General features: G+C 40.6%; 3 protein-coding genes across 5 annotated transcripts; 1 reads left to right on the top strand and 2 right to left on the bottom strand.

The window, feature by feature from the left end:
- The first annotated feature begins 6,376 nt into the window (after positions 1-6,376).
- Positions 6,377-70,338, top strand: DCBLD1 (discoidin, CUB and LCCL domain containing 1). Of its 2 annotated transcripts, XM_027601055.2 has the most exons (15): positions 6,377-6,553; positions 30,338-30,550; positions 45,711-45,845; positions 47,483-47,534; positions 51,204-51,276; positions 53,188-53,321; positions 59,485-59,525; positions 60,732-60,941; positions 61,513-61,637; positions 61,914-62,061; positions 62,150-62,257; positions 64,166-64,250; positions 64,482-64,531; positions 65,415-65,534; positions 68,313-70,338. In XM_027601055.2, exons 1-15 carry the CDS (start codon positions 6,475-6,477, stop codon positions 68,831-68,833), a joined length of 2,094 nt encoding a protein of 697 aa, XP_027456856.1. In that variant the 5' UTR covers positions 6,377-6,474; the 3' UTR covers positions 68,834-70,338. The 2 variants fall into 2 exon arrangements, with proteins under 2 accessions (XP_027456856.1, XP_027456857.1); XM_027601056.2 differs by lacking the exons at positions 6,377-6,553; positions 30,338-30,550 and adding an exon at positions 42,165-42,270.
- Positions 57,584-58,548, bottom strand: LOC113926338 (cleavage and polyadenylation specificity factor subunit 5-like). Its single transcript, XM_035728379.1, has one exon. It carries the CDS (start codon positions 58,432-58,434, stop codon positions 57,751-57,753), a length of 684 nt encoding a protein of 227 aa, XP_035584272.1. The 5' UTR covers positions 58,435-58,548; the 3' UTR covers positions 57,584-57,750.
- Positions 70,339-81,833: 11,495 nt separating the features above from the next.
- GOPC (golgi associated PDZ and coiled-coil motif containing) lies at positions 81,834-124,106 on the bottom strand. 2 transcript variants are annotated; one of them, XM_027601057.2, is made up of 9 exons: positions 123,483-124,106; positions 101,633-101,797; positions 100,078-100,101; positions 96,549-96,724; positions 95,170-95,335; positions 92,546-92,641; positions 90,958-91,122; positions 88,357-88,537; positions 81,834-84,888 (listed from the first exon to the last, which is right to left on the bottom strand). In XM_027601057.2, exons 1-9 carry the CDS (start codon positions 123,768-123,770, stop codon positions 84,758-84,760), a joined length of 1,392 nt encoding a protein of 463 aa, XP_027456858.1. In that variant the 5' UTR covers positions 123,771-124,106; the 3' UTR covers positions 81,834-84,757. The 2 variants fall into 2 exon arrangements, with proteins under 2 accessions (XP_027456858.1, XP_027456860.1); XM_027601059.2 differs by lacking the exon at positions 100,078-100,101 and having other exon boundaries at positions 123,483-124,102.
- Positions 124,107-127,062: the final 2,956 nt, after the last annotated feature.

Raw genomic sequence — 127,062 nt, 5'->3', positions numbered from 1 at the left:
AGCAACTTGTACCAGGTTACAAAATTTGTGGAGTGAGGACTAGACCCAGTTCTGCTTGACCCTTGGCCAGGGTCTCCCCCCTGTCCCAATATCACAAAAGCATAAACCTTGAGGGCAGGGGTGGGCTGCACCGGGGGCGGCTCAGTTCTCCCTTCCCTTCCTCTCAGCTTCCCCAGCTCTGACCAATTGGTGTTAAGCTCTCAGTGGTCATAGCCTAAAGGTCTAAAGGTCAGTTTCAGCCTCAGTGTTAGGAGACCCTGCAGCCCCGTACCCCAGGGCTCACTCCACCCATAATGGCGCTCTCTGATTCCTGCTGTCCTCTCCCTGTTAATTCTTTGCTCTCAAAGCAATCTCTCCAGCTCTTTCCCCTGGGTTCTAGGCTCAGATGGAGGGTCCAGAGGGGAAAGGGGAAGGCACTGGAGCCTGTTAGCTGAGCCTGAAACTCAGCTGCCAGGTCTGATTTCAACACTCAACTCAATAGTTTGTGGCTGTTATGAGTGAGCAGAGGGCCCTCCGCATTTACCTTGGGGGTTCTGAATGACAGCTATTATAGACATACATAACTCCAGGAGGATATTCCCAGAGTACAAGGACACTGGATGGAAGAGAGCCTCCAAGTTCCCCTCCCTCCCCTCCTCACCCAGGCAAATGGCCCAAGGCTCTGGGCTTCAGTTGCGGACTGTGATGACAGCAAAGCCTGGAACTCTCCCTCCAGTACCCACACTTGACTTCGCCTCCACCTCTATCTCACACCAAGTTAGAGAGCGTGGAAATGAGCAACTGGTCAGTGACGGGCTCTTTAAAGCCTGGGAGCTGAAGTTTCCCCACCATACCTCTTCTCTCTCCACTGAATGTGTTTGGTGAAAACAAAATAAAAAGTATGCAGTTACCCACCTTGTGCCCCACGCCACACACAACACAGAAACCAAAAATGGAATTTCAAGTACATTTGGGAAATGAGGTTCAATAAATACATTTCTTTGCTTCACAGCTTAGTGGGCTTTGTACATCTCCCAGTGGAATAAACATGTTTCCTGGGGACACAACTAGGAGACAGCTGTCCTAGAGTGGTCTTAAGAACCAATTCAAGTCAAGTATACAAATGTTCTTCAAGAACTATTTTTTAAAACTACGCACATGTATTGCAGGCAACTGGAACTTGAAAATAGGGTTGCCCCTTGAAAGTTGCACTAGATCAATAAATAATGAATTGGAAACAGATTGAGGGAACATGAAGAAGGTCTGATTATAACATTAACATATCTAAAGGAGAAATGGACATTGGAGAAAGGCTAATTTAGGAGGCCAGTGTGACAGTGCTCCACTAATAATCTCTGCCATTAAAAGAGGGTGTCGCCTGCTTAGTCCAGCTGTTTGGAGCTGGTAGTGGAAATACCCACACAGGGGTGACAAAGTCTCTCTCCTTGACCAAACTCAAGTCAGGCTCCTCTGAGCTCCTTTTCCAGCAAGGTCCTTTTCCCAAGGTCATCCTCGTCTCCCTACTAAGTCAGTTTAGAGAGAACCCTCCACCATATTGGGTCACTGTTGATACCTGCTCAAGTTTCTCATCCTCCACCTTTGATGTACAAGTCTTGACCTGTCTTCAGCAAGAACCCTGGTAAGTGGGTTTAGCAAGAATCCCCCTATCCTCGATGTCTCCTCTTAATAATTTTCCATCTGTTTGTTGGCTGGAAATCCCCGGATATCTTTGCTGTATTCAGAGTGGAGCCCAGTCTCTCTTTCCTATTGCTATAGTCTTTTTTTTTTTTTTAAGATTTTATTTATTTATTTGAGAGAGAGAGAATGAGAGAGAGAGAGAGCACATGAGAGGGGGGAGGGTCAGAGGGCAAAGCAGACTCCCCGCTGAGCAGGGAGCCCGATGCGGGACTCGATCCAGGGACCCCAGGATCATGACCTGAGCCGAAGGCAGTCACCCAACCAACTGAGCCACCCAGGCACCCTCCTATTGCTATAGTCTTGACCCCTGTTGCAATATTCCCAAATAAAGTCTTCCTTACTGTTTGAATAAGTGTCAAATATCTTCTTCTTCTTCTTTTTTTACTTTAATAGAGGTGAGAGATGGGAAGGATCCAGTACTCCTACTTGTTGCCTTCAAACATTAGAACCACTAAAATAATCAGCCTGTTCTTCTTTCATGTTCGCCCAACTGCCTCTGGTGGTTTCTACCTTCCAAAGTTGTTTTCAGGCTGAAGAAAATGCCCATCACCATTTTATAGTTTTTGGTATTAATAAATGGGCATTGATGCTGGTTTATATATTGCTGTGATTAAGTTAACCATGGAGTGGTACCCCCAAGTTCAAGTACATTGCCAAAAATCGAGTTTCTGGGGCTGCAAAAGAGAGACCAGGAGGTAAGATCTGGCCACAGAGAGCTATGGCATTTAAGAATCCATGCTAGAGCTTAGATGACACAGCTACCTAATGAACACCAGCAACCAGAATTCGATAGGGAGTTAGAGAGAGGAGATAATGTGGGTGATACCAACTATTTGGGCTGTTGCACTCAGAATTTAATCCTCCTTCTCTCTCACTGCCTACACCCTAAGATTCCATTGTATCTTGTGTTTCTAACCTCTATCTCTCAGATCTACCAATGGCTTTATCCTGACTTGGAGACTTTATTAAAATGCATATTCTGTTCAGAGGTCCAAGCAGGGGTGGGGACAGGAGTCTAGTTCTAGAAAGTTCACAGGTGTTTTGATGCTGCTGGTCCAGTGATACCCCACCCCTTTGAGCATAGGAGGCAGGTGCCATCATCTCTAGCCTTGGAGTATTGCCACAAACTCCTAATTGGTCTTTCTGCCTCTTTCCAATCCATTCCCCACCCCACAGCTAGTGTGGTCTTCCAAAAATCAAATCTGAACAAGTTCTTCCACTTTTCCTTGCTTCCCATTGCCCTGGGCGTGCTCAGATCCTGCTCCTGCCTCCCACTGCATCTTCAGTCTCCCACTCCTATCTCACGCTCACTGTCCCAGCCCTGGTGAATTAGGCTCAGTTCCTATGAGCACCCTGTGATCTGTATTTCTGAACTTTCTCAGAAATCCTTCTTATTTTACAAACATTATTTACCTTCTAATTCAATTCCCATCTTCATCCCTCCCAACCCTTCCAGGCTTTTAAAACCCAGTTATATACCCTTCCTTCTGCTGTGATTCTATAATACTCTGGACTTTCTTTTTTTTTTTTTTTTAAAGATTTTATTTATTTATTTGAGAGAGAGAGAGAATGAGAGACAGAGAGCATGAGAGGGAAGAGGGTCAGAGGTAGAAGCAGAATCCCTGCTGAGCAGGGAGCCCGATGTGGGACTCGATCCTGGGACTCCAGGATCATGACCTGAGCCGAAGGCAGTCGCTTAACCAGCTGAGCCACCCAGGCGCCCAATACTCTGGACTTTCATCATTGTTCTTATGAACCTATATAATTGAAGTGTCTATCATTAGATTATGAATGAAGGAGAGAGAGAAGTACCTGTATTTCTTTTCACTGTATCTCCATCACATTGTTTTGCATATAGAAATGTTTAAAATAAATTTATTGAGTTGAATTTATTGAATTGAACTGGAAAAGGGAGAGCATTCAGAAAGTAGAAGCCTACCTAGGTTTAAAATTTATATCCCATTGGGTCTTCTTCATAGTCACATCAAGGTTACTAGATGTTAAGGATAAAACTGATTAGGTTATCAAACTGAAACCACAGTCTAAAGCTTTCTAACTACTTTAGAATAAAAAACTAGGCTTAAAGTTCTGTTTAAGTTCTGTCTTACCTAAGCAATACAGAATACATATTATATATATAAAACAAGGCAGCTCTGACCAGCTGTTCTCTACTTTTACAGAAGAGCTAGCAAATATAAACAAAAATTGCAGTAAGATATGCAAAATAAGAAAAGACTGGATGGTAAGTGGGGAGACAAGTTAAATGTGAAGTTGCTCTGTGAGAGACCCTTCCAGAGAGGTTTCACATGATAAACAGTTCTTTAATCTTAGTATGTGAGATGCTGTAAATGGGTCTTAACAATTATAATTTTTAACAGAATCTCCAAACTTTACATTATGTTCTGAGGTCCCATAGTGTACCATTTAAAAAATCATAATAGAATCTTCTCGAGAGTAAAACAATGGCTCAGTCAGTTAAGCGTCTGCCTTCGGCTCTGGTCATGATCCCAGGGTCCTAGGATCGAGTCCCGCATCTGGCTCCCTGCTCAGTGGGGAGTCTGCTTCTCCCTCTCCTCCCTGCTCCTGCTCTCATTGTATACAAAATTATAATTAGCAAATTGTTGTATTTTCATAGTTTTTCACTATGCTTTGCTTTTATTTTTTCAAGGAAGGATGGCATAATGAAAGCACTAGGATCTAGCTTTACGTCTTGTTTTCTCATTGTTACCAGATCCTGAATCTCGCCTCTAATGTGGCTCAGGATTCTGGGGTAGAACGGATTACTTCATTCCCATGAAGGTATTACCTGAGATGGAAAAGGTCACCACTGGGAGCCCACCTGGCTCACCCGGTGAATTCCTCGCTAGTAAACAATACTCCCATTGTCTTTCCTCGTTCATTGCTCACAGAGCCACGCCTGTTGGCCAGCAGCGCTGCCCAAACTCACCTTCTTCGAAGGAATGAAGAGAAAGAAGAAACACAGAAAGCTGGAGTTAGGGAGTAATTCAATGTATCAAAGTATCTTTCATGTTCTCTATGTGAGAATATTCAATATTTTCATGGGTGTGAATTTACTTTTAACACAAATATGATAAACCTATTTATCGAGTACCTTGGACAGGCTAGAACTTTAAATACATATTTTATTTTGTCTCTGTGACAACCAGGACGATTAGTTATTATACTCCCCAACAAAACTGAGGCCCCGGAGAGAATCAGTCTTAGTCAGTGGCTGATCCGGGATTCAGCCTTGGATCAGCCTCATTTCTAAAGCCCAAGCTCTTTCCTCTAAGCTCTGCTGCCTTTGAGAAAGCAAAACGCCAAAGACAAACTCATAGTTAAAAAATAAAGACAGAGGAAAAAAATGAATGCAGGTATGAACAGTCCAGCCGGGTGTCCAAAGAGCACGTGACCGGCGAATATTGGACCTCTGCCGGACTGGGGTCCTCGCCTCCCAGCTCCCCTCCGCACCTGCTGGTTTAACAGCACGCTCTGTGGCTGCGCGTTACCTAGGAAAACTGCCGAGCGCCCAGGGGAGGAAGCGCGGGAGAACTGCAGGCGGACCGAAGATTGTTAGAGTCTTTAAAATATGTATTTAATCTGTCCACGTTCATTTCCACTGCCACTTCCCCGCTCAACTACTCGGTAATAACCTTGTAGCTCTCTACTCTTCCCGCTTGCCCTCCCCCCAGCCCTTCTCCACACCCCCAGGGAATCATATCCTACGTCCCAATCTTCCGTGGCTGCTCGCTGGTCGGAGGATCAAGTTCAGCATCCTTTACGTGGCGTTCCAGGCCCTCCACGTTCCGACCCCTGCTCTGTGCACCGGCTTCCACCTCTTGCCATGTAACAACCTGTGCAGCATGCTCCAGACACTCTGGCCTTATCCTCCCTCAGCTCCTTCGCACACCCGCGCTGTTCTCCTGTTCCCCGCCTTCTGCTTTCCCAAGTCCCACTCACTCTCCCAGTCTCGGCTTAGAAGCCACTTTTTAAGTGAGGCCTTTCCTGGCTGATTCCTCCCCCGCGGTCTCCTCCCCCGCCATCTAATTAGATCTTCCGGAATGTGCTCCACTAATAGTCTTCATGTCACCTATTGCAATATGTGTTATATACTTGCCTGATTATTTTTAACGTCTGCAAGTGTCACAAGGGCTTAGCACTGTGCCTGGCTGCCACACTGCTGGACCTTAAAAACTTTTGAATGAATGAATGGAGGGACTTGAACTGGGAAATTGTCAACCATCATCAGCCTATCAGACAATATTTCGAGTCCCCCACTGCTGCTATCACTGGCATGCCCGCCCCCGTGGGGTTGGCAAAGCCCTGGTGGAAAGCAGCTTTTCCCACCCACCCACCGCGCGCTCAGGAACGCGGGGGAGGACCTGGGCACAGCGGGGCTCGCGGCAGGTCTCAAGACCAGGTGTCCTCCTGGCTCCCAGGTTCACGTGCATTGCGGGAGGAGCGGCGGAAGAAGGGAGAGACTGAAACAGGGAGCGCCGGATACCTAGAGGTCCGGGACCACGGGCGGCGTCTGGTGCGCCTCGGGCCTCGAGGCCAGCCGCCGCCGGGGACCTTGACTTCCTCCTTTGGGGGCCGGCGCGCGGGGCTGGGCGGGGCGGGCGACGCCCCCGCCGGGCTGGGCTCCCGGCCGCCCCAATGGGATTCGGTGCGGGGCGGCGGCTGCGCCCAGTCCCGGCGGCGTGCTCGGCCGCGGAGGAGGCGGCCCGGCAGGGGCAGCGGAGGCGCTGCGCTCGCCTTGGGGAGGCCGAGCGTGCCAAGCTGGCGCCCGGCGGGGCCATGGTGGCCGGCGCCCGCGGCCTCCTGGCCCTTCTGCTTGTGGTCTCCGCCCCGCTCCGGCTGCAGGCGGGCGAGCTGGGTGAGTGGAGGGCGAGTGGAGGGCGGGCGGCGGGGCGGGCCGGGCTGGGCCTGGAGGGACCCGGCGCGGGAGGAAATGGGGTCGCCGCCTGCACCCCACGGACTCCTGCTCTTTCTGGCTGACGGCGGCTCGAGTGTAAAATATGTTACAGAATTCCGATCGCTCCCCCACCCAACTCCTTCCTTCTCCGCTCGACAAGAGAAGCAACTTTACACCTCCCCACGTTCCCTCTGCTTTCCCGCAGCTGGGCTCACTCTGCTTCCAGACTTCCTGACTCCGCCGGCCCCGTGAAAAGTGACATGGCCCAAGGGTCGCGCGCTGACGACCCCGGCCGCCTTAGGGGAGAGTCGTGTGTGCAGGGACGCTGCTTTCAAGCTTTCTTGGACAGGGCTGCTCAGCAGTTGGGCGGCTGGGCCCTCCCGGTCCCCTGTCCTCCCTGCGCGGCTGCGACCCTAGCGTGTGCATTTGCCGCTTGCAGGAATGGGGGGGGAGGTTCCCCCGAGGTTGGGGAGGAGGGCCGCCCTGAGGCTCCTCACCTGTGGGCTGCTTGCGCCCCAAGTTGGAGTCGGCTCTTTCCTGGGTGTTTGAGGGAGTCGACTCCCGACTAGGCTGCTCTTTTCTGTGGACCCGGTCCTTGGTTTCAGGTTGGACGTGATTAGCCCACAACCGAGTTTACCTCTGCATAGCCACCTGATTAAAGTAATAAACTGTTTTACCAGCCCAACAAATCCTTGTTAATTAGTTCTTTACTGATAGGGCAGCTTTCTGCGATTTTTCAGTTCGTTTTTTTTTTTTTTTCTTCCTCAATTCTGCCCCTATACAACTGAGGATATTTAATGGCACTAACTATCCAGAGTATTTTACAACTCCCCGACCCCGGCCCCGTGTTTTCTAATGAAACAGGAATCACAGAGAAACCAAATGCTGGCATTTTCTTCACTGAACCACGTATCCATTCCCAGTCTGAAACATGGATACTCAAGATGTTAGTAGTGGTTCCTAAGTTTGCTTACATACCAGTTTGTTTGTTTCTTTTTTTTTAAAGCTGAAGTTTAGACAAAATATGTCTTGGCACTAACAGAATGCTGCCCATATTGTAAAGTTTTAATAAATAATGTATGTTTTTATTAAATATGTAGGATTTTGATCATCGGTGTTTTAAACATTTAAAAAATGTTTCTGTCAGTATTAGATGGAACGTCTATGAATGGGTCCGATAATGTGTTCCTGTCCTAATCTGGCCACAACTGTCATCCATTTTTCCAAACGAAGTTTCAGATGTTGGACGATCATCTAGGCTGTTGACTGGGTGATTTGTCGAGCAGTTCTTCTGGAACAAGTGTGGTTTCTTAGATTCTTATCGAGCTTCAAATTTGAGACTTGATAGCAGCTGACTGGCAGAAGAAGATGTCATTTGAGTTTCCATGAAACATCCTGTGTGTTTAGGATGTTAAAAGAACCAATGAAAGCATAAGTATTCAATCACACAGAGAAGCAAAACTTAGATTTGGCGCATTTTACTGAAAAAAAAAATCTTCTAGGAACTCTGGTCTGATACGTCTTGAGTGAAACCATAATCAGTGATTTTTTTTTGAGTTATTTCTCACATCTGTGAGTTTCTCTATTAGCCCTTGGTCACTTATTTTGCGAATTTCCATAAATTTAAACAGGCACACCCATTTTAGGTCTTGAGATAGGCTACTGGCTACATAGTCGAATGGTGGTCATAAGTGATATGAGCAATCTTGATGCTTAGAAGAGGGCAGCCCTAGCAGAACAGTCTGTTTTTGGTGAGAAGTTGACACCATTTATTACATTTTATCTTCATCATTCTTGGAGTCAGCTTAGTCTGGTGCTTCTTGGGTCCCAACCTGCCTAGTCACCACTATCTCCAGAAGCTTTATAAAGCCCCAGCCTCATTTTATGAATCAGAATTGCAAATGGGTGGGGCCTGGGTATAGGCACTTTAAAAAAAAAATTCCTCCAGGTAATTCTGATTCTAATCAGCTTTGAGATGGTGGAAACATTTTATAATGTTAGGATTATAAAATGCTACCATCTGTGTCATAGACAATTTATTATTACACTTTTATTCACTGGATTATGTTTCAGGAAACAAATGCGATAATTTAAATCTTTATAGGCGAGTCAATGAAATTATACCAGTTTTTTATGTCAGAGTCTGGGGAAGCTATACTGGTTCCTTTGTAGTCTTCTGTTTGCCTGAAGGTGCTTTTGCTCAATTTATTTTTTTTAAAAGTGGCCACCTCTTCTAGTATTTATAGCCTGCTAGGCCCCAGACCCCAGGACTTGATGAGCAGAATTTGGTCTGACTTCTGCTCCTTCTTATATGTCCTGCTCCTCTGGACCAACTTTACTAAATTCAGATATTTGCACAGATTGTTTCACATGATTTTTGATCTTACATAACATCGCATATAAATTGATCTTTAGTATTAGTTCAATTAGTATAAATTCATAGGCTTGGACTTAGGTCTTCTTACCTTGATTATGAGTTTTGAGAACAAAATATCCTAATTCGTGTGATGAATTTGTGCTAACTAAAAATCCCTGATTCTCTCCTCACCAAAATAATTCAGAGATCTATATTAAAGGTTTCCTCCTTGTGACTTAAGTATTAGTGAAGAATAAAAATAAGCAATTGGTCTCTAAGGAAATTTAAGCATAGAATTGGATACTTTAAAATTGCTTTAAAAATTCTGCCCAGCTCTCATTTGTTACTATCGGAAGGTCTGTTCTTAAGTCATCACTCTTGCATATTTTGGTTAGGTATGGGACAGTGGATGTCTGATGTTCTGGGTGAGTGGCTTCTTAAAAAGTAAGCACAAGCTTATTCTGGTACCTTCTGTATCAGTGTGTGCACTCGCCCCAGCCTTTCCATCATCTCTGTGGTCTGGGATTCTCTCTACCCTGTTGGACTCTGAGTTCCTGAGGGAGTGACTGGGATTGTCTTTATCCTCCTAGCACCCGACAAAGGTGCTCAATAAATGTTTCTTGGGTTAAACTGAACAATCTTTTCATGTTTAGGAGATATCTTCAAATTATTTCCTAATTAGTAGAAACTAAGTAATAGGGGCAACTGGCTGGCTCAGTCGGTGAAGCATCTGCCTTCAGCTCAGGTCATTATCCTGGGGTCTTGGGATCAAGCTTGGGAGTCTGCTTCTCCCTCTCCCTCTGCTTCCCCCCCCCACCTTGTGTGTTCTCTGTCTCTCTCTCAAATGAATAAATAAAATCTTAAAAAAAAAAACGCATAAACTAAGAAATAAAGAGTCTACTGAAGTTCTTTATGAAGGTTCATTTGGTGCTTCCATTAATTGTGTTTAGCAAGCCCGGCTCTCTTGGCATGCTTATTTCTATATGTCTATATATATTTCAAATAAAACAGCAGAAAGAAGGGAACGTGCCAGCAGACCAAAGTGTACCATATCTTTTGGCTCTGGTAGATGTAACACTCAGAAACATTAAGTTGCACCATATAGTCCAGGAAAGAAAGAAGTTACATTAAAGGATTCATTAAACAAACTAAAGGATACATTAGGATTTGAACTCTGAATAGTGTCCTAAACTGTATCTATTAACTTTTTACTTTATAAGTTGAACTCTTTAACATTGTGGTATTGAAACAGACTTGAAAAATCACATAGAAAACATAACTTGGAAATAACTTAGACATCTGACATTTATAAGGAATTACGGCTTTATTTTTAAGATGCATGGGGAGGTGAAATTAATTGCAGCATTTAACAAAGGTTTTAGTCATGTTAAGGCAGAAAAACAAAACAAAACAAAAAACAAAAAAACTTGTTCAGGGAAATATTTCCTGTAGAGTTTTAGACTTACTGCTATGTGTGTCCTAAAGCATAAAGTCCCTATACATATTAGAGTAACCAGTTGTTTTGTATTTTTTAAGGAGATAATACACACCAATCTGGAATTGCACTTAGCACATAGTAAAAGCTCAATAAACGTCAGCCATCTTCCTTTTCATTACTGTTTATTACTACTTATTTGGCAAGTGTGGGGGCTCCTTTATTCTGCCTTCCACACTGCCTCTAGGACCTCATTTTCTACCATGCTCCCCCATACTCCCAGCCATAGTGGCTTTCTTACTCTTTCTCAAAGATATCACACACTCTTTTCTACCTCAGACCCTTGTGTGGGCTGTTCCCTCTGCCTGGAATAGGCTTGTTCCAAATATCTACATGACTCCCTCCCCCTTCAATCTTTGTTCAGATGTCACCTTCTCAGGGAGAATGGCCCTAACCACCGGTAACCTTCCTGCTCTCCCCCAGGACTCCATATGCCCCTTCCCTGCTTTCAGTTTTCTCTGGAGCACTACCATCCTCCACCAGAGTGTATCATTTACACTTTTATTAAACTTGTCTGTCTTCCCCCTGCAAGAATGTAAGGCCCACGAGGAGCTTTGTGCTTTGAATAGTGGCCAGCACATGATGGGTGCTCAGTAGGGGATGTGTGCTCAGTGAGGATTGGGGGAGAAGGCGTGGAGACACAGTTCCTGCCCTGTTGTTAAAGACTCAGAGCTGACTCGAGCTGAGAATCAAAACCAGAACAAGACAAAGTAATAATATGTCTAGTCCGACTGTTATTTATACACAGAAAGTCTGAAAATATGGATTTAAACTAGAGTGATTCATTCTGGTATATCTGAAGTTTGGTTTTGAGGATAAACAGAAATATTGCCAGACTTTCAGATTTTATTTTTCATTAGACTGTGGTGTAATTTTGCCTTTTTGCAACTGAAGAGTCATGTTGATGTCATTTTCCAGATGTTTGTTCTCTGCCTTGTGTATGTAAAAAAAAAATAGTTGTTTGCCTTGAGGGTGGGGGAGTGGGAGAGACTTAACTGATGGGGACAAAAAATCCACATGGCGATGTCTAGCCCAATGTAGAAATAAGTTCTCACTGTGAGCCCTAGTATGCTGAATGCAGCATACCAACTGTCAAACTTGCCTTTCAGTGGCAGTGAAGAAGAGAGGTTTTTGTTTTGTTTTGTTTTGTTTTGATGTTTGTTTTTGTTTTTTGCACGGGAAAGGGAGGAAAATGGTGGAGAGTAGAGATGAAATGAAGCCTTCTATAGTCTCCACAAGCACCTGGTACAGTGCCTGGGAGAAAAAGGGCTCCAGATAAATATTTCCTGTGTCTGCGCATGAATGGTGTGGCTGAGGTTTGAGACAATGAGGTGAAAGCTAATATTCACTAAGTTGTTTTAAACAGAATTGCATACATGACTATCATGGTGACTTATCAAGAAAATAGCTAGATTCAACTCTGAAAAGTTTGGGAATCTCTGAGACTCCTTTGCAGGCAACAGCGAGGAAAGCTACCATGGGGTTAGGTGCTGGCAGCCTGGAGAATACGGCAGCAAGTGGTATACTGATTGGGATCAGGTGAGTCAGTGATCCCCCAAGATCTCCAGCTGCTTATAGATTGAGGGTGTCAGGGGCCTGTTTTACCCCGAAAATCACTGGGGACATTTGTGTTTAGTGTTTAGACATTTGTGACATTAACACTGTATTAAGCCATATTGTCATCTATGCCTTGACTGTTTACTGCCATTTCAATTTGATCTATTAGTCTAGTTTTAATGAACTATATTTTTGGGGACTTTTATGCTGTATGAAATTATACCCAATACTTACAGAAATGTCTTGTGTCTTCTATGTGGTACTTTTAGCTTAGGTGGATTTTTTTTTTTGTAGGAAAAGCTGCAAAGAATAACACTGAAACAAAGTAATAGCTAAGTGATTTTGTTTTACCCATTTCTCCCCTAATTTTTATAAAGCTACACTGGAGCTTTTTTTTTTTTTTAAACTAAATTTCTCTGGATAGGGCTTTCTTTTCTGACTGCTTTCACCAACATATTTCCTGTTCCATACAAGGCAGAACAGTTGTGGAACAAAGCAGGATATTGATAAATAATGTTGTACCAACATATCATAATCCTGCAAGGAAGATGTTATACAGAGAACCACTAAGGACAAGCTTTTGGTGTGCACACACAGACACACAAATACAAATGTATATCCCCACAACTAATGTACATACACACACACTCTTATATACTAATTCACTTTTACTAAATATTAAGTAGACAGAATTACATATATAAAATATGTGTAAGGTATAAAGAACAAGGATAAAACTAATACCTGGATACTCTACTACCTGGTCTTTACATGCTTTTATATTCTGCTTTTTTTCAACTTAACATTTTTTTAAAGATTTTATTTATTTATTTATTTGAGAGAGAGAGCATGAGAGAGAGAGAGAGAGAGAGAGAGCACATGAGAGAGGGGAGGGTCAGAGGGAGAAGCAGACTCCCCGCCCAGCAGGGAGCCCGATGTGGGACTCGATCCCGGGACTCCAGGATCATGACCTGAGCTGAAGGCAGTCGCTCAACCGACTGAGCCACCCAGGCGCCCCTCAACTTAACATTTTATTAAAAGATTTCACCATACTAATTGGGAAAAAAGTCGAAGTTTATATTTATTTTTAGTGTTAGCTTTCAGGTTTTAAGCTGTAAACTCATTTTCAAGTCATTTATTGCTACTGAGAAATATCTAATGGGAAAATAGAATTTTTGCCTTGGCCAAGCAGCTATAGGTCTTGTCAAGATTTTTGTGTGTTTCAAATAACCCTTCCTTGCTTTTGGAGTCAGAAGTAAGTTGCTTGTCCATACCGTGTTTGAAAAAAGTATTACTTTAAATATACTAAGTGTCAGAAAGGTAAGTATTTCTTGGTCCTTCTTGGATGAGATTCTTAATTCATACTTAGAGGGGTCGAGCTTGTCAATGATTAGACTCCTTGTAGTTTATCTTTATTGATAACCACATTTGTTTTATATGGTTTTATAGTTATCATTTTCTTTTTTTTTTTAAAGATTTATTTATTTATTTTGAGAGAGTGAGAATGAGAGAGAGAGAGAGAGAGAGAGAGAGAGCACATGAGAGGAGGGAGGGCCGGAGGGAGAAGCAGGTTCCTCGCTGAGCAGGGAGCCCGATGCGGGACTCGATCCCGGGACTCCAGGATCATGACCCAAGCCGAAGGCAGTCGCTTAACCAACTGAGCCACCCAGGCGCCCCTATAGTTATCATTTTCTAACTCAAATCACAACCACCATTGTAGCCTTTTAATTCAGTGTTCAAGATACTTACATTTTACTGGGAGGGAAAAGAATAATCTCTCTTTCATCACAAAATTAAAATCTTTGGAAATTAGAACTAATCTGGCTCCATTTCATGATTAAGTGTTTTTAGTGGATATGCCTAAAAGTTGTATATGAATGATTTTTTTTTTTAATTTTTTTTTTTTTTTTAGAGAGAGCGAGGGAGGAGGGGAGGGGCAGAGGGAGAGAATCTCTAGCAGGCTCCCTGCCCAGCGTGGAGTCTGACTCAGGGCTCAATCTCACAATCCTGAGACCATGACCTGAGCCGAAATCAAGAGTTGCACACTCAAATGACTGGGCCACCCAGGTGCCCCTAAATGATTGTTTATAGAGCACTCTGTTCTTGAAAAAAGGAGAAAAACCTAAAACTTTATTTCACTATTATTTCTGACAAAGAACAAGGCCAATGGATATTCAAAGTTAAGAAGTCCAGTAAATTTGAATTACCAGTGCATAAAACTTCCTACAGGGAACATAGGTAAACGTCTCTGTGGGTCTCACTTAATTTTTTAAAATGGCTCAGGGGATTTAATTCAACCTTTTTATGACTTTTCACAAAAGCAAGTTTACCTCATATTGAAATGTAGTTGATTGAAGTCTAAAGGAGGAAACTTTGAGATTTGCTAGTCCATAGGACCACTGAAACATGAAATCTGTTTAGTGAATTGCTCCCATTCTGAGGAGTTTAGAACAGAAGCTCCTTATTTTGAGAATTACATGGACCATGATTTGCCTTTTTCCGCCGCAAGAAGTCCCTGCTTTGCCAACAGGCTAAAACTGAAGAGAGTCTACAGATGGAGAAATGGCCCTGTACCGGCCGTGGCTGCTCTAGCTCCGAAGGGTCTGAAAATCTTTGAGACCCTCTTGCCTTGTGGGTAGGAAATTCTTTTTTCTTTCTGTTTTCCATCTTCTTTCTTCTTTTCCCTTTTTCATCCTTTTTGCTACCGGAGCTGTGCTGTATGACTAAGATCTTCCCAGAAACACTGTTTTCCCCCCTAAGGTACTTAAAATCTATTAAATATTTCATTTGTGTCTCTGAATATTCTCTTACATTACTACCATGCCATGAGCACACCTGAAAATATTAATAGTGCTGTCTTAATATCATCTAATACTCAAGTCATATTCAAATTGCCCCAGTTGACCTAAACATACCTTTCTACTGCCGCTTTGTAAAAAGATCCAAACGAGGTCCACACGTTACAGTTTTGTTATTCTGTCTCTTAAGTCACCTGTGATATAAGCCCTGCTGACATGGGTTTTATTTTCTGGGGAGGAAATCAGTTATAGTGTGACACAGCTCACTCTTAAATTCGACCAACTGGCTTCTGTGTTCCGTATCTTTTTCCTTGGTGCACTATCCACTTTATTTCTCTATAAACTTGAATTTAGACCTACAGACTTGATTAGAGTCAGGCCAAATGTTTCTTGTAAAAGTACCACAAAGGCGTCATGTGCTGCTAATTGTATCTCAAGATGCATATATTCTTGTTGTTATTATTGGCCCACTATTCACCATGCTTAAAATGCTCAGTGGCTTCAAGAAGTGACAGCTCTATCCCTCCATTTCGAAGTTGCCTTTTCCCCTTATGACCTGAAAATAACCTATGGAGTAGTAGTCTCTTACTCAGTAAAGCTACTCTTCCCCATCAACATTTCATTTAGTGGTTTAAGCATCCATTGACCGTTGCTTGTCCACTCATTTTTTTATGTAAATAAAAATTGAAAACCCTACCTTCGTATGTATTTTGATTTAGCAATGTTTTTTTGCATCAAATTTAATCCCAACAGTTCTGAGCGCTCTAGAGAGAACTGAGGTTCAGAAAGACTGAATCATTCACCCCAGGCACACTCATTTTGCATGTCCAGAGTGGGATACAGGTGCATGCACATCTTAGAATCCTAGATGCCTTAGGATGGTCTCCTGCCCTTCATCTTGGGACGCTTGTGTCCAGGGGAGATCAAGTTAAAGAAAAGAAGCCTTGGAGAAACACAATTTCAGGAGGTTGTTTATGCAATAAATCTTTAAATTAATAGTCTTTGGTTTCTCTTAGAGATGCTCACATTTGCCACAGAAATATTAAGACTTTTTCAAATCCCAATTAGTAGCTAACCATGTGCTTTTATTGCAGTGTGATACATTCAGTGATGCAGGATGTGCCATGTGCAAAGGCAGTGTAATTTTTGGGACTGTGTAATGTGATAGGAGTTTTATAAGGTTTATTTTTTCCTCCATCAGCTCTTCTGTTTCATCCTTCAGTAGATGCATGATAAGATGCCATCTCTTTCCTAACTGAGATTTGCTGTTTTCTGGTCGGTAAACATCGATTGCTTTTTCCTTATATATGGTGCATACATGTATGTTCCCAGAAACTTTCTCATCCTATTTCTTTGTATAATTTCCACCGTATGCTCAAATAATTCCTAAATTGACACTTCTTTCCAAATGTCAGAAATGTCTCCCTATCTTAAAGGTAGGTCCTAAAATTTATTATTGCCTGTCCTAGACTTATAAATGAAATCTAGAGTGAAAATCAGTGTCAAAGAATTGAGAATATAGACTTTATTCTAGTTTTAGGAATAGATATTAAAATAAAACTACATAAAACCGGTATCTGAAGGATTTTTCTTTTCTTTTTTTTTAATTTTTAAAAAATTCTTCATTTAAGGGGCGCCTGGGTGGCTCAGTCGGTTAAGCGGCTGCCTTCAGCTTCGGTCATGATCCTAGAGTCCCGGGATCAAGCCCACGTCAGGCTCCCTGCTCAGCAGAGAGCCTGCTTCTCCCTCTGCTCCTCACCTCGCTCACTCTCTTGCTTGCTCACTTTCTTGCACTCTCTCAAATAAATAAATAAAATCTTCAGAAAAAATTCTTCATTAGAGTTCAATTTAGTTAACATGTGGTGCATTGTTAGTCACCAGGGTAGAATTTACTGATTCATCAGTTGTATCTAACACCCAGTGCTCAGTACATCAAGGGCCCTCCTTAATGCCCATCACCCAATTACCCCATCCTCCCAGCCACCTCCCCTCCAGCAACCCTCGGTTTGTTGCCTAGAGTTCAGTGTCTCTTATGGTTTGCCGCCTCTATTTTCATCTTATTTTATTTTTCCTTCCCTTCCCCTATGTTCATCTGTTTTTGTTTCTTAAATTCCACATATGAGTGAAATCATATGGTATTTATCTTTCTCTGACTGACTTATTTTGTTCAGCATAATACCCTCTAGTTCCATCCACATCATTGCAAATGGCAAGATTTTATTCTTTTTGATGGCTGAGTAATTTTCCATTACATATATATTTTATGTATGTATATATTATACACACACACTACATCTTCTTTATCCATTCATCTGTCAGTGAACGTCTGGGCTCTTTCGATATTTTGGCTATTGTGGACATTGCTGCTGTAAACATTGGGGTGTATGTGCCCCTTCAAATCACTATGTTTGTATCCTTTGGATAAATACCTAGAGTGTAATTGCTGGGTTGTAGAGTAGCTCTATTTGTAACTTTTTGAGGAAGCTCCACACCGTTTTTCCAGAATGGCTGCACCAGTTTGCATTCCCACCAACAGTGTAGGAGAGTTCCCCTTTCTCCGCATCCTCACCAACATCTCTTGTTTCCTGAGTTGTTAATTTCAGCCATTCTGACTGGTATATGGTGGTATACCAGTTTTGGTTTTGATTTGAATTTCCCTGGTGGTAAGTGATGTTGAGCATTTTTTTCATGTGTCTGTTGTCCATTTGTATGTCTTTGGAGAAATGTCTATTCATCTGCCCATTTCTTGACTGGATTATTTGTTCTTTGGGTGTTGAGTTTCATAAGTTCTTTATAGATTTTGGATACTAGCCCTTTTTTTTTTTAAAAAGATTTTATTTATTTATTTGACAGAGAGAGACACAGCAAGAGAGGGAGCACAAGCAGGGGGAGTGGGAGAGGGAGAAGCAGGCTTCCCGCTGAGCAGGGAGCCCTACGCAGGGCTCGATCCCAGGACCCCGGGATCATGACCTGAGCCTAAGGCAGACGCTTAACGACTGAGCCACCCAGGCACCCCTGGATACTAGCCCTTTATCTGATAAGACACTTGCAAATATCTTCTCCCATTCTGTAGGTTGTCTTTTAGTTTTGTTGATTGTTTCCTTTGCTGTGCAAAAGCTTTTTATCTTGATGACCTCCCAATAGTTCATTTTTGCTTTTGTTTCTCTTGCCAAGGATTTTTCATTTTTAAAAAAAGATTCACTGCAAGATCCCAATTAATAGGGATTCATTAATAAGGGCTATTTAAGTGTCTTGCTACTCAGAGTATACCTTATAGGGATCAGCAGAATAGTCATTACCAAGAACTTTTTTGGACATGCAGAATTTCTAGGCCCTGCATATTACTGAGATCTCCAGATGACTGGTGTGCCTACAGAAGGTTGAGAAGCAGCATTTTGATCCACTGAAATCTTCATTTACAGAGCACATTCTTGACCCACATCGATGCTAAGCACAGTAAACAAAACTTTGTTGGAGGTGAAATAGTCACCTCTCATTAGACTGCCTCTTAATAGTGTGGTAAAAAGTGCCTGCTTAAATAATTAAAAAGAGAGGATGATGGAATTTCTCATGAGTTTTACAAGACTCCCTGAATTAAACATGACTATTTTCCTCATGTTAATTTTGAGACAAAAAAATTAGGACTATAAAAAAATAAATGTGGGTTTTAGTACTAGTCATGCTGCTCAGCAGTAGCATGAGCTTGGGCATGTCTTAGTGCTGTCTGCCTCAGTTTACTCACTTCCTCATTGGGTGACATTAGCAGACACAGCCTTAAAGCGGATTGAGGTCCATGGTCTCTGGAGTTCAGACAAGTTTCAGATGCCAGCTCAGCCACCTGGGCTGAGTTACCCGGCTTCTCAGAGCCTCATCTCTTCACACATAGAACAGGGGTAATAACAGGAGGATGTGGGATGAAAAAAGGGTGTGGTGGGCCCCGACTGTGCTGTATCAGAAATGGCCCGTCTTATGAACTATGGGGTATATTCTTGGATGTTTGAGATACTATTCTTTATATATGTCTATCTGGTTGTATGTGTATAAATGAAATGCTTCAGAATTTTAAAAAGTAAGCTAATATTGTCTGTCAAATATGATCATCTTAAGAAAATTAAGTAAGATAACAAAGTCCCTTAGAATACTTTGTATCTGTCACCTTTTACAATAAATGCTTAGTAAATGCTAAGTGTTAGCATTTTCACAATTTTATGATTTTTTTCCTATTCCAGTAACATTTAGTTGTTGTATTTTTTTTTTAAGATTTTATTTATTCATTTGAGACACAGAGATACAGAGAGAGAGAGAGCATGAGCAGGGGGAGAGGCAGAGGGAGAAGGAGAAGCAGGCTCCCCACTGAGCCAGGAGCCAGACGCGGGGCTTGATCCCAGGATTCTGGGATCATGACCTGAGTCGAAGGCAGACGCCTAACCATCTGAGCCACACCCCAGTAACATTTGGTTCTTACTGAGCTTTTGAAAAATATATCTGGGAAAGTGAAAAGGTGTGTATGTGTATGTGTGAGAGAGAGAGGGAGAGAGAGAGAGAGAGAGAGAAACATTGATAGTTTTAACTTCTAAAACTCAGGTTAACTTTATCTATACTTGGTAATATTGGATTTTTTTTTTCATTCCGGAGGGAAGAGTCAATGTCCAGTTACACTTTATCTGAATATTGGCGATATGTATATGTAACATGGAGCCAAAGTTAGGAAGTATAGCACGTTGTAGAGACAGGAAAGATTTCTCCCATTTATCTTCACCTCCAGCAACTGCAGCTTGGACATTACATCAACATCCTGACATTATTAGTAAAGGTCAGTGGCTGCTTTTCTCTGACTTCCTTATCCTGAGCATCTATTCGACAGAGATAAATAGTTGTCTTAGATGTGTTTTGCTGTACAAACAAGTTTTTCCCCCTTTTAATCTGTGAAATTAAGAACCTCTGAAACAATGCATCCGATTTGTTACCAATTTTCCCAAAGCACTTGTAACTTACCAACAGTGGGAAGAGATATTTGAATGTCAGATTCACATAGTATAATTTCAGTATTGTTCTTAGAACTTTCAAGGCCAATATCCACTTCTCTGCATCTGAGCCTTAATCCCAGAAGCCCCATCATGGGATCTCTGTGTGTGTCCCACTTTTGAGAGCCTCGCCCAGGAGTTGGCCGGCCCGTGTGCCCCACAGAACGCTATACACAGGAGATGCCCACTGAGGAAGGGGTTCTCTGGGAATATGACCACCTGTGTCTCCTGAGAGAGCACCCGTGAAGCAAGGGCTTCAAGATGTCCTATGGTTGAAGAAAAAGGTGAGATTCTGCCAGCTTATTTATCTTGCAAATCTTTTTTGGAGATGAAGGCTTGACTTCCTTTTAAGTCTCCCAAACACTCAAAAGCGCACAGTACCTACTTTGGGGGATGCTGACCTAGCAGTTAGTGGGCCCTAGATACATACTGGGGGCCGGGGGCATTCTAATTAGAGTTTCTGGCAATTTAGACTTTTCAGCACCTAACACAGCCTCATTCGTCTTTACCATGCCCAGCTGTGGTTGGGCTTTTTAAAGATGAGGAAAACTGATACACACAAAATGGGTAATTTCTTATGATCATAGAGCCAATGAGTGAGGGAATTTGGACAGAGTCAGCAAATCCAAAACAATATTCTTGATACTTTAATATGTATAGTAGTTTTAAGTAAAAATATGGCAGTTAAAATGTTTTGAATTCTTACTAGATGCTAGTCTCTATGCTCAATACTTTCCTAGCATTATCTCACTTAGTACTAATGATAACCCATGGGCGCCTGGGTGGCTCGGTTGGTTGGGCGACTGCCTTTGGCTCAGGTCATGATCCTGGAGTCTTGGGATCGAGTTCTGCATCGGGCTCCCTGCTCAGTGGGGAGTCTGCTTCTCCCTCTGACCCTCCCCCCTCTCATGTGCTCTCTCTCTCTCTCTCATTCTCGCTCTCTCAAATAAAAAAAAAATCTTAAAAAAAAATACTAATGATAACCCTGTGAGTTGAGCACGACCATTGTCTCTATATTACAGATGATGAATTTTAGCTTGGAGAGGTAAAGGGACTCACTTGAGGCCACACGGCCAGTACTGGGCAGGAACCCAGTGTCATAACCGTTGTGCTCTATCACCTCCCAAGTATATAGAAATAATTGATGAAATTAGAAAAGCAATAGGTGTGCAAACCCTCTTCCTCCACCACCATACCTCTGCCAGTGATCTTTAACTTTTCCTTAGGAATCACAGGACTGGAGAGTGACCAAGAAACAAGAACCATGGTTTTACTGATAGCACATTAAAGGGTAGCATTAAATTAGGCTTTAAGATTTTTTTTCCATTAGGTGTAAATGATGCTTCTTATGTGAACATTATAACGTTTGATGTCTTTTTTTTTTTAAAGATTTTTATTTATTTGAGAAGGAGAGAGCACAAGCGGGGAGGAGGGGGAGAGGGAGAGGGAGAAGCAGACTCTCCGCTGAGCAGAGAGCCTGACGTGGCATCAATTCCAGGACCCTGGGATCGTGACCTGAGCTGAACGCAGACGCCTAACCGACTGAGCCACCCAGGTGCCCAATTTGTCTTTGGCACCCTGTTGGAAACAATCTCACATTTGAGAGCAGTCTTGGATAGGACCTCTTGAAATGACTTGTTTCATTTGCATGCATTCAAATGGATTTAAGTGATTCTTTTAGCTCATAGGAAACACTGTGTTGAGAGTTTACATGGAGAGACTTTTGACAGTAAGTACCTTATGTTTCCATTTATTTTGCTGCCAAATATCTTTCATCGGCTCGGCCAAAGTGTCTTCTTCATTGGATTGTTAGTCATATCGTTAGCATCTATTTTATATGTGGTGACAGTAATGTTTAAAGAGATTCTACAACAGTTTTGCAGAACTTGGTCATGTGCTTCGAGTCTATGGCTGTAATTTCTATCAGCATAATAGCTGTTTTCCTTTGGAGAACAGTAAAGATTTTGAATAATTGAAGTTTCATCATCATAACTTATGTCTTACTAGTTTTATTCCCACGTAACCATGTAGACCCTACTGCCCTGGTTCTTCCATTCCTTTTCGGGCAACACACAGTGTAAAAAAGTTAAGCACAGTGGGAGAAAAGCAAAGTTTATGAGAGAGTATGACTGACAGTGAAATTAGTAATACCTTGGGAAATCGGTTCACATTGCCATCAGACAAAGAACTCTGTAATAATTGCAGGCTCCTCTTTGTGGCTGAAAAGACTGTAGTCATCAAGAGCTCACTTGATCTTAGACATGGGGAGAAATTTTCTCACACCCACACATGGATGATCCTATATGTGTTGAGACCTGTTGTAACTTGAATATGAGAAGAGGAAGGATCCAACTGTAATGAAATCATGTTTCTAGAAATGGTTTCACTCTTCTGATATTTCAGAGCACTCTTTCTCAAATTGCGGGTTGTGACCCATCAGTAGGCAGTAAAATCAATTCAGTTGACACAACCAGCACGCTTTCAATTAAAAAAATGAGATGGAATAGGAAATCTCACAGTGTGTTACATACAGTAGAAAGAATTGTAACATGAGACTTTTTTTTTTTCTGTTTCTGCATGTGTATGCATGTGTGCTTACTTAGACTGTAACGAAAAACCTATGTTCTAACTATGGGTCGTAATTTAAAAAAGTTTGAAGTCTGTTGTTTTATTGTATGGATTAGTTCATAACTGAAGGAATTTTTGCACTATTTATTTCATGTCATCCAAACAATTTTCCACAAGTGCAATTCAGTTGAAAGTGTTCTTTTGAAGCCTAAATCGTGCTTTGTAGTATTACAGAACTCAGTTCATCCCGGGTATATCTTAATTTCACTTTTCTGTTAGTGGAACATGATTTCTTATCAAACGGGAAGTAGTCTTTTAAGGAAGTTATTGTTTTCCTTTTGGAGTGGGTGGAATTAGAGTAGACTAAATAAACAGTTGATGTGTGTAGACAAGCATCTAGGATTTGTTTTAAGCTTCTTTAGAAAATACCTTGTATATCCATACTTCCGGAACAGCTAACATTAAAAGCGTAGAGACGTCTGCTTTCAGGCATTTGGAGAACAGATATTGAGCCCATACTCTTGTTTTGGAACTGTCACTTTACTCTCAGGAATTCCTTGTTAACATACACCTCTCCTCTTGCCTGTGAGCTTCTTAAAGTGGGAACTACATTATACTAAGGTCCCAGCTGTTTGTTGAGTGAGTTTTTAATGACAAGTTTCTGTGTATTAGTTTAAAGGGACTTCTTCCAGTTTACACTTTAAGGCTAATGCTGAAAGTAGCCTATGTTACAGAGAATATTAGGTAAATTTGGTATTTTTAATTATATTATTTTTCTGATTTATACATAATGTTTTCACATTGCAGAGAATTTAGAAAATAAATGTATAAAGAAAATGAAAATCACTTGTAATCCTACATCATAGTGCTTCAAACATATTCCCTTTATATCTATGTGTACACAATATTCTGTTTTTAAATTAAATAGAATTCTAAAACATGACTTTAACTTTTCCTTAATATCACATTGCTTGGAGATACCATAGTTTAACCAGCCTTTTCTAATTTAGATTGTTGCCAAATGTTCAGAGCTAAAATACTTAAATTTTGTGTAGAGATCACTTGGGGAGCTATAAAATACTGAGTACTTACAGCTTTTTCCAAAATCATACCTTCATCCAGTTTTGTTTTTGTCACTTGATTTGAGAAGGGGTTTGGTCAATCTCACAAACCAGGTCTGGCTCCAAGCAGACCCCAGGATTTAGGCCCATCATGGAGTGACCACCCTTCACATACTCTGCAGAGGAGAGGACCTTTCCGCCTAAGGAGAGAGGAAATGACGCATAGTTCAGTCATCATGTGCTTTGGCACTTTGGCAATTAAATTACAGTTCAAAGGAAGAAAAAGATAAACATTGCGCCGTAGCCACTTTTGAAGAATAGACAAGTTCCTGGTAGCAAAGCTTCCTCTTTCTCCCTTATTTCCACAGCCTCCTCTTTGACGTTAGTAGGTGGCAGTTGAATCTAGTGGTCTCGCCCCACGCCACAGTATCACTGTGGCTCACTGCCCATCAGGGCTCCCAACACCATGTGGACCTTAATCCACCAAATCAAGGTTGTGTTTTTTTTGCCCTAAAGATTGACCTTCATTTCTTTTCGTTTTAGTTTTTTTAAAAAACCTGTATACCCTCCGGGCATCTTGGTGGCTCAGTGGGTTAAGCCTTTGGCTCAGGTCATGATCCCAGGGTCCTGGGATCGAGCCCCTCATCGGGCTCCCTGCTCAGCAGGAAGCCTGCTGCTCCCTCTGCCTGCCACTCCCCCTACTTGTGCCCTCTCTCTCCCTCTCTTGCTCTGTCAAATAAATAAATAAAATCTTTAAAAAAATAAAAATGAGAAAAACTAAAAAATAAAAATGAAAAAACCTGTACACCCTCATCATCGCAGCTACAGCAACCATCAGCTTCTCCCTGTCTCTTTTTTCTTATCCTGCTTCCTCCCTTTTTTTACTCTTCTATCTTAAGGCAAATCCCAGACCTCATGTCATCATGTCATTTCAGCTCAGATATGTGAGCAGGCCTCCCTAAAAGAAGACATTTCCTACATAACCTCAATACCATTATCACACCTAATAAAATGAATAATACTTTCCTGACAGCAATACCCCACTTACCTTCTTTAAATGGTTTTGTAAGGTTGGCTTTTCAAATCAGAATCCAAACAAAATCCACTTGGTTGCTGTTTATTTCATTTTCCTTTAATCTGAAATAAATACTTTCTTTCATGCCTCTTTATACAATTCCTTGTTGAAGAAACTCAGTCAGTTGCACCTAGAATGTCCCAGCCCGGATGTGGCTAATGGCTTTCTTGTGGTGTCAATAAACTTGTGTGTTTCCTATAACCTGGAAGTTAGACTTAAAGACTTGATGAGATTTGGAGTCAGTTATTGATTCACGTTTTGCTTTTTGGCAACAGTGTTCATAGGTGTTGGTGCATAGAGCACATTTTATCCTCCCTGGAGACACATAGTAACTGATTACCTTACTTTTCCTCATGCTAGGATCCATCAGTAAGTTAGCTGGTAACACAGCTGGTACTTCCATTTTAAAGTTCTTCTCAACCTTCTACCCAGTGGTTTTCCATCTGTTTATGACCATTGCAGGAGTCAGTTACCTCTCATTAGGGAACTGTTCATTTTAATAGGACAATGTCATGAAAGCATCCAAAGGGAGGTCTTAAGGGCAGCAGTTCAGATATTGTTTTTTTTTTTAAGATTAAACACAAATATCTGTTACAAAATCAAATAAAGAAGAGAGGCAAAATTGTTTTTAAAATCCTAGAGCCATGGGGCCCCTGGGTGACTCGGTCGTTAAGCGTCTGCCTTCGGCTCAGGTCATGATCCTGGGGTCCTGGGATCAAGTCCCATGTCGGGCTCCCTGCTTGGCGGGAAGCCTGCTTCTCCCTCTCCCATTCCCCCTGCTTGTGTTCCCTCTCTCACTGTGTCTCTCTGTCAAATAAATAAATAAAATCTTTAAAAAAAATTTAAAAAAATCCTAGAGCCATTGGTAAATCCCACCATCAGTAAAGTAGCCTTAAGGAAAGCCGATATACATTGTATTTTCTCATCTGTCAACTGGAGCATGTATAGGGGCCCCTCTCAGACATAATACCCCATGCTCCTCAGACAAATATGAGAAATGTGGGTAATGAATTTGGTATAGAGAGATTTTTAGAATAAACGTGGCCTCCTTTATTGGTTTTCATTCCATGCGTACCTTTTCAGTGCAAATGTGGATAATATTTAAGCACAGTTTAAATAGTTTATACAGAATAACAAATCCAAATAGTAAAGTATAAAATAGAAAATGAAAGCCTCCTCATTTTCATCCTCTGTCAGCCAAACTTAACCAGACTGACACATTTTTTAAATTAAACTTTCTCTGAGATAACTGTCGATTATATACAGTTGCAAGAAATAATAGAGAGAAATGTTGGGTCCCTTTAACTAGGTTATGCTCAATTATAACATCTTGCCAATCACAACCAGGAAATTGACATTGATATGCAAGAAATGGAACAGGAAATGATAGATTTTTAAATAACTTGTCGTCTTCCTTGTCAGTGATTCTTTACTAGAGTTAGGTGATCAGAGTAAGCTACCTGAGTGTTGGGATGAGGTCATGGGAATATTGCTTGCCTACTGTCGATCATTTGAAGCATCTGCCTTATACAATCCATGGTATGGTGGGCATTTTCTTTCCCTCCCAGTTCTCCATTCTCCCCTTTGACATATTTCTAGGCCTTTTTTTTCTCCAACTTTATTGAGATATAATTGACATATGATGTACAGTTTAAGTCTACAATGTGTTGATCTGATACACTTAAATATTGCAAAATTATTACCACCATAATGTTAGCTAACCTCTCCATCACCTCACATAATTACCATTTCTTTTTTGTGGTGAGAACATTTTAAGTTACTTTTAACAGTTTCAAGTATCTATTACAGTATTATTATATCTAGTTTTTTGAATTCATCAAGACTGTGGAAGGACAATAGGGTGAAAATTCTTGATGTAGTTAATACCATGGAATAAATGTATTTATTCTATTAGTGCTTGCCACAGAAAACTGCATAAATAGTCTCCTTCCATGGGCAGGGGTGAAATTACAAACTCCTGATGACAGCTTGCTTTTTAATAAATTAGGACTCAGCAGTTCCTTTCAGGTTTTTTGGCAGAACAAAGACTCCTGGAGTATCATTCTGATAACTAATGGAAAAGAGAACTTTTTCCAAGGAGGCAGAGATCCCCCAGGCAAAGTAATGATGGGAGTGTTGAAGACAGACCTGCTCCCCTTCTGCTGGTATCGCCAGGTGAAATTAGTTTCCTCCTGGGCTTTAGAGTAAAAGTGATTGGAAAGAAGTACAGTTACAGGGTTGAATGAACGTGATACCCTGGGATTTTCCTTTGTCATGACATGTCACTTAAGTAAAATCGAGAATACAATGATCATATGAAAGTTGATTCACATATAATTACCCCTCATTTTATATTTAGCTGCGCTTTCCAGAAAGAGTTCACTTTTTCTTCTCTTATTAAAGCAGAGAATTTCATAGTAATAAGAAGAGAGGTGTTTAAATGTTTGACCAGGTAGTATCTTGGTGGCTTTTTTAGCGAGGGTTATGTGTATATTTATTTGCATGATTGTTTGTATACTAGTTACCCTAGCATTGCCCTGTCAGCATGCTCAAAATCATTGCCTCCCAAGGTGGGGCACGTCATAGAAATGAGCGGCTTGGATGTGGTAGGGAGCTAGGGGCATTTTTCTCCTTTAAAGGGGCAGCCACTGTCTCACTAGCCCAATAAGAATGCCTGCTGGTATCATTGCCGTGTCTTTCAGTCTTCAAGAGAAACTGTAAATTGGATTTTTTAACGAAAGCCTTTATAAGCAGGCAAATAATTCAAATTTTAAATCAAAGCCCTGTGCACTATGTCCTTCTGCACCATATGCTTCACTCTAGTATATTTTTCATTTAATTTTCAACAATTTTGTACTCACTGCCAGAGATGTCATGAAGTACAGCGGTCACCTCAATCTTAACCAACCTCGCAACCTTTGCCCCCAAACCTGCTGCTCTCTGAGGTTCTCATTCTATCTGTATTAGCCTTAGTGTTCCAGTCATTTCTGGACTCAGAATCTCAGTGGGTTTTTTGTTTCTTCTCTTCCCCACTAAATCAAAACCCAAGTCTGTTGATTTTTTTTTTTTTTTAGATTTTATTTAAATTCAAGTTAGTTAACATTAGTTAACTAATTAGCATTAGTTTCAGGGGTACAATTTAGTGATTTATCAGTTGCATCTAACACCCAGTGCTCATTACATCAGGTGTCCTCCTTAATGCCCATCACCCAATTATCCAATTACCCCATCCTCCCAGCCACCTCCCCTCCAGCAACCCTCAGTTTGTTTCCTAGAGTTAAGAATCTCTTATGGTTTATCTCTCTCTCTGATTTTACCTCATTTTATTTTTCTTTCCCTTCCCCTATGTTCATCTGTTTTGTTTCTTAAATTCCGCATATGAATGAAATCATGTGGTATTTGTCTTCCTCTGACTGACTTATTTTGTTCGGCATAATACCCTCTAGTTCCATCCATGTCATTGAAAATGGCAAGATTTCATTCTTTATGATAACTGAGTAATACTCCATTGTATATACATCTTTATCCATTCGTCAGTCAGTAGACATCTGGGCTCTTTCCATACTTTGGCTATTGCGGACATGGCTGCTATAAACATTGGGGTGCATGTACCCCTTTGAATCACTATGTTTGTATCCTTTGGATAAATACCTAGAAGTGCAATTGCTGGGTTGTAGGGTAGTTCTGGGGTTTTTTTGTTTGTTTGTTTTTGTTTTAAGATTTACTTATTTATCCGAGAGAGAGGGCGAAGGAGAGAGAGAATGTAAGTTGGGGGATGGGCAGAGGGAGAGAGAGAATCCCAAGCAGGCTCCATGCCCAGTGTGGAGCCCAACTTGGGGCTCAATCCCAGAACCCCAAGATCATGACCTGAGCCAAAATGAAGAGTCAGATGTTTAACTGACTGAGCCACCCAGGCGCCCCAGGGTAGCTCTATTTTTAACTTTTTGAGGAACCTCCGTATGGTTTTCCAGAGTGGCTGCACCAACCAGCTTGCATTCCCACCAACAGTGTAAGGGGGTTCCCCTTTCTCCGCATCCTCACCAACACCTGTTGTTTCCTGAGCCGTTGATTTCTTTTTTCTTGTGAATTTCTGTTTTTCTTCCCCTTCCCTTTCTAGCTGTGCCGTTCCTAGCCCTTGTACTGCTCTTCTGAGCTGGATTCTCCCCACATTCTAGGTCCTATAGCATTGGCCAACCAGGTTGATCATCCTTTTTTAAATACTTCTTTCATTATCTACCTTCTCAAAAACTTCTATGGGTCTCTGTAGTCTTCCATATGAATTCCACAGCTTCTCCCTAGATGTGCAGGTGTCACAGTAGTTTTATCTGAGTGTCCATCTACATTTCTGCTGGTATTCTTGGTAAAGTGAACTCTCATCCCCCATCCGTCTGGCCGGAGCTGCTGGTAATCTTGTGGCAGTTTCTGGAATATGGGTGGATTTCCTCTCCTTGGACTGATCTGCAGAGACGGGGTAGCTTCTGGAGTTCTCTGCCCTGCCCCCTGCCAATTTTTTGTTTTGTTTTGTTTGTTTGTTTGTTTACTACTATCATTTGGGCTGCAAGCCTCAGGGTCAGAAAAGAGTGGGATAAAGGAAAGCCCCAGGCCAATCCTCCCTTAGCTCAGGAAGAGGCTAGAGGAGGAAGGAGGCCGCCTTGGGCTTTAGATTCCCACTATGCCCAAATTGGGGCTTCTCTGTGGGAGACTTTGGGATGCAGAGGCCTTGTTTTATTACTCAGGGAATTCCTTCTTCCACCAATTTCTGCTTTCTCTCCCTCCAGTTAAGGGCAGAAATTCTTGCTTTTATGTGAAGCCTTACCAGCCACAGGAATTTTGTGATTTGAATGCAGCATATGCTCGTTTACCTTGCAACCCACCCAGTTGTGCATGCCATTAGATATTTGAGTGAGTGACTCAGTCACTTTAATCTACTGGAGCAATGTGTCGGTCAATTGATGAACTTCCCTATTCGGAAAAGTCTTAAGAAAATTTCTTACTTCAGTGAAGTAGTGATGATTCATGGGAATAGATTCTCTCCTGCCTTCCTCAGCCCTTTAAGCTCCTGATAGGGCACATGACACCCAGTATTAGACGTGAACATGTGACTCTCTCCCATTTTGCTGAGTTCTGTGAAGCCACCGTTGCTGCTTTTTTGTGTCTCCGGCAGTGCCAGGTCTGGCATGTGCCAAGCACTCAGTGCACTAGACCCTCAGCATTCTCTAATGACACATCCTGGGTCTATCAGGAACCTTCCAGTCAGTGACTGTCATTAACTGCGACATAAATGTCGAACCGCTGGAAACCTCCAGCTATGACAGGCTGTCACTCTCCTCTCAGCCCACATCTCAGACTCCACCAGCCGCACGCTCTCCTGTTTAACAATACAGTGACCCTCTTGGAAGTAAGTACGATTATTTTCTCCACCACAAATTATTGCATGGCATCGGCTTGCTAATAGATGAAACCACAAATGGCAAATCTGTGACTGCCGAGGGCCTACTGTGCAAATTTCCATGGGTAGATAAATAGATGATTAGAAAAAGTGATATGATTAGGCTTTCCATTGTAATATATGAAACACTTTGGTCCAAAATATTCAGAAGATTGAACTGGGAACCCAGATGAAATAACCTGAAATAATACAAAATTTAATCTTCTTCTTCTTCTCCCTCTTCCTCCTCCTCCTTCTTCTTCTTCTTAGCTTTTCCCTCTACAAAGAAGGAATTAACATACACGACTTGGAGATTGTACTAGACTCTCTCAATCCTCAGTAAGAATTAATGTCACTTCTTTCATTCTCTTTTTCTTTACCAGGTGATGGCTGTGGGCACATAGTGACCTATCAGGACAGTGGCACAATAACATCTAAGAATTATCCAGGGACTTACCCCAATCACACGGTTTGTGAAAAGACCATCAGAGTACCAAAAGGGAAGAAGCTGATTCTGAGGTTAGGCGATCTGGATATTGAATCCCAGACCTGTGCTTCTGACTACCTTCTCTTCACCAGCAATTCCGATCAGTATGGTAAGAAAAGAGGTCTAGGTTTCTGTGAGCATGAAGTAATTTGAAGCTTGGGAGGGAGGGCAAGTGGTGTGTTGGTGAGTATTATAGCCTGGGAAGATGAGAAGAGAAGCTTGCTTTTTGTAAACTCCTAGGGTAGCTCACGTGGACACACTTGCTTCCTAAGCTGCAACAAAGACATCTAAGGAGATTTAGCACTAGCCTTGTGTGTGTCCCAGGGGCTTTGTTTGAGTATGTATCTTGCTGGGAAGAGAATTGGAGATGTATGGCACTTGGCTAAAACATCTACAAGTCATTCATTCATGTGACAGATATTTATTGAACAGCAATCATGTATTCAAGAACTCTGTGGGATACAGCGTGAAAAAACAAAGTTCCTCCTTCATGGAGCTTGCTTTGGTGGGGAGGGCAGATGGAAAATCAAATGCATCTATCATATGAAGGGTAGTGAGAAAGAAGAATGAGAATAACAAAAACAAGGCATCCTAAGGTTGTATAGAGCCTGTTTTTGAGTCGGTTTCTACTACTTCAAATGGAATGGTCAGGAAGACTTCTCCAATACGGGGACATTTGAGCAGAGACCCGAACGACTCGAGGGAATGGACTGTGCACATGTGTCTGAGGTCAGAGTTTTCTGGGTAAGGGAACAGCAGATGCAGAGGACAATTTCCAAAATAATCTTTTGAAATCAAGCTTTTTTTGTGCTTCGGGGTGTGCAGTTAGCACACTGGAGTCTGAAATCACCAGAACAGTGACCCTGTGATCCCAAGTCCAAGGAAACAGCTTAGGTTTAGACAATTCAGAAATAAAGATGAAATCTTATATACAGGTTCTTTTGAGGTTAGAGGCTTATGGAAGTTCTCTTTGCATATGGCTCCCAAAACGATACAGGTTTTGTCTGCCTACTAGCTCTGCAGGCAATTTCTCAAACACACACAACTTTCAATGTTGTCTTTACCTTTGCATGCAGACGTGTTTCCTCTTTCCTGCTGCCTCCTCCCAGCGTGGAGGCCCCGACTAGCCTGGAGACCGTTCAGAGGTCTATGCTTATCTAGCCCCCATGGAAAAAAAAATCTAGGATTTTTTTTATCCCTGGGAATATTATGTCTATTTTAATGATTGCTGAATTACTCTGACAGAATAAAGATAGTTGATTTTGTATAATTGGTTGCAACTTTTTACTGCAGTTTGATTCAGATGGGAAAAATGAGGGGCACCTGGGTGGCTCAGTTGGTTAAGCATCTCACTCTGGCTCAGGTCATGATCTCAGGGGTCCTGGGATCAGCCCCAAGTGTGCCTCTGTGCTCGGCGGGAGCCTGCTTCTCCCTCTCCCTCTGCGCCTCCTCCCACTCATGCTTTCTCTTTTTCAAATAAATAAATAAAATCTTTATAAAAAAACAAACAAATGGGAAAAATGAGTATTTGAGGGATGCTGAAAGCCCCTGGGAATGCTTACTGGTGATGACGTGTGTATTAATTTGTGGAAGCACTCTTCAGGGAATCCCTCATCAGCCAGGAAATGTCACTCACATTCAGAGGGGAGGATTGAGTTCAGAGCCCTCCTGTAAGATGTGAGGCAAACGCTGTTGGGCCAGCCACGGCTTTCCCACACTGGTGTCTCCTGGGGACCGTCTACTTTCCTGGAACAGGAGCAGTTACTTCCGTCTGCTGACAGAGCAGCAGAAAGTAGCCCTCTCTGTTGCTTGCCACCTCTCTCAAATCAGAGGTGAGGTGAGAAGAACTAGAAAGGGGAGCAGATCAGCGCAAAGCAGGATTGGAGAATGGATGTTGCTTTCCCACACCGTGAGTTTACTTCATCAGCTCCGATGTATATTCATGAATATCCAGGAAAAGAGGAAACACATAGGGTTAACGACATATTAGGAGCTAGGTTCTGAGGGGATTGTGGTCGGCTTCAGGGCACCGATCTCCACCATTTCTAGATTTGTCGGATTTTCAAGGCCTAGACCCATCACTAGCAAATGAGTAATGAACTGCAATTCACCTGTAGCAGTAAAGCCAAGTAAATTATTTTTCTCTTTATATTTTTTCTATATACCAGCTAGGTTTATCTTTTAAAAACAGAATTTGTGCTCATTGTAGAAATAAACATATTCAGGGTCTGTTGTAATGCCAGGCACATGCTTGACCCTTACATAGATTTTCTGGAATCCTTATATCCACCTTGGAGGTAAATGTTATTAACTCCTTTCTACAAATAGGGAAACTAAAGCACAGTGAGCTGGGGTTTTTGTTTTGTTTTGTTTTGTTTTTGAGTAACATGCCAAAGGTCACACAGCTAGTTGAGGGATGAAAGGAGGATTTGTGTCCATGTCTTTTGTGGTTCAGATACCTCTGATTCCAGATGTCTGCTCCTCTGTCCCAGTCCCACAACTCAAAGAAAACCACAACACATTCTTAGCCCAATATTATATCATACAGCAATTTTGTCTAAAATGCAGGTAGAGCTAATATTTTTGGCTAGGCATGTTCTTAAGATAAAATATTTAATGATGCTCAGAATGTTTCTTTTGTGGCTACCTTAAAGATTTCCTGATCAGTCATGCTAAGACAAACCCAGCAGACAGGGGTAAGGGAAATTAGCAATAAAGGAAATATCTGGAAAGAAAATTAGGATATTTTAGTCCTGTAAGAATATTTTTAAAAAATTAAACGCTTAGGGCGAGATATAGAAAGTGTATACATGCATATGCTGTGTGTTGCATATATATGTGTCTTTTGTAGTTTTGAAGAGCATTCTGAGAGGAGCCACTATTCATATGCATGTGCTTATAATATTTAATCCAGTGATTTGAATGTAGTAGATCTACTCAGTGAATAAATGATTTTTTAATAAAGTGAATCAACAAGTTCAATGACATGGAACCAGTTAACTAAAACATGTTACAATTACTTGGCATATTAAACACATATTTGTTTAAAAGACTTAATATGGGAAGCTGCTTATGATATAGTGTTAGGTAAAATATGAATATATGCTAATGTTATAACAGTAAGAAAAAAACCTTCCAATAAAATAAGACAACATAACTTTAGCAGAATCTTAAAGTGAGACTTTAGAAGTTTTAACTACTGATATTGTTATATCTTCTCTCTACTTTCTAATTTTTCTTTCACAAACATAAGTTAATATGTTGTTAATACAGGGACGCCTGGGTGGCTCAGTTAAGCGTCTGCCTTCCCCTGGGGTCATGATCCCAAGGTCCTGGGATGGAGCCCCATGTCCAGCTCCCTGCTCAGCAGGGAGTCTGCTTCTCCCTCTGCCCCTACCCCTCGCTCGTGCTCGCTCTCTCTCTCCCCCCTTCTCTCACAAAAATAAAGAAATAAAAAAAAATCTAAAAAAAAAAGTGTTAATACAGAACAAATCGATTTCCTTGGACCCAAAACACGAACTAGACCAATATTTTAACATAGTTAAAATAGTCCCGTGGTCAGTTTGAACCTCCCTAAGGAGCACAGGCATCCGCAAAGGAGGAGGAAGGAGTGCTTTGTCATCCTGCGCCCCAGCTCAGGGTGGGCGTTCCTGTGGGGCTGCTGCCCAGTTCCCCAGGAGAGTGGGAGGCCACTCGGCGTTCCTCCAGAGGGAGAGCCCTAGTGTCAGTGCAGGGTCCCAGGGAGCCACGGCACTTGGCTGGCCTGGCGGGGGTAGGGGACGTATGTTGTGGAATACCTCTTTGAAATGACCATATATGATGGCTCTGACGATTACAAGTGTGGCCGAAATAGCCGAATCGTTTTAGTTTATCCAGTTCGATTTTTTTCATTAACCAATTAATTATTAAAACCCGTGCCAAAAGATTTTAAGACTCAACACTATCAGAATTTTGAAAAAGGAGTTAATATTTTGAAAAAGAATAATGTTTTCTGGCATTAGTGTTTGCAAGCTCTGCCAAGAATGGAAGTACTTGGAATGTGATTGCATTAACAATTGTGAATATGCTGGAGCTGTACACTTTTTAATCATTGTGCAGTTCACGTGTAATGGTTCACCCCCCTGTTCTAAATGTTTGGTTCGTATACTTTTGGGCGCTGTTACAGTCCACACTCATGAGAGTAAAATGCACTGTAAACAAATGTAAGCCACACCAGTTTTCCCAGTAATCAGAGAAAATATACACTTGATCTCATTGCTTTTAAAAGGCCTGATACAGACAAGATGGGATTATTATTCTTCTGTTTGTCAGGTATTATAATTACAGTTGATATTTCAGATTCAACATCAGTTAGAAGGATTACATATATATTTCTTACTGAGTGAAGACTCTTCCTTTCAAAATACCCTTGAAACAGCCAGGTAGCAGCAAAGTTGACAAAGTAAAGAATATCAACCTTACTGTGGAAAATGTGTTGTTGTGTTTTTTTTTTTAAGAACAAAATAAGTTTTGGGGCGTCTGGGTGGCTCAGGCGGTTAAGCGTCTGCCTTCCACTTGGGTCATGATTCCAGGGTCCTGGGATCGAGTACCACATCAGGCTCCCTGCTCAGCGGGGAGTCTGCTTCTCTCTCTCCCTCTGCCCCTCCACCCCGCTCATGCTCTCACTGTCTCTCAAATAAATAAATAAAATCTTAAAAAAAAAACAAAATAAGTTTTAAAGATGTTCGTAAACACAAATTTTACTTTTAAACTTACAAAACATTTTGGGTGCCTGGGTGGCTCAGTCGTTAAGCGTCTGCCTTCGGCTCAGGTCATGATCTCAGGGTCCTGGGATCGAGTCCCACATCGGGCTCCTTGCTCCGCAGGAAGCCTGCTTCTCCCTCTCCCACTCCCCCTGCTTGTGTTCCTGCTCTCGCTGTCTCTCTCTCTGTCAAATAAATAAATAAAATCTTTAAAAAAAAAAATAAATAAACTTACAAAACATTTTGGATCTAAACACATATACCGACTTTCAAGATCATGTGTGCTAATATCCTGGCTAAAAAAAAAAGTCTTTAAGAAGTATCATAGTTTGCTTAGTAGAGGTTGTTTTTACTGTAACTGAGGGAGTTCTGGGTTTTTGTTTGTTTAGGAGACCGAAGAAGCTGATACTACCTTCCAAAGAAACATTAATGTCCCTTTTATCTTCTAGGATTCCAGCTAGGGTCACAAGCATTTCGTTGTCATGACTCCTCACTCTGCTTTAGTCTGGGAGAGTTCCTGGTCTTAACTTTGTCTCTAACATAGTTTTGAAGAGTTCCAACCATTTATTTGTAGAATGTCTGTTGCTTTGGTTCGATGTTCCCTCGTGATTAAATTCAGATTATGCATGTTTTTGGAAAATAGAACATTATCCCTTTTTAAAAAGTGATCTTTGAAAGGCTTGTTTGCAAAAATGTCCAGCATTAGAAATTGTGAGGTCCTTTGTCCCCTGAGGAATGTGAACTAAGTCTGCATTGTTTTCTTTGCTTCTCTTTTCATGGCTTTCCTCAGGTGGACTCTTTTTAGCATTCAAAACTACATTCATTTAAGTCACTTCAAGTGTCTTCCCCAAACAGTTCTGCCTTGTTCAAAGAGGTCAGTGTAATGTGAGACTGAAAAAATGTAAATTTAAGGTGGCACCTTCTTTACAAAGGAAGTTCACCTTAATATTTGGATGCATGAGGCCATAGGGACTTGACTGAGGTAGCCAATGCTATCCTAGGATTGAACAGGTTCACTTTTAAGCCTGAATTTGAAGATTAAAACAAAGAATCTATGTAAGTAATGTATCGTAAGATTGAAAATTGTTGTATACTACAGTTCAGATTGGTGCTGATTCTTGATTTCTGGCCTTTTATAGTCATGATATAAAGTAATACAGGCTAATTATATAAAACATTAAAATACCTTGAACTTTGGGGAAAAGTTGATGCTAATTCAGACACTGTGTCATGCCAAAATACCTACATTTAAAATATAAAATATCTAACTTTTGTTTATGACACTGAAGAGGGAGGGCTGTGAATTCATACTGAAGGTCATTATTCTCAATTTTAAAACTCTTTATGACTCATCCTATGGTTAAGTTTCATTTCCAGTCATGCTGACCAGAAAGGGCCTGCTCTCAGACACTCCAGAGGAGTTGTCATTTCTGTTTTCCTGATATTTCAAGAAGATTGACTGGGTCCCAGTTGCCTTTGAAAGTTGGACTTCCTTTGATGTGTGGAAGTCAGGGTTGTTCCTGGACCCCCTGAAGGATTTGCTGGAAAAATCTGGGTGGGAACCAGACACTGGCTTCTCAGACTCCCCCCCCACCCCCACCCCGGGTCACTGTGGATCAATGAAAACAGGCTGGCCTTCAGCATGCATTGAAATTAACACTATCATTTATGCCGAGATTTTTCACTTGTGCTTAAGAGTGCAGCAGAGTCTGGAATTAGACTTTCTACCTTCAAATTCCTGCTGTACTGCTCGTTTGTTAATTGCTTAACCTTGAGCAAATTGGGTCATGTTTCCGTACCTCCATTCCTCCATCTTTAAAATGGGCAAAATAGGGCACTGGCTCAGTGAGTTAAGCGTCTGCCTTCGGCTCAGGTCATGATCCCAGGGTCATGAGATCAAGCCCTACATCGGGCTCCCTGCTCAGCGGGGAGTCGCTTGTCCCTCTCCCCCCTGCTCATGCTCTCTCTCTCTCTCTCTCTCTCTCTCTCTGTCAAATAAATAAATAATCTTTAAAAAAATAAAATGGGCAAAATACTACTATCTACCATATTTGGGTGATGGAAGCACATATGTATAACTTAAAAGAATGATGCCTGGCACAAAATAAGCACTCAGCTAATGTTAGCCATCATCACCCTCACTCCTCTCCCCCTCCCTTTCCTCCCCCCTCCTCAGTGGCCTCGCACACAGTTTATTCTTTGTCTAAGAGGTCTAAGAGCAGAGAACACCTTGGCACCCTCTCAGTACCCGGAGCACTTCCCTTCCATCAAGCAGAGGCTGAGCTGTGGCAGCCCACCCTGCCCTACTGGTGAGTTTGTCCAAATCATTCCAAGCATGTGGCAGGGGTTCCCTGGGCCAGAAATAGCTCCCTGTACAGATTTTCTCCAGCCAGCCTCATGAGATGAGCAGAAAACACATAGTCTCCAAGCCCATAGGTCATTTTGTTCGGTTTGGCTTTTTTATTTCACTGCCAGCCCATGTCTTTGTATCTGTTGCTTATGGAAAGAGCTTCCTGATGTTTCCCTCTCTCCTTTCACCAGTCTCCGTTCATGCCAGGCTGGCCAAGGTTATCTTGTTGAATATAATTATAATTTCTTTCTTTCCTTATTTAAAATTATTAATTGTACCCTCCTATCTATAGAAACTTGTCAGCGTGGCGTTCAAGGCTCACTCACTCTTCTCCCCATCCCCATTTCCAGCCTCATCTCTGAGTCTCCCCATGTCTGTGCCTTTTCCTGAACACATCGTACATAGAGCTTCATGCAATGGTATTTTTATTGATGGTATTCCTCCCCTGCATTTCTTGCCCCTTCTAACACAGACACACACACACACACACCCCAAATCCATTGCTACTTACCCCAGAGCCCCAGATCCCCTTCTTTGATGTCCAGCAGCTCTGGTTATTCCCTTTCTGGGGCTTATGTTGATTTTCTAAGCCTTTACTACTGGAGCACCAATCTTAGTTTGAGATCATTATGTTAGCTTCTCTACCAGATAGAGGGTTCCCTGAGCAAGGAATTGCATTTCATTCATTTTTCAGTATCCCTGGATGCTTAGCATAATATCTTGCAGATATTTATTGCAGATTATTGAATATTTAATGAATCTGATTGCATGTAGCTTGATTTTGGCAAACATATATTTAAAAATCTGTATTTTGGGGGCATGTGGGTGGCTCAGTTAGGCGTCTGACTCTTGATTTCGCTCAGGTCATGATCTCAGGGTCATGAGATGAAGCCTCATGTGGGGCTCCGCACTGGGCGTGGAGCCTGCATAAGATTCTCTCTCCCCCACCTCCCTCTGGCCACCCCACCCCCACGTTTGCACATGTGCTCTCTCTCTCTCAAAAAAAAAAATCTGGATTTTCACAAAAGATAAAGTATCTTTATTCACACTGTGGGAAGATTCATAAGAGTCCTCGATCTATAAATATCTCCTCTGCATCTAAAAAAAGACTTGTTTTACATAAAGTTTTAGGACTATACTTATTCTATAGAAAAGACCATGAAGTACTGTAGAAAGCTCTTACACTTGAGCATTCAACTCTATGCTGTACACGGGGCTTAGTTCCTTAGACTAACTAACCCATTTAACTGTCCTGATAGCCCTGCGGTCAGGGCCTGTTGTTAACATCCATACCTAGGAACACTGAAGCTCAAAGAGGTCAAGTAACTTGCTTATCACTTTCCTAGATCTGGGATGTGAGTGTGGGCATTTGATTCCAGAGACTCCACTCTTAAACCCTGTAACGTCCCAGAAACCATCTGACCCAGTGGCTTGTGTATAAGAAAACCTGAGTTGTAGTTTTGTCTGTAATTTGCTGGAAGAGACTTCTCCAGGCCTCCCCACTGGGGCATCCTGTGAATAAGATGGAGTTCTGAGAAATCACTCACATGAAGAGTGCAAGTAAAAATTTAAGGTCTCAAAGAAATGCTTCTTAGTCAAAATGCTTCAGGAGGCATTGTGGTCAGGGATAGAAACCAGCTTGCCACGGGAACCTAATGGTAAATGGGTTGAATTGGTTGTGGTCTGCTACATGATTTGAGATATAGAAAAACCAGGAAGTTCAAGAATTGTTCTCTTCCATTTCCTCTACTTCCACCCCCACTCCCAGTATTTTTTTTAACCATTGTCAGTGATGTAGAAGTACAGCGACGTGAAGCCAGCCGTTAATATTTATATTACACTAGGAACAAGAGAAATGGGAAAAGTAGGAAATGATACTAAACGTTTTGATTGCAACAAGATTTCTGTGATAATTTTTAGAAAGATACGTATCTGGCATACTGCATTAACATCTAATCATTATGCCTTGTCTGTCGATTTTTTTAAAAAATCCTAAATAGGGAAAAAACATGAGATTGGTAGCATCTTATCTTATAAGTGGTATCTCCCAGACATATTATGAAGAATGCAAAATTCTCACAACTTTATTTATTTATTTATTTATTTTTAAAGATTTTATTTATTTGACAGAGAGAGACAGTGAGAGCAGGAACACAAGCAGGGGGAGTGGGAGAGGGAGAAGCACGCTTCCCACTGAGCCGGGAGCCTGACGTGGGACTCGATTGCAGGACCCTGGGATCATGACCTGAGCCGAAGGCAGACGCTTAACGACTGAGCCACCCAGGCGCCCCAGTTCCCACAACTTTAAAAAATAATAATAAAAAACAGCCTTTAAAGAAATTCCTAGCTCGTGCAAAGTTGTTTTGGGCCTCAGAAGTACGTCCATTCTCCTCCAATTGGGTCTACTTGGGTGGACACCCTTGAGAAGGACTGCTTTTTGTTTGTCTGTTTTTGTTTTATTTTGTTTTGTCTTTTATGCCATGATAGAAGTCAGAAAGCATTTTAAACTTACATCGGCCAGACCCTTCCACACAAGGTATCCCATTGACATAACCATAAGCCTCAAGGAGAAAAAGCTATGGGCCGCCTCCTTCTCCTCCTTTCTCCCAGACCCTTCCCTGGAGACACTGTGATTTAGTTTCAGTAACTGCCGTCTTTGGTTGGGAGAGAAGTAATGGCCTAGGTGGGTTGTGAGCTCTAGTGTTAAGACGTTTCTTGACCTGAGTCCCAGAGCCCCAAGGAAAACCACACCTTTGTCTTGGAATTTGCCTGGTTCATTTATCATCTGTCACTGATCTTTGTCTGGGAACCAGAGGCCAAAACTCTCCAGGGATACCACTTACATTCTTACGTGACTATGGTTTTAATAGCATCGTCCAGGAATATCCTTTTTTTATGCTAATCCCCCTCCTTTTCAAAGAAAATGGCCCTGGAAATTCTGTATGACCCTATGGCAATTGGCAAGCAAGGACAAACCGTGCCGTTTGACTGCACTGAAAAAACAAATGGAAAACGGACGCAAGTGTAAAGGCGTTTGCAGCTTCAGCATTTCGAGAGATTGCTTTATCAGCACGCTCCGAGCACAAATCTGGGCCACGCCAGCGACCACTTTCCAGGCAGCCGGGTGTGTGCCATGTGGCTGGGACCCTTAGGGTCACTTAGGCGCATCAGCAGGTTCTTATCCCTCATGAGAAATTACATGTGTGCTGCAGAGGGTGTTCATAAGGTTAATGAAAGTTGTTAGGAGGTTGTCTTGTTTTTAATTTGATTTATGACAGATCTCTCAAGAGTCGGGTCTCTGTTTTTCACCACTGAGAGTTTGTGTCGGGTTGGGGAGGGGTCTCTGGGTTTGTGTTGGTTTTTGCTTTTGAATGGCATGCACCCCATTTTTTAAACATCCCTCTCACAGACAAAACAATAACTTAGTTTCATCCGTTTGAAGATGAAAAGCACATAGCCGCCTGACATGGCTTAGAGCAGTTATTAACCAAACGATTATTGCCTTGTAATGTGGCATCTCCGACGGTCCACAGAGAATGTCTGAGTGGCATAAATCGCAGTATGGAATGGACTGTCAGATTGCCAGAAGAGCAAGAGGATTCCGGGTTTGGCTCAGGGCAGACCGTTTATTCTTCCTTGGAGGACAGTTTTCTTTTATTCACACATGGAAAGATAAAAGGTTTCCCTCACAGCTGCTCATGGAACAGTAGCTCCAAACAAGGGATGTCTTGAGAGGAACTGGCCTAGTGAGCCCAGTGAAGGCAGCTCCTACGGTTCCTGGACTTTTCTTCCTTTGTCCAGGGAATCAGTGCATTGTCTGCTAGGTCTTGGTCTCACGTGTGGTGCCAAATGCCACAGCGCTATTCCATTTGGTATCGCCGATAGTGCTTCCCACAGTCCAGGGCTACCAATTTCATTTCACAAAAGGTAGAGGTATTTAATTTTCCTGATTTGTCTGCCTGCTTGATGAACTGCCTTTCCGCGGTGCCCCAGCCTGATGGGAACCAGGGACAGCAGAGTAAGATGGAACCCGCCTCCTGACAAGGGTCGAGGGGAGTTAGCAAGTCCCAGTGCTGCAGAACACACAGCACGGCCAGTTGTGAAGCAAATACCCATCCAGACCTGGGAGTCCTATGTTTAAGTCTGCTCCAGTTCGTAAGACCCTGTCCAGAAAGACTGGGGTCTGGGACAGACACCACAACCGTGATCAAGATTAGAAGTCGCCAAGCTCTCAATTGGGTTTCCTTTGGAATTGTCTTTGGGGATGTGTAAACATAAGTGTAACCCCGTTTTTAAAAGCCTCGATGGAGAATACTAACAGAGAAATACGTTGTGTGGCCAGGCGTGGGTGGAGGAAGGCTTTGTCATAAGAAAAGCTATAATCCTCAATAGAGTTTGGCTGAAAACTGAAAACGTTGCTTGGGACAGACTGGTCGGTCCCTTCAGTACCTTCCCATTCATTATTTTTCCCTCTCACTGCCAGGCACGTTTTTCCATTTTCATCTCTTCTCCCTTTTAACTCAAGGAATGCAGTTATGAACTTCCATTCCATGAGAAGGAATCTATCTGTCAGGCCTTCAGACAGGAAATAATTGGATGTTTTGCCACAGGCGGTACGACAGACAGCATTGGACTTCAAGCCTCCCCACTGGCCTCACGCTGTCTCCTGCTATTCTGATGGTTGTGTCGTGGTGAACCTAACAGAGGAGCTGCTAATGCTGCGTTGAGACAGAGAGGGTATAGCCTACCCCATCCGGGGCTTAGTTAAATTTTTACAGTACTTCAGGAAGAATGGGAGAGAGATTGGTGCCTGGGGGGTAAAGGTGATTAAAGGAGTGTGTGTGTTTACATCTTATCTTTGAACTTCTTCCAGGAATATTTACATTCCTAACATGACTTTGGGAGGAGACAACCAAATTAGAGTTTTACTGTATTTATGTGTTTTTTTGGGGGTAGGAAATTATATGTATTGTGTGACAACTTAGCGAGATGACATACACTCTTATCTCTTTGTGTAAGATACATGCAGTGTTGCAACCTTTCCTTTCAACTGTTCCATAAAAATCTAAAAAAGAAAAAACATTCCAATTATTCAGCCATGAGAAAGAAGGACATCCTGCCATTTACAACAACAGGAATGGACCTTGAGGGCATTATGCTAAGTGAGATAAGTCAGACAGACAAAGATAAGTACTGTATGATATCACTTATATGTGGAATCTAAAACAGCCAAGCTCATAAAAACAGAGAATAAAAGGGCGTGGTTACCAGGGGACGGGGTGGGGTGCCGTGGATAGGTCAATGTTATTTAAGGGTACAAGCTTGCAATGAGTAGTAAATATGCACTAATCTAATTCACAGTATAGTGAATACGGACAACAATATTGAAGTTGACCCTTGAGCAATGCAGGTTTGAATTATGCAGGTTACTTACACATGAATTGTTTTTACAATACAGTACCGTAAATGTGTTTTCTCTACCCTATGATTTTCTTAATACTTTTTTCTCTAGCTTACTTTATTACAAGAATACAGTATATAATACATGTAATGTACAAAATATGTGTTAATTGCTTCTGTTACCGGTAAGGCTTCTGGTCAACAGTAGGCTATTAGTTGTTAAGTTTTTGGAGAGTCAAGAGGGGTGCCTGGGTGGCTCAGTTGATTGAGCGTTTGACTCTTTTGATTTCAGCTCAGGTCATGATCTTGAGGTCCTGGGAATCCACCCCCCACCCGCAATCAGGCTCCATCCTCAGTGGGGTGGGGAGTCGGCTTGAGATTCTCTCTCCCTCTCCCTCTCCCCCTCCCCCTCCCCCCACCCCCCTGCATGGGCCTGTGCTCTCTCTGAAATAAATAAATAAAATCTTAAAAAAAAAAAAAGGTTTTGGAGAGTCAGAAGTTATCTGGATTTTCAGCTACACGGGGGTTGGCACCCCTAGCCACCACATTGTTCAAGGGTCAACTGTATAATCACCAAACTCACTAAGAGACTAGAACCTAATTATTCCTACCATGAAAAGAAATAATTATGTAACCTGATGGAGGTGCTAGTTACAATGACAATCATATTAAAGTATATCAATGTATCAAATGAATATATAGTACACATTAAATTTACAGTGTTATATCTAAAAAAAATCCAAACAGATTCTCACTGATCAAAAATTTAGACTTGCTTACCTTACTGTTTTTATTAGGACTCACTGGAATGCTATAGAAACTGGAGGAGAGATTAGTATCATTATCACCGTTTGGAGAGGAGTATAATACATTATCATTTCCTCTTGGAAAAGATAAATGTGGTTAGACAAATATTCTGATTTACCAATAGCAACAAGTTACTAGTTATTTCATTTTTGTTCTTAGATTTGCAAAGCAAGTGTCTTCACTTATCTGTGCAGAGAACAAAGGAATTGCAAACATACGTAAAACAAACTAAGTTGCAAAAGTCAAGTCTAGTAACCTTACTCACTTTAATTTTGAAAAAATGCTTATCATTCTACTTTACTGTACAAAAATGGGTTTAGTATAAACTGCTTCTCTACCATGCTGTGACCACTGTCAAAGTTCACAAACATCCATATATTTATTACACTAATGATTTTCTTTCCTTTCTTATTTTTCCACATTTCTCTTCCTGACTTCTTCATGATATTTTAAAATGCCAGGATTAAATCTTTCATGCATCTTTATAATCAGGTTTGGCTTTTCAAAACTGTTGCAAATAGAAGAACATTTAACTTCATTTCAGTTCTAACAATATTTGGAAGGCCACCACATACCAAGTATTGTATGAGCTGCTGGGGATAAAGTGATGGATAGAAAAGTTTCTAACCCCATGGAACATAGTCTAAAAGGAAAACAGACATTATTTATTTGTTTCTTTTAATGTATTTATTTATTTATTTATTTAACTACTTACTACTAACTACTAAGTACTTCTGCAGTTCTCATTATATGCTAGGTACTATTCTAAGCAGTTTGCTAGCATTTCATGTAAGTAATTATATATGATGAGTATCTCTAAAGAGGTAAGTCATCATTTTTAATTTAGATTTCACCATAATTTAATAATAGGGAACAACAGAGATTTGAGGCATGAAGGTAAACACACAACATTTCTCTTTTGTTCAATTACATCTTCCAAATGTGAGACCTGGACAGGACAAAAGAGAAATCCGGTCCTCTATAGCAGGAGGGGAGTGCTTAGTTGGCTTCATGATCCTCTCCCAGAACTTTTTCTTTCCTTCCTCCTTCCTTAACCTGTTGTTGACACTGTTGTCACTGTTGACTGTTGCCTGATGTTGCTGTTGACTCTTTCCATACTGTTGTATTTGGGGAGAAGTTAATGAAGAAATACCCGTCTTCAAACTTTGCCTGCTAAGCCCTATTTTCTTAGAATTATTATGCCTTACATACATGATTTGCAAGATGACAATTTACAAACTAAACTTTCACCTGAGTAGTCTGAGGAAGGTCTATTTTTCCTTTTTAGTTCCAAATCTAATTTTGTTCTTTGAAGGTTCGTGGATATTGCTTTTCAGGTAACTTATTCTAGAAATGATGTATTACACTCTTAATTGCATAATTTATACTACTTTCAAAAGCCTTTAGAAATTGTTCTGCTTTTTTATACAGTTCCTTTTGCAAATCAAAATAAATTATATGGGTTAGCCAGAAGGCACTGTAAGAGAAAGATAAATGTGTAAACTGCATGAAAATAAGATTGTTACCATGCATTGGACAGTCTTTTAATTCTGGAAACCTCCTTGAAAAAAAAATTTGTGAGTTTCTTCCAGCAAATTTAGGAGGCCCCTAGAATATCACCTTTGTGATAACATTTTCTTGACTACCTAATGTATTTGACCTTTGTTAGTCTTCTTTTATAAAAATTTAAATCAATCTCGGATTGTTCACAATTAATTAATTCCAGCCTATTGCTTATCTAGAGTTAGCCACTGGCCCCCCAGCCCCTCTGGCTTGTCAGTATCATCAAGTCCACATTTAGGCACTAATTATCAGTTCCGGTAATAAGCAAAATTTCAGTTGGGTAACAATTGCAATCTTATATATGTGTTGTCTGCTAAATTTGACCTTTAAGGAAAAAAAATACCATATTAGCAATTCTTTGTGCTGGTTTAAATTTTGAATGTGCCAAAAGTATGCTTTGTTTTTAGGACCATATTGTGGAAGTATGCCTGTTCCCAAGGAACTCCTATTGAACACGAACGAAGTCACTGTTCGCTTTGAGAGTGGATCCCACATTTCGGGGCGGGGATTTTTGCTGACCTATGCCAGCAGTGACCATCCAGGTATAGCAGAAGAATCCACCCAAATCTGTAAACTTGTGTCTGTCTAAGAATTCCTCTTGCTACTTGTATCACCATCTCTGGATAGAATTGTGACCTCAAGTATAGAATATGTGAAGGAAGAGAGGAATGCAAAGTCTTTGTAAGCAGTTAGATCTGAACTCAGAATACTTTTATCAAGCATGTTAGATTGATCAGCTGACCTATGTGGGAGAGGGTTGATCTCATTTTCCTAGAAATGTTGGAGGATGCATCTTTGGGGCTATTTTAAGGTCTGGTTATTCCCTGGAGCCCTCCCCCAACCTTTTTCACCCTAGGGGACAAGCCTTTTAACCAGTGGCACCTCCACCCTCCACCCCCCACATCCACTCACACGCACCAGTGCACCAGCATGAGGGAAGCCTGGGGGTATGAGTCACATGTGAAGTCACTGTCACAGTGTGCTTAACCACGGAGCTGGCACTTGAGCAGGAGAGAAGGGGAGTATAGAAACCGATGAGGGAGGAAAGCATGGCCTCCTGTCTAGGTTTCTTGTGCTCCAGAGTGATTACTGTACATGCATTCCATGTCTGCCCATCGCCACGGAAGTGCCCAGAGTTTCTGCTCTCAGCGCCCCCTGGCAAAAATGCTCCAGGAAGGGGGTACACCATTCATTTCCCTCTCATCCAATCAAATCTGGCCAATCCCAGCAGACCCCAGCAGGACCAGTGTTCACCATATGTTGCTCCCTAAGAACTATTGAAAATATTAAGGAAAGAAAGAATTATTGCAGCAAGTGTGGAATATTTTGGAAACTATCCTAGGTTGATCTAAATGCATTAAAATCCACAACATCTTAGCATCCCCGTTGCTGAGTGTTCATTCAGTTCTGTATTCCAAAGAGCATTCTCTTTTTTAAGTCCTTGGTCCTGACTGATCAAAGTGTAAAGGTTGTATTCTCAGTAAGGACGTGGTTCCATGGTCTCTCAGATGCTGCTAGCTAAATTGCTAAATTAAAATATTTCCGAACCTTCTCTATGAACCACGTCGGGCTTTTGAAATTGTTTTCCTCTTGCCAAGGGAGCTTATTATACACATGAATATCCAAGGGAGGATATTATACGCTTGTAGTGGACAGTAATGAACCAGTGTTGGTTTTTCTGTTTGAAATAGTTCCTGTTAGCGTTCACTGGACAATTGCTGAAACACCATGGTTGGTGGTAGAGAAGAGAAATGGAGGAAATTGGTTAAATCGTGAAGACAGTGTTCTCAGTTTTGATTTATTTTTAAGGAGAAAAATTCAGATAATAACTAGATAGTGAATACTTTTTAAAAATCCTTTTTTAGGGGCACCTGGGTGGCTCAGTCAGTTAAGCATCTGCCTTCAGCTCAGGTCATGATCTCAGGGTCCTGGGATCGAGCCCTGCATCAGGCTCCCTGCTCCGTGGGAAGCCTGCTTCTCCCTCTCCCTTCTCCTCTCCCCCCGGCTTGTCTCTCTTGCTCACTCACTCTCTCTCTCTCAAATAAATAAAGAAAATATTAAAAAAAATTTTTAAAAGTCCTTATTTAAAATTATTTAAAATTATTATTATTATTATTTTTTTGAGTATGAGTATCCTTCCATTCGGTCTCCTAATTGCAATTATCTTTATTTATAACAGATTTAATAACGTGCTTGGAACGCGCTAACCATTATTTGAAAACAGAATACAGGTAAATACAGTGTCCAAGCTGTGCTGCAGGCATAAGATGCTGGACATTATGCTTTCTTTCACATTAAACCAGATAAAGTACCTTATTTGTATTTAATTTTTTTTAATCATTTATATTGTAAGTAATGAAGAATACTTGAAATGCTTTCTTATATACCAGAGATCAGCAGACTTTTTGTCCAGGGCCAGATACTAAATATTTTCGATTTTGCAGGCAATGCAGTCCTTTTTGCATCTATTCATAGTTTCTGTTGCTGCTGTGATGCAAAAGCAGTCATGGACAATATGTAAACAAATGTGTGTGGCAGTGTTCCAATAAAACTTTATTTAAAAAACAAACAGCAGCCTGGATTTGGCCCATGAGCTACAATTTGCTGACCCCTGAGTTCTGCTGTAGTACCAGTGAGCCATAGTGGAGTCTAGAATGTGTTTTTTTACCTGGCCAGCATTTGGAAGTGACTTTTGTAATTCCTTCACTTCAGAGGGAGTTCATTTTGTCTTTCTCACAAAAGAGAAACTTACTGAGAATAGGAGATGAAATTTTTGATTCCAGCTTTACTTTAACTGGAAACATTACTTAATCTCTTTGATGTACATTTCCTCATCTATAAAGTAAGAGCAGTCTAGAGCAGCAGGACTTCTCAACCTTGGCACTATTGTTATTTTGGGTTAGATGATTCTTTGTTATGAAGAGCTGTTCTGTGCATTGTTGGATACTTACCGGTATCCCTGTCCTCTACCCTGTATGTGCCAGTTGTGACAACCAAAAATATCTCCAGATGTTGCCAGATGTCTTCCAGGGCAGGCAAAATTCATTCCCTGTTGAGAACCACTGGTCTAGAGAGAACTGTCAGTAACACTGCTAACAACAGCTATAAATCCTTAGAGTGCTTACTTCATGCCAGTCATAGCTCCCTGGACTTTGCATATAAATAACTCACATGAATGTTCTAGTAGGCCTGCAAGGTAGGTTCTGTCATACCCTGAAAACAGAGGCACAAAGCAGTTAAGTAGCTTGCCCAGGGCTACACACTTCATGAGTATACCCAGACAGTCAGGCACAAGAGTCCGTGGTCCTGACCATCTCGGATATTCTAATAAATGAGATTATTTTACATGCAGAATCGATTTTAGTGTTAACTAATATTAAGTCTAGTAGAGAAACAAAAAAGAAAATGACCAATAATTTAAATAGACAATAAAAATTAAAATGACCAGTAATTACATTTGCCCTGTAAAGTTGCCATTCATGCATCGTGGACAAACGCCAACCTTCTCTGAGATCTTCCCCGCCATACCTAGAGAGTCCCAGTGGTGATAGGGCCTCTGGGCATCAGCGATCATTTCCGGTCCTCCTACAGAAAAGAATATACTCAGGCCTACAGGGTGATGTTACGGTGCCAGATCATCTAAGCTACAGCCCAGCTGTTTTGTACCATTTAGGTGAGATGAGGTGTGGTGACTAGTACAGGTCCACATTTCTTCATCTATGATTGTGAAATGTCGAAAGCTTTAAAAGTCAAAGGGCTTTGGGGCACCTGGGTGGCGCAGTTGGTTAAGCATCCGACTCTTGGTTTCAGCTCAGGCCATCATCTCAGGGTCGTGAGATCAAGCTCGGCCCCAGTTTTATGCTCAGCGTGGAGTTGGTTTGAGATGCTCCCTCTCCTCTGTCCTTCCCGTTCATGTTCTCTCTCTCTCTCAAATAAATAGATAAATCTTAAAAAAAAAAAAAAAAAGAAGCCAAAAGGTTTTTATAACTCATTTGCTGGCAATACCCGATTAGTGTAAACTTAAATTCATTTGACAGTAAAATTGAACTAAATTGAGTCTATTTAGTCTTTGTGCATTGGCCTTAATATGACTAGTCATGTATTTGATACAGAGATATTAATGTTTTTGATTAGTATATGCAGCCATCAGATGAATAAGGTCTGAGAATCTAATGTGTACCATGACTATAGCAGATAACACTGTATTATATAACTGAAATTTGCTGAGAGTAGAACTTAAATGTTTTTGCCAGAGATATATGTGTTAAATATGTGTGTGTATATGTGTGTGTGTGTGTGTGTGTGTATTTAAATATATACATTTATATATTAACGCATGTGAGGCGATGGATATGTTAATTTACTAGTTGGGTAGCATATACCAAATCATCATGATATACATCTGAAATATCTTACAATTTGTCAATTATACCACAGTAAAGCTGAAAAATATATATACCTTTTTTCTTTTTTTTAAGATTTTATTTATTTATTTGAGAGAGAATGAGGTAGAGAGAGAGAGAGAGCATGAGAGGAGGGAGGGTCAGAGGGAGAAGCAGACTCCCTGCTGAGCAGGGAGCCCGATGCGGGACTCGATCTCGGGATTCCAGGATCATGACCTGAACCGAAGGCGGTCGCTTAACCAACTGAGCCACCTAGGCACCCGTACCTTTTTTTTTTTTTCTGATTGCAAAAGTAATAGATAACTAAAGTAGACCATCACTAGCCATGTGTGGCTATTAAAGACTTAAACTGTGACTAGTCCAAATTCAGGTGTGCTATGAGTATAAAATAAACTGCAGATTTTGAAGACTTAGTACAGAAGAAAAAAGACTAGAAATATCTTGTTGACAATTTTTTTTGTTATTACATGTAGAAATGATAAAATTTGAATATATTGGGTTAACTAGAATATATTATTGTTAGTTTTGCCTTTGTTTCTTTACCTTTTTAATATGGCTACTAAAATATTTAAATTTACATATGTGGTTTCCATTAAGTTACTATTGGGCGGTGAGAGCTAGTAGGCTGAATCAAAATATTACAGAGTCAAATGGCACAGAAAGTGAAAGTTTCTCAAAATGCTATTCTTGGAGAGAATCCAGAGATAGTCTTCCTTGTCTTCTTTATATTCATGAAAAATGAAAAACATAAGTTGTTATTTTATATATTTTAAGCATATCTTTTTATAAAAACAAGATCATGCTATGTATAGTGTTTAGAAACTTTCTTTTTAAAAAATATATCTCGGAGGAGCACCTGGCTGCTCAGTTGAAAGGACATGCAGCTCTTGATCTCCAGGTTGTGAGTTCAAGCCCCACGTTGAGTGTAGAGATTGCTAGAAACAAACAAACAAACAAACAAATAAATAAATAAACTTTTTAAAAGTAAGTAAAATAAATAAAAATTAAAAAGATATCTTGGACACCTCCGAATCAGTTAAGATGCATTAGGGAAGCTCATTGTTTAATAGAGTTTATAATGAATCCTTATATAAAGCAAATAATTATTGTGTAAAACTTGCCTTCAGGTTTACATTTTAGATTAATCTGTGTTTTCATAAGTCAGGTTTCTGATTTGTCATTAAAACAAATTATGCCTGGGGTGCCTGGGTGGCTCAGTCAGTTAAGTGGCTGACACTTGATTTCGGCTCAGGTCATGATCTCAGGCCTGGGATCAAGCCCACATCAGGCTCTGTGCTCAGTGGGGAGTCTGCTTGAGAATTCTCTCTCTCTCTCAAATAAATAAATCAATCTTTCTAAAAAATTAAAAAAATAAATAAAACAACATACTCCCTCCTGCATGTTCTGTGGAAGAGAGAAAATGCATTTAAGTATAATTTATATTTTTAGTTTAAGTGTAATTTAATAAAATATCAATTCTTTATTTTCTTTTTCCAGCAAATTCTGCCCAGCTGGTTGTCGAGACATAGCAGGAGACATTTCTGGGAATCTGGTGGATGGATACAGAGATGTAAGTAATTGAGGGTATTTTTAGGACAGGGAGGAAATTAAAAAGTGTTTGTTGCTCTGCCTAAACTCATCATAAAGTCAAGTCAAATAAGATCTAAAACCCCGGAGGTAAATGCACAATTCTCTCTTTTCTGAGAGTAAATGAAATAATAAGTATAAAAACCAAGGTTATTCGTGCATGCATTCCTATTTTTCGCATTTCCACTTAAGCATGGTGTAAGTGAAATGGTAAATAAAACCCTTTTTCTACACCTACGGGTATAATTCCATTTATTTTTTTATAAGAGGTCATTTTTTTTTTTTTTGTAATTTATTTCTGTATTTTAATGCTTCTGTTGGTTCATGTAATAGCCAAGGACATGACCATTCACATCAGAGAGTAACAACACCGTGTCTGGGATCAGGGAAGCCAGCTGCCCTGCACTTACGTAACAGTTCTTCCTGCCTTGCACCCCCAGTTTCTCCTGCAGAATGAGACTCTCTGGTTGTATACGTTGTTCCCAGAGAAAAATACATCACAAGAAGTCATTTTTCTAAAGTATATGTCCTGTTTCCAGATACACAGTCCTTCGTTTCTTACTATTTGCAGATCTCAATCCCAGAAATTTGGTATCTGATCTTTGAATATTAACATTGCTACTTAAAATAGTTGAGTTTCTAGCACATGAGAATTGGCTTGAGTTACTACAAATGTGAAAATCTGTATAGTGATGGAACTTTTCTAAGAGTCATTGACATGTGTCTTTGTGCATCTAAGAAAACATACATGTTTCAGGAGACTGATAATCTCATCTCCAGCAAGGGGAAAACAAACTTGGCTTTAATTTTTGCTTTTAATACATCCTGATTCTGGAAGCAGCATATTTTGCAATTTTGCTCTTTGTTTTCTTTTTCATGTATTGTCTTTATTTACAAGATTGACATAGGATATTCATTTGGCCTATAAATTGTTTGAATCTTAAAATGATTTATAATACCTCAATTTGAGATATACTTGGCACAGGCTATTTCTAAATGACTTCAGGAAATTAACTAAGGGAAATAAACAGTTGAAGTATAGTTTTTCCCCCAGCAATAGAAAGTATCTTTGTTATTTTCCCATCCCATGCAAGGAACTTAAAAATTATATGTAATAAGAGAGATAGCATCATTTTTTTTCTTACTTTAGTTGTTTATCTTGCTTCCTCTTGACAGAGCTCTGTGTTGTAGTACAACAGGTAAATAAATGGCTTCCTGCATGGTAGATCTGAGTACATGATCTGTAGGTGCTAGCAAACAGGTTTCCTATTTAACTTTGGCTGGTTTCATATCATTTGCTTTCAGAATGACTTTATCTGGGAGTCTGCTTCTCCCTCTCTCTGCTACTCTCTCCCTCTCTCTGTCAAATAAATAAATGCAAAATCTTAAAAAAAAATAGTGGCCATGTTATTTGCTGATGAGTTTGTGGGTCAGCACTTTGCACTGGTCAGTTCTTAATCTCCCTTGCCTAAAAGAGCTCCTGCAGTCATGTGGCGCATCAGGTGGGGCCAGAGGGTTGAAGGTGGCCGTGATGACATGTGTGGCCGTTGGTTGGGCCATGTCATCTGCAGCAGAACTGAGCAAGTTACGTGGTCCAGTGCAGTCAGTGGGAGGTACCTACACAGGGGCATGACCTTCGGGAGGCGTTATTCACTGGGGGGCAGTGATGGGTGCCCAAGTTGACGTAAATGTGGTGACTCTGAAGTCATTTTGAGATAGTTATACAATAATTTTTTCCTCTCCTCTAAAACTTTCTATTTAAATGAATTATGGCATAGCAATGTCATGGGTCAAACAAGGATCCTGACCACATGTTATAACAAGATGGAAACCTCCCACCATATTTTAAGTGTGTTCTTGAGTAACTGTGAGTGATGACGTTGCTATATTTCAGACCTCGTTATTGTGCAAAGCCGCCATCCATGCAGGAATAATTGCAGATGAGTTGGGCGGTCAGATCAGTGTGCTTCAGCACAAAGGGCTAAGTCGCTATGAAGGAATCCTGGCCAATGGTGTGCTCTCAAGAGAGTAAGTACTTTGTCTTTTGTTCTGAGTGGAAGGTAACCTGAAAGGCATAATTTATCAGCTATTTTGAAGGGACAGTGGGCATATGATCCCAAGGGTTTGTCAGTTTGTGTGTGAGTGCTTAAAGCAGCATTTACGGTGTCTTTGTGGAAGAGCAATGCAGCAATAAAGAAGCTCACTGTTTATGCTGACAAGTGAATTAAAATGGCACACATCTGAAGTTCTAGGGCAAAGGAATGTTTCTACTCTCAGGTGCTTTAGTAGGAGAAAATAAAGGCTGTCCGTTTTCAGTTTTTCCAGTTTTAGTAAATTATTGGTTATCTGCAATATTACCAAAGGTACTGAAGAAGACAAGGAACTAAAATAAGCCTCCATAGAATTACCAAGCTCCCTGGGAGATCCCTAGAGACAAGCTCTTAGTGATGAGTAATAGTTGGGAAGTGAAAAAAAAAAAAGAGGGCTTTGTTAACATTTACCTCTCTGTTCGCTGGTATCCTTTGCTCTTTCAGCTTCATGAGAAAAAAGTATGTCAATTGTTCAATTGTTTTAAACATTTCAACCTGAGCTTTTAATGCTTTTAGGTTTCCTCAGCTTCTGGAGTGGAAAATAAGAGCTGTTAGAACTAAATATAATCCTGCCTCATGGTCCAGGTGTCCACCCATAGAAATAGGCAGCTTGGAAAGGGCCAGAGGGAGGCTTTCCTTGGGTGGAGGCCTTGTGAGAGAACGGTGGTCCTCAAGCCACTGTGTTTATCTCCTGCTCCCTCCCTGCCTGCCCCAGAAATGTCTTCCTGCTACCATGACCCTGTATTTTTGGACAGGTTGTCACCATAGTCTTAGTCCCCAGAGTATGGCACAAGACAGAGACTATAGGCATTTCAATTTCAGGATCCAAAAGTAGGAAAAAGGAGGTCAGGGCCTGTATCCTCTACCACTTCCCTGTCTGTGTGCAGATCACCAAGCACCCCCACTCCAGCCCCCTACCCCGCCATTTTGCCATGGTCCTTGCTTATGTGCAGAAAGAACACGATCATGTTTCCCTGCTCTGTTCTCCCAGGCAGTGTGGACCATCTCATCTGGTGAAAAAAAAAACCACATAAGGGGGTTGATAGGTTCCCTAGTTAGCATAAATGTAGTGACTCTGATGTCATTTTGAGAAAGTTACATAGTAATTTTTTCCCTTCCCCTTTTGCTTTTTATTTAAATGTATTACAGCTTTAGTTTAGTGATACTGTAGTTCAAATGGTGATTCTGACTCCAAGTTATAATATTGTTTTTTAGGAAAATATATCTTAACTTCCAAAGAACCGATTGATGAATTCATAAGTAAACTTAGGGACCGATACCCATTTCTGGATTGAGGTGTTGGCTTAAGCTCACAGGAGAGGGGATTCCAAAGCAGTGGCTGAAGTTGGGAGTAGAAATTGGTTAGGTCACCTTCATGAAGAAGGCAAGCCTTGGGTTTGGTGGAAGGCAGGAACCAGGCATATGGGACATGGGAGCAGAGTCAAGGCCCAGAGAGGGACACGAGAGGAGTTGTGGCAGTCAGCACACCATGCTCACGTCCAGGGCCTTGGCTGGTGGGTAGCTGAGGGAAAAGGCAGAGCTCCCACTGGCAATTCTGAGTTGAGGGCTGTGGGTGGGGTAACTGGAGAGGGTATTCCTGTCCAGGTCTTTCACAAGCCACCCAAGTGATGCTGTATGTAATCTACAGAAGGCAGCCATCCACTAAGGTTTGGGTGCAGGCTGCCCTCTGATGGGCGGGCTCACCACTCTGTCTTTGTGTTCTCTGCTTGCTACTTTCCCCTTGGATAGGACTTTTAGCTTTGAGAGGCCCCAAAGTGTTCTTTTCCTATTGTGTGACCAAAATCAGTCCCAAATTTAAGATCTAAATGCCTAGTAACAGAGTACCTTTAGAAAGTAAAATCCTTACTCAAATAAATAAAATTTATATATGTGTGTATTATAAATTCATTTTATATACACATGCATGTATTTTATACATACGTGTATGCATGTACATATATATACTATATATAAAGAAATATATGCATGCATTATATATACACACACACATGTATGTACATATATTTTTTCACTTACGTATTTGCCTCAAGTTTTGTGGAACATAAATATTATATCCTGATTTATAATAAAAGTGATTGCTTATACACAGTAAGCTGTATCGGCTTGACCTTGACTTTTGAGGATCTGTTTCTGTTTACAATTTTTTATGGTCTAGTATATTGACACCAGGGCACTATTTCAGAAAGATGCCATGCTGTGGCCTAGATTTGTTGGGAGCCACATCTCCAGATAGGAACAAAGAATTGGCCTCTGGTTTTAAATCTGTTTTTTGGAATCTCTTGCCTATGTTTGTATACATTTCAGTGCTTCTTTTGTAGAAAAATAGGACCATAAAAAGTTGAACTTGTACTATGAGGATTTTATTTTACTTTTGAAAAAAAATTATTTAAACTGCTTGAGGAGAAGTAGACATGTTCTCAATTACTTCTAGGCTTGATACAGATGAAGTTGCTTTATGTAAATCAGAATTAAACGTTGACACAAAGAGTCCAGAAATCTCAACCATGGAAATGTTTTGCTCCACATTCCATGTAGTTATTTGAACAAACTCTTTGATTTTTGTTTTGGTAAGAAGAGAAAGTCCAGGTTTATATCAAGGTCCCTTCTTCCTTCTAGCTCCGATTTTGCTCTGGCTTTTTGTCCTGAGCAGAGAAGAGTGAACTACATGTGGACACATGTCTTCCACTCATCCCGACTCCCAAATCCTCAGGGGGCAGTTGTTTTTCTCTGTGCCGGTGTGCTGCTGGGGAAGCAGTGTGCATGCGGTCATTGAACTTGTGTTCCCACGCATGATTGTTTGGTGTTCAGGAAAAAGCTCTGCCACTGAGGAAGAAGGAGTCCCTAAAGTAAATATCTAGGGTTCTTCTGGGATTCATCCGGGTCGGGTCATTTCCTTGATTTGAGGAGACCAGAATGGAATCAGGAAGAGAGGCTGACCTCAGACCGAGGGTGAAGGCTCACACCACCAGCAGCGAAGGCTTTGCTTTTTCAGTTGACATCAGCCTCTTCTTGATGGCTTCTCGAGCCCCCGGGGAAGGCCGGCAATTCCAGGCGTCTGATTGAATGCATTCACGCTGACGTGTGACTGCCTCAGAACCCCAGCCTCCTGGAGGGTTTTCATTTTTATGAGAGGAGGCTCACTTACCAATAGAATTCTCCAAGTGGTTGTATTTAGTTTAATAGAGTGCAATGGAAACATGTATCGCAGCTGATCACGGGCGAAGAGCCAGGCAGAGAGCCGTTAGGAGTAGAGTCTTCCCTGGCGGTGTCTTCCCAGGGTTAACTCCACAGTTATCCTTCTTTCCCTAACTTCTCTTTTTCAATGACAACAAAATAAATATTTTAGTGTCTCATGGCAGTGGGAGCGAGTTGAGACCCTCCGAGTTGCCACAATATCAGGTGCTTTATTTGGGCAAAATTTCAAGTGTAATATTTAGTGCAGGAATGTTAGAAAAAAATGGAAAAAGCAGTCAAATAGAGGCCCTAAATAAATTAATAAAACTTGGAATGTGAACCACGTGCACCTTTCTTTAGAAGTTAGGAGAGCTGGATCTTCACCCCGGCTTTGGCGCGAACTCTGAATTTAGGCAAGCGGGTCCGCATTTTCACGTGAGAAATGACGGGTTCCTGCATTGTATTCAGTGCAGCGGATATAACAGAACCCTTATGTGGAATGGCGGGGCTGTGGAGTCTCCGCTTGAGAGTGGACAAAGAATATGAACGAAAAGGTCTATTCCGGGACTTTGGACTACCTGGTACTTCTAAACAATGGTCCCAGAGCTTTGCTGGGAAGGTTCTTAGACTCTTGTCCAGCCTCTTTCTGGGTTTTCTGTGGATTTCACCGTTCAGTACTCTCTCTGTCCATGGTTGCCGGATGTAATTCAGAGTTAAACATTTAAATAAGAAGCCGTACTCTCAGATTGTAAAGTAATTGCACACAACAGTGGCATCTACCTCTTCGTGCGTTTCTCGAGTATCAGTATACCGAGTGCTATGCATGCAAGATTCATCTTGAGAACTTCAAATTTTCTTTTTTTTTTTAAGAATTTTACAAGTTTAATGTGAAAAATAAAAAAAAATACAAATGGAAAGAAGTTCATATTCTTTAATGTTGTACAAAAAAGTATGAGTAGAACCAAAAGTAAGTTAAACATTATCACATTTGTTTACACTACTATCGAGTTCTTCATATTAACTTTACTATTCAAACAACAGAAAGTAGGGAGCAATTTAGGGACTGGGAAAGAGATAAAAACCAAAACAAACTTTTCTACCATGTTTATTCTACACTGTGCATAGCTGTGCTCACAGAGACGGCTTCTTTTACTTCTCCACTGGGCAGGAATTCAGTTGTATATAAAATTGAACCTGCTCAGAAGCTGAGGGAGACTAGAAATGATGGGTCCATATCCTGGTGCATTATCATATAATTCAAACAACGGTGCAGCTACAAGCTTGTAATTTTTAGGGACTGCAAACAAGGCTTTCTCTTGTAGTTGAACCAAAAACAACTTCTTATGTTCCTTAGGTTTTGTAATATGTGCAGGAATATATGGGTACTGAGGAGGTTCAAAATTTGGCCTCCACCAGTTACCAATGCAGTCATCAATGACCCAGTCTTGCAGGACTCCATCTTGACGACCCAGTATCTCTGTCATTAAGCGTTTTAGTCCTTCAACTTCATCTTCTCCTGGGTTAAGTTCACCACCTGGTAATTTGAAGAAAGTTGTTCCTAGCTGTAGCAGTAACACATGTGGTAGCCGGTGCTCATGTACAATCAGAACCCCTTCTACAGTCCTTCTCATTCCAGTTTTATCAAATTCCTCCCTCATGCACTGAAATCTGGCTGCAACAGAGCTGTCCTTCTCATAGAGGGGCTCTTTTGTACCAAAAGTATAATTGGTAAGAGGGTACAGGTTGATGGTGCGCTCCAGGGTGAGGGGCTTGGTCTGCTGGATGTACTTGTTGCCGAACTGGTTGACCCCCCGGGGCCAGCCGGTTTGTGAGCGATTGGGCGGCACCACGGACATGATGGCGAGCTCGAGTACTTGCGGCGAGAGGAAGTGGGGCAGGCAGGGAGACTTTCCCTGTGCGGGTAGCGGTTATTTGCGTCCCCCTCAGCAGACGCCACCCGCCATTAACATGAGAGCCAGAACTTCAAATTTTCTACGTAGTTTCACACTGTTGAGTTGGTAAGGGACTTACAAAAAGGTAAATACAATCTTGGGCCTCCGGAATCTCTTCTCCACGGAAGGAGACAGCTGCAGAATGAGGTCGATATGATGTTTGCCTCCGAGCGCACCACAAGCTGTAGAAATCCTAGAGTCCACAGGCCCCGGGGTTAATGCCAGCTCAGCAGTAGGACTGTCCCGCAGCGGCGAGGCCCAGCTCAGGCCGGGCCAGTGAGATGCTATGAGTTTTCTCCCACCGCACCTTGTCATCCAGAGGGAGGATGGTTCATGGCTGTAGGGAGGAGTGTGACTGGACAGAGACTGAGTGAGCTGAGGCTGCCCCAGAGCAGCACCACTGGGGCAGGACCCCTCAGGGAAGGAGCAAAGTCTGTGGAGAAGGCAGCGACACATGACATGATCATTCTTCTAAAACTGGCCAGTCTCCTTCGTTTCTCTCCGTGGTCCTTGACTATTGACAGCGATTAGGATGCTTCAGGGCGACTACTGAAGCAAAGGAGGTAGTCAGGGCTGTCATTCTTTCTGCCTCCAGTGCCAGGTATTAATTAATTGGGTCTTAAGGTTGTTCCCAAGGCTGTATGTGTGCATTTTCCTTCTCCACACAGTGTGGCATGATGGAAACCACACAAGGTTCTGACCCAATAGCAGTGACGTGACTCAAGAGTCCTGGCCACTTGTCACCTGGGTGGCGTTAGTAACGTTCCTTCCCTTCAGTGGTCCTGAGTTTCTCTATAAAAGGCCAGTGATGAAGATGGTTAGAGCCTTGCTGGGGTGCGGTGAGGACCCCGTGAGGTGCCGGAAGGCTCTGTGACGCCTGGGCTGTGGTGCTGTGTCCATCATTGTGATCCAGGTAAGCAGCTCACCTCCTCCTGTTTGTGTTTATCATTGCAGCGGTTCCCTGTCCGACAAGCGATTTCTCTTTACCTCCAACGGTAAGGATCCAGCTTTCCTTAAGAATCTGATATTTTAGGGGGCACCTGGGTGGCTTAGTCATTAAGCGTCTGCCTTCAGCTCAGGGTCCTGGGATCGAGCCCCGCATCAGGCTCCCTGCTCAGCGGGAAGCCTGCTTCTCCCTCTCCCACTCCCCCTGCTTGTGTTCCCTCTCTCGCTGTGTCTCTCTCTGTCAAATAAATAAATAAAATCTTAAAAAAAAAAAGAATTTGATATTTTAACGTCTTCAGGGGTAGTTTATTCTCCCATCCCCCTCCCATGCTATAGTTTAAAGGATTTTATTTTTCTTTTCTTCCACAGGTCACACAGCACCAAGTATGCTGTAACTTAGAAATACTGAGACAGTAACTCAATTAGCATGAAGTAGAAAATATTTTTCTTTGTAATCTAAGCTCTCTCACGCTTTCACCAAAAAAAGAATGAAAATTCAAAATGCCATTTATGTTAAGATAGAATTCCTTTCTGTTATATTTTAACAGGAAAAGCTTTTAAAGATTACAGTTTGATTTGTGGTTATCTCGAATAAAGTGCTCAAACATGAGTGTGTGAAATAAGGGCTTTTTAGCCCCTCCATCATGAAATATATTCTGTGTAAATATTCTCTCAGCATAAAGTAAAATATTTTCAGAGAACAATATGAATATGTCTTCTTTGTCCAGGAGAGGAGTGTGGCCTTTATTTGCTAACCTCCACATTGTCTTGGACATGGTAAAATTAAGGTCCTAAGGATGATGTTGAGTACAATTTACTGATCTTCAGAGCACCCGGATGTCCCTCCTCTTCAAGGACACAGACAGTAGAGTCCCCTCTGATCAAGTGAGAAGAACCTTCAGCATTTTAAACCTTTAAGACACATTGTACTTTGCTGAAATGAGGGTGAATTTAGAAGTCTAGGAAGGAAAATCTATAGTAGGAACAGAGAGATGTCATTTATAGGGGATGTGACTTCAGTCAGGTCCATTAAAAAGAAAAGCAGCAATTGCAAGGGACCACAGTACAAATGAGTCAGATGAAAAGTCTGGGCCATTAAAAAACTAATAATTAAACAGTTGATTTGATATCAGAATGGAAATAAATCAACTGAATAATTCTAGTTCAGATGGAGTACTTTTTTTTTTTTTTGCTTTCATTTTGTGTCTGTATCTGAAATACTTTCTTGGCCTTTTTTTTTTTTTTTTTTTTTGTAGGTTGCAGCAGATCATTGAGTTTGGAACCTGACACACAGATCAGAGCTTCTTGGCAGTGGGTCAGTGAGATGGGAGAACAAGTTCACTGGTCTCCTGGCCAAGCCCAAGTTCAGGGCCAAGATCTGTCATGGGCTTCGGGGGACAGTGGCAAGAACCGTAAACAGCGCGAGTGGCTGGAGACCGATTTGGGAGAGAAAAAGAAAATAACGGGTACAGTTTCACAAATGCAAAATGACGGGCAGTTGAAATTATGTTTCTGAGCTACATAGGCGCCTCTTTCTCTACCTCAAAGTATTCTGTGTCTTTTCTAAAAGTAATAAGGCTTCACATTGTCTTGAAGGGAAGAACCTGTGTGCAGATTTTAAGTGTGGATATAAGGAGTAGATGAAAGCTTTTTTTTTTTTTAAGATTTTATTTATTCATTTGACAGAGAGAGCACAAGCGGGGTAACAGCAGAGGGAGAGGGAGAAGCCGACTCCCCGCTGAGGGGGGTGCCCAATGTGGGGCTTGATCCCAGAACCCTGAGATCATGACCTGGGCCGAAGGCAGATGCTTAATGTACTGAGCCACCCAGGCGACCCCTAGAAGAAACCTTTTTATGGCATGTTGTCAGTGTGGAAACACTCAGCTGTGGTCAGGTTTCAAAATGCAAATAAGAAAAACTGGCCTGCAAAATGATTTAAGATTTCAAGTGAGGAAAAAAAAAAAGAGGAAAGAAACCTGGTATTGTAATACATGCTGTATTATAAAATCTAACCTATCAATAATATTTTCTTACAAGGAATTATGACCACAGGATCCACACAGTCAAATTTCAACTTCTATGTTAAGAGTTTCGTGATGAAGTTCAAAAACAGCAACTCCAAGTGGAGGACCTATAAAGGAATTGCGAGTAATAAAGAAAAGGTAAGAGAAACTTGAGAGGAAAGAACTGAGTGGGAGAGTGGGTCTCCAGATGTTTTTATCAGTGTGTTTCCAGAAAACAGATCTGCAGCACCCCCTTAGTTAGGTCACGCAGCCTTTGTTGGCAGAGCGTTGCGTCTGCACTACCAAGCGTGTCTGCAGAACCACCACAGACCTAGGTTCCTGGCTCTGGTGTCCTATAGCCAGGTAGGAGTGGGGTGGGAAAGATGGATGCGCTAACCACTAGCCTCTTCAGGTCAAAGTTATTTGATTCTACAGGTGTTTCAGGGCAACTCTAATTTTCGGGATCCAGTGAGGAATAATTTCATCCCTCCCATCGTGGCCAGATACGTGCGGGTTGTCCCCCAGACGTGGCACCAGAGGATAGCTTTGAAAGTGGAGCTCTTTGGCTGCCAGGTCACACAAGGCAAGTCAGCGAGTTCCTCGGTTCAGATTGTGCCCTTTGACAGATAGTCATTACTAATGTGGTTCTTCCAACCTCTCCTCTGCCTCAGGTAATGAGTCATTGGTGTTGCGTAAAACAAGTCCAAATACTGTCAGTTCCACTGAAAGAGAAGATGAGACGATCACAGAATCCGTCCCCTCTCCGGAAATGCCCACAGGTAGAGCAGTTCCTTTTTTGTGGTTTCCTCAGGAGCATAACTGGACTCCGTGTGATTATTACAGTAGCTTCAACAAAAACTTTTTTCTCTGTCGTATGAATGTCCAGAGTTCGATGGCCCTATGTGTAAAATGATGTATCTCCACAACTCTTTGGTGCAATATTGTAAGTAGAGAAAGTAGTATTTGCCCTTCAAACACCAGGTAAAGATTTTACGGAAAAATAATAGCACCTCCATACAATGGAATACTCTGCAGCCATGAAAAATAAATGTGTTTAGTAATAGAGGAAGTTAGAGGTAGAGAAAAACTTAAGAAAATATGCAAAGGAGAGGACAGTCCATATAGCACTCTATCATGTGTCCACAAAAGGGAATAAAGAGGGGCGCCTGGGTGGCTCAGTCGGTTAAGCGTCTGCCTTTGGCTCAGGTCATGCTCCCAGGGTCCTGGGATCGAGTCCCACATCAGGCTCCCTGCTCAGCAGTGAGTCTGTTTCTCCCTCTCCCTCTGACCCTCTGCCTGCTTGTGCTCACTCTCTCTCTCTCAAATAAATTAACTAAAAAAAAAAGGGAATAAAGAATGAATATATAGAGATAATCATTCCAATATCTGTGGAAGAATGCCAAGAAACATAATTTGGCTTCCCATAGAGGAGGAACAGAGGTAGGAGGGAGACCTTTGTATACTTTTTGAAGTTTGAACATGTAAATATATAATCTATTCAAGTAATAAACATTAAAAGTCATTTTTTCAGAATATAAGATGATTCGTGTATTAGTTTTATAAAATTCAGAAAGATTAGAGATCTATAAATATGAAAATAAAAATAAGCCATAAATTAGCATCCACAGATAATCACCATATTCCACTGTATCCAGTCAACTATATTTATCTATAACTTTGAGAAAAAATGGTAGCATACCACATACTTTGTTCTGTAGCATATATTTTTTCACTTAACATCGTATCATGAGCATCTTCTGGTGTTATTAAGCAGTTGAAAAACACAGTTGCTAATACCTTTATAGTATTTTTTCATATGGATATACCATCACTTAGTTAACCATTCCCCTATTGTTGGATGTTTAAGTTCTTAGATTTTTCCCAAATTTCCACTCTGGTAAATAACACTGCTGTAATTTACGACTTTTGTTCCTTTTGAAGGTCCTTATATTGCCCCCCCCCCTCCGCCCCCCCCCCCCCCCCAATTTCATGAACTACACATTTCCACTCCTGATCATCCCTTTGTTTTCTTCTCAGGGATATGTCTTCTTCACCCAGATAAAGGGTGAAGAACAAATATTTCTCCTTTAGTTTGCGGTGTCTACAAACTTGGGGCCTGCTTTAGTAGCTGTTAAAGTGACTTCCTTTTTTAAAGTAGGAAGACACCATATTCCGTGGGCAGAGTGGAAATGCTGTCTGAGGTCATCAGTCTGTATTTCCTCTCAGCCCGCCGCTCCAGAGCCCTGGTAACGGGAAGCCCAGGGCTCTTCTCCCCTCCCCCCCCCCCAGCTCCTGTTATTGTTCACGTGCAAAGCCTCCCACCATCTGGGGGAACTGGTTCCTTGAGCTGATTACCTCCGGGCCAGCTGGGTGGGCCAGCTTGAAACCTGCCCCCCACCCCAATTCTGATTTTGGAGTCTAATGTCCAAACAACAAGCTCAGAGTAGGTGTCAATCCGTGAGGACCATCAAAAATTGCCTCTTTGGAAAAGAAAAAATCTATTTTCCTAAACTTGAGCCAGGATTTTGAATCCTGTTTGCTTTCTGATATCAGGAAATGCCTAGCACATATTCATTTTCCCCATATATTAAACTGTTGAAGACCTTTCAAATCAGTGTTGAGTTTTAGATTGTGAACTTGGGCTGCAGCTCATTTCTGTTGTAATGTGGCGGCTTCCCCCTTCCCAGGAATAAACATCACAGCTGTTGCTATTCCGCTGGTGCTCCTTGCCGTGCTGCTTGCTGGAATGGGAATCTTTGCAGCCCTCAGAAAGTATGTGACTTGACATTTTTAAGTTTCTTCTCTATGCAAATAATCACAAAACCAAAATGTTTGCTTTCCAGATGTTCATGTGTAGAAAAGCAGCATTACTTTGGCCAAGATAAAATGTTAATATATGTGTTAAGAACAAGTTGGGTAGGGGTAGAAAGTATCATGTATTCTTCTCTAAACAACCTTTATCACTTAGAAACCTTTTCAAGTAGGATTCTTTTGTCTCTGTAGGAGGAAGAAGAAAGGAAATCCATATGGATCAGCTAAGGCCCAGAAAACAGGTTGGTTTACAGAAAACTCTACGGTTTTATTCTTATAGAAGGGACAGGATCTGCTGATTAAAAGCTTGATTAGGTCTGTGGCCCACACTTACATGGTTAAAAAAATAAGCTCTATAGCCTTTAAAGTAGCAAGCCTAAAAGAAATGGAATATTGTGTCCTATCTCTTTATTTCAATTGGGAGTTTTCATGGCCAGTTACTTTTACTTTTGTTCAGCATTATCCCATCATTTATCAACATTCAGAGTTTTTGGCCATTGGAGTTTAGGCCACCCCAAAGCCTGTCACCCAGGAGAAGTTATAAAAGCCCCATTTTCACAAAGTACGTTGTCCAGCACACTCTGCATCTCCAGGCTTCCACAGTATTTCCCATTCTGGGAAAGCGAAGGAATAAACAGGCAGGGTTCAGGTTCAGGTTGCAGAGAATCCTTAGGACTACAGGATGCCCGTGCAATGAGTCAGCCACGGTCCAGAGAGACAGCAGCAGGGCAGGACCCCTCAGAATCTTAGGGGCACTTTGGGACACCTGCTCTGCAGGGTCTCAAGAGCCAGATGTGTTGACTCCTGAGACACGAGTGTCGCGTCTGTGCAGATGATGGGAAACCATGCCCCCATGTGTGTAACATAGGGATAATCTGGGACGTGATGGGTACACAGATACATCACGAAGGCAAGTGGAAAGCGTGGTCGGAATGGTGTCCGTTGTTGTAACGACCACAGCACGCTGTTTCTAGCACATATATCTGAGGAGCTGTGGCCATGCATTTACACATAAGGTCAGCTGGCAGGAGGCGGTCTGACCCCCGACTCATTGAGAAACACATCGTGGACAATGTGTGTTACACTTCTAAGATATTAGTTTGTTTCCTGTTATCTTTATTCCAGACTGTTGGAAGCAGATCAAATATCCCTTTGCCAGACATCAGTCCGCTGAGTTCACCATCAGCTATGATAATGAAAAGGAAATGACGCAAAAGTTAGATCTCATCACAAGTGATATGGCAGGTAAGCATTAAGCTTCTCGGATGGTGCTCTGGGGTCAGACATGCTGCTTCTGGGAGCGGGGGAGAACAGGAGGGAAATAAGACGAAAACCCTTGTGTTCAGATGAGGCCCAATAAGTCAGTAATGTGTATAGTCTTCTTTCTTAACTCTGCACAGAGTTGCAAACGGACACTGAGATCTCTCTCAAAAGCCCATTCAGACAAGGCCATTACACCCACAGGAGCTAGAGCAGAACTATAGCAATGGCCTCTGAGGTACCACGAAAATCTGGAAGCCCTGAATTAATCTGTTACTAAGGTTTTGGTGAAGACACTAAGAAAGAGGCCCTGGAAAGCACAGCCCCTGGCCTTGTGGAAGACGAGCTAGGAGATGAAAGATGCCGTCCACTGTTAGAATGGCCTCTGAGGCCTGATTAGCCATCCCTGAGAGTCAAGCTTCTCAAACTGTCCTTGGGGAAGGATCCATTTTGTTGTTTGCCTTTTAAAAAATTATTTCTAATCCATCAAGACCTAATACTTTTGTAAAATACAATTCACTTGACCCTTGAACAACAAGGGGGTTAGGGATGCCACCCCCCTGCGCAGTCAAAAATCCATGTATAACTTCTGACTCCCTCCAAAACTTAACTGCTCATAGCTTATTGCTGACCAGAACAACCTACTGTTGACTCCATCCTTACAAATAACATAAACAGTTAACACATACTTTGTATGTTATATGCATTATATATTGTATTCTTACAATAAAATGAGAGAAAATGTTATTAAGAAAATCATAAAGACGAGGAAAATACATTTCCAGTACTACGCTGTATTGAAAAAAAAAACCCGCCTATAAGTGGACACACACAGTTCAAACCCCTGTTGTTCAGGGTCCGCTGTATAAATGAGGAGCAGTAATGACATTTTTAAAAAGATATACAAAATACAAAGCTCTAAGCCTTTTATTAGGCTCAGTGGACATAAAGGTACTCTCAAATTGCTGTGAGTTTCTAAACACTTGCTCTGAATCTGTGTACTTGTCTTTTTGCAGACCTGTCTCGGTTCTCAGATATGCAGGCATCTGCAGACCGCACTCTCTGAGGAGCACTGCTTAGCTTCTCGCTACCCATAGTGCATTCTGAGGGCCAGCAGCATCAGGGAGCTTGCCAGAAATGAGGGCTTTCAGGCCATGCCCCAGGCCTACCAACCCAGAAGTTCCCAGGTGGTGCGTGTGTGTATCAAAGTCAGAAAGCTACCAGTGGAAAGCTTGCTTGAGCTGCTTCACGGCAGAGAGAGCATCTCTCCCCACAAAATCCATCTTCTTATTCCTTCATCTGCGGTCCCCGACAATTCTAGTGCTACCTTGTAGATAGAACAAGGGGAGGAAAGACCCCCTTCTCTGTCCTCTTCATTATTCTTTAGCTTCTGGTGCAGCCTGTTGCCACTGTGTGGTCCTTCTTGGGCACCTTGACTGTGTGAGCCCCTGAGTCTCGCTCTTCCCCTCACTTAGCCACAGTCTCTCTCTTCAGCAGTCTCACCACCCCCAACCCTCCCCCCGCCCCCGGACCGGCTTCAGAGCTCCCAATAGAGAGCCCTTCCTTGCATTTTTCTCTCCTCAGCTGCTAAGCCCAGACTTCCCTCACTTTCCCCAAGAAGGGAGTAATTCTCACCTGCTGGACGCCTCTACCTGCGATGTGAATGTCACCAGTTCCTCAGTGGGCCCCAAATTGAACCCCTTGTTCCTAACCCTCCTCACGACGGCTCCATACATTCTCTTCCCAGTGGCTTCCCAACTGTGTATCCCAGGCTTCTGGGCTTAACACCTGGGAAGGGGCCTTGGCTGTCCTCTTTCCTCACGCCCCACATTGCTGGTAATACATTTCTCTGCGTCATGTCTCCAAAGGGTGGCCTTTCCAAGGCTGCTGCCAGACCCCTAGTGTGTGACTTATACTTTTGTTTCTTCTCATTTTTTGATCTTTCCTTCTTCAGTCGGCTTCCAGGTTACCTCTACCTGTGTCAGTCTCTTCTTTAGAATCCTCAGTAGTTTCTACAGAAGCCAAACTTGCTAGCAAGGCACTGGCACTCTATGAAGGAGCCGACGGTGAACAGCATACACCTGCGACCTGAGTTCGACCTCTGGCTCCATTGGGGGCCAGGTGGGTGATCTTGGAGATGTTACTTTATCTCAACCTGCTTCTGTTTTCCGTTTGCCAAATGGAGTAATAGTCACTACCTCTTTGTACGTTTTTTGAGGATTTCACTGACTGGTAATATCTTAGACTAATGCCTGGCACAGAGTAAGGACAATAAGTGGGAGCTTTATTGTTACCATCGCCATTATCATTAGTCCCCAACCTACTATTTCGGTCTTCGTATTCTATTAAACTACGCCATGTCCCTCATACTCTGGCCACATCAAACTCCGACTCTTCCCATGGTTTTTAACAGGTTGTTGAATCACCGTTCCTGTTCCACCTCCAAAATCTGGCATCTCAGGAGCCAGTTTGAGAGCTCCATGAGGTATTTTCCCCTTACCCCCGCAGGGGTGGGGAAGTGTCATCTCTGCCTTCTTTAGGTTCCCGCGATGCGCTGAGGCTTCCTAACGCACGAGTTCGGTTGTGTAAGCCCCTGTGTGTGGCACCTCCGCCTTTTACACCTTGGGCTCTCTCACCCCGCCTGCTGCACCGTAGGCACTTGGCCGAGTTGGCTCCGCAGAGCACCCCTCTCCGCAAACAGCCGGCTTGCCCGGGCGTCCGTGTGGCACACACACGGTGCCTCTCCTGCGCTTCTGATTTCAGATTACCAGCCGCCGCTCATGATTGGCACCGGGACCGTGACCAGGAAGGGCTCCACCTTCCGCCCGATGGACACCGAGGCGGACGAGGCGGCTCCGAGCGCCGAGGCCGGCAGCCACTACGACTGCCCCCTGCCGACCGGCCGCCACGAGTACGCCCTACCCTTGACCCACCCCGAGCCCGAGTACGCCACGCCTATCGTGGAGCGGCACGCGGCGCGGGCGCACGCCTTCTCGGCGCAGAGCGGCTACCGCGCGCCGGGACCCGGGCCGGCGCACGCGCAAACACACGCGCACGCGCACGCGCTCCCGGCCGGCGGCGCGTCGTACCAGACGCCGCCGCGCCCCGCGCCCGCAGCCGGGCGCCGGGGCTACGATCAGCCCATAGCCGGCGGCCCGGCCGCGGAGCGCGCCCACCCCGACTACCAGGAGCCGCGGGCGGAGCCGGCCGCCAGCACCGCCTACGCGGCCCCCCGAGACTGCCTCCAACCCCTCAGCCCCACAGCCATGACCGCTCTCTTGTGAGCACACTGTGAAAGCAACCTGCTGCGGTACCGAGCGGCGGGCTGTGTGCGGCCCTGGAGGACGGGAGATGGGGTCAAGTGTGCGTGTGTGTGCGCGCGTGTGCGTGTGTGTGCGCGTGGGTGTGCCTGAGACTTCATAGGATCCTGCGGTGGAGTCCTAGGGACCACCTCACCTACTGTTTACAAAGTAGTGCATCTGGTTTTGTTCTGACCCGTAGGGCAAGAGTCTGTTGGGTTTTGTTGGGCTAGGAAAATGAAAATTCTCAGAGGGCATTTTCATTTCTCTAACTGTGATATTGAGCTGCTTTGGTATAAAATGTGCAATCTGTACAGAGTTATATTTAACATGAATTAAAGTAACTTAAGTTCGCTTTATCAGATTTTACTTCTGCACAGAGGCTAAGTGGGAGAATGCAGCAAAAACGTGTATAATAGTATGTTCACTCTTTAAGTCTATTTTATCTGATACTGTGTTCGCAGCAGGTCTGTTTAAACGTAATCTTGTTATTGTGGCTCATTTCCTTTCCTTTGATAACTAGAACTAAAGCATTGCTAACATTCTTCTGGAAGGAATGAAATTACTTGAAGCATGAGAAACACACCAGGGTGGTTGTTAGCAATTATGACTGTAGATTAAAACAAAACACAGTACCACACAACCACCTCAGCAGCTGCCTGTTCCTGACTCCACTTGGGATGGGGGGTGCGGTGGCCCGTCAGGGCGCCCGCCAGCAGGAGGTTCCTGCGGGCCGCAGGGGGCCTCCCTGCCTGAGGGGCCTTCATCCCACTTTGCTTCCTCCTCACCTCAGGCCCAGCGGACACTGTATGGCTTTCCCAGGCAAATCCACCTTTTCAAACTGTCTGCCAAGCCAAGTGCTGAGACGTAGCAACCAAAACTGCTCTCCCAACAAACTGAATGAAGGTGGCCCAGTGATTACAGTCTGAATTACTGTGTCAGATGCTTTTGTACCTAATTAAAAATATTGCTGAGGTCAGACGCCCACACTTTGCATGACTTTCTTCAGAAAATAACACATTGTGACTATGAATGACGCAAAGTTATTTGAGGTGTGTTCTTACAAAAGGGACCGAGGCCAAATCTACATAAAGCTTTTTTCTACTGAGATGGTTGGGAACTGATTTTGTTTCTTACAAAATCAGCGTTGTCTCTAATTCCAGATTAGCCCAGACCTCAGCTGTACCTCATGTTCAGCTTTTTACCTGTTTGCTTTGAGTTCACTGTGGACGATTTGCCTTCTTTTGCCAGAGGAAAGTGTGTGTTTGTTTGACAAAAAATGTGGACCAAAAAAATCCTTTACCTAAAAAATGTATTATGATTCTGTTTGTAGAACTATGACTTTCTGTGAAATTAAATATTAAAGTAGGGTGCTGGAAGTTGACAGCAGACTTTTTGGGTATTTTAGAGGATAAACCGTTTACTTTGTGGAGTTTACATGGTTTTATATGCATACTAATTGTAATAATAAACTATGCCAAATCACAGTGCCCCTGACTCTCATTGGTGTCCTGCTGGCCAGCCTGTTGAAGGCCTCTGAGGATGAGCCTTCCTAAAAGGGCAAGTGATTACAGTGCAAAGAGCTGGGTTTGTTGTCAGACAGGTCTTGGTTCCAGACCCTGATCAGCCACACAATAGCTGAGGGATCTCGAGCCAGTTATTTTGGAAATAAATGAAGACCGACCAAGCAAGTGAAGTCTCTTCAAGCTTGCTATAGCAAGGGAGTCTGCCACCATCACTTGCATTTTGGCAGAGAGAGGCCAAAGGGCAGCAGAGGGCTGGAAAGCTTCATGGTGGAAAAGGAGGGAGGGCTGCAGGTGTGCCTTGATTGGAGGCTGTTGGCCTGGGGAAGCTGTAGGATAGATTAACTAGGTAACTGGTTAGGGATCCATATCTGGCTTTCTCTGCTTAGCCCTAGGTTGGAAGTGGAGACAGAGAGACTATCAGTAATCAAATCTTAGTGATTTGGAGTTGACTGTAGCAGACATTCTTGCTTCCTGGTCTGACTTCTGCATGCCTGACTTGTAGCACGGGCTGGCTTTCTGGGCTGGTTCCTGTGGATAATGGATTGCTTTCCTGCGCTTATTGCTGTGGGTTTGTAAATCAGAGTTCGTTTTTATATTTGGTCTGTCCGTTATCCATTTGTATATTCAGTCTGTTGTCTCTAACCCTTAGCCTCAGTTTCTTCTTGTGTAAAAATGTTAAGCGCCTTCCTCCAAGGCTTACAAGTTAAGAATTAGGACAACGTTTATCAAAGTTTTTGTTCTATAATTGGCTGTATGTCTAATCCAGGCCTTCGGTGGGCTGCATGTACCCTTCTAACATTAAAATATTAGTCCACAGGAATAGACTTGTTTACGGTGAATTAAAGTTATTTTCATCCATCACATTTCTTCCCCGTACTCATGATCTAATCATGACAGAGAGGAGAACAGGACTTTGTTTTGGACCAGCACTTCCCTAGGGTGGCCTCACTGTGTAGATGCGGTGGTTGAGTGGAAAGGTCTGATAAAACCCTACACTGCCAAGCCCAAATTAGAGGATAAGAGCGGAAAATACTATGCCTTTTTCAGTGTTTTGCAACATTAGCACATGTGATAAGGTGAGAATGAGATCATTCTAATTGTCTGGTGTCTTCTATGTTATCAAATTCTATTGGGAGGCTTTGCATTCTGTCACTTCTCACAGTTGTGGCTGCAACACATCTCTGACAAGCAAGACTACACTGGCCACAGAAGCTGCTGAAACTGCTCTGGGTTTTGTTCCTATTTAAAATTTTATTAATATTTATAATTAGCCTAGAGAACATCTAGAAAGGATATGATGTTTATTACATTTGCTTTCGAATCTTAGCAGAAAATGAAATCAGTTGTTATAGACATAACTAGAGTCACCATGAATAGCCTTTCATAACTACATGCCCGCGAGGCCTTTTAGAAATACATCAGTTTGGCAGTCCCAGTGCAGGTACTGGGTTGGTCTCACTTTTCTCAAAATGCCGTTCTCTCATTCATTCGTGCACTAAATAGTTGCTAAGCTTCTGAGAGCAACGTTCACCCTGTACTTCCTTGAGAGAGCGTGCCCAAGCTTGCTGGGACCTTGGAACAGCTGAGTCCGCGAATCGAGGCTAGGGCTGAGTACAGTCGTGCTAGTGGTCCTTGCCCCAGAGCAGCCCAGCCCCGCCCAGCACCCCCTCCCCAGCACTCTGCCTGCACCCACACCACTGTGCACCACCAGCCCAGATGGCTCCTCTCCTACCACAGGTCTCTCTCCCGGCTCTCCCCCTTCTAGGAATAAATTCACCTAAAGGCTGGTAAAGATGTCTGCTCTGCCTGTGGTGTGCAGCTATTTTACTACTGTGTTGGACTGTGAATTCTGTGAGTTCATTTGTATTCGTTACTTGGGACCAAACTCCTGCGTCTTGAACACTAGGATTGCTCTTTCGCCACTGTGACAGATTCTCAGCCATCCTGTTGTGCACTACTTGCCTCTGCTGTTTTCTTTTTTCACTCCTGGAATTCCTAGTGCATGTTCATTGGACCTCCTCCTTCCATTTCCATTCCTCTTAGTTCCTCTTATTTATCATCTCTTTATCTTCCTGTGCTGAGTTCTGGCTAAACTCCCGAGAGACAGTATGGCACAGTGGTTGGGTGCACAGACTTGAGATTGCCCGGAGGAGAAGCCGTCACCTCTTTGCGCTCATTTCCTTGCTTGTTCTGTGGGGAGGAACAATACTATCCACCTGCCTATGCCTGGTGTGAAGATGAGCGGAAGCTTCTCGAGCGTTGCCGGGCCCACGTGAAACACTGTATAAGATTCTGTATCATACCCCAGTTTACTAATTCCGTCTTCTGTCGCATCTGCTTAATTGAACCACTGAGGTTTTCATTTCAATTTTTAAAAAATGTCTGGGTCTGTGGGTTCTTTTTCAAATCTGCCCCTTTTTACACTGTCTCGGTATCTTCTTGGGCTTTGATTCCTTCTTTTAATCATTTTATATTCTCTTTCTGATTGTCCTGTTCTCTTCATCTCACTTGGAGCAGGAGCCTCTGTGCCGTGACTTCTAAGGCTCTGGCAGCGCGGTTCAGTCGAACCTCTGCCGGGAGAGCGACATTGTCTGAGTTGCTCAGCGCGGCACTCGTTACTTACACGTGGCTGTCAAGCGCTGGAATGTGGCTGGACTGCCTGAGGAGTACATTTTTTATTTTACTGAACTTTATTTAAAAAAGTAAACAGCCACCTGGGGCTGCTGGCTCCTGTACTAGACGGGGGCAAATCAGTGATCTGCCCCCCTCCGTCATGGTGTCACCCCTCAGGCCTCTGTTCACCCCACTCCAGCCACATAAGCCTCTGGGCTGTCGCCTGAACCTGCCGGGGACACACCCATCCTGAAACCTTTGGGCTGGCTGCTCTCTCTTCCTAGAAAAGTTCCTCCCCCAGATCTGTAGGGCTCGTGCTTTCACTTCCTTCAGGTCTACACTCAGAATCTCCAGGAGGTCTTCCTTCCTCTCCCTGTCTGAAAAAGAGCATTCTTCCCAAAATATTCTCTCTCCGTTTCTGCTTTCCTTTTCTTCGTAACATTGATCACTGTCCCACACGGCGCCGCTTCTTACTGTTTTCTGGCTCTCCTGCTAGACCCCATCCTGTTTTGTTCCCTGCAGATCCCCAGCACCTTGAACAGTGCTCCATAAGTATTTGCTCAGTGAATGAATTGGCCGAGTTCTTGAGGTTCTGTCCTGTTTGTTGTTTCTCCTGACTCTTGTTCATGATGGTTTGTGTCTTTATATGGTTTCATATGTTTTATTGTGAGCCCTTCCTTAGCAGGGCTTTTCCCTCCCTGTGAAAAACCTCAGGATGATGTCCTTTCTCAGTGGTTTCGCGTTTATATCTGTCAGGTACACCACGTAGGGTTGCCAGACAAAATACAGGATATCCAGTTCAATTTGAATTTCAGATAAACAACAAATAACTTTTTTAGTTTAAGAATGTTCTGTGTAATATTTGGGACATATGTATACTAAAAACTATTCATGTCCTGGATTTTTATTTGCTGAATCTGACAATACTAACACCAGGAATCTATCAGCCCTGTACCAGTTTTTAGTTTAACTTTTGGGTCGGTGGTTCCTAGACTGTGCTGAAAATGTAGACCCAAACCTGTGTGTGAGGCACAGGCCCCAGGTTTTCATTTCTCGGGGGAGACTTCGCTGGTCATCCAGGGCCATTCATCCTTTGTTGTCTGTTTTATTGGGCAGGTTTTTTTTTAGGTTCATCCTTTCACTGTTCCAACCCCATCATGCCAAACCCCAAATCTCGTCTCTATCTTTTCAAGGTTACATACCCACCATCTGAGTAACCAATACCCTCCCACCAGCCCCAGGATGCTCAGAGCCTCGGTTCCAGTGCTGGTCAATCTGTTTTAAAGTGTCTTCTTTAATTCTGATACCTGGGTATTTCCCTGTATTTCTTGAGATTAGCGGGGCCTTTTAAAGAATTCTGATTTTATTGTACCTAACATCCCTAGGAACTTATAGACAGGTTTGCGTCTCATCTTGCTGGAATGATGCCTCCCCAGCAGGCAGGAGATAGCGTATTTATTACAAATAGCAAAGCATTTAGAACCATATAGAACTCGGGTTTAACCTGGGATTTAAACTTTTTAACTACATGATTTCAAGCTCATTACTGGTGCTCAATCAATTAAACAAGTAGGCCACTGGCCTGAGGTGGCTCTAATGCCCTGGTGGCTGACAGAAGCAAGCCCAAGTCTAAACCTGTAAGGGCCACAAGGTTTCGAAATCAAATGCTAAGGACAACCAATGACGAACAGCCAACTAGGATTAAAGCTATAGCCAATCTGATAATTTCCTTTCTTTGCTCCCCCATGTTCCCGAAGTCTTTCCCTGGGCCTCTTTGGTGGAGTGCTCCTAACCATTCCTGGTTTGGCAGCACCACGTTAGAATCTATAAATACTCAAATAAAAACATTTTTTAAAATGCCTCAGTTTATCCTTTAACATTGGTGATCTCTAAACCCACTTCTTAATCCCTAAAGTGGAAATGATTATACGAGGTCTGCTGTGAAGATGAATTTATATCCGTCTTTTGCATACAGTAGGTGATCAATAAATACTAACTCCTATCTTTCCAGCCAATCTGAAGTCTGAAACTGTCCTCCAGGGGTGGCTCAGTCAGTTAAGGGTCTGCCTTCAGCTCTGGTCATGGTCCCGGGGTCCTGGGATCGAGCCCTGCGTCTGGCTCCCTGCACAGCAGGGTGTCTGCTTCTCCCTCTCGTTCTCTCAAGTAAATTAAAAAAAAAAAAAAAAAAATCTAAAACTGTCCTCCAGCACCACTTCCCTTGGAGTCCTTTTCCAGCCGAGGTGGCCTTTTCTCTTCAACAGCTGCACTGGCTGTGGCCAGGGGGCAAGGCACATCTTCCTCCCGACACCCACTTCCCATCCATTCTCACTCTCTCTCCCGCTTGCAAAATCCTCTCCCTCTGTGATACTTCTGCCCCCTAGCCCTGCCACCTTTTCTTCTCGCTGTAGCACCTAATGTCCCCCAAACCACATTCTCCATTCGCTGAGGACTTTTGCCTGGCTCAAGGTCTTCATCCTTTCCCTGTGATCGCACTGGAGAATTCAGTGTCCAGCATGGTTTTTTTATGTCTCCTCTAGTAACCTCCACTCTGCTGAAACTCCCTGCACAGATGTCCACACTTCCGTCCACACTCCTTCGGCAAGAACTCCAGCTCAGAGAGCTTACTAATTCTGTCTGCTCCAAACCTCTTGTTCTTTGGATTTCTCACCTTTCACCCTACCTGTGCGTTGACCTCCTGAAGATACTGGATGCCCAGATAATCACCATTTTCCTCTGGTTGTTAAACTTTTTAAGTTGAATTTCTTTCCATCCAGCATGTGAACTGTTTTGTCTCAGCATTTTCATGCCGCTGTCTTTCCAGGAACCCCAAACCTTGAGGCCCCGACGACAGAAGTCCCCCTCAGCATACCACCTGCACCTGTCCACCACGGCAGCAGGAGAACACTGTGTAACTATTCGCACCGGGGCTCTTACCAACTCCTAGTTTCCCCACTTACCTGGGGCCCATTACTCCTCAACCTTATCAAGCTGATCTTTGATAACTGCCCCTCAGCAACTGTTCCAAAGCAGTGCCACTCCTCCCACCTTCCTGTACTCTGAGGCCTTGCTACACTCCTTTCCTTCATGGTCCTTAAAATCAGACCCTGTACCTGCCTGTCCAGCCCTCTTCCTACAGAAAACTGCATCCACGCCAGTCCTTTTCATCTCCCGTCCTGGGTCAACGGGAAAGGGGCTGGTATTTTCCCTCTCAAATGGTATTTTCCTCTTGGCCTATAAACTTGTTAAAATCTCTCAAGTGTAAAGAATTCTCCCTTAATACCCCAGGCCATCTCCTTGCGTGTCCCCATTCTTCCACAAGCGATCTAACCTGGCATGTTCGTGTGCCTCCGCTCCCATTCGTTCTTGTCTGATGGAACTCTTGGTCATACGTGGTTATGCACTGGCTATACATACAAAACGTAGTATAACCCTTTCCATTTGTTCAAGCCTTCTTTTGCATCCCTTTAGGGCATTTTAAATGGTTTTTGTGTAAGTACTGCACTTTTGTTTAATTTATGATTAGGTGTTTTCTTGTTGTTGTTGACATCAGAAATGGTACCATCTCCCTCCTTTTATAGATCAAGAGCTGGTATGGCCTTGGTGGAAAAAAGTATACATTCTGGAACTGGACTGCCTGTGTTCAGATTCTGCTATCGTTGTGTGATCAAGAAAGTGTTATTTTATCTCTCTCTGACTCCATTTCCTTACTTCTAAGTGGAGACTGTGGTAGGATATACTTCATGGGGTTGCGGTGAAGATTACAAGGGTTAATACATGTAAAACCCTTAGAACAGTGCCTGACCCACGGTGGGCACCATGTTGGTATTAGCTATTACAGACATATTTTTAAATATTAAAACGTATTTTTTCTTCTTGTTTATATCCTATTCCTTTACTAAATTTCCTTGTTTCTAGTAGTTTTTAGTTGATTCTCCTAGTTTTTCTGGGAATGTGATCATGTAGGCCAATAGTGCTGTTGCAACCTCCTTTATCAAATTTATATGTACACTTAATTCCATTGGCAATACCTCCCTTACCATATTAAATGCTTCTAGTATCTCCCTACTCAGCATGATGCTGGCTTAGGGGTAGCAATAGATTACGTTGAGGTGTATATTAAGAAAGCATCTGTTCATTCCTTTTTTTCCTCACCAAGAATTAGTGTTGGATTTTCACCAATTAGTTTTCAGGATCTGTGGAACTAGAAGCAAATGATTTTTGGGGCGCCTGGGTGGCACAGTCGGTTAAGCTTCCGACTCTTGGTTTCGGCTCAGGTCGTGATCTCAGGGTCGTGGGATCGAGCCCAGCACTGGGCTCCACACTCAGCGGGGAGTCTCTTAAGTTTCTCTCTCCCTCTGCCCCTCCGCGGTGCGCTCTCTCTCAAATAAATCTTAAAAGGGAAAAAAAAAAGGCAAATGATTTTCTTGCCTAGGATCCCTTTCTAGACCCAGCCGTATGATTAATTATATCATTGGATGTCCTAATATTAAACAGTTATGGTGTGTGAGTCCATTAAACTGCTGCTGAATTCACATCAATAACATTTTATTTAGGATTTTTGCATTAATGTTCTTTCATGAGACAGGTCTTGTCATTTTCTTTGTGTCAATCTTCAGGTTTATTAGCTTGACAAAAACAATTTCATTTTCTTCTCTTTTTAGGTTCTTTTCTTGCTAGGCATTGAAATAATCTCTTTAAACGTTCAGTAGCATTGCCTATGAAACCATATATTTGTGGTAATTTTGGGAGGAGGCAGCACTGACGGTTTTTTCCATGGAACTCTGTTTAGATTTTAAAACTTCATTCAGTTTTTTTTTAGCATTTTATTTATTTGAGAGAGAGTGCACAAGCAGGAGGAGTGGCAGAGGAAGAAGGAGAAGTAGGCTCCCCCAGAGCAGGAAGCCTGATGTGGGACTTGATCCCAGGACCCTGGGATCATGACCTGAACCAAAGGCAGACACTTAACCGACTGAGCCACGCAGGCACCCCAAAACTTAATTCAGTTTTGGTAAATTACATTATCTTTGAAAAGTTTTCAAATTTATTCATATAAAATTGAATAGTTTTTTTTATCACCCATTCATTTCCTGTTTTTATGGTTATTTCTCCCTTATTTTGTACATTTGCCTCTACTCTCTTTTTTCATTATTAGTTTGGCCAGCAGTTCAAAAAGACAACAACTGTTGTCTTTTTCCCCTGAAAATTAGTTGATTTTTTTTCTTTTTGGTTCAATTTTTCTGCTTTCAGAAGTAGATAACGCATTTGTTACAGCGCTCGGCAGAGATAAAAATGTCCTTACTGATGGTGAGACTGACACTTTCCCAAATGTCACAAGTATCCTGCTGCAACCTGGCTCCCTGAAGACTACGGGAACCCTGTGAACATGAAGGGCGAGGGAGGGAACGTTCCCGTTTCAAGAGTCTGCGGCTCTGCCATGGAATGTCAACAGTCACCCAACTGCGAAAAATCTATTCCTAGTGAAATTCAAATCCAGCTCAACTATCATTTTTAAAAATCAAAACTTAATCAACCCTAGGCTCCATAAAACCTTGCACCATTAAAAAAGTATATAAGTTGGGGAGAAAGACTGAAAAGCTGACAGTTTCATCCGTATTTCCCTTTCTCCCTTTGTGGCCTATTAAAGTAGAATCAAGAGAGGGATTCGAGTCCTGGCTGACACCTACTAGCTGTGTAACCCTGGACAAGGAATGTAATTTTCTAGTTCTCAGCTTATTCATCCTCCCAATAAAAAAGTATTTTGACAATCTCATAAAACCTTCCAGTTCTAAAAGGCAGAATATCATATTTGGAGAATCTGCTGCCCCCTGCTGGCACTTTGACAAACTGCAAATTTTACCAATCCAAAGCAAAGCCTCCAAGTTTGTGTATTTTATATTTTGTGGCTCTAATTTTCCTTCTTATGCTTCCATTCATCTATCTTCCTACTTATGAGCCAGAGGTCTTTTACAATGTTGTTACTTTTGCTGTTCAAATCTTCCTTCCTTCCCAAATTCTTTGAAAGTTTTGTTGCAACCTCCCAATCCTGTGATGGCTTTTTAGAATTTTTTTGTGGTTCTGTTAATTTTTGCTTTATATAATTTGAGGCTATTTTAAATTAATATACACGAGGTTAGAATTATCTTAATTTTGTACTGAGTTGATTCTTTAAGAACTGAAGTAGCTTTCTCTATCCCTGTAATGCTTTTTTTTTTCCCCTTGAAGCCTAGTTTCTCTGACAGGAATAATTATCTTGGCTAGCCTTTGGGGAATATATGCCCAGTGTATCTTCTTTATCATTTCACTTTCAGATTTTCGGTGTCCTTATGTTTTCAGTGTGGATTATTTTTTCCAATCTGAATTCTTCATTTTAACGAGGGAGTTTAGTCCTTGATCAAGCCCTCTCAAATCCAATCCTAGTAGCACTTGGCACCTGGCAGTATATGCTAGCTAATTCTTACACTTGTGAGGTCTCATCTCTTTTCTCCCTTACCAGGCCCAGCACATCCACAGCCAGGCTGTGCTAGAATTTGAGCCTAGTTACTGGCCTGGCAGCCAAGAGAGGAGATGGGGACAGTAACTGTCTGAGGGGGTGCTAGAGGGACCCACAGGACTAAGCATAGAGCTGCACTCACAACTATGATATTACAGAGAAAGAACACCAGGCAAAATCAGCAAAGGGGAAAGGCACATGAACAAAGTCCAGAGGAAATCTGGCACAAGCTCCAAGAGTCGTCTTCTAATTAAACCACAGAGGATGAGCTGAATTCCTCCAGCAATGATGTGTAACACATGAAATACTGTCCACCGGGGAAGTCTGCCTGAGCCTGGGCAAGCCTGCACTCCAGGGTTTTTATTGGGCCTCAGTCACTGAGGCACTCGGCCTGGCATGTATCAAAAGTCCAGATTTCCAGAAGGAAAGCAGGTGTTTAACATAAATCTTACTGTTTGTACAAAGGCTTCAGGCACAGTAAACCACCCCTATCAGTTAGGGAATGGGAAAGGGGGGACACTCCTGAAATCCAAATTGCTGGATACTAGCCAGAGATGAACTTTGCAGGTAGGCCTTTCTAAGGAGAACAGGTTCAGGTACACCATTTATGAAATACATAGTAAACTGAGCCGTGACCTCATGCCAACCACTTACTGATCAGAAGGTCCTCCTCTTCAGCCTCTGGGTGGGAGATGAGCCGGTTCCTCATCTATGAATCTGTTTCCTCACATCTCACTCCTGGTCCACTTGTGTTAGCCTGGGTCCTCCAAGAAGCAGACACCAAGACCAAGAAGGGATCTGCTGTGTAACAGATTTATTAGGAGCAATGCTGGTGAGGCAGTAAGAGAGGAAGCTGGGTTTAGTGGGAAGCCGGAAGCAACCAGCCCCCGATGCAGGTAGGAGCTCAGCTGCAGGAGGAAGCCACTGAGATTAGAATGTAATCCTACGGAAGTCTGGCAAGACCGTCAGGAGTCCTCAACCCAAGGCAAGGTCCTGATCAGTCACTGGGGGCAGCAGCTGGAGAAGCCGGGATGGGTTTCAGAGTGTAGCAGCTGCCAAGCCCGGAGTCACTGTGCTGCACCTGCGGGACATCTGCGAGACGCAGTCTCCTGGCCACCGCCACAGGGGCTACCGCTCTCAAAATACACCTGAAAAAGATTTAGTATCAGACAAATATTTAGCACCAACAGCGCATGGTAACTTGCAATACTTTTAGTTAAAAAAAAAAAGTTACAAAACCACCTAAAATAGAACACTGATTAAAAATGAAAATGTAAATAATCTTTTAAATTTCATAGATCGAACAACATCCTATGCAGATGAATTTTTTTTTTTATGCAGATGAATTCTGGGGAAAAGACTTTTCTAAACTGCTTGCTGAGCTGGGAGCTTAAGCTGACCTACAGACAGCATATTGTATGAGGACTAAATCAAGGTTAATCAATGACAAAAAATAAGTGTTTCTAAATGTTCATAACTCAAGTAGTCTTCTGAAATATGATTTGTATTCATCAATACTAAGAGTAAAATACCATTTATAAGTTTATCTTCCTGATTGACCTCAAATATCCTTAGCAAAGCAAAGGCATTCCTACACATTTTACATCTAGTCCTTAGGCTGACTGTAAGTGACCATATGTAAAACTTCTGAAGCAAAGAAACAGAACAATGTTTACAGATGTTGCTAAAAATTATTTTACACCTATTTTGGAAACTTCTCAACTCTGGGCTCAGATGATAAAATGGAAGAATGGCCTCTTACACAATATCTAACAGGATCGGTTTTTTAATTTGTTTCAATGTTATCCGCTTAGAGAACATTGACTATCAAAATCTGTAACACAAAACTAACCCAAGGAGACTAGAGTCTTTGCCATCTGCTAAGTTTCAACAAAACGCTGGTCCCACAGTTGCTCTGACAGTTCCTTCCAACCACCATGTTTTTAACCCAGAGTAAACATTTCCTATGATCACACAGTTAATTCCTACCAAAAAAAAAAAAAGTTGCATTATAGTAACTAGGTTTCAGCCTTTGCATGGACCTGATGGCTGGTTAGTACAAATGATAGAAGCTACTAGAAATAAACCAAAATATTTAATGGGAAAGAAACTTAAATGTTTGCGGTGCCTGGGTGGCTCAGTCGTTAGGCGTCTGCCTTTGGCTCAGGTCATGATCCCAGCATCCTGGGATCCAGCCCCGCATCGGGCTCCCGGCTCAGGAGGAAGCCTGCTTCTCCCTCTCCCACTCCCCCAGCTTGTGTTCCCTCTCTCACTCTCTGTCAAATAAATAAGTAAAACCTTAAAAAAAAAAAAAAAGAAACTTGAAATGTTTTTTTTAAAAATGAGATCAATACCATTTTAATGTAGAAGATGCCATCTTTATTTACAGGCTAATAAAAAAATATTAAACTCAACTAGATATAATACATTTGTCATAAATCCTATAGATCTGAGGCCGACCCTACATGGAAGACTGAATAAGTGGAATAGTGGAATACATAATAAAGATGTCAAATAATGTGTGACTTACACATGAATCAATGAGTTTTGTTTCTTAACATGAAAACAAAGTAAGTCCACTGTGTGGGGAGTAAAACCAGCACCAAGCACAAGCTGTGTTACCTTTTGACAACTATTCAGTTATAATTACCAAGACTCACAACCTTTCACTTCTCTTAAACCTGTTTTAACAAGCCTCATAACCCAAATGTTGCTGCTCCATCATATTCCTAACAGATAACGTAGAAGAGAATTTTAGAGGCTAAACTGTAAATACACACACACACACACACCTACACACAACCCTCACACTGTGGAACATTTTTTCTCCGCTCCTCTGTGTGTGCATTTGTAGATTTTTCTTTTTCCTTTTTAACTGTAATGGCTTTGCAACAGTTCTCTCCTTTTCTATTTGGTTTTGTCCTAGAAACTTAGGTGCTAGGAATTTCTTCCCTATAAATCTGAAAATATAAAAACTGCTTCTCATTCAGACTCTAATTCTTAGCTCATCCCCCAGAGACCATTCTAAAATGAACTTTTAACTAGGTACTTTCTAAACACCTGCCAGGAAGCTCACAGTAGCATCTGAGCAACAGGGTTCTCATGCAGACTTCGCAAACCAGGGTGAAGCAGGAATGAAAGCGGAACTGACTTAAGCAATCTTAAACTACCTGGGAAGTTTTTTCTTTTGCTCTTCAGCCCTTAAAAGGAGTTTATGTCATAACCATCCCATATGATCCATATTACACAGCATCTCCAGAGAAATGCCAATTCAAGGCTCTTAAAATACCCTTCATGGACTTTTTTAGATTGTTCTCGAAAATCAAAAAGTTTTAGCTAGTATCTCCCAAGGATTCTGTCTAGTAGATAAAGGATATTCTCTGGAAAAACACAAAACAAAAAACCCCGCCATGGTCATCCCATCCCAGGCTGCGTTTTAAAAAAAAACAAGAACATGGTTTCAAGTCACAGCAAAAATGTTTTCAGATACACCGCAATGGAAATTTTTTTGGCTAAATGAATATACTGACTCAACTCCAGCTTGCAGATCTCATGTCATGCCTGGGGTATGTATTTGGTGTAGGGGGAATGCATAAGGAAAAAACTTTCTTTTAAGAGGCCTAGCCTGTCAGGAGCAAACAGTAACATGTAGCTTGCTTATTTGGTTGTACAACTAAATACTAGCTTTTGCTGGGAGGCAACGTTACACTACAAGGTATTTTAATATCAGTAACAATATACACTATGAAGTGCATTTCTATTACAAACTAACATGGTGATATACAAATGAACAAAACCATCCAAAACAAACCATAAATGAGCAATAGTTAAAACATAAAATTTATAAATAACAAAACCACCAAATAAAGTATATACATTGTACAGATTTACCTATGAACAAATATATAGTGCATCTAGGAAAGACAAAAAAAAAATGTGTTCTGTATCACGTAACATCCGAATATTATACATGAAGATACTGGTAATATTCTAAAAGCCTTGTAGGCTTGTCCCCCACTTAATAGCCCCTTAAATGTATATCCTTTAAAAAAAATCAGTGATATTGGCAAAACTATCACCTCTTTAAATGCAATGTTTTCACTTTCCCCAAGCAGGGTACCAATGGCCTGCAAAGCAGTAAATAAGAGAGCAGGCCCTCCATGCTTTAATCCTGGGATAAGAGAATTAACAAATCTGTAGTTTGCATATGAGAGCACTTTAGTCAAGCAAACACTGAGATGAAAAGCCAACCCAAACAATTACTGCATCAAAATGTCTTCACCTTATCTTGCCCACCAGTGCCTCAGCTTTTTAAATGATTGGCAAATAAGTTACTTTGAGAGAAAACTGCTGTGTAGATGCAATGTAATTCACTGACAAATAAATTTGAGCTATTACTGCCAGAAAATTGTATCGTTAAGTACCAAGACTATCACAACAAGACAAACTTTATGAACAACTCAAAATGTATAAAACTGTCTTTTGTGGATCCCAGAAAAAAACTACTGGAGTCTAAACATTAATAATGTAATGCTCCAATACCATGCACACAGATCAACATAATTGAGGACAGATATTTTATACTCATCTGCATTTCTTTTAAAAACCAAGAAAGTACAATGTACAATAACTTTTGAGAAAGTATTTCTAGTGCAGCATTGATTGATAAAGGATTGCTTAAAGAAAACTATTTTGTACTGTATTGAATAAAGCTGAAAGGCAAACTCATTACAATAAATGATCATTAAGAACTGATTTAGATATCAGGCTGCAAAATAAATTAAAAAACTAAAACCATTCTTTTAGTTAAAAAAATTAAGTCAAGCCTACATTTCTGCAATTCATTGAATTAGGTTCTGTCTCTGAAATACCACACTTAACATTCTGGAATATATATAATATGAATTCATTTATTCTCTTGTATTTAAAGGCTATTTCTTATAAAATTCCGGTCTACTAAATGGAAAAGGAGACAAATAAAACAGTCGTGCTTCATTTGGTACTTAAGAGCCTAGTAATATCCCTTTGGGAAACACATGCTTTGGTGCTTTACAGTTTTACAAAAATCAAAGTTGCTTTACATGCAATAGCTAATTATGGTATACCACAGAAAATAGAGAGTTTTATGCATTTAGAATTGTTCACATGAAGCCCTGAGGTACCCGCCTTTCATTTAGGCTACAAGCCTCCCTTGATCTTGTATAGTCTTTGTCACCGTTTCCCTAGTGCCCCAAACTCAGAAGAGTCTGATCAACAATCTTGTCTGGAGATACAGTCAATTTAGTACGATTTTTTGTGATACAGACTGTGCAGATCATCTAGTTTAGAAGCACCGTCTTCTACAGGAGTTTCATTTGAAGTTCCTAGGTCTCCATTTTCATGTCCATCAGCTACTGCCTTCTTATTAAACCCTGAAAGAGAAAAAAAGGCAGATAATTTCTAATTCAAAAAAAAGTCTTATAACTTGATTGAGCAAAGACAAAGGAATGCCCACTATAATTAATAATAGTAATTAGGCAAATAATGGGGCCCTAAATTAATCAAGTTAGTAATTTCTGACAAAGGGATTCTTCCTTCTTCTGCCAGATATTAAACACTGTACAGATTTTTTCATATTCTCTGTTGGACCTATCAAAAAATTATAATTTCTTGCCAGACTTCCATGAAACTTAGAATTAATACAATCATAAAATTCAGTTAATTCTACTTACACAAATATATAATGAACAGCCAACTATATGTTTCTTCTACATTTCGCTTTCAGATTATTTAACTGCAGTGAACTGAGGCACATGCTAGCTTCCTGCTAAAAATCTAAGTTGTTGGCAAGACAATGTCCAGATACAATTTAAAACAAATTTTGGTTAATCTAAAAAATAGACACTAGGCTTGCCAATAAAATCAGAGTTGATTATGTCATCTATTTAGTGAGCCATGAAGTATGGACGTGTGCTAAACAATAACCAATGGATACATTTTTTGTGATTTGAGTCAATAGTAATAAATCATAAGAGCATACATTTTGGTTTTATGAGTCACATTTTAAGTGTTCTGCAATTTACAGAGGTGACAGAGAAGTCTTTTAGCCTCAGCTGCAAAAAAGGAAAGGAAGAAGACTTCTAATCCGGACAGAAAATAGTTGAAAGGGTGAAAGACAATGAAATCCTAGGGAAAGCAGCCCAACGGTGTAAAGTTCTGACGTACTGCCACAATAGTTTTGTTCAAGATGCATGGGGAGAACACGATTGCTATTGCTGTCTACATGTAGATAATTCATAAAATCCAGGCTTACCACAAGAACATTAGTTCATTAGTTCACTATATAACTCTGTGCCAGAAATTTCTCATTTTTGGTTTTCAGGATGCCTTCACACTGCAGATTCCAAAGAGTTTTGTTCATGTGGTTTACTAATGTTATGTAAGTTACGGATGTTTACCATATTAGTAATTAAAACTTCTGAGAAATCTAAAAAAATTATGACTTTGTTAAAAATGAAAATAAGCCTAATAAATGTTAACATAAACAACATATTTGTCTCAGTGGAAATAATTCCATTTTCCAAAAATTTAGTCAGAAGAGGAGCATTATTTTCAATTTTGCAAATATCCTTAAAGTCTGGCTTTAGGGGCGCCGGGGTGGCTCAGTTGGTTAGGCGGCTGCCTTCGGCTCAGATCATGGTCCTGGGGTCCTGGGATTGAGGCCCCCATCAGGCTCCCTGCTGAGCAGCGGAGCCTGCTCCGTCTGCTTATGCTCTCTCTCTCCCTCTGTGTCAAGTAAATAAATAAAATCTTTAAAAAATAAATAAATAAATAAATAAGGTCTGGCTTTATAGAAGATAGCTGGATTTTCTTATTTGCCTCTGCTCAATCTATTACAAGTATATAAAAAAGTTCACCCTTACACAGATACATAGTTGGAAGAGGGAAGAGTAGTTTTAATAGGCTTTTCGGATAACTGTCAATATTCTTCTTTGATACTTTACCAAAATTGGAAACCAGAGAATTTGAAACCATATTCATGAACTGTTCACACTGTTACGTTAAAATCCACTTGTCTATCTTGCTGTTTGAATGGCTCTTTTACCCATGCAGGATTTTGTAACATCATACACTGGTCATTTGAAAAATATTAGATCACTGAGTTATGTAGCAATTCTACAAGCTGACATGTTTCATTTTTACTATATCAAAAAAAATCACATTTATTAACATCACCACCAATCTTATTATACAAGTTTAATGTTGGAAACCTGTCAAGCTCATGGTGATTGATACAGGTTTTACAAAATTCTAATTGTCACTTGAAAGCCGAAATTTTATCATTGGCAATAAATACTGCCAGTTGTTTCCTGAAGTGATGGACTCATTTTGTTCCTTGTAAAGAAAATGGCTGCCAAACTGTCTGAACAACCATAATTTGTCAGTCATTCTTCAAGTCAAAATTGTCTTCCATGAAAAAAATGGCAGTTCAGCTAGCTACTTAATCACTTAGGTGCTTTTCTTTGAGACCAGCATGCACACTCAGTGCTTTATGCATACTTCCCATCTCATAACACACGGTACAAAAAAGACATATATTCAAGGGTCGAGATTTAATAAAATGAAGTTTTACTATTTCATGAAACTGGTATTTTCTTCTCTCTTTCTTTTTCTTTTTTTAACTCTGAGTAGATGGCAAGAAAGAAACAATGATTACTTTAGTAGTAGTACCACTGCCTTGATTTGTACTAAGGCAAACAGGTATTTACCCCCACTGCTTTTGCACCATCAGTGCAAATATCAACTCAGGAAAAAAACCACAAATAATGTTTTACCATTATTATGAACCTTTTATGGGGGGCGTTTTATTTATTTTTTGGAAGATTTTTTTTTTTTTATTTGAGACAGAGAGAATGAGAGAGAGAGAGAGAGAGAGAGAGTACATGAGAGGGGGCAGGGTCAGAGGGAGAAGCAGACTCTCCGCTGAGCAGGGAGCCCGATGTGGAACTCGATCCTGGGACTCCTGGATCATGACCTGAGCCGAAGGCAGTCGCCTAACCAACTGAGCCACCCAGGCGCCCTATTTATTTATTTGAGAGAGAGAGAGAAAGAGAGCATGTGCGCGCACATGCACGTTGGTGGGGGGAGGAGGGGAGGGAGAAGCAGACACCCTGATGAGCAGGGAACCCGAAGACGCAGGGCTCAATCCCAGGACACCGAGATCGTGACCAGAGCTGAAGGCAGAGGCTCAACAGAATGAGCCACCGAGGTGCCCCTATTATGAACAGTTTTTATCTCATGAATTCCCTAGAAGGGTCTCAGGGACCCACCCCGAGATTCACAGATCACAATTTAAGAACGACTGCTCTATGTAAAAGAAAGGGCTAGAATTTCTCTTTACAATATGTGTAAATAATAGCAAAGGAACTAAACCAAAAATTCTCAAGATCACATATCCTGATTCTAATAATAATCGCAAGACAATGGTCTAATAACATATTCTTATTAGTCTACAAATCATTGTATTATGACAGAAGAATCTGCATTAACAGCAAGCTGACAGTAAGATGTATCTACTCTAAAAGGCATTTTTATCAGTCTATTTCAGAATCTAGAAAACTTGAATTTTTATTTTTTATTTTTCAAGGATCATTTGTAGTTCAGTAACTGGTAATACACTTGTCTTAAAATCCAAAATGAACCTAAGAGAACTTATATGTAAATAACATTTTGGCATAGTGACCAGTATGCAATGAAACTATAAGCAAAGGAGAGCTATTTGATCTGTTAATGATGATTTCCCCATCATTAAAAGTGTTACTGAAGAAATCTAAAATTTTGTATTTTAAAAGTTTATTAATAATAAATACATTAACAATAACTTTTAGAGTAATTTTTACCTTGCAACACTTTGATTTCCCCGCTTGTGTCTTTGCAACTAGCACCAGGATTACTCCCTCCCTCTAACTCATCAAGGTACAAACGGTAGCGATGTCCACTCTCATCTTCATACTCTACATTTTCATCATCAGAATCCACTTCAGGAGCCACATAAACTACTTCAAATTCAATCTCTCCTCTCTAAAATGAAGAAAGAAAATGAGGAAGTCAAGTTAGTGTAATTATACTCAAAAAAGGGTTTCCAAATTCCTTGATAGGCATGAGAAGCAGTCAGACCTCAAATGTAGCTCCTTTCAAGACAAGAGATAATGAAATTCTAGAATCTCAAAAAATAGAAAAGCACAGAGGCCATCACGTCCAGATCAACCCCATGAATCCTAAGTAATTTCCTTTTAATATTACAATAGCTCTTTGTACTAGTCACAGTATTTTTGCTAACAGACCTAAACTAAAAATCAATGCTTAACTACTCAACTTAAAAAATTTTAGAACAAATGTTTAGTTTAAAAGTCATTCTGCCATTTTGTACTTGACATAGCAAATCCATCTAAGTAGTCAGATATTAAAGTTGCACTTAAGGGCATCACACAAACTTTTCCTTGACCAATTCAAGAAACCTCTACACAATGATTTCTTGTTTCTTACTGAATACGTCTTGAGCCTTTACTTAACTTTCACTGAGTACCACAGTGTTAATAGTAATTATTATAATAGTTATTTTATTTATTGTACGAAACTATATCCTTCAATCCTGTACAGTCTCTTTTACATGAATAAGAAACCTGAATGAGTTCTGGAAAGAGCAGATAATTTTTCCAATATGATGAGCAAGTAAAATAGAAAAACTGAAATTCGACTCCAAAGTCCTTGCTCTTTCTACTAGACTAAACGTATGATATTTGGGGCGCCTGGCTGGCTCAGTCAGAAGAGCACTTGACGCTTGATCTCAGGGTTGTAAATTCGAGCCCCATGTTGGGGATAGAGATTACTTAAATAAATTTTTAAAAATACTTATTATAAATAAATGTTAATATCTGTACTGCTATTTTTTTAAAGATTTATTTATTTTAGAGAGAAAGAAAAGTGCAAGCAAGGGGAAGTACGGAGGGAGAGGGAGGGAGAGAATCTCAAGCAGACTCCCCGTTGAGTGCGGAGCATGATGTGGGGCTGGATCTCACAACCCTGTGGATCATGACCTGAGCCGAGGGCAGACGCTTAACCTACTGAGCCAGCCAGGTGCCCCTGTACTGCTCTTCTTTAATAAAACTTATGTTCAGTAAAAAGTTACAGGTTATTTTATGTTTAAAAAACATTCCAAGTCATTTAATTAGAGAATACAATCACTACACACAAGTCTGGTATTTGCAACTCTGAAAATTATGGCCTGCCTTTGCTCCAAAGAAAGCATGCCATTTTTTACTGCCACTCACTAAGTCAGTCTCTCTGGTGCTCTGCTTTCCCAGCAGTTTAAGGTTGTGTTTCAGAATTTTAACACATGCTTAGCATTTCCTTAAAAGTTTGTGACTGCCTGTATTTCCTTTACCACAACTGCCATTCAACTCACTCTTGTGCTACTGAACATGGCCAACTTGGATTGAGAAAACACTAACTGAAAGAGATTAGGGTTGCATTCTGAGATCTCTCTTGGCAGATAATGCTTACAAGTACCATTTGGGGGAGACGGATGATGCGGTAGTCTTCCATGAAGTTCTAGATTAAAGAATTAGGTTTGTGGGTGACAGTCATGGAGACAGATTTTAGGCTTAATATGAGGAAGACCTTCCTAAAAATCAGCAATGTACAACAATAGAATGGACTACTTTATCAACAAGTTACCCCCAATATAAATATTTAATTAGTGATATTGTAGAGATTTATACAAAGTAGAGTTGAACCAATAAGCTATAAATTCACTTTCAACTTTGAGATTCAATTCTACACTGAGGACCCAACAAACATCTCAATGTACTATCAACATCTAATTTCTTCAAACTTCTTCTTGAAAGAAAAAAAGAAAACAAAACAAAAAACCCATCTTAAGTAAACTTGGTAACAAATAAGACTTGTGGGTATGAATCCCAACTCTGTAATTTATTTTCTTTGCAACTTAGAGCAAATCCCTAAGAACCTTAGTTTACTCATTTTAAATAAGAGGGTTGGGCTAAATGATTTCTAAGGACCCTTTCAATTCTAACATTTATGTCTGTAAAACCCATCTGCTTCTAACATTATGTTTTCTATAATGCCTTCTATTTGTACAGTGTTCTAGTCATTAATGACGTTTTGCTTTCTAAGTACAAGGTCCTGTTCGGAGCACTTCCTATGAATCAACATACTTAATCCTTACAGCTCTCCAATAAGGGTGCTGTAGCAGAGCAGAGGATTTAAGTAACTTGCTCGAAGTTATACAGCTGTGGGAAAAAGCAAATAAAATCTTCTTCAGTAAATCTGGCTGAGTATCTTCTATAAAAGGCCCAAATCAAAGGGAACTAGTATCTATATATAAACACTTTACTACTTGAGAAGCCTCAAGTACTGGAAGTATAAAATATTCAGTAGCTTCAAGAAGATCCAATTTTAATTACATGAAGGGAACTTACCTGCTGGGAAAGAATGGTTACAGCTTCTTTATGCTTTGTGTCCCTTAGGTTAACGCCATTAACAGCCAGAATAGCGTCTCCAACGTGCAGTCCTCCACATCTAGCAGCAGGTTGCCCTGGGTGGATCTCAGAAATGAGGATTGGAACACCATGTTCTTTCCCACCCTAACCAAAAAAGAAAAAAAAAAAAGGCAGTCAATTAGTTTACTCTTTTACAGTCAGACTTTTCTAATAAAATATCTTCTTAAAAATACATTTCAATAAGCATCTATCTTGTATAAATGCTGAGTAAAATATTATTTGCTACTTAGGTAATGGTAAATATATTACGAGTATCAAACGAAGAGTTATCTCTGAATAAAACAATAACATACATGTGCATCTGCTTTCTAAAACACATGCCAAAGCCAAAAAAAAAAAAAAATCAAAAAACTACAATCGGCTAAACTCTTTTAAACATAAATAAAAATATTTTAGGTATTAATAGTCCACAGCACTATTAGATTTTATCAAATCTAAATCACTATAAGACTTACCATTATTTTATGTACTACAAAAATCACTGAAAGAGTGTAAGAAGAATCTCAATTTCAGAGATATTAAAATGCGAAAAAACATGCAACACAGAATTGATAAAATGCAGTTACTTGGTACCTTTCACTTTTTAGCTTGTGTTATAATTATATGTGTGTATGTGTATATATATATTATTTGTGTGTATGTGTATATATACGTATTATTTGTGTATATAGACGTATTATCTGTGTGTGTGTATATATACGTATTATTTGTGTATGTATGTGTATATAGACGTATTATTTGTGTGTGTGTGTGTGTGTGTGTGTGTGTGTATGTATTATTTCTTCTAAAATTTATGCTCTTCTAAAATTTAGGCAGTGCATTTAAAAAGGTAGGTAGGTATTCAATAAATACCTATCAGGTAAACTTCTTATGATAAAAAAAATTTCTACATTAAACAATACCAAAAAGCAAATGCACTTATGCAGTATCCATGTATTACCAAATGAAACACAGAGTAAAGCCATCTTATTCATTCCTCTGGAAAACAGCACTGTAAGGACAGCAAAATGACTCCAAATATATGTATTTTATAATATGCTGCTCTCAGAAATGTTGCCCAAGACAACTGTTTGTAAAGGCATCAAATTTAGAAAGGAAGAGTATTTGGACTCAACAGCCAGTGAGATCTGACAACAAAGAAATGAGAACACGAGAAAAGCACATACTCTAGAGAAAAGCACAATACAATCTGGAGCCATTGAACATAAAGAAAACAGTCATATCCATTCTCAAGGTCCTAGAGGCAATCACAGCATATTGTACAAAACTATAACCCAAGTCATAATGAAAATGCTAAATTATGCTTAATAAAGTAATAATTTTACTAAAGTAATACTTAATAGTCATTAGGAAGATTTACATACAAAAAAAAGTTTACACCCAGGGGAATAAATTTAGTTATTTAGAGAACATATCCAGAATACTTTGTTTCCCAAAGATGTCCAACAGAGGAGCACGATTATACTAGTTAATTACAGAAGAGGAGCCTGGAAGCACTACTTCTTACTGTAATTGAAATGCCAAGGCCTTCATGATCTTCCTTAAGGAGAAGAACTTTTCTAATTGGACCAACACCCTGGCTTTTCTTTAAAGAGTCTTGATCCTTAATGGGGGGGAAAAAAAAGAAGAAAAATTAGTACTACTTAAATGATGTATCAAATAGAGTAAACCCATGCTATATAACTCACTTTTAGAAATCTTCATTGATTTCCTGGAATGGATACACAGTAAAGTGTTAAGAAAATAATTAACAGATAAAATGGAAAAACGAAAAGTTTTGTTAATATAGCGAAACGGATGATTTTCTCATGCTTTTGTCAGTTTCTTTAATATTAATTCATCTCCTTTTAAACTGTAGGACATTACAAAGGAAACTATTGCCAGGAATTAACCTGCAAGCAAATATCTTCAAGAAATAAAAGTAGTAAAATGTTTATTTTCACTAGAAAATATCATAAAGATATACATCATTTTAACTAATTTGTAGAATTAAAAAAACAAACTGCTAACTGGATCATTAATTACTTTTCATTCTGTTGAGCTCTGGAGTCTACCTCTTAAATAAAGGACTTTGGTCCATAAATTATTCTTTCTCTGGTACCTTTACTCTTTCCTTCTCTGCTAAGCTCCTCCCCCTGTCCAGCATATAAACAAATTCTAAGCCTCTTCCAGCTTTAAATAATGACCATGTGAAAACATAAAACAAAATAAAAACCCTTCAATTATCTACTGTCTTCTTTAGCTTCCACCCTCCCTCATCTTTCCTTAACCTTTACACAAAGTTAATCCCTACGATATCTAGTTCCTTGTCTCCCACATTCATTATTCCAGTCACCATAATTAGGGTTTTGCCCCCACCTGCTCTATTAAAACTGTCTTCTCTACAGTCACTGGCAACCAACATGGCTCTATCCAATGGACACTTTTTAGTCACTATCCTATTTAAACCTTGCAGAAAGTTGATACTGTTCACTACCTCCTTCCTGAAACCCTCTTTTCCTTGGCTTCTATTATACTACCTTACTAGATGGACTGTATCTGACAGCTCCATTTCAGACTCCCTCCTTTGGTGATCCATTTCTTTCCCTCACTCCATAGAAGTTTCTCTCCATCCTTGGCCTCCTATTCTTTTTATTTTCTATATACTTCTCTGGGTTATTTAATCAATTCCGTTGTTGGGTTACAGCAGATAGATAATTTACCTAATATTTCTTCAACTCAGACTTCTCCTCAATTCCAGAGTCATATATCCAACTGGATATATTTTGTTTGTCCCAATGGCACCTCAAATACACGTCTAAAACAAATCTCATATTTCCCCCCAATCTTCCTGTTCCTCTATTTGCTTTATCAATGAATGCCATCATCTCACTCAACAGCCCACACCAAAAACCTACACTCTTCCTTCTCATTTACCCACATACCCAAAAGCAGTTAATCACCGAGTCTTCTTGATTCTTCTTCTTCTTTTTTTTTTTTTAAGTAGGCTCCAGGCCCAACGTGGGGCTTGAATTCAGGACCCTGAGATTGAAAGTCACATGCTCTACTGACTGAGCCAACCAGGTGCCCCCAACTCTTCTTGATTCTAATTCTCTCAAATCTACCCTTCCTCTCAAATATACTTCCCCTACATTCATCACTTTCTCCCCAAGTTATTACAGTATCTTTGTCATGTATCTTCTTGACTCCAGTTAGGCCCTCTCCTGGTATATCCTCTTCACTATACCAAATTAATTTGTCAAAGTCATGTTAAATCTTGAGTCCACCATTTTATTAAAAAATCCCATGATTATCAGGTTAAAGTTCACACTCCTTTAGGTAGCATGAAATAACTTTTGCCATCTAGCCACTGCTTGGAATTTAATGGTCCCCAATGGTCCCCAGTGTCCTAGAGAAGACAATGGCATAAGTGCTTACTGCAATCCCCACTCTTCTCCCACCAACTTCATGTACATATCAGTTCTTCTACAATACAATTTGCAGAGGCAACAAATACTTGAACTTGTTTAAGGCCATAGTTTATCTGGTACTAAGATATGTAAGCCACCGGGTAGGAGTCAGACACGCTTTTATTATGGAAAGGCTTATATTATCAGACAGCTGTAGTAATGAAATTTAATAAAGATTTATCCAGATAGAAAAGCTCTTGTACAATGGTGGCTACAGATGCAGACAGATGGACACGGGTCTCAAATTCCACCTTAATTCAAGACCAAACAGGTGGAAACGTTCATTCAGAAACTACAGTTGAATCTAGTTACCAAAAATTTCCTTTAAGAACTACCCCCAAAATACTTGCCAATTTATTCATATGACCACATGTTCTCTGCTAAGCTTAAAACAATTTTTTTAAACATGCCTAATCATGATCCAGGAGAATTCTGAAATATGAGCCAAAGTATGAGCAATATGTATTTGGTAGCAATAGTACAGTTTTCAGAAATATCACTTTCAGGGCATTTCAGGGTAAGTCAACCAAGAACTTTATGTATCTGTTCTAAATACGTTTAATTCCACTTTCCCTTTTTAAATAATGGTTTTAAATACCACTAGAATAAAAAACACTGAAAGGACTCTGACAACAGGAAAAAGGAAGAGGTGGAGTAAGAAACAGTAACAAAGCAAACATACGTGGCCTGGAGGGGCTTGCATTGGTCGCTTCAGGTCATTACGTCCTCTACAGGCTCTGATCACAGTTTTGTGACGATGCAAATGTATTTCAGCTTCCAACTGGTTCCAAAGCTTATCATGAGCTGGTCCCTTCATATCTCGTCCTAGTAATTGTATTTGTTGGACCCTTTATATTGAGGAAAAAGTAAATTCAGTTTTTATTATAATTTTTATTACAGATTCAGAAAAATTACTGAACACAGTAGCTTCTGCATAAACCTCTTAGTAATAAAACTAGTACCTTCAGGAACCTCCTGAGGTCTCTCAGATTTGTAAAATACCAAAGTCTGAAAAGAACAGATGTCCTCAAGAGAGAACTAGTTTTTTTTTTTAAAAGAATGAATGAGACCTTTTCTAATCATATACTTAATTCAAATACATCTAAAAACAATTTTTGCGACTAATGTCAATGAATGTGTTTCATGTCTTGCACACAATCAGGGTAGGTCAACAAACTTAGATATTACTGAATACTAGGTCTTTACAAGAGTCTAGTACAAAAACATTTCTTTTAATGATAGTTTTTTTATAAAATGATTATTTCAAATATGGCAAAAGTTATTAGAAAATGTGCACTTCAACATGATATAAATTATTTTTATTTGCTCCACATTTTTTTTTTTTAAGATTTTTATTTATTTGACAGAGACAGAGACAGCGAGAGCAGGAACACAAGCAGGGGGAGTGGGAGAGGGAGAAGCAGGCTTCCTGTGGAGCAGGGAGCCCGATGTAGGGCTTGATCCCAGGACCCTGGGATCATGACCTGAGCCAAAGGCAGATGCTTAACGACTGAGCCACCCAGGCACCCTCTCCACATCAGTTCTTAATGTGATGTCAAAACAATGAGTAAAAAAGTATTTACCAAAAATAATAAATCACCAAAGTCTGGAATAATTAACTGTAAAAAATTAATGCAAGCAGAACTTTGTACTATTATGATAAAGTCACTGTCATTCCAATGTGTCTGGAGGTTCAAGATTACTTTTCAAGGATCACAGAAAGAATTCCTTACGGAAGTCATGCTGTACATGTGAACATCAACTTTTATGGTTTCAAGGCAGGAAATGGCTGAAAAGTGCAGACCTAGAGGTATTAGCGTTTCAAAATAAGTTCCTATCAGTGTGTGTGTATGTGTATAAACCAGAAATACTTATGTAGTATGGCTAAATAAATCTGCACTATATAATGCTATCAATATTAAGTTAACAACAGCAAGCTATAACCAACTGTAAAATAACTCTTAAAGATTAATGTTTCATTTACCACAAGAGATTAAGAGTCAACCTCATTAAATATCCAATTTGTTACCTAAGAGTACAACGTACTCATGTTTTACACACCTTCCTGCTAGTTCCTTATCCAAGTACTTGGCAGCCAGTCTTGCCCCATAAACTTCAGCCTGGAGAACAGCTATATGTCTACGAAGGGCTTCATTCTCTTTTCTCAACAACTTCACTTCAGCTTCAAGTTGAGCTTCTTTCATTTTTTCTTTTTTGTTTGCTTCAAGCTCTCTCTCCTATTTTAATGAAACACACACACACACACACACACACACACAAAATGTAATGAAAATACTTTTAAGGCTTTTTGGCAACAGACCATGTTCCCCAAAATACATAAAAGCGCACACAGTCTACACTACCAACAATGAAAGCATATGATAAGAGTTACCACTTCATCTCCATAAAATGGAACACACAAGCAAAGATTTGGACCCAGTTCTTTTTTTTTTTTTTTTTTTTTAAAAGATTTTTATTTATTTATTTGACAGAGAGAGAGATAGCGAGAGCAGGAACACAAGCAGGGGGTGTGGGAGAGGGAGAAGCAGGCTTCCTGCCGAGCAGGGAGCCCGATGTGGGACTCGATCCCAGGACCCTGGGATCATGACCTGAGCCGAAGGCAGACGCTTAACGACTGAGCCACCCAGGCGCCCTGGACCCAGTTCTTTTTAACTAGTACCAGAAGGTGTTGGGACCACTTCCACATAAGATAATTCTATGCTTTGGGGTACTCTGACACCGAGGATACTAAGAGAATTAGTCTTCTCTAAGCTCATGTCATCATATACTAATAGGAGTGGTTTCAACGAATGCATCTGCTCTCTATCTACTTTCCAAAAATGACTCAAAAAACTAGACTAAAATGAAAATAATCACTCTGGTGGTTGTACCTGAAGATTTAATTAACTTTAATCCAACAATTCTTTTTTGTTGTTTTTAATTATTTTATTTTTTAAAGATTTTATTTATTTATTAGAGAGAGAGCAAAAGCAGGGAGAGTAGCAGGCAGAGGGAGAAGCAAGCTCCCTGCTGAGCAAGGAGCCTGATGCCGGACTCGATCCCAGGACCCTGGGATCATGACATGAGCTGAAGGCAGCCGCTTAACGACGGAGCCACCCAGGTATCCCTAATGCAACAATTCTATAAACAAGTCAAAATCCTTCAGTTACATATACAGATTCTATAGCTAATTTACCTTAGAGGACTATAAGCTTACACTGTTTAAATTAGAACAGATACTCTAATTTTTTAAAGAATGTTTGATGGTCATGGAACAATGCTGGTAATAAATGCATTGAAATATTGACACATTAAAAAAATTTTCTCTACTTAAGCATATCTATGGTGTAGATTATCACTGAATTTGGGGATCTGATTCATCTATCTGTCCATATGTCAAAGTGAGTGAAGTTAAAATGAATGTTTGCAGAGGAAAACAGGGCCTCATCTGCCTTCTATGAGGTAGAATGGGCATCCATTTTTAGCTCTCATAAAAGGATGCCATCCTATGCTCCACTTGGTAGATAGTCCACATATGTGAATTACAGGTGTTAGCCAGAGTATAAAACCTCAAGATCTTTGCCATCCAATTTTTATCAGAAGCTTACACATGAGAAATAATGTTCAATTTACCTTAAAAGTATACAGTACAGTCTGTCTATTCCTATAAATCAGGGGTGACGAATGTGAATGCCTTCAGGACCCAAGCACAGAACAGATAGGCTGGTACAAGACAAAGTAGAGTGGAAAATGGAAGGTACAAAATCTTGCCTAAAGGCAGTCAAATGCAAACACACACAAACTCTGTGGCTAAACAAAACTCTTCTGAGAGTTAAAGTAAGGGCCCTGATAGATATTTTAAGTGTTATTTTTGGATCAAGAAAACTATCCAAACACTGTAAACTTCCACTTGTCCTGAGCAGAAGTGTTTTCACTGCTTTACAGAACTGCTTTTACTGACTCACTGATACACAGAATCTATAAATCTTGTGAAAATGTGGCTGTATTTGTTGACGATATGTGGAAGAAAGACACTGTTCATGTCCACTTTGTGAGACTTAAATAAAGATCTAGCTGAGTACCAGAAAAAAACGTTTCTCTTGAGCAAACTGTAAGTGATACTGTTTCTATTGTACGGGTACTGATTATTGTAATTATTTCCCTTTTTATTCTGGATATTAAAAAGCTGAGAAACAAATTTAAACAAACTTCTAACAATTGGGAATATATTTTGGTTCTAATTTAACCATCTGCTTTGGTCTACTGTTTTGACAACAGTATATCAATAAATGATACAGCTAAACATCAATATATGATATATTCAAATACAAGGCAGTGAGTACCACTTAAACACACACAAAAAAATACAAGCTAAAATGAGTAATTACCAAGTGGTAGATGTATTTATCACCTCTTTGATTAAAAATATTTGTTATTATAAACAGAGGAAGATTAATTAGCAGGTTTTTTCAACTTCTGTAAAAAAATATAACCATTAGACCATAATTTCTAGATATTGTTTTTCAAGAATTTTAAGAACTAATAATTTAGAATCCTCCTTTTTCAACAACTTCAGAATTATTAAAATCATAATTTATTTCAGAACCTATTTCCTAAAAGGCAAGTATCAGTTCCAAAAAAACCCCATAGATTGGATGTGTTTTTCAGATGCTGTTTTTCAGAAAAAGAGTTCCCAGAAGACCAAGTATTCTTTGGTTTATGGACTAAATAAACTTTACGTTGAGAATTATCTACTTACAATTACTGTGATGAGCTATTTATACAATGTTTATGAAATGTGAGAGATACATATTAAGTCACCATTTTGCTTTCATGATTCAAACCCCTAATGAATCTGACAAACCCTCCGGCCTGAAAATAAGCAAGCACAAAAAGGACTAAGAAAACTGAAATGAATCACTTCTAGTTTTAAAGAAAAAATATGTATCTTTAGTTAACCTGTTTAATAGGTAATAAGCAAGAAGCTCATTTTGTATTCAGAGAGCCAAACAGCATATTTTCAAAAGAAATAAAGCCATAAGACAAACTGGAACCTGATTATTAAGAATTTATATATTGTTATTTTCTAAAATAAGTTCTGGTAAAGTGTTTCAAAATTCAGTTGTTTCAAAGGTCACACAATTATTCCAAGACTGCTACCAAGAAGTTATAATACATGCAGCGGATGAATAAGAAACCAACATGCACATTCTTTCTCTCGGGATAAACTCAAATAGAAAAAGAGGAAAAAGCTAGGTCTGCTTAATGTATCTTCCAAACACTCAAGTGGGAAAACTAATTGCTCTTTTGAAGTAGAGGTTTGAGCAAATTACAAGGCTCAGAAGTTGTCAATAATTGATGGGTTCTGCAAATAATGGTTACAAATCACAAACAAAAGAAAAATCTTTAACAACATGTAGTGAGAAGAAAGCAATGGGCCATCAACTGAACTTTTCAGGTACTGGCAGATTAAAAACTATCATCACGAACATCATTTCCAAATACAAAGTAACAACATGTAATACACAAGTAAGACACTAAAAACACTTCGGCATGACATATTAAAGCAAAACAGAAATAACATACTTACCAACTCCTCCACAGAGGGGACAGACTTAAGATATAAGAAAAAAGTTTGATAATTAGAAAAAAAATCAAACAAATGAATTTATCTAGTGGTATAATCATTATAAGGAAAATTCCTGTATGCTGAATATCATTTGGGTAAAGTTCATTAGAACAAATATATTTGCAAATCCATAAGCAACAGTAACTACGTAGTGTTAGATTAAAACTTTTTGTTTCACCAAAATTGGTCAACTTACCTGGTTTGGTGCCTTTCCACTACAGTACCCTGTTTCAGATCTAATGTTAAAACTTCAAGTAAATTCTTTTCTAGTGAAAAAGTACACTTTCTCAATGTTAACATCAAACATCCCAAAGAAGCCTCAAGAAATCTGACTCATTTCAGTTAAACTGAACAAGGTTACTAACTTAGATTCACAGAATTTCTGAAATTAAAAGGTTTAAGGAGAATTAATATTCAATTAAATAAATTCTAACATCAGTATTAGAAACCAATCAAATGAAATTAACTGAAATCAAGTAAAACTTAAAAATGTATGACTATCATCATCATTTCATCTCCTGCCTCTCCCAAGCTGTATCTGTCTTATTGCTGTGTCCCCTATGGTCAGCGAAGTGTCTGGCACAGAGTGCACAATAAATACATAGGAGATTAAGCTGAAATGAAACTTAAAAAAATTTTCTACTTAAACAACCTGTATTAAGAGGGCAAAGGTTACCTATGGAAAATGTACATAGTGAGTATTATACAAACACCACAGAACGTTCAGTGGCAGGAAAAATGCTTATAAGAGCCACAAAAAAATGTACTCCTGGCTGGCACCTAATTCCATTTTCCCCTTCTTCCTTATTAACAGAACTCCAGTTTGACTGGAGGTGGCCATGTCACCAAATAAAAGGCTGAAATGCAAGCTGGGATTGCCAATGAGATGGGTAACTGGATGGGCAAAACTCGCTGAGGAGGATTTCATGAAAAGTTCTTTAAAGAAGGCTAATGCAGCCTTTTGCCCTTTTCTTAGATTCTTCCTTCTTCCTGCCTGCAATGAAGAAATCCTAAGGACAGAAACCATGAGCTAAAAACGGCAGAACACAACAACAAAAAGCACCTGGATATACCTAGTTATCTATAGGGCTATCGTATCAGCTCCGGACTACCTATCTCGGGACTTGGGAGAAAATAATTTGTACTAATCAAGAATAATCCTAGTGTTATTTGGATTTCTGTTATATGCAGCTAAACTTAATCCTAACTGATCCAATAGGGCAAAAAAAAAAAAAAGTTTACATATTATAATCACAAATACCTTTTAAATATATTTACAGATACCTTCGAATAGGAAAAAAATCCTATTCTAAGTATCAACTGCCTATTGGTATTATCACTTCTCACCCCTAGGGGATGAGACTGTGGATGATCATAAAGATCTTTACATTTTCTGCATTTTCTAAATTTCCCACAAAGAGCACATATTACCTTCTATATTCAAAGCCTCATTAAAAACTGTCCTCTTCACCCTCTAAAATACATGTAAGTATATGTTACTTTCTGAACTACTTACCAGTTTTGCCTTAATGGTACCAGAGTCAACACTCTGACCAGTTTTAGCATGGAGCTGAAGCTGGATAGAGTGCAGCTGTAAAAGCTGATCGTGGACTTCTTTCTCCAACACGACTTTCTCTGCCTGGGTCTCTGTCAGTTCAGATTTCAGATCCACCAACTGAGCCTTATAAAACAACAACAATGAAAAACATCAAGTAAGCTAATTTTCTTTATTTTGACTCTAATAATTATTCAAAGATGACATACAAAGACTACCTTTAAAATGAAAAGATGAACACCAGAATGAATAGATGAACTGAGTTATAAGATATCCAACTAAACAGTCATAAATTCAATAGCACATGTAAGATATTTGAGTGGCAAGAGAACCAACTCTACCAGAAAGAGTATCTTCTTTTAAAATAAAGTTTGTTTGTTTGTTTGTTTATAATCTCTACACCCAATGTGGAGCTCACACTCAAAATCCTGAGATCAAGAGTCCCATGCCCTTCCAACTGAGCCAGCCAGGCACCCCCATAAACAGTATCTCCTAATAACACAGAATGCTATTTCCATTTTACTTTGCTTACTTGAAGAAAGCTTTTCACTGTTTCACCTTTACCTACAAAGTTTATGAAAATATAAACATATGGGATGGTTCATCATCCTTAGAGATAACATGTGTGCCACAGTGATCCACTAACTTTAATGGTACATTAAAGGAGAAGCAAGTGGCCACCCCAGAGAATACTAGCCCATATCAACCAACCCATTATCAAGTAATTACTTTAGGTGCTAAGGTAGGAGCCACTGAGGTCACAATGGGCCTAAATTATCAGTTAACTGTAAGCTACAGTTCTGCTATAGCAGAACTCCTCGGAACCATTTATCCATTCAAGCTGAAGTTTTTATTTTCACAATTAATGTGTTTTACAATTGTGCACAGGATGTGTTTCTTGTGGGTCTGGTCTTCCCAACTGGCCAAGAGATTAAAGTTCAAGCCTGGTGATGGGGATTAAAGAGGGCATGTATTAAATGGAGCCCTGGGTGTTATACGCAAACAATGAATCATGGAGCACGACATCAAAAACTAATGATGTAATGTATAGTGATTAACGTAACAAAATTAAATTAAAAAAAAAAAAAGAAAAGGGCACCTGGGTGGCTCAGTCAGTTAAGCGGCTGCCTTAGGCTCAGGTCATGATCCCAGGGTCCTGGGATCGAGTCCCGTATCGGGCTCCCTGCTCAGCGGAGAGCCTGCTTCTCCCTCTCCCTCTGCCTGCTGCTCACCCTGCTTGTGCTCTCTCTCTCTCTCTCACTCTCTCTCTGTGTCAAATAAACAAAATCTTTAAAAAAAAAAAAAGGCCTGAGTTTTCTATTTAATTCAACATAACTGTACTAAGCATCAAGGGGCTCAGAACTGCCAACTCAGTGAGAAAAGAATTGTGGAAAATATGTTTAAAATTATAGATGATAATTATTTATGTCTTGGAAAAGCTTTCTTATCAACTGAGGTGATATAAATGCAAGCCAACTAAAGAAAAATGTGGCAAGTTACAGATTTATTTAGAATTGGTCATCCCAAGGAATTCAAAGCAAAGGAAGGTTTAAAGAGGGTTAGTGAGGGAAAGAGAATTCAGAAGTGTTTTGAAGTTAAATGACAAGGACAAAATAGAAGTAGTAAAGCAGGGGCGCCTGGGTGGCTCAGTCACTAAGCGTCTGCCTTCGGCTCAAGTCATGATCCCAGGGTCCTGGGATCGAGCCCCGCATCAGGCTCCTGCTCCACGGGAAGCCTGCTTCTCCCTCTCCCACTCCCCCTGCTTGTGTTCTCTCTGTCAAATAAATAAATAAAATCTTTAATTAAAAAAAAAAAGAAGTAGTAGTAAAGCAGTCCAGAGATGGAAAGAAGACTAGCAGAAGCAGAGAGAAACCTGAAGCAACTTAGGTATTCTCTGGGTACAGAGACCAAAGGACTGAAATATATCTCTACCAACTGCACCAATTGGTACTTAGTACATAAAAGATGTTCAATAAATATCTTTAAGTTGAAATGAATTCTAAGACTAGCCCTGTACTTCCAGATAAATCACTGTCTTTGCTGGTTTCCCCAATTTTAAAACAGGGATAATATCCATGGCTTTGACTATTCTCCTAAGATTATTAATCTTATACATGAAAGCACTTACTAGAGTATGAATATGTTATTATCAAGCAGTTTAGACTACTCAGAGAAGTTCTCTATTGACAGAATGCCCCAGACTGGATAGGAAAGCGAAACTGGATAAATGACTAGCTCTGGATGAAAGACCAAAACTGAAATCCAATCCCACTGGAACACTGCATGCTCTCAATGACGTTTTCGGTTTTGTTTTAATGACGCTTTACTGAGATATAATTCCTGTACCATAAAATGCACTCCTTAAGGTGTATGATTGAGCAGTTTTTAGTATATTCATAGTTATGCAACCATCATCACTGTATAACTTTGAAACATTTTCTTCAATTGACATTTTAGCGACATGTTATTTGCAGGAAAGGTGAAGATAGGGGCATTAGCAACACCCTATTGTAGCTTTTCCAAATGATGTTATAATGGTAACTTTGTAAATGGAAATAAAGCATTTCACAATGCTGAAAGGAAATTGCTGGCAACACAGACTGGATGTCCAGTGGAGAATCAGATCAACAATGACAAATATTTCAAGCTTAGAGGATAGTGAAGCCACTGAAGGAAATAGTAAGATCAGGATGGTAGCTTATGTAGACATGAGGGAGGAAGACAGATGAATTACGTTTTAGACATGTTTGATTTTTGTGTCAGCCATGATATAATCAACAGGAACTAGCCCACGGAATGTTGAAAATAAAAAAAACAAGTGATAAATTGGGACTAGGGTTGGCGCAAGGAGCACAGAGATAGGAATTTATATCCTAAGACTGAATTAGAGGGAAAACAGATGGCCAAGGGCTGGGGCTTGGGTAACAACCAGAGGTAGAAGAAAAGAGGTGGCATGCTATAAATAGAAACCAAAATGTTTCATAATATAAACACTGTTGCATCTCGCTTGTGTTACTTCTTAGAGATCACTCCATACCAGAAGAACTTCCTCATCCCTTTTATAATATTTTTATTCATGTATAACTTACATCAGAGAAGTACACACATAATGAATTCCAGAAAATTAACTTATCTATTTAACTACCACCTAGATAAAGAAACAGGACAGTACTAGCACTCGAGGACTCTCCTTGTGGCTCCTTCCCAATCATTACCTCCACTTTTATCCACAGACATAACCATTAGAGTAATACCCTGAATTCTGACATCACAGCTAGTTTTGCCTGTTTTTGAATATTACATAAATAGAATCACTTGTGCCTGGCCTTTGTCTTAAGATTATGTTTATGAGATTCATTCATGTTTTGTATAGCTGCAGCTCATTCATTTTCACTACTACATAATATTCATTAAATGAATATACCAAAATTTATCATTTGCATTCTTTCTGATGGATATTTATGCTGTTTTCCAGTTTCTGACTATTAAATTGATATTGGTATGAACCTGTCTTTTGGTACATATGGAATACAGTTCTGTTGACTAGATATCTAGAAGGGAAATTGCTGGTTTACAGTGTATGAATACATTAAACCCTGGTAAATAAGACCAGTTTTCCAAGTGATTGTGCAACTAACATGCCCACCATTTATGAAAACTCAGCTTCACATCCTTGCCTTCACTTGGCATTGTCAATCTTTTTACTTTTACCTATTCTGGTAGGAATACAGTGGAATTCCATCATGATTTTAATTAAATCTTCTTGATTACTAATCTTAGTAATTAATTAGTAATTTAATTACTAATTATTTAGTAATCTTATTTACTAATTCTTGATTACTAATAAGGTTAATCACTTTTTTCATGTTTATTGGCCATCTGGATATTGTTTTGTGAAGTGCCTATCAAGTCTCTTGCCTATTTTTCTACAGGATTATCTATTTTTTTCTTATTCTTGCAAGCACACTCTCTCTCCCCCTCCCTCCAAACACACACACACACACACACACACACACACACACACACACACACACGAGTAGGGGAATGGGCAAAAAAGGGTGAAGGAGAATGAAAGGTACAGGCCTTCACTTATAGAATGAGTTAAGTCACAGGATGAAAGGTACAGCACAGGGAATACAGTCAATGGTATTATAATAGCACTGTATGGTGACAGAGGGTAGCTACACTTATGCTGGGCAGAGCAGAGCATATAGAGTTGTTGAATCATTATGTTGTACACCTGAAACTAGTGTAACATTGTGTCAACTATACTTCAGTTTTTTAAAAAAAGATTTAAATGCTAAAAGATTTAGCCTGCTTCTCCCTCTCCCACTCCCCCTGCTTGTGTATCCCCTCTCGCTGTGCTTCTCTCTGCCAAATAAATAAAATCTTTAAAAAAATAAAATAAATAAATGCTAAAAGAAATAATTATGCTAGTAGTCGACTCTGTTCTTTAAATAATAAACATATGCAAGATATTAAAGCAGAACTTCATTTCCATTGCCTTCTAAAAGGGTAACAGTTTTCACACAGGATCTTTCACAAACACTTCCTAACTGAAAAACTTAGAAAAGAAAAAAAAATTTACATGTATGATAAATGTGTTACAGATTTTCTTCCATTTAACAAAAAATATGCCTACCAAAAAAACTATAAACATTTAAAATCACCTTTTACTAGACAATGTTCAATACAACTTGAAGATTGCTCCTTTAAAGTACAAATAAGTCTTGGGGCGCCTGGGTGGCTTAGTCGGTTAAATGTCTGCCTTTGGCTCAGGTCATGATCTCAGTGTCCTGGGATCAAGCCCCACATTGGGCTCCCTGCTCGGCGGGGAGTCTGCTTCTCCTATTCCCTCTTCCCCCACCTCGTGCTCTCTCTCTCACACTCTATCTCAAATAAATAAATAAAATCTTAAAAAAAAAAAAAAGCTTTATCTGGAAAGTCCTTCTTAGTCAAAAAAACCCCCAAAAACTCAAAACCTTATAGGTTTTTATAGTCTTTGAAACAAAGTAATCACAAAAGGAAAACAAATATTTGAATACTATACATTCTTTTTGAGCAGTATGAAGCTTATACTAAAGTGAACCTACACCCAGAAATAGTTTAAAATAAGCCATTTAATCTATCACAACTCTTAACCTCTTTTTTCATTACAGTGACTTTCATTCTGCATTTGTCTTATTATTTCTTTATAATGTTGTCTAATACATTCCTCTCCTCAGATCTGGAATATATTCCTCTATGTAGATCTATAACTGGAAATTAGATCTAAAGGTTTAATTAGGGGTGTCTGGCTGGCTCACTCAGTAGAGCATGTGACTCTTGATCCTGTGGTTGTATGAGTTTGAGCCCCATGCTAGGTGTAGAGAGAACTTAAAAATTAAAAAAAAAATTTTTTTAAGGTTTAATTAGATTTACTTAATTAAATCTTTGTGACAAGGGGTATACTATGTGTTTCAATAGGCATATAGTGTCTGGTGGTCCCAAACTTAAAAATCTCATGAGTTATTAATAACTGAGTAAAATTCCTAGAGTTAAGAAAGAAGTTAAAGAGGCATAAGTGGTGTTCATTAATTAATTTGGCAGACTAATATTTAAGTCAGAAATGATTATAATTTTAAAAGGGCAAGGAAAACAGGGTAGTACATAGGTCTTTTCAATGTGGCCTATTACAAACAGACTCTTCATTAAGTCAAATAATTTCTCAAGAAATTGCCCAACTTAAAAAATAAGTATAAGTCCTTTACAAAGAGAAGATGCAGATATTAAAATTCGAAGCCTAGGCTCTCTGCTCCTCCTCGTTCAACAGACAACTGCATCTTCTTGTGCAGTGCCGGCGCGATTTGGATTTGGCCATCTTGGGCACCTGGTTATCAGGACTGCTCTTAAATCTGGCAAAATTGACATTGTTGCCATCAATGACCCCTTCACTAACCTCAACTACATGGTCTATATGTTCCAGTATGACTTCAACCATGGCAAATTCAATGGCACGGTCAAGGCTGAGAACAGAAAACTTGTCATCACTGGAAAGCCCACCTCCATCTTCCAGGAGGGAAATCCCTCCAGCATCAAATAGGGTGATGCTGATGCTGAGAATGTTGTAGAATCCACTGGTGTCTTTACTACCACAGAGAAGGCTGGGGCTTACTTGAAGGGTGGGGCCAAGAGGGTCATTACCTCTGCCCGCTCTGATGATGGCCCATGTTTGTGATGGGCATGAACCACAAGAAGTATGACAACTCCCTCAAGACTGTCAGCAATGCCTCCTGTACCACCAACTGCTTGACCCCCTGTCCAAGATTATTCATGACAACTTGGGCAACATGAAAAGACTAATAACACAGTCCATGCCATCAATACCACCAAGAAGACCGTGGATGGCCCCTCTGAGAAGCTGCAGTGTGATGGCTGAGGGGCTGCCTGGAACATCATCCCTGCTTCTACAGTCAAGGATGGAGGCAAGGTTATCCAGGAGCTGAATGGGAAGCTCACCGGTTTGGCTTTCCATGTCCTCACCCCTAACGTGTCAGTAATCGATCTGACCTGCTGCCTAAAGAAAGCTGCCCCATATGGATGATATCAAGAAGATGGTGAAGCAGGCATTGGAGGACCCCCTCAAGGGTAGCCTGGGCTCCACTGAGGACCAGGTTGTCTCCTGCAACTTTAACAATGGCACCCACTCTTCCACCTTCACTGCTGGGACTGGCATTGCCCTCAATGACCACTGCGTTCAAGCTCATTTTCTGGTATGACAATGAATTTGGCTACAGCAACCAGGTGGTAATCTTATGGTCCACATGGCCTCTAATAAAGTAAGAGCCCCCTGGACCACCAGCCCCAGTGAGAGAGCACAAGAGGAAGACACAGAAGCCCTCAGCTGCTGGAAGGGTTCTTGCTCCAAATCATCCCCTAGTACAATGAGAATCTCTTGACCTTAGCAAGTTTCGTCCTAGACCTTCTGAAGAAGGAGGGGGGCTTAGGGAGCCCCACTTTGTCATGTGTATCAATAAAGTACACTGTATCTACCCAGAAAATAAAGTAAAATAAAATTCAAAGCCCAATTTTATTTTTCAAACAAGTATTTCAAATTTACTCTAAATTTAGTAATATTTAAGTAACTCGTTTCTTGTCCATGATGTAAGCATTTTAGCTGCTAAGAACACAGTCATTGATAAATTTTATGTCAAGATTAGAAATTTCCATATTTTATTTAATGGTTACCTTCCTAATATCACCAAATGTTAGAATTTAAAGAGATCTTAGAGAACATAAAGACTATTGATGATAATTACTATTTACACAATGAAACCAAAATTGTTTTTATATCCAGGGCTACCCAACTGCTCAGCAGCAAAACAGCACTTTGAACCCAATTACTCGCAGGGCAAGGCAGTGGAAGTGTTATCAAGCAGCTGGCCATAAGGAGAAAAAAATGTGTTTCTATAGTTACAATACATATGTTTAACTTACTAACAATATTCAGAGCTACCACAAAGCAAGCATCTATATACCATATGGCAGGCTTATACACACCATACATTATCTGTAATTCCTACTCTCCAACTTTTTTCTTAATCGTTAAGGAAACGGGAAGTCAGAGTTTAAATGATTTGCTCAAAATCACATAGCTAATAAGTAACAGACTCAAAATCAGCCTGACCATAAAAAAGCCTGAGTATTTTTCATCTGACTGTCTTACTTTGGGAACACTAGAACCAGTAAAGAGTGAAAGTTTAAAGGAAACAGCTGATTTCAACCTTCAACTCTTACTTAAATTTTTTAAGCGATATCCCAAAAATGCTTTAAAAAGCAAAATCGAGGGCGCCTGGGTGGCTCAGATGGTTGGGCGTCTGCCTTCGGCTCAGGTCATGATCCCAGATTCCTAGGATTGAGTCCCGCATCGGGCTCCCTGCTCGGCGGGGAGCCTGCTTCTCCGTCTGCCTCTCTCTCTGTCTCTTATGAATAAATAAATAAAATCTTAAAAAAAAAAAGCAAAATCGGAGTTAAAAACTATGTCAAATACAGTCTTAATTTGGGAAACAATCTTTTCACTTTCCTACAATTGATCTTGAAGATTCATTTATAGGAAAAATAAAATAAAACTGACTATCAAGACATTCTTTCCCTAGACAGTAAGGATAAAATGATCTCATTCCAGGAGGTCTCTGGGCCTTATTTAGGACTATGGCCTTCACTACACCCAAGCCATTATATCACTGGTGAGATTTTCTAAAGCAGTAATTCTCAGCATGTGGTCCAGCTGGAATGGAGTGTGGAGAGAGATGAAAATCGAGGTGTATTTCGCAAAGTAGGAATGAAGTATTCCCAAAAAAGAAAAAGAGAATCAGTCTATCTAAATAACATTAGAACGTTATCATCACCACTTATTTGTATTTAATGGAGCTGTTACTTTTCTATTTCTCATCTCACACTCTTTCAAACATCCAAACTTTTCCAATAAGATAATTCCTTTCTAAAATAATCTGTCACTACTGGATTCCACTGTGTGACACCAAAATCAAAGGAATTTTTTATTTTGAGTTTCCTATTTTTCCATGTTGTCTAGACCTTAATCCTCTGTCCATGTTATCTTCTAAAAATACGCAACAGTTGTATTTTTTTCTTTCTAAACATACGCTAGTTTTTATTTAACAGTCTTGTGGATAAAAATGCCAATTAGTTTACCTTAAGCACCCCTCAAAAACCTCTAGTTCAGGAGAGGATCAAACTAAGAAACTAGCAACCATCATATTGTATGGCAGGGAACTTGGATCTAGATCAGTCATTAGTTTCAGCATGTCATTCAGCTCTTTTAGTAACATATTTTAGAGGGCCCAACCTAAGAACCTAAACAAATCTGGTAAAATATCTTTATTTTGCACAGGAAGAAACTGAGGCCCAAAAAGATTAGGTGAGTTGTCCCAAATTACAAATGGCATTAAAACACAGACCTCCTGACATTCTGTGTAATCCTGGCAGTAAGAGAAATGGTGCTGAAGCAGCCCAGGAGCTCCAGATGAGATCACATCCCCAAATCTCAGGAAAACAGGGCTTGAAGCAAGAAACTCCGAACATTCCTCATCTAGCCAGCAACTCCCACCCCCCACCCCCCACACACACGGGGACTCGTGTGTATGCACACAAAAGCAGGGACAGACATGCATGCACACAAAAGCACACATTCCCCAAGCTGTTTAAGAATTACAATGAAAATAGCTGACTCCAAATAGCAGTTTAACTGTAATGAACAGCAGCACAGGAAGCTGCTGATAAAGAAGTAAATATAATCTCACATTTACCTATGTTTCTGCACCTTCTGTTTTTAAGTATGTGTACATAGGGGAAGGGAGGGAAAAATGAAACAAGACGAAACCAGAGAGGGAGACAAACCATAAGAGACTTAATCTCAGGAAACAAACTGAGGGCTGCTGGAGTGGAGGTGGGTGGGAGGGATGGGGTGGCTGGGTGATGGACATTGGGGAGGGTATGTGCTATGGTGAGCACTGTGAACTGTGTAAGACTGATGAATCACTGACCTGTACCCTTGAAACAAATAATACATTATATGTTAATAATAAATAAAGTGTACACAAGGTAATCACTAAAAGGAAACAAGTGTGCTTTTTAAATGTCTGTATTTTTTTTTTATGTTTGAAAATGCAGTTTAGGATGGAAATATATTAGAATTTAAATCTCTAGCAATTATACTATTTAATACCAATACTTAAAATTAATCATCTACACCCACCTACTTCCCAAAAGGCTTTAAAGTTCATAAGATAAATATAAAAAAGGGGCGCCTGGGTGGCTCAGTCGTTAAGCATCTGCCTTCGGCTCAGGTCATGATCCCAGAGTCCTGGGATCGAGCCCCACATTGGGTTCCCTGCTCCGCAGGAAGCCTGCTTCTCCCTCTCCTACTCCCCCTGCTTGTGTTCCCTCTCTCGCTGTGTCTCTCTGTCAAATAAATAAATAAAATCTTTAAAAAAAAAGATAAATATAAAAAATAAACATATAGAGATGGCAAGATATTACTATAAAAATACCATCCTAATACTGTATATTGTGTATTAAATTTAATACTAGTTTCCCATAACTAGGAGAACCTTTACATTATATAATTCTCCTTGTCTCATTAAAAGAAGCAATGCCATTTTATCTGGTGAGACTCTTTCTTTCCTGGAACTAAACTTTTAAAAGAAAGCATCACAGGAATTGTTGTATAAAGGATCCTGAATGACAGCAGAAGAACAGAACCATATTCTTCACGTGGCCTTTTCTCCTGTGACAAAAGTCAAGGGGATAATGTAACTAACAAAAGTATTTTGATCCATTCCCTGGTTTTTCTTCTACTCCTTCCACATATCAGAACAAAATCTTAGAGCTAATTTGAGTTAACACACACCTCTATCTTCTCTTTTCCGATAGGCCTGAAGTGGTCAGCATTGCTCCGACTACCCAAGTTTACAGAAAGCCAAGTCCTATTTGAAAACAAAGACTCTGACCAAACAGAAAATATATCCACAGGTCAAATATAAAAACCTCTGCCGCCCCCTGAGATAGGAAATAATATTTCTCTTTACTACAAGTTGGCTGCTGAAACAGTCCGTTCATTTGGCTTACAAAAGTTATGTGAGAAAACACCTATTCACTCCAATTTCCTCTCGATCCAAGCATAAGGACCACTAACTTCATCTGTCATCATTTCTCCCCAAACTGCTCTGCAGCTTAGGACAAGCAAACTTATTATTTTTAAAATACATTCATTCAAAAAGTATTTATCAACCCCCAACCATGCACTTGGCTGGGTTCTGGGGATACACTGGTAGATGACACATAGGTGGGTCCTGCCCTGCAAAGCTTATGGTGGCCTTGTGCGGGAGGCAGCACATAAAGAAAATGAATGGCACATGTACCAGGCACTGTTTTGAATATATGCATATTTCAATTGTCTTAATCCTCATGCTAAACCTCAAGAGACGCAATTTTTTGTACAGAGAAGGAAACTGGAATGCGGAGAGGTTAGGTAACTTGTCCAAGGTCATTACAAGCTAGTAATATAATATATAATTACAAAGCATGCGCTGTATGAAAGAAACAAAAAGAAGGGAATTAGTGGGGTGGGAGAGTATGGTTCTTCTGGGAAGTGTTCCCATTACTATCAGAGCAGCAGTTCTCACAGGTCTGTGGGACCTTTCCAGGGCATCCACAAGGTCAAAACTATTTTAATAATATTAAAACAGTTGCTTTTTTCACCATGCTGACATTTGTACTACAGGTGCAAAAGCAATGATGAGTAAATGATAATAGCATTTTAGTACAAGTCAATGCAGTGTACTCTTCACCACTATGTGCTTGCGGTTTAAAAAAAAGTTCATTTAAGAATGCCCATGATGCAGCAGAAAAAATTATTAATTCTTAAAATCTCAAGCCTCGAGTACGACTTTATTAATATTCTGTGTGATGAAATGGGAAGTGTGCATAAAGCGTATATGCTGCATATCAAACCATGTTGTCCCAAGAAAAAGCACTTATGCAATTGCTTGAGTTGCAAAACCAAACTTTTTTTTTCATGGAACATCATTTTTACTTGAAAGAAGAGCAAATACAGTTATTAAGGTTAATGTATTTGGTAGACATAATCTTGAGAATAATTAAGTCAATCTGTTCCTTCAAGGCAAACAACTGGCAGCATTTACTGCCAATGATAAAAATTTGTGTTTTCAAATGAAAATTAGAATTTTGGAAAAACTGAATCCATCACCATGATCTTAACAGCTTCTAAACACTTAAAGATTTTTCTAATGAGACTGGTAATAGTAACAAATGTGATTTTTATTTTAATTTTTTTTAAAGATTTTATTTATTTGACAGAGTACAAGCAGAGGGAGCAGCAGGGAGAGGGAGAAGCAGGCTCCCTGCTAAGCAGAGAGCCCAATGTGGGGTTCGACCCCACAACCTGGGTTCATAATCTGAGCCGAAAGCAGACGCCTAACTGGCTGAGCCACCCAGGTGCCCCCAAATGGGATTTTTAAAATATTGTATAATGAGATGTGCCCACATTTAGAAAATCTGCATAACTCAGCAAACCAGTATTTTCAAAATGACCAATCCATAATGTCAACATCATGACTCAGTCAAGGATTCCTTCAATGACTACACATTATTTTACTGTAATAGGGGATGAAAACTTCACTGGTGAGTTTTAGACTCCATACTGTAACTAACCTTTAAGAAATTACCTTTAAAAAAAAAAGATTTCATTTATTTATTTTGTGAGAGAGTATGCATGAGCAAGAGATGCAGAGGGAGAGAATCTCAAACAGACTCCCCACTGAGCGCAGAGCCCAACTCATCGCTGGATCTCAGGACCCTAAGATCGAGATCTGAGCCAAAATCAAAGAGTTAATCAACTCTTAACCAACTGAGCCACCCAGGAACCCCAAGAAATTACCTTTTAATATCAAAGAAAAATATCCACAACTATCTGAAAAGGTTATTAAATACTTCTCCCTTATCCAACTACTTATTTCTGTGAGGTCAAACTTTCTTCCTAGGCTATAACCCAAACCTTGAATCACAACTGTTTGAATGCAGAAGCAGATATAAGAATCCAGCTATCTTCTAGTAAGCCAGATATTTAACAATCATTTTTAAATGTAAAACAATGCTACTTTTTTAAGTTATTTTCTCGTTCAAAATGATATTTATATTAACATCTGATAGGCTTACTGTTGCTATTTTTAACTGATGCAATAAATAAGCTTTTCTCAGTTTTAATTTCTAATACTGTAAACACAAATAGATATAACTCACATTAAAAAAATAAATAAAAAACCCTCTTTGGGGGCCTCTTAATTTGTACAGTGTAAACGGGTCCTGAGACCAAAATGTTTGAGAACTGTTGTCTTAGAGTCTGAAGAGAGGCCTATGTGGCTGGACCATACAAAATAAAATAGATATGTCATTGAAGACATATCCACAGGTCAGATCATACAGAGCTTGTCAGCCATAATAAGAAGTTTGAATTTTATTTATAATATTATTGAGGAATTTTAAGCAGAAAGACATGATCAAATTTATGTTTTAAAAAAGGCAGCTGTGTGTAATATAGGAGACAAAGTGAATAAACTAAGATTGGGGGGAGAGATTTGAAATAGAAGCAAGTATATAAATCCGTGATGTGTTGTGGAAGTTAAATTACTCTGATGTTAACCACAAAATGAAGTCCCAAATAACATGTTTCTTGTTTCCACTGTAATGTTAAAGAACTCAGTTGCTCTATGATCAAACTGGAGGAAGGGTGAGGAGAATCAACTCACCCAATATTTTAGAAATGTCACAAGCACATTAAATCCATACACAATACTCTCATATAGTGATGTTTAATGTTATTTTAGTCACAGTTCCAAATTTTTCTTAAAGTGGAATACCATGAAATACTAACTCACAAATCATATCCTTGTGAACTGCATACCAGGGGAATAAATGAACCCGCAGATTCAGTTATTCAACAGTGTGGTGGACATTGTGTTAGACACTATGGATATAATCAGACAGACACCAGCCCAGCTCTCATGAAACTTGTATTACAAAATGATTACTGGTAATCTTGGGAGGATTCATGGCAGAACACTGAAAGTGTTTCAAATAATTTCTTCACTCAAATAAACAGCTCTTGAGTACATGCTGTATGCCAGGATCTGGAGACAAAAAGATGAATGAGACATGGATTCTGCCCTTCAGAACTTCACTGTCTGGTAAAGAGATAAAATGACATTTCTAATTATGATGGGGAGTGTCATAAACACTATTATAGAGGCATGTGTGATGTACCAATTCAAAAACAAGTGGATTTTAATTTCCCTGATGGGTAATGATGATGAACACTTTTTCATGTGTCTGTTAGCCATTTGTATGTCTTCTTTGGAGAAGTGTCTGTTCATATATTCTGCCCGTTTTCTGACTTGATTATTTGTTTTTTGGGTGTTGAGTTTGAGAAGTTCTTTATAGATCTTGGATACCAGCCCTTTATCTGTAGCGTCATTTGCAAATATCTTCTCCCATTCTGTGGGTTGCCTCTTTGTTTTGTTGACTGTTTCCTTTGCTGTGCAGAAGCTTTTCATCTTGATGAAGTCCCAAAAGTTCATTTTTGCTTTTGTTTCACTAGCCTTTGGAAATGTATCTTGAAAGAAGTTGCTGTGGCCGATGTCAAAGAGGTTACTGCCTATGTTCTCCTCTAGAATTTTAATGGATTCCTGTCTCATATTGAGGTCTTTCATCCATTTTGAGTTTATTTTTGTGTATGGTGTTAAAGAATTGAGATACCACCTTACACCAGTTAGAAGAGCAAAAATTGACAAGGCAAGAAACAACAAATGTTGGAGAGGTAGAGAAAGGGGAACCCTCTTACACTGTTGGTGGGAACGCGAGTTGGTTATAGCCACTTTGGAAAACAGTGTGGAGGTGCCTCAAAAAATTAAAAATAGAGCTACCCTATGACCCAGCAATTGCACTACTGGGTATTTATCCCAAAGACACTGATATAGTGAAAAGAAGGGCCATATGCACCCCAAAGTTCATAGCCGCAATGTCCGCAATAGCCAAACTGTGGAAAGAGCCGAGATGCCCTTCAACAGATGAATGGATAAAGAAGATGTGGTCAATATATACAATGGAATATTACTCAGCCATCAGGAAGGATGAATACCCAACTTTTACATCAACATGGATGGGACTGGAGGAGATTATGCTAAGTGAAATAGGTCAAGCAGAGAAAGTCAATTATCATATGGTTTCACTTATCTGTGGAACATAAGGAATAGCCTGGAGGACATTAGGAGAAGGAAGGGAAAAATGACGGGAGGGGGGTGGAATTGGAGGGAGAGATGAACCATGAGACACTATGGACTCTGAGAAACAAACTGAGGGTTCTAGAGGGGAGGGGGGGTGGGGGGATGGGTTAGCCCGGTGATGGGTATTAAGGAGGGCACGTACTACATGGAGCACTGGGTGTTATATGAAAACAATGAATCGTGGATCACTACATCAAAAACTAATGTGTATTGTATGGTGACTAACATAACACAATAAAATAAAATTTTTTTATTAAAAAGTGGGAAAAAAAAAGGAAGTAAAAGTCTGGGTGATGTATGCAAGTGTTGAATCACTATATTGTACACCTGAAACGAATATTACATTGTATGTCGACTAACTGGAATTTAAATTAAAAAAAAAAAAAAGAAGTGAAAGGGTCAGTCAGAGAGGAGAAATTCACCTGAGTACTGAATGGAGATCAGCTGATATACCGTGTACGGAAAGGTCTGAGAAATGAAAACCCCTCACAAGGGAGAAAGGGATGTATATAGGTCAGAAAGGCTGGTATTTAATGTGTGAGTTTCAAATTTCCAATTTTAAAAAAGGGCCAGCAAAACACCAATTCTGAAATCCACATGTAAGTCAACCGGATATCAATACTCAAAGGAATTACTCACTACTCATTAAGGTTTTGAAAGCACTACAGGGAAAAAAACCACCAACCAATTCTTAGAAACCAAAATGGGGGGGCGCCTGGGTGGCTCAGTCATTAAGCGTCTGCCTTTGGCTCAGGTCATGATCCCAGGGTCCTGGGATCAAGCCCTGTGTCAGGCTCCCTGCTCCGCAGGAAGCCTGCTTCTCCCTCTCCCACTCCCCCTGCTTGTGTTCCCTCTCTCACTGTGTCTCTGTCAAATAAATAAAAATCTTAAAAAAAAAAAAAAGAAACCAAAATGAGTTCACAAAGAGAAAATGTTCCCACCCAAAGTCAGCTTTTACGAAGCATTTGACATTGAGATTATTTCACATAAGCCATCGTCCTGACCCTCAAAGATCTTACCTTCTAGAGGTAAAGAGCTGTGGCAACCATTAATGATAGTACAACGTAACCAATTTAATAGTCCAAGTGAGTTAAAGGTGTTGACAGCCTCTGCCTATAGAGAGGAGAGATAAATGGGGTGAGGACAGCCTTCAGAGATGGTGATGTAAGTGGTATCTTGAAAGACGAGTGGGTGTGTGATACTGTAGACAACGGGGCAGAAAAGGCATTATACACAAAAGCCTATGTTAAAGTAGCAACGCCTTGCAAGAGCAAGGCCTATTTAGACAACTGCACAGAGACCAGTTTTATTGAGAGGCAAAAGCAGCCACGAAGGGGTGACAAGGGGTGAGGACAGACGCACTGGGTGGGCACTGATCACCATGCTAGAGTCTGAATGTTAGCCAATGAGTAAAAGGGAAGTATAAAAAGAAGAGCGACCAGAATCAGAGTTGCCCCTTTTTTGATATGAACTGTTCAAATGAAACGTTTTAGAATAATGTTGACAATGAAAGGATGGTTTGGAGCAGGTAAGAAGCAACTAGGAGACTATGTTAGGAATATGCAAGAAAGGATAAGGACCTTAACTATGCACAATCTCCTAAACTCACTTCATTATCTTTCCTGCCAGACCTGTTCCTTCTCCTGGATTCCTTACTTCTGTAAATGGTCTAAGTCTCCTAGGGCTATCACACCAAATAACCACAAAGATGGTGGCTTAAAAGAACAAAAATATATTCTCTTACAATTCAGGATGCCAGGAGCTCAAAATCAAGGATCGGTTCCTTCTGGATACCCTGAAGGAGAAACTGTACCATGCCTGTCTCCCAGTGTTTGGTGGTCGACAGCAATCCTTGGCATTTCTCAGCTTGCTGACATGTCATCCCAATCTCAGATTCTTTCTGCAGACAGCATTCTTCTCAGTGTCTCTGTGTGTCCTGAGTGTCTCTTATCAGGACAATCTCATTGGATTTAGGGCCCAGTCTAAGCTGCTATGATCTTATCTCCACCCTTATACGAAATACATCTGCAAAGACTCTATTTCCAAATAAGGTCACATTCTGAGGTTCTGGGTAGACATGAATTTTGGGGGAGACTATTAAATAGCTATCAACTAATGCATTTATCAAACAGAATTGTGGTGGCATCCAACCTGTCCTCCTCACCCTCTGCACGTACATAATTATCAAATCCTGTTTCTACTTCTTTAATGGAAGATTATCTCCTTTTCTTCATCCTCATTACCATTTTCATTTCAGTAACACTCTTGCCTACATAGCAAACCCCTTGCTACAGCACTGGATCATTACTGTCATCACTGTGCCTGTTACTAACCATGTAAGCATTGCCGGAGCAAGTCACACAACAGGGCAGACATGTTGTACCATGAATTTATGATAACTAGCTCCAAGGAAGTCCCCAACCTTGCCTGGCAGTCCTTCTATTTCTCTGGCCAGCTGGCTCTCCCACTCTTCCCTATTTCAAAACTTTTTACTCTCTCCAAGCTCTTATTACTCTCACCCACTTTCAGCAGTTGTCCCAGGCTCCAATTTTACAGAGAATAAAGAAACCATCAGACAAAAACTCTCAACCTCCCACCTTCTGCTCTCACTGTTTTCCCCTCCCTCAACACGGTCTCCCTCTGCCTCAAAGTACAACAGCTGTCCTTTCAACATAAGGCCGTTCTTCCTACATGTATCTTGGATCTCCTCTTCGTTCAGAAACCTTACAAATACTAATTATCCCTCTCTTTCGCTAGAATATTCAGCTTTCCTCTCAACTAGATGCATCTCATTGGCTTATAAATATGTTTAATTTTTATAACGATACCTCCCTGGAAACCCATACTCTTCCTTCCTGCTACCTATCCACCCACATTTACTCTTTCTGCCTGCTTTTCTCTCCACCTCCTGCTACCTCCCACCAAGCAAGCATAAATGTGTGTTTTGGAGAACCTGGTTTCTCTAGCTCTGGGGCCTTGGGCCCCTTACTTAATCCTGAGTAAAATGGAAATAATAATACTAAACCTATCACAAAGAACTATCATGAGAATTAGATGAATCAATATATGCAAAACACACAGAGTCTGGCCATTAGTAACTGATCAATAAGGTTAGCAATACAGTTATTTTTAGTAATAACTCACATCTATCTACTTATCCAGCCAACTGACATTTGGAGTCATCCTAAATTCCCTCATCCCTCCATTCCAATCCATTTCTAGGCTGTTTATTTTCACCTCTCAAGCGTCTCCTGTTCTGAACACTTACCTCCATCTCACTACCCTACCCTGCACCATCCTACCCTCACTAACCTCTCATATGGATCAGAATAAGGACCTCCTAAATGATTTCCTGAGTTCATTCTGTGCACTATCCCAAACTCTCTCCTTACCCTAGCTTGAGTGAGCTAATCTAATCTCAGACCTGAGGTTACCATCTAGTTTAAAACATTTCCCACTGCTATGATACAGCCCCCCCAAATCTACTGCATGGCCAATAAAATCAAGTAGATATGGTTCCTACCCACCTGTTCAAACTTATTTTGCATCTTATTTCTTAGGCCCTTTGCTCTTGTAACACATACCAACTTTTTTTCAGTTCTTCAAGTGCATTATGCACTTGCCCTTCACAGGTGCGTTCCATAATCTGTTCTCTCTACTGGAATACTGAATCATACTCCTACTTCTTGTGGCCTAATTAATTCCTACTTATCCTTTATGTCTTAACTCAATGGTCACTTACAAAAGGAGCCTTCCTGATCCCCCAGAACAGGCTCTCATTATTCTAGGTACCTTTCATAATACTCATCAAAGTTGGAATTTCACACTTAGGTGATAATTATTCCAATTAACTATCCAATAGAATCCAAGCTTTGTAACAGAAATGACTGTGTCCATTTTTGCTCTCCATTGTATCCCAAATATCCAATACAGCACCTGGCACCATAATTAGTGCTCAATAAATACATACTGAATCAATATTAGCCTTCAAGTTCAATGCTACAAAATGGCCTCACTGCTTGTTTAAAAACAGGACAGCTTTAAAGCAGTAAAAGAATAGTACGTCATTAGATCATTATAAACATGTCTCTAGACCAAAGTTAAAAGTTTCTCCACCTGATGGCTGTAAATCGCTTTAAAAACTGATTCAGCAATTGTTGACAGAAAGGAGAATGTGACAGATGTATTGTTTTGCTGTTATTTTAAAGAAGGGGTATAGAGGTAGAAAACTGCATGTCCAGGTAGAGAGATGGGTTTTTATAAAGTACTGGTTCTCAATCTTTGTTCTACTCCAACACACTAATACTACTATTACTACTAGTACGCTTACTACTGTCCCAATCAGCACCTGTGACTCCAGCACAGCTGTCACCAAGTAGCTTACCATAGCAGGGATTCTCAAGCAGGTGGGGAGGGTAAGTAAGAGAGATGTGAGTAATTTGAAATGGCACTACCTCAATATATTCTGATATTCTTTGCCCTCCCCTTCCCCTTATAAATAGCCCTCTCCCCAAATATAACTTATGGCAAGCAGGAATCACATAGATGTCATTTATATTTTATTTTAAAATGTAACCTATGATTTTTTTGCAGCTAAAATTGTTCTAACTACCATGTTAATATTAAACATGGTGTTACCTAAAGACACAATAACTGGGCAGAAGAAGGAGCAATCTGCAAAGATACTCAAGGCCAATTTAAATATGAGTTAGCCATACTGGAGGTATCTGTGTTTTGATTATAAAAATATTTTATTATGGTAATATGGTTTAAGGTATTAATCTCTAAAACCACTGATATTCAGTGTACACCTGTTATATCAAACCACAAATGGTCTCAAATGTTCTATCTTAATGTCCATGTCCTTAAAACAATAGAACTAATTCAATCCACTTATTAAGAAATAAAACAGGGCTAGAAAGTATGGAAATCTTTTCTAAGATTTCAAGATCTCAGGGACTGATACCAGTATATGAAGCAACCTCTGAAATTCTGCAAATAATCCAACAGCAGATCTACCTCGAAAGGCACTACTGACAATGAACCTCTCTCCTCAGCAGTACAGAACCAATTCCACAAAGACCGTAACACCTGCTAAATGTAGAAAGATTAACCCCACAAACAGATAAGTCAAATGTAAGTGAAAAAACACAAAAACAAAATGTCCCCTCCCCATTTTCTAAGATCTTTTAAGTCAAGGGTTTCGAGCATGTTGAAGAAACATGCTCACATCATGACAGGCTAGCATTTCTTATTTTGAGAAATAACTCCACCTCCTAAGCCAGGATGTGGAGTCAGAATATGTAATTACAATTTCTGAGAAAAAGAATATACATAATTTATTACAGCTCTGAATACTCATCTAAAATAAAGATGAAAAAGACAGAGCACTACCTCCTACTCACAATCATTTCTCCAAAATTTGAATTTATATCTGACATCAAAATATCACTGTTGAAAGTATCCTTTGGTCACTTAAAAAAATCAGGTAGATAGTGTTTCATTTTTTAAAAAGCTGTTTATCCTCAGTAGATACTTGCAGTTGTAAATGATATGAAAGTTCTCATGTGGCAAAAGCTACTTTTGCTCTCTTATTTAAAGCGAAAGTACTATTTCTGAAAACCCTTAAAGGCATTTTCACCACCTGAAAAATAAACTATCTTCTAGAAATAACTACTAATCAAGAAATCAAGAAACATTTTCATACACATAGAAGTGATTAGCTTCCTATCAGCACCTCCATCCCAACCTTTTCAAAAAGGATGGAAGAAATGAACAGTTCTTTCAACAAAATCTCTGATTTGCATCTATGCTGATCACAGATGAATTATACCTTTTTCATGGCTAACTGACAGGGAAGAGAAAGAATGCTAACCACTAATCATAGAGAGGATATATATCTGATATTCATATTGATTTGAATCCACTGGGTACTCTCAATCATTATAACCGATAGCAATGATGACTTCTTAGGAAACCTAATGTTCAAAGAGCTCTGCACATTACTGATTATTCTACTTTTATCTACTTTAAGACGAAAGATTCATTCTCTTAAATTATCTAGTTAGCAAATGCTCTCTTTATGTAGTAATATTCATCTCCCATGTTTCCAAATACTGTAATAATGCATTAATTTAATTTCCTGCACAGTGTGGTAGGTGTTTTTTTTTTCTTTCTTGGAACCACCACCACTCCACCCACACCCACAACCACAACGAAGATTAGAGACTAAAGCAAATGACCATTCTTCCACACACTTTCACAAATAAATCCAGACTTTGGGAAATAGGGTAAAGAACAAACAAAACCTCAATGTTACAAGTCATTTGAAAAATTGTATAGAGTATTCTGGTGGTATCTGCCTGTAATTTAAAGACCAACTGTAAATTGAGAAGAACACTGATACTATTGTTTTATTCCACTAAATTTTCCTAAGAGCTCTGATAGAATTCCCCTAAATTGTTCATGCATGCAAGGAATAGTATGTCTGTGTGCAATAACAGACGTTGATCTGAAATAGTTAAAAACAATCAACACTCATCAGTCTGGTGATACACAAACCTAGTTTATCAATGCGAAAATCCATATAAGAACTCACATGTTGCAAGGTGGGCTAAGATAGTCTTAGGATAGAGAATCTTTGAGCTCAAGCCTTTGGTTTGTTAATGTTAGATGTACAGTGGGCTGGTATAATCATTTCCTGTTTCCTCCTCACAGAGATACTAGGAAGGTGGGTGACAGGACCCCAGGACACCCACAGGTCGATCTACACCCCTTTTTCTACAACCTCACCTCACTCCTTTCCTTTACACATATATACACACGCACTCCCCTGTCACATTTGAAGCCCTGGTGCCCCAGTGGGTAGTTTTCTAGGGTCTTTTCACCGGTGCGTTAAATGGGCTCTGATGACTGGGGTTGAATGCCACCTTCTCGAAGGGCCCACAGCTCACCTCTAGCTTGTGGTTGATTTGGGACACAGTCTGGGCTTTATGGCAAAGCTGCGCAAAGCAGGAACTCAAGCTGGTCATCTTCTGTCTCCCCTCATAAGTGATGTCCGCCTGGTCCGGATCGATCTCACCCAGGAGCAGATCCACATCCACGAAGGCCTTGTCGAACTCCTTCTCTAGCACCTCCAGCCACCGGAACATGGATACCCCGCCGGGGGAGACCCCTACGGCGCAGGAGGCGCCCCCTGGGCCCCCTCCGGCTCCTGCCGGGCACGGGCCGCCCGCCGACATGGCGCCGTCTAGGGCCTCCCCTGACTGCTACTGACCCCCGCCGCCCGCCCACCCCGCGCGAGAGGAACTGCCGGGACTGCGGGGACCCCCGCGCACGCACGCTCCGTCGGTCCCTTCCCTTCCCCTCGCGCGGCTAACGCCGGCAACGCAGCCCCGGAGTGGCAAGAGCAGTGAAGCCAAGGCGGCGGCGGTGGCACACGGAAGAATCGGGCCGTCCCACCTCCCGGCCCGCCCCCGCTGCGCATGCGTAGCGAAGACTTAGGCGGACGCAGCCTGGAGGGATGAAATGGGCGGGGCTAGGATGCTACCTTGGCCTATGAAAAGCCTCTGCTTGGGACCGGCCCGTCAGTGGCCATATTGACAACTGGCAAACTCCAGCTTGAATCCCCGAGAAACGGGAACGCGTCGTGTTTGCTTCCAAGTTGGAAAGGCCCGAGGAAGAGAAGGGTGTCCACGTCGCAGACATGAACGGCTTCCGCCCATTTGACTTCACAGTGGGCGGGAGCCTATCTAAAGTCCTCCAGGACAGTTGCTGCGGAGACGTCCAGGGGCAGGGAAGGGAATGTGAGGCAGGGCGGTGTAAGCATGCGCAATGGCCACGTTTTACCTTTCCATTACAGTGCCTGTGGAGGGTGAGGTGGGTGGACGTAGGGGCTCTTCTTGCTAAACCAGGCCCTAAATGCCGGATGGAAACTGCCTGGAGCTGTGCGTTGAAGGACGGCGGCCGACCAGGTTTTGCTGAATTCATGCGGGACCTTTTGTCTTGTGATTAAGAGTCAGGCCGACCTGGGTTCAAGTTTTACACCCTGTCACATATTAGCTGTCCCATTTAGTTGTATTCTTTAACTTCAAAGCCTTAGTTTCTAAAATTTACTTCACTCAGTAGAAAGGTAAAATGCTTAACTTCAGTGGGCTTGGCACTTGGTATTCCTTAATATTGCACCACAGGTCATACGTTTCCCAAGGAAGTGTTTTAAAAATGTACTTATTTCAACAACTGAAGTGTTCCCACAGTGACATTTCATAAAAAAAAAAACTCTGAAGATTCATATATTGGACACACACAAGTAAGACATGAGCCTAACTCAAGCAGAGCTCGTAGGCTAGTGAGTCTAACCCTCATAGCTACAATTTTTATTTGGAATTTTGTAGTGCTTTGGAGTGTTTACAAACTGCTCTTTACCATTAGCCTATTCACTGTCAACCCCCTTCCACTTCTAGAGTAGTCCAGTCTTAGAAAGGGAAGGAGAAATCAGACGTTAGAGTAGGCTGGTGAGAACTGTCTCTCTTGCATTGCCTAAGGAAATATTGTACTAGCCCACCATAGACTCCTGTGATCTGGAACAGACTCTTCCAGTTGATCACCACCAAAGCCTATATTGTGTACCCCTCGCCAACGCAATGACATTGAGAAATAAGAAATCATAGCTCTGGTTTGCTCTCTGGGTACTGCAGGGCACACTAGTTAGCATTGGTCAATAAAGTCCTTTGGCTTCAGCAAACTTAGCTAAGCAAAACTGTGAGATTTTCCCTTGAGCTTCAATAGGCACCTTCACATAGGTTTTAATACACAATAAATAATATAAAACTAAAATATGTATCTGTTCTCATTCCATTTCAGATTAACTATTTCCATCTGCAATATTTGCAAGAACATCATTACTACAGCTACCAAGGTCCCAGCCACTTTCTCTGTACATATTATGGTTAGCAATGCATTTTTCAGGAATTTGAAGTAAATGATTTAAAATTGGAGGGGAGCACATACGTGGAATCACATTAAGAACAGCTTTCAGGGGGCGCCTGGGTGGCTCAGTTGGTTAAGGGTCTGCCTTCGGCTCAGGTCGTGATCTTGGAGTCCCAGGATCCAGTCCCTCACCGGGACTTCCTGCTCGGCGGGGAGTCTGCTTCTCCCTCTGACCCTCCCCCCACTCATGCTTTCTCTCTCTCACATTTTCTCTCTCAAATAAATGAATAAAATCTTAAAAAAGAACAGCTTTCAGTTGTTCAAAACACTATGTGTAAAGCATTATGCTATTTGCTTTAATTCTTTCACACTAAATCATATGAGGTGGCTATTATTCACTTTTTAATAGATGATTTTACGGATGAGAGCTTAAGTATCTTGGTAAAGTCATACAGCTAATAATCGAGTGAGGTGAGATTTCAATCTAGTTCTCTTTTTCTCCAAAGTCTTAGCTATTAACCATGGAATATAGAGGGATGAGGGAATCCATTTCTTTTTGTATAAGTCACCAGCATACTAAATGGGCAAATCAGTCCAAAATTTTTTCTTTTCTTTCTTTCTTTTTTTTTTTTTTTTTGAGAGTGGGGAGGGGCAGAGAGAGAATCCTAAGCAGGCTCCACCCCAGCACAGAACCCTAGTGGGGCTTGATCCCAGGACCCTAAGATCATCACCTGAGCCAAAATCAGGAATCAGTGCTTAACTGACTGAGCCACCCAGGTATCCCTGTCCAAAAATGTTTCTAAAAAATAAAAAATAAATGTATTCCCACTTATAAGCCATATACCAATCTATTAATATGTAAGAAATAGTACCCAAAAAGTAATTATAATACTCATTTTCTATTATCACTCTCTAGTTGGTATGGACTATACTTGGAAATAAATTTAACTTCTTTAAAAAAATATCATTCAACTTCCTATTGTACTGTGTGGGTATGGCTGAAATGCATTTTAAGTGTTTATGCTTCCAGTGCTCTGATCCTCGGTGAATACCCCATTTTCAGGATTGTAGAACCCAGTTCCAGTTCTGTTTACAACCTTTACAACTTCAACAAATCATACTCTCTGTGTCTCAGAATACTTTTATCTTGTGTTGTCCCTTCTCATGATCCCACTATGTAGCAGCAGCCACATCTCTGTGTGCTTGCTATTTTGGTACTATGTGACTATTTCAAATATTCATGAGGTGCCCTCTATGTAGACATTATCTTTGGCCCACCTCTACCAGGGATTTGCATTTCTGCAAGTCACAACCTAATACGGAAGGGAAAAGCAGGGTTTGATACTCCAGTGCTGCCATCTGTTGTCAGAGTGCTTTGCCTACATTTATTGCCTTCCCCCTCCCTTGATAAATTTATCTATCTATCTATCTATTTATTTATTTATTTTTGATTGCCTTATCTTGACCTACTCTAGAACTTGGAATTGTACGTAGTCTCAATTCCTGTGGAATTTGTTTTCTTAGAGATAATAAAATGTTGATACTTCTATTTGCAATTGCACTGGCAGAAACTTCCAGTAACTGTTCTATGAATCATGCTTATGT

Source organism: Zalophus californianus, chromosome 7 (genome assembly GCF_009762305.2).
Source record: "Zalophus californianus isolate mZalCal1 chromosome 7, mZalCal1.pri.v2, whole genome shotgun sequence".
Classification (NCBI taxonomy): domain Eukaryota; kingdom Metazoa; phylum Chordata; class Mammalia; order Carnivora; family Otariidae; genus Zalophus; species Zalophus californianus.
Note: the sequence above shows the minus strand (reverse complement) of the source record. Positions and strands in the feature narration are given on the sequence as shown.

Bases quoted from the DNA above. Each gene is read 5' to 3' on its own strand.
- GOPC (XM_027601057.2), bottom strand. From the start codon at position 123,770: ATGTCGGCGGGCGGCCCGTGCCCGGCAGGAGCCGGAGGGGGCCCAGGG. The intron at 100,102-101,632 runs GTAAGTAGTTCA...TTATATCTTAAG, and splicing joins GTACCATTAAGGCAAAACTG to TCTGTCCCCTCTGTGGAGGA. The intron at 91,123-92,545 runs GTAAGAAGTAGT...TTTTTTGGTTAG, and splicing joins GCCTTGGCATTTCAATTACA to GGTGGGAAAGAACATGGTGT.
- LOC113926338 (XM_035728379.1), bottom strand. From the start codon at position 58,434: ATGTCCGTGGTGCCGCCCAATCGCTCACAAACCGGCTGGCCCCGGGGG.
- DCBLD1 (XM_027601055.2), top strand. From the start codon at position 6,475: ATGGTGGCCGGCGCCCGCGGCCTCCTGGCCCTTCTGCTTGTGGTCTCC. The intron at 51,277-53,187 runs GTAAGTAATTGA...GCTATATTTCAG, and splicing joins TGGTGGATGGATACAGAGAT to ACCTCGTTATTGTGCAAAGC. The intron at 60,942-61,512 runs GTACAGTTTCAC...TTTTCTTACAAG, and splicing joins AGAGAAAAAGAAAATAACGG to GAATTATGACCACAGGATCC.